Below are 123,883 nucleotides of genomic sequence, written 5' to 3' on the forward strand. Positions count from 1 at the left end.
AAAATGGAAATTTCCGATGAAGACGCAGGGAGGTGGGTGATACATTCCATTGTATTTGTACCCGTATATTTCTGGGAAGCAACCTCTAGCAAACGTAGTCCTTAATTTTCATTTCATGGTATACGAGAAAGTTGTTTTGTAAATCAACAATTACGTAGAAAAAAATCAACCTAGAAATCCCTTTACAATATATATGTTTCACTGATAATCTCTAAACGGTTCAGTAGGTGATCAGTCTTCTGTGTTCTACTAGATGGAGACATATTCTTTGTTAGCGTCGAACATATGACTACTCGTTTCTACGCGCACGCTTTAACCACTGTACCAAGGAAACGGCATCAGTATTTTTGGAAATTGAAGAAAGATTTATACCTAATCTTTTTTGTAAATCTGTCTGTAGATCAAATAGAGCAGTCGAGTAGAACATTTATAGATCAAACAATATTAAATTAATATTAATTGAAGTACTATAATCCAAATTAGGTAACGTTGTCTATAGACTGCTACTCATGTTTGAATAGGTATAGACCAGCAAATGAAGTATATATTTATGTTTTCTTCTTTTGATGTCACCCGGGAATTTATTTTATTGGGTAATTAATAAGTGTTTATTTCTATTCTATTCTCACAAAAGCTATCATAAGTAATTCAAAAAGGAGCATGTAGGATTTGTTTTAATTACGAAATACTAATCAATCGACTGTTATACATATATACAATACAATCTAGCCACATAATATTTAATTAATGGAATAAATTTTAGGACAGAGAAGTTCATGGCAGAGTAGCAACGATGATTCCATTTCCACCATATCAGCAGCACGATCAGCGAATGGCTGGGAAAATCAGCAATTTAGATCGAATGATTTTGGCCATCAGACCAGCGATGTTGGGCCACGATATGGTGCTTATAAGAACTCTAATAATGTTGCTCGTAATTGCCCATGTTCGGCCAGCATCAGTGATTGGAAACAGTTTGGTTCCCGTTCGAATGGTTATCAGGCATCTTGGTAAAATGGATAGTTTGTAATTGCTCTAATACTCTGACTTTGGCTCGATTTGTTATTGGATTAAATGTACTTGAAAAGCTTTTATGTTTTATTTTTAAATACCTTTTAATAACACCATACCTTATTAAATCGAATTAATGTTTGGGACATGCAAACGGCACAGACAGTATGTAGAGCCTACCGTATAACTTAAAGTTGAAGTGTGATATTAAGCAAGTAAGAATCCAATACCGAAGGAAGACCTTGGAGGAAAATTTAAAATTAATGCAATTGAAATCGAATTTATTCCATTCTTTCAGTTTTATGTGTCTGAAGGGACACACCGCGCGCCATCTATTGAGATGATTAACAACCATTTCAACCAATATGAAGCACTTTTCAGTGAATACAATATTGTAACGATGGAACACGACCTTTGTTGTTGAAATTATATTTTTTTGGTTTTATGGCATTCAAATGCTTTATAAATATAAATTTATAAAGAATAGAAAAAATTCGATCACGAGGCGGGACTCGAACCCGCATCCTTCGCGCCATTCCGGGGCGGATGCCTAACCAACTCAGCCACTCGTGACCCGCCAGAGCAATCGAATTTATTCCATTCTTTCAGTTTTATGTGTCTGAAGGGACACACCGCGCGCCATCTATTGAGATGATTAACAACCATTTCAACCAATATGAAGCACTTTTCAGTGAATACAATATTGTAACGATGGAACACGACCTTTGTTGTTGAAATTATATTTTTTTGGTTTTATGGCATTCAAATGCTTTATAAATATAAATTTATAAAGAATAGAAAAAATTCGATCACGAGGCGGGACTCGAACCCGCATCCTTCGCGCCATTCCGGGGCGGATGCCTAACCAACTCAGCCACTCGTGACCCGCCAGAGCAATCGAATTTATTCCATTCTTTCAGTTTTATGTGTCTGAAGGGACACACCGCGCGCCATCTATTGAGATGATTAACAACCATTTCAACCAATATGAAGCACTTTTCAGTGAATACAATATTGTAACGATGGAACACGACCTTTGTTGTTGAAATTATATTTTTTTGGTTTTATGGCATTCAAATGCTTTATAAATATAAATTTATAAAGAATAGAAAAAATTCGATCACGAGGCGGGACTCGAACCCGCATCCTTCGCGCCATTCCGGGGCGGATGCCTAACCAACTCAGCCACTCGTGACCCGCCAGAGCAATCGAATTTATTCCATTCTTTCAGTTTTATGTGTCTGAAGGGACACACCGCGCGCCATCTATTGAGATGATTAACAACCATTTCAACCAATATGAAGCACTTTTCAGTGAATACAATATTGTAACGATGGAACACGACCTTTGTTGTTGAAATTATATTTTGTCGTGATCGAATTTTTTCTATTCTTTATAAATTTATATTTATAAAGCATTTGAATGCCATAAAACCAAAAAAATATAATTTCAACAACAAAGGTCGTGTTCCATCGTTACAATATTGTATTCACTGAAAAGTGCTTCATATTGGTTGAAATGGTTGTTAATCATCTCAATAGATGGCGCGCGGTGTGTCCCTTCAGACACATAAAACTGAAAGAATGGAATAAATTCGATTGCTCTGGCGGGTCACGAGTGGCTGAGTTGGTTAGGCATCCGCCCCGGAATGGCGCGAAGGATGCGGGTTCGAGTCCCGCCTCGTGATCGAATTTTTTCTATTCTTTATAAATTTATATTTATAAAGCATTTGAATGCCATAAAACCAAAAAATATAATTTCAACAACAAAGGTCGTGTTCCATCGTTACAATATTGTATTCACTGAAAAGTGCTTCATATTGGTTGAAATGGTTGTTAATCATCTCAATAGATGGCGCGCGGTGTGTCCCTTCAGACACATAAAACTGAAAGAATGGAATAAATTCGATTGCTCTGGCGGGTCACGAGTGGCTGAGTTGGTTAGGCATCCGCCCCGGAATGGCGCGAAGAATGCGGGTTCGAGTCCCGCCTCGTGATCGAATTTTTTTCTATTCTTTATAAATTTATATTTATAAAGCATTTGAATGCCATAAAACCAAAAAAATATAATTTCAACAACAAAGGTCGTGTTCCATCGTTACAATATTGTATTCACTGAAAAGTGCTTCATATTGGTTGAAATGGTTGTTAATCATCTCAATAGATGGCGCGCGGTGTGTCCCTTCAGACACATAAAACTGAAAGAATGGAATAAATTCGATTGCTCTGGCGGGTCACGAGTGGCTGAGTTGGTTAGGCATCCGCCCCGGAATGGCGCGAAGGATGCGGGTTCGAGTCCCGCCTCGTGATCGAATTTTTTCTATTCTTTATAAATTTATATTTATAAAGCATTTGAATGCCATAAAACCAAAAAAATATAATTTCAACAACAAAGGTCGTGTTCCATCGTTACAATATTGTATTCACTGAAAAGTGCTTCATATTGGTTGAAATGGTTGTTAATCATCTCAATAGATGGCGCGCGGTGTGTCCCTTCAGACACATAAAACTGAAAGAATGGAATAAATTCGATTGCTCTGGCGGGTCACGAGTGGCTGAGTTGGTTAGGCATCCGCCCCGGAATGGCGCGAAGGATGCGGGTTCGAGTCCCGCCTCGTGATCGAATTTTTTCTATTCTTTATAAATTTATATTTATAAAGCATTTGAATGCCATAAAACCAAAAAAATATAATTTCAACAACAAAGGTCGTGTTCCATCGTTACAATATTGTATTCACTGAAAAGTGCTTCATATTGGTTGAAATGGTTGTTAATCATCTCAATAGATGGCGCGCGGTGTGTCCCTTCAGACACATAAAACTGAAAGAATGGAATAAATTCGATTGCTCTGGCGGGTCACGAGTGGCTGAGTTGGTTAGGCATCCGCCCCGGAATGGCGCGAAGGATGCGGGTTCGAGTCCCGCCTCGTGATCGAATTTTTTCTATTCTTTATAAATTTATATTTATAAAGCATTTGAATGCCATAAAACCAAAAAAATATAATTTCAATTAATGCAATTGAAAATTCGATGGGAGATTTTAATTTCGATACCGGGTGTTCACTTTGCATGTAACAGGCTGGTTTTGTAACAAGTATTTCTTTGGATGTGCTTGAATATTTTATGGGTGAGATTTCAAATAACAGTGACCTATAAATTAATTTCATCTACATACATTAAATTGTGAAAAGATTATTGTTATTGTAAATCAGTCTTTAACCGAATAATATAATGGTCGTATAATCAATGTTCCTACATTTGAATGGTACGAGTACTTATAAGCAAAGACTTTATTATGCCATTTTTACAAACATATTATAATAATAGAGAATAATAATATGGTGTTCTGTTAATGGAATTTGTCTGTTCTTATCTAATTTAACAAATAACAGATATACAATTGGTTTTGCCAATTACAGTAGTTACACATTGTTATTTCAACCCTAAGCTATTTTCAGATAATTTTATTACAATTTACCCGAGAAGGTTTGCAAAATAGTTAAAGTATAGCAGAGCGATAAACGTAAAATATCATTCTGACAGAGCAGAATACAAAAATGCGGGTTATCTATGAATTGCACGGAATTCGCAATTTGTTTCCTGATCAAATATGAATGTATGTGTACATATATTTTCAGTACCCTATATTTTCAACCTCCCCATAGGGGATGAACGTTGTTTAAAGCGCAATATGTTATTTTTTTAATTGTTAACTTATATGGGCTTATACAATTATCAGCGTTCTCTTGTATGAAGTTAGTATTATCATATTTTCGCAAATGAAGAATTAGTGTTGTAGTGTTGAATTATCACCGCTGTAATAAATGTAGAGTTTCAAATATGGATCACAAAATAATTAAAAAAGTAACACTATCTCTGTCTTAGGAACATAAAAAGGTATAAAATATCATCATTGAAAACTAGTAATCATTTAAAACTCAATTATGTTTTATTATTTTGAAAAGTAGATCTGACTGAAATTATCATTCTAACTTGTACAAAACCAAATTTTGTTACACGAAAATGTCTTTGATTTATTTCTAGAAAAAACCTCGTAATTCTGTCTGCTAAGGTATCAATATAATTAGGGTAGAGAACGAAGTACGGTGACCAGCAAATGAAGAAAGATATCGCAACTGCCGCTGGAATAAAATTACAATGTATGTATTTTCTAAGCGGTATTTATACGGTGTTTGTTAGTAGATTATAATAAATAGGTAAAATATATGAATTATTTTTAATGTTCTCTGTTCTTAATGCATCATACTTATCTACAGAAAATATTTTTATTAGTCTTAATGAAATTTTAGGGTATGAACTTAGCAGATCAATTATCATGTTTTCGCAAATGAAGAATTAGTGTTGTACCTAGTACCTGTAACCTATAAATCTATTCGTCTTAATGCCTGTGCTACTTAAATTAAAAATATAATCACATGGATTATAATTAAGTCTGTCCATTAGGAAGCCTTTTAGAAGGATTTTTATGATGAGGGATTGTTTGTTTTAGAAGACTTTTCCAAAATGGTCAGAAGTTTTTCCTTATTGCCAGTTCAAAAAGAAAACAGCTTTTAATTACTGCAAAATTAATTGTTATTTATGTTCAATTGTAATTTTATAATATTTTTATTCAAACCTTACTTACTTTCAGCATTTTATATCTAATTAATTTAGAAATTATTTATTTCGTATTTGTTTTGGTACGAACGAAGGTTCTACCGAGGGGCCTTTATAGTAATCAATTACGTTTTACTTAGAACGTACGTATGAACTGTTCCGAGCTTTTCAAAGCGATTAAGTTTTATTTAAAACTAGCGGTCCGCCCCGGCTTCGCCCGTGGTACATATTTATGTTTTCTCTACATAAAAACCATCCTGGTACTTCAAGGAATATAATAAAAAAATAATTATCGAAATCGGTCCACCCGTTCTCGAGTTATGCGCTTACCAACACATTTTGCGATTCATTTTTATATATAAGAAGATATATTCGTCTGTTTTCACAGAGAGCATGTTTATTATGTAAGCCTATTTAATATTGATTTGTTTTTGATAAATATTTATGTCACCAATTTAACAAATTTTTATGAACTTTCCCCTAAACAAAAAAAAAGCGCTTGTGACTCACTTCCAGTTAGTTTGAAAGTTAATGATCTTATAACTTTATATGTATTTAAATGTCAATGAAAACAATCAAACATTGGTTAAAAATAAACTACCTACATAATATTTAAATCATTAAGTGACACTAAGAGTACATCGAAATCCATTCAAAGTTTAATATATTCCATACATAATGCAAATGTTTATATTAAGTAACTAAAATGTAATTAAGGGAATAATAAATACTCTATTGTTATTTAACAATGTCCATTGAGTGCATCAACATTAAATTAATTAACACATGCACGACTAAGGACAAAGTAAAATATATATGATGTAAGAAAAAACTGTACTTATTATGTTAAATATTTATTTCTAAAAACTAAATATAAGTCTTTTTCTTTTATAACATGTACAAGATGTGAGCTTACTAATACATATACACACTAAAATAAATAATCTTTACATAACAAATCTCTCAACAATTTCTTGAGCACCGCCATTGCACACCATATTCCAACCGACTTAGAGAATACTTCTTCCTGTATGTACTATTTGGTATATATATCTAGTTTAATAGAACATAACTTATACTAGTCTTGACACACTTTTTCATTCGGTGAATCGTGTATTTCTTCGTAGCCCCACTCTTCGTGTGAACCGTCTCCCGTCCTTTTGACGCGCTTTTCGATGACTTCAGGAGATACGGTTTTGAGGTCATACGCCCAACCGATCTTGGCCATTGTGTCGATGAAGAGCTTCGTTAAGTTTAGAGAGTAATTGCCGAGTTCGGCCGTTTTGTAGTCCCACGGGAAGACGTGGTGGTAGTTGTGGAAGCCTTCTCCCAATACGACTAGGGACACTGGTTTGGTTTCAACTGGGTTGATGTTTTTGTCGTAGGGCTTACTACCCCATTTGTGTGCGGCGGAATTGACAAGCCAAGTCACGTTCAAAACGTACACATATCTGAAAATAGCGCACACGAAGTACCCATTCCACATGGTTTCACCCCATAGCGTTGGAATGTATGATGGCAGGATGAAGCAAGCCAGTGGCATCAGGATCAGGTAGTACCTGAAACAATAACAAATAAAATTTTCAATTCAACGGTCATTAGGTAATTTTCAACACGTTTGAGATAGCTCTTAATTTTTGTTATTATTCAAAAGTCTTCTTTGTCACTAATTAATCCATACTTAAAATATTATAAATGCGAAAGTAACTCTGTCTGTCTGTCTGTTACTCAGTCACGCTTTAACTACTGAATCAATTTGCATGAAATTTGGTATTATAGAGATATTTTGATATCCGACAAAGGACATAGGCTACTTTTTATCCCGGGAAATAGGATAGATTTTATCCCGGAAATCCCACGGGAACGGGAACTATGCGGGTTTTTCTCTGACTGCGCAGGCGAAGCTGCGGGTGGAAAGCTAGTATTTAAATAATATTGTAACCTAGACATGGTAATAAATCTGTTCGTGGAATAATATTGTATGAAAAGCAATTAAGCACTGCATAAATTATTGGCACCTAAGTTATTTTTAACTGATTGTCACAAGACTGATTTGATTGTTAGCAGAACTTAGGTACTTAATTAAAAACTTTGAATAAATTTAAAAAATATATAACATATTTTATATTATTTAAGCCAACGTTTCTAGCGAAGAGAATACATATTTCACAGCGAACGTGTTCACGGCTTCAGGGGCAGACAGGTCGATAGGTCGCTGTAAAGTGTGCAAAATGACGGGTAAAATAATAGAATTCACAAATAGCTTTTAAACGTATGGTTAAATTTCCTTATTTTATTTTTTATATGCTGAGATCTACGGGAATCAGGTTATCAAAATATAAATGGCTTATTATGATCAATTTATAAGATGGCAGGACAAAAACCTTCAGGCATTTTTGTAAAAAAATAAAAATATTTTAATTAACTTCTACATTGCGAAAATACTGTACATAATTTTAATTAATTAATTTTATTGAGGACATCGCTCTAAAGAAGACGCGATCCTTTGACACAAATAGGCCCAAATAGCAATTTGTACATTTTAATAACAAGAAAATTGGCGCTATCACAAAACATTGTAACTAGTTAGTTAGTTTTTCACTAACTCTCACTTGCTTTTTTTATCGTAACATGTTCATGTTACTGCCTCCTATTACTACCTACTAATGTATTATTTTCTGTTTATAGATAGAATGTGCCCGCATTATTTTTATCTACAATATTTAAGTTTCAGATTGAAAGTAAATTAGGTAAGTTAATGATGTATAGCATCAAACACATTTTATAAAGGAGTAAAGGTAGAAACAAGTAATATAAGTAGGAGTAGAAGTAGTAATATAAGATAGAGACTCTTATAGAAGTGTAAATATATAAAAGCTCTTTTAGAGCCTGAAATAAATATCACATTACAACGAGACATCTAATTATTGATTTTGGTGTTAGAAGCGTCAACCAATAAAAAAAAAGGTTGCACTCCGGGAGTGCCGGCAGAAGTGAAAACTTGATTATTAACGTTCAGCATGTTTGATATTTTGGAACGGTATCCGTCTTACGCATGGAATATAAGGGCAAAAAAAAAACCATCCGTCTTACGCTTTTTCGAACAGGCCACGTGTCCACGCGAGTTTAAGATTTTATACCCAACGTCGCTAAAGAAGTTTTCACTTCAAAAATAATTGAAGTATAGATATGAAACGTACGTTAAGTGTTATTATAAAGGATAATAGCTATGATTTACTATTCTATAGCCGCAGCGCAATCACTCTCAGTAACAGCCAAGTCATCAATTATTAATAGCATTCTTATTACGGCTTTACGGCCAGTAAAATGTCTCACCGTTTTTGGAACCGAAGTATTGGATCCGCCTTCAGGTCGCTCATATCTATGGTTGGTCCCTTAGCCTTGATCTCAGGGTGTTTTCGAACTAGCAGCCATCCGATGTGAGAGAAGAAGAAGCCGCGTGTTGCATTGTGAGGGTCTGCGTCCGTCTCCGAGTACTTGTGGTGCATTCGATGGTCCCTTGCCCAATCCAAGGCGGAGTCCTGATTAAAAATAAATAGGTATAGTTTTAAAAACTAAAAACTCGCTTTCAAGATAGATACTTATAACTAAAAAGTAGAAAATAATTCTCAATTTAGGAATCAATCAATAATCAATACATAGTATATTTTTGAAAACAGCGTGGGGCGCTTTTCATGAGCTGACCCCACGCTTTTTTCACAAATGTACTATGTATTGCGCATTTTAAATTATTAATATACTAACATTAGATACAATAGGTATCATTTTATGTAAATGTTATTATATTTATCCGTATAAATTTAAGAACTGCTGGTATGATTAATTTTAAATTATCTATATTATGGACATTCAATTGTTATTACAAATGTATAATTGTTGAAATTTATAGATGTTTTATTTGTAATTTCATCCAATAGAAACATAACTTTAGTTTCTTTTTTTAATTATAATAATTGCATAATTATTTATAGATATGCATTAATAAGATGCAGAAAGATTATTAACTATCAGAATTACAATAGATTCCTGTACAGGTTACGAGAACTCTATTTCGAATCTAAAGGCGAATACATGGTTGGATTTGTTTTATTGGAGAATTTTAACAAATTTTACTTATTGATTTAAGATTAGGAAATTTCACACTATCTAAACAATTTGTTGATTAATAAGTGAGTACTGTTTAAAACCATTATTTAGACTTGAACAAAATTTATACCCTAAAATCTAGGGCTACGTAAAATAAATTAGTTCTCATTACAAAATTAAGTTAGGACCAATTTATAAGATGTAAGTTAATTAGATATTTGATAAATATGTCAATCGCATAATTTATTCCTCTAAAATTAATGTCCTACGTTAAAATATTCAAAGTTTAAAATTAAATATTCATTACGACACTTTTGTAAGTTGATTCTGAATTTAAACAACCATTCAACAATAAAAGTTTATTGTGCTTCACAATATTTGTTTTTATTTCGTTCAACCGTAGTATTCCATTAAATTTTAAAAACGAGCGAGGGAATTACTAAAAATCTAATTTTTATTTGATTGGAAACAACAAAGAACAATAATTGATTTGAAGCATACTAAACAAATACTAAAAAATCAAAGCCGGAAAATATTGTAGCCTTTCAATCAAACATTTATATACGTATATGGTCGTTTATGTATATAAGTATAATTATATATATCAGAAAGCTAAATAGAATAGAAAACGAAGTATGTATGGCTTCAATCCCATTTCATAAAGGAAAATACCCTAACCGGGTGAAAGTCACACATAAGTCAACACGTATGTCGATTCCAAGCGATAAACTATTTTATTGGCGCGTAAGTTCATTGATAACGGTGTCATAGGTTGCAATAACACGCTCGACATGTGCCTCTCATGTAAGTCATTATATTTGTCATCAGAAACACTTATCACGTACACCTAGTGACGTGATCGTTGTCGGAAATATTCTTCCGATGCAATAAACTTTTTATAGATAAAGGCGAGATGGTATTAAAGCTGCTCTCTTCCAAATTACACGCCGTTTCGTTTGACCTTATTTTTGTCGTGGATTCGTATCTTATTTGAATAAAATTTATCGAGTGTTTTATGTATTATACAGTGTTATATAAAAACTTGTTTACATCGGTTTCTGTACTTTTTGCTATCTATGCTCACGTGAATGCTGGACATGAATTTCTTATCTTATTCCTTATCAAAACTCAATTAATATTTATTGACTATAATTCAGTAGGTAAAATTTATGTAATAGGTGCTTTAGCTTTTATATTATTTATTTCTGTTTTTAGGTTCTAATGCAACACCATTTACAATAGTAGGGGACGATTGTAGCGATTGTACACTAGTAAAAAAGGATACCAATTATATTTTCACAATTTCTGTTCGCCTCGTTCAATCAAAAACTCCGGATTGAATTTAAAACCCGTTTCCCCATGTAGTTTAGCTTAGCCTAATCTCGTTACGTAGCGCAGATTCTCTCTCAATTACTTACTTGGAAGGCAATAGTGTTGAAAATGGTTAGCAAAATGCGCAGCGGTAACCGAGCCTTGTAGGATTTGTGTGCCCAAAGCCTGTGAGCGCCTGCTGTAATGCCCAAACCCGAACACAGGTATAAGAACACCGCTGGAACAAAAATAACACATTATTTTTATGCTTAGCTACGCTTCCGTGGTTTCATTTTTATCGGTAAGTACGTATAGGTAGATATTGTATGAAACATAAAAGCGGTTGAATATTTGCTTTTATCGAATCAAATAAGAATCGTAAGTGAATTAGGTACGCTAATCAAATCAAATATCTTTTTATAGTACATTTGCATTTTTATATCATAGAGAATTATACTGACTATATTATCTTAGATCAGATATGGTTTGATGTTACCTACATGATAAGTCGCTGAAAGTTCGACGTAATATTTTAAGATTTAGAGTATTCTACAATATGTATGTATGTATCTTCAAATATCTTAAGAAATATCTTGAAAGTACATGAATTTATATTCAGATGTAGGGTAGAGAATTACCACTTCAAGATCTGTCTTTAAAATATAGAAAGAAACGATGTTATGATAATGATAAATATTCCCAAATTCGTAAAATGTAAGAATATCGTTCTCAAAGAGAAAGGAAAATACATATGTAATTTCTTCATTCTCTCGAGCTTATGGAATAAAAAATTATAACGTACTTTGATTCACATTCTATAAGAAGGTTATAAGACGTAAAATGGATGGCTTCAGTTTGATATTAAATTTGTTGTTGATTTTTGAAGACATCACGTCAACAAGGCGTGCAGTCTGTAATTATCTCTAAAAATAAATATAAAATAAAAACAAAAGCCATGAAATGGTGTAGAATTTAATATTTTTGACCTACTGGTTTCATAGTTTAGTAGATAGAATTATTGAAGTATTTCGGTAGACAATATAAAACTAAATCACAACTTAACAGCAAACATCTTTCAGCTAGTTGAAAAAGGTATTCGATAAATTTCTTACAAATAATTCTCCATTTCTTGATTTACTCAAGTGAAATGCTTTCTCCTTTATATACTTTAGTATAGTAAAAAGGATGATTAAATTTAAGATGTAGCCTGTAGGTACAAATAACTATAACTAGGTTACAAATAAATACAGTTTTAATAAAAACTAGAAAACACGCACGTTAGGCTAATAAAAAGCGTGTTAAAAAGCGATTGTGACATTTACAAAGTTAATATGTAATTGCTTGAATGCAAGTAAGCCTTTTAAATTAATTCTACAATCGAGTATTAGCATATATTTTCATAGATTCTCAAACGTGTCAACGATTAAAGATAAACGTGTTGAAATTACTTTGTTTCTCATCAATTATTATTCACTATTTAGTAGGATTTAGTAGGATTATTTTTATAGGTACCTATATTACAAACATTTCTTTGTGTGTTAATTTTTAATTATTTTTCTTGATTTGGGTTTGGATAATTTTTGGAGTAGGATTATTTCATTAGAAATACTTACAAATAAGTCAACCCGAGCGAAGCCGGGACGAGGAGGTTATATTTACACAAAACAAAATAGAGTAAGGATTGAAAAGTTAATGCAACTTTTTTAAAAATTCAATTAACAATAAGAATTTATTAAAATAGAGGGCATGGGTCAGTTTCATGAAAAATGACGTCATAATAATAGGTACTTTACTGCTAAAAGCTGTTGTCAGAAATATGGAAAAAACGTGTAAAGATAGTTAGGCACTTTGCGCTTTTACACAACGAATTTTTCACCTACATTTCCCATTTTCTCTTACGTTTATTTTTTCATTGCAGTAAAGGCATTTTTTTAATTAAAAGGTAGATTTGATTTGTTGATATTGCTCTTCTTTTATAAACCATAAAATCACGCTAATATTTACCAGGAAAATTAAACAGTATTTATTGTATTGTAGTTCTGAAGAATTTCATTATCCTCTGTTTAGAGGCAGATGTTTTGATAAAATTAAGTTTAGTAAAATCGACTGTAAATATTATGAATATTTTCAGAGAAACGTTATGCTTCTACGGAAGCATTTAGTTTAGCAATTATTATTGTTTTTGCTTAACATTCGTTACGATAAAGTTATGAATAAAATTATGACCTAAATTATAAATATTGTTTATATATAAGAAACTAGCTTTCCACCCGCGGCATCGCCCGCGCAGTCAAAGAAAAACCCGCATAGTTCCCGTTTCCGTGGGATTTCCGGGATTGTGTCATTTTCCCGGGATAAAAAGTGTATGTCTATGTCCTTTCTCGGGTATCAAAATATCTCCATACCAAATTTCATGAAAATTGGTTCAGTAGTTTAGGCATTTATAATATTAGTATGGATGGATTACTTCGGTATTTCAATTATTAAAAGAAAAGTTGACAGCAACTTGGAATAACTAGAATCGCAACGAAACTACGATTTTTTCATGACTAATATTATAAATTCGAAAGTGTGTTTGTTTGTTTTTTGTCGCAATGTTGCGATTTTTTGAAATGATTTTTGTGACTGGATATGTAGGCTTTTAATCGGGGTACAACTTCACTTTCCCGTGGGTATTTTCTTTTATTTAGTCGTAGCCGTAGGCGGAAAGCTGTCCATAAAAATCGTACTATAAATCGTTTTCTATCTAAACTATAATACTAACCAAACAGTCTGGTCGCCCACATAGCCTTAGTGAAGAACAAATAGGCACCATATACGCCGCCCGCGTGCAAAAACGCGAAGAGGATCACATTCCTCCATACGATTTTCCATTCTCGCTTGTCAGCGGAGGGTGGCACTATGGTGGCGTCTTTCGTAGCGTCCGACTCGAATAAAGCCCACGATGCCGCCTGTTGGTGGGGAGGCATTTTTCTGTAAAGAAAACCATTATTTAAAATAATAAAACGTTGTATGTTGCTACGAATTTCCTATCTTCAATTTTGTGCATACTTCGAAATAATCGTTACTCTTTGTTTAAAATGCTTTGTATTTTAACAGCTTTTGTTCCTCCGTTTTCTGTATAAGTTTTCCAGGACTTTTTTTAAAATCTTTTTAATATCATGATGAAATTTCATGGCGTTGAAATGTTCACTCAATTGCTAATATCCATCGCAACAAGTGCAGGTTTTATCATTGCTACAATATGATATTACTCGGAATTTTCGATTTTAAAATCAATAAATGGCTTTCAAATAAGAAGTTTCAGGAATTTATAACTTAGTATTTAATTAAATTAGAATGCAGCTCTCCTAAGTTTATTATAAACGAGATAGAAAATGACTGTGTGAATGTTGTCATTAATTACGACGAAGTAATTCTGCTTTAATTTCTCCCGAAAGCGCAATTAGTCCCACTACAACTTTATTTTACCATTTGTTTGTGTTTTACTGCGACTGTTCTTATTTACGTGGACGAAGTTAATTGTCATTTCAAGCGAAGCCATACGTTACTTTTTAATTCAAGAGGTCCTAAAATCATTTGAGGCCTAAAGATAAAGCCTAAAGTGAGCCTTCAGTGTACATTAAATATTAATTGGGTGATGGTGATAATATGTATGATGATTATAATATTTATAAATGTTCAACTAAAATAAATCAATTCCTATACAATCAATTTCTAAATTCTATAGACAACGTACGCTTCTACAATTTGTGATTAAGCAGTGCCTGGTAATACAATCATTTCATTTATTATAACTATGAAATACACTGATCATTTATTATATTTAAAAAACATATTATAGACTAGCTTCCGCCCACGACTTTGTACGTGCATCCCCGTTTTCCCCGTTCCCGCAAGACTTTCGGGAAATCTTTTCTTAGCGGATGCCTACGTCCTAACATCTACCTGCATGCCAAATTTCAGCCCGATACGTCCAGTGGTTTGGGCTGTGCGTTGATAGATCACTATATCAGTCACCTTTGAGTTTTATATATATATAGATGATGATGTGTGCCAGTTTGCTCTTAATAAAAAAAATGCAAAACGCATTTTAAAGATTTTTTTTAAATGACTCATACAGAGTGAATATAGGATCGTTTACAATTTTAGTTCTAATTAGGACGAAGATCTCACGATTTGAGATTGCCTAATGAATGAGTAATCCAATGATTGAATGTTGATTCAACTTCACAAAATGAACGAAAGTAGCAGATGCACATTAATTTTCAGTATTTTTTAATTTATTTTAAACCGAAAGAAAGACGATAATAATAACTAAGAAGCTGATATTTTTTATTTTTAAATGTTCTACCTTCTAACTTACCATCAATGATATTGCACGCCTCATAAGCGAAGCGTTGAGGTGGGTACTACTGTCGCTTCGCGCAAAACATCTGATTTTTCAAACTTAAAATGTCTTTATGTATCATACATTGCACTTGTAAGATAATACATACACACACATATTAAGAAAAAACACTATTTTTAACGTTCATGATATTTTTGATGTCATTTTTGTTATTTAAACTAGTTAAAAAACAGTTTAAAAAAGTTCTGTCTTGGACGTCCGTGTGTCTGTATGTGCGGATCCTTTTTCTTGTTAACACGATAGCGACCGAAATACTTTACTAATCGAGTCTTTTTTTTTCTCTTACGCTTGAGTATGCTCAGGAATAGAACCCTTTCATTTTTCAGGGTCTGATTCGATGTGGTTTAATTGTTATTAAATAAACAAAAAAAAACTCGGATGTTTTTTTTTTTTTTTTTTTTGAAGTGAATTTTTATATTTTTATTGAAATTGATTCCAGAAGATTACTGGGAACTTTAAAAATTCATTTTGTTACTTTTATTAGTAGGTACGATCCTTATAAGTATTTTAGTGTATTCAACCAACTTAAAAAAGTGTGACTATTTTACAACAATTTGAATATGAATTGTATTATTGTATACAATATCGAAGCTTTTTAAGAAATGTATAAAATACTTTTTTAAGAATTATTATCATACATAATATTATGTTACCGGCAATATATTAAAACCGGCATTGTATGCAATTCTTAGTAAATGTATGTTATTCCGAGAAACAGTCGGAATGAAATAAATTAAATTCGTCACATTACCTACTTATATCTTTAAATCTGAACTTTTCCTAAGTAGCAAACACATTTGCAAATGTGGGTGGTTTTTGGGGTAGCTATTAACCAATATGAGGTCAAAACTAAAATCCAAGATGGCGCCGACGAAAATTTGAAATCTTTTCGTCATGGGTGTCATTTTCATGGTTTTTGGGGTAGCTATTAACGAATATGAGGTCAAAACTATAATCCAAGATGGCGCTGATGAAAATTTGACTTTTTTTTCGTGATGGGTGTCATTTTCATGGTTTTTGGGGTAGCTATTAACGAATATGAGGTCAAAACTAAAATCCAAGATGGCGCCGACAAAAAATTTACATCTTTTCGTCATGGGTGTCATTTTCATGGTTTTTGGGGTAGCTATTAAACAATATGAGGTCAAAATTAAAATTCAAGATGGCGCCGACGAAAATTTTACACATTTTCGTCATGGGTGTCATTTTCATGGTTATTGGGGTAGCTATTAACCAATATGAGGTCAAAACTAAAATCCAAGATGGCGCCGACGAAAATTTTACATATTTTCGTCATGGGTGTCATTTTCATGGTTATTTTGTTCTCTTACGCTTGAGTATGCTCAGGAATAGAACCCTTTCATTTTTCAGGGTCTGATTCGATGTGGTTTAATTGTTATTAAATAAACAAAAATAATAATTAATAAATAATTATTAAAAAAAAATTATGAGGCGTGCACTTTTGGATTTTCCGAACTATTTATTTTAAACTAGCGGCCGCCCTGGCTTTACCAGTGGACGTGTTGTGTTGTGACTTTTGCTCTCCATAAGAACCATCCTCGTACTCCAAGGAATATTATTAAAACAGATTTAACGAAATCGGTAAAGTCGTTCTCGCGTTATGCGCATATATTTTGCGTTTTTTTTTCATATTATAGAGATAATAATATGTATTACAGAACAAATTTTCAAACATCCATACATTGATTTGATGAAATAATATTTCGTTCAATACTATACGCAATTTATATTAAATGCAATAATAAATTAATATTCATCAATAATTCGACGAAGCGAAGAATTTATTAAGTACCTACATTATAATTAAACTTCGTAAAATCAAATTAATGCTTATTTAATTGAAAAACAAGGGCACATTCGTAATAAATACCTAACATAGCAATGCATAGTTATTTTCGTGAATGGTTGCATAATTATGTATAATTTAAAAAAAAACAATATTGCAATATGTAATTAAATATCTATATGTACCAGCCCATAGTTCATAGGTTATCGAAAAGAGAAGCATGAATTAAAAACCGAATGAAAGAAACGTGTAATTTTGTTTACATAATAATATGTATTTTTATTCTGTGTGATCCGTGTGTGTGATTGTGTTAGTAGCGAGTTGTTATGACTAAATGTTATAAATATTTGTAACCTATTTCTAATTGGAGAATAATTAAAACTTTATAATAATACAGTTTTTCTTGTGTGTGATTTCATAAAGAATGATTGAGAAATAAAGACTTTGTAAAATTGATTTAAATTCATTAAGTTTCCTATTCGGAACTTTCGAATACTTTACAGCCAACATAGACAATGCAGACATGAATACATAGACGATGCAGAATGCTCTACGACAACGTAGAGACGAAGAGACTATTATAGAGTAGGTACCTACCTACAATATGCATTTTTCACAGATACACATAAAGCACATAATATTATATTTAAAAAAGTAAGGTTTAGAATAAAGCTAAGTTTATGAAATTCTTAAGTAATCTGTCATTAATATCAATTACAACACAACGGTCTTATCTTAATTTCGAGGATTACTAATATCATATTATTTATTAAGATTTTAATTTTACATCAAATGAATGGAGTCACTGATAATACAATTTATCAATGTTCGTCGCATAACGCATTGTTTAACAACAGCCTATGTATTAATATTTCATGAAATTTATTTTAAGCTTAGTGATTCGTTAGTCTTTTCATATTGAAAATAAAAAAAAACTCTTGAGAGATAGTATGTTGAAAATTAATTTCAATTTACTAAAAATATCATGAGTAAAACATCACACTAAGCATACTACGGTATCTTTACTTACATAATACATATTATAAAGCTGAACAGTTTGTTTGTTTGTTTGAACGCGCTAATCTCAAGAACTACCTACTGGTCCGATTTGAAAAATTCTTTCAATGTTGGATAGCCCATTTATTGATATAGGCTATATATTATCTTCACGCTAAGACCTGCAACAGGAGCGAAGTTACGCGGGTGAAACCGCGGGGCACAGCTAGTCTGTTAAAAACGCGAAAGTTCGGCTATTACCTATGTATTCACGTCCATACCACGGAATTTATGTAAACCTTACGATGGGTCATGGGACCTTAGAGAAGGGTTGTCACAAAAAAGGGGATGAAACAAGATACCGAAAACTTCATATAGAGAAACTAACACTTAATAGACTGCATATTACATACTAGCTTTCCAGTTTCCACCCGCAGCTTCGCCCGCGCAGTCAAAGAAAAACCCGCATAGTTCCCGTTCCCGTGGGATTTCCGGGATAAAACCTATCCTATTTCCCGGGATAAAAAGTAGCCTATGTCCTTTCTCGGGTATCAAATTATCTCTATACCAAATTTCATGCAAATTGGTTCAGTAGTTAAGGCGTGATTGAGTAACAGACAGACAGACAGAGTTACTTTCGCATTTATAATATTAGTATGGATATGAATGATGAGATGTAATTTAAAAATATTATTTTAGAGATTACTACGATTATTCAATTATATTAGCTACTTATAAATTGAAGTTAGTACATTGCCGTGATTACGATTGTTAGGTACACGCTAAGGACGTATTTGAGATAATAAAAAGCATTATTTATATTTAAATAGACATAGATACATAGATACTCTACTAGATAGTAGAGAACGCTTCTAGAATATTAAATATAGCCTATAGCCTCCCTAGATAAATGGGCTATCTAAAACGGAAATAATTTTTCAAATCGGACCATGAGTTCCTGAGATTATCGAGTTTAAACAAACAAACAAACTCTTCAAGTTTATAATATTATGCATTAAGTATAGATTATTTCATGCAATTTGTTGTTTAGATGACAATATATAATATGGTTGTTTCGTTTCAAAATTATATTTATATTCACAGCTAGCCCGAGGTTTCAGTTTCACGCGCGTGATACCTACAGCTACGTGGTTAAAATCTGTATATGTATATGCTAATCCAGACTATAAGATATTTCTGTGTCAAATTTAATACAGATTCGATCAGCTGTATTTCCATACAACCAGTACACACTATATATTTTAAAAGTAAAATATAGGTTTTTGATTATGTGATGATTTAGATTTGCACCGTGCTACATATATGACGAGATGACAAAAGGAGATGAAAACAAAACTTGTAGAGTAAAAAAAACAGACGACAGAAAAATTACAAAACTTTTTGCGTTTCTGATGATGATTATGAAAGATTTATCTGAGTTATTTTATTTATGATAAGCGGTTCTTTAAGCAACAAAAACAATGCATTGAATTGTTAACAATAGCAATAAAATCCGCAGTCTTTCATAGTGACATATTTAAAATCCATGCCATTAATTATATTCAATTATAAATATGGATTTATAATTTGTTTTGTGCTTGGTAGAAACAAAAAGTTAATTAATATTTTAATGGATGATTGTACAAGTATGATTACTAATAATTATTATTTATGTGGGTAGTACGCTTTTACCCGAAGACATTTTTTTTAAACAAAGGCACGTTTCAAACTTGCATACAAGTACGAAGCATGTAAAATAATTTAAATTAAGTAGGTATACCTACCTACTTAATTAACATAAATAAAAAATTCATAACACAAAACTTAAGTAAATTTCACTAACTTTACTTAATATTTAATTAAGTCATAGAAATAAATGTCCTAACATTAAATTTATTGTAATCAACTTTCTCTTGTTGATAAAAAGAAAATTTATATTCAATTAAATTCTACAGTTGACTGACTTTATATACAATTTATTATTTAGGAAGTTAGTAACAGTCTCTATGTATCACTGTTTCAGATTTCATTTGAATCTAACAATACGGATAATTTATAGGACTATTAATATCAAAATTAACCAATTTATCATAATTGGATATTGCTCACTTTAAAAAATATACTTATGTACAAGAGCTCCAAATTATTATTGCTCCAAATTATAATGCTATTTTATTAAATTGTAATGTACGTATACCACAAAAGGATATGTTATATTATACGTATATACTGACGCATTTTCCTTTCCTTCTCCGATAGTATTAATTATGGATTACATCGAAATGCCCAATATTTTCCTTATCTCTATCCGAATATAAACAATTCGACTAGTAAAAATGTGTTTGCAAATTCCCACATTTAATGAAAATATTGAAGTTAGTACTACACTTGCATCTGTGAATTAGTGACACGGTCCGTGAGAACAATTGATAGTTGTGATTTTCGAAATATATTATACCTGTGAATAAGACTTTTTTGTAAGTGACGAACATCATCAATAAACACAATACACCACTATGAACAGTGTTTTCCGGGGTATGTATTACATTGCGAAAATTTAAAACAAACATTTCATAAAATGCTAATACTAATAAACGTTAACATTAATTGGAAATTCATACGAACAATAAATTTGTGATAACAGAACAAATTTCCTTACCAAATTATATATGTAAATAGGCAAACGGGAATTCAATTATTGTAGACCTAATTTAAAAAAGTGAATTACGTCATAACGCATGCATGATCTATTGTTTCTGTGATACAAACAAAATCCTTACTTACCGAAGCACTGTGATTTTTAACACGTGTATATAAATAGAATTAGAATACGTGGTCCTTGCGAAAAGAGTTGCGGTCACAGGCCAATATTGTTTGATACTGGCATGACCGTCACATGCGCGGGAGTGGCGTGATCCCCAGATGATGTGCACAATCAACAAAGATCGATACAAGTGATAAATGAGTCAGGTCACAACCTCTCCGCAATTGTTTACTAAATATTATCGTTTAGTATATAAACTTGGTAATTGTCTCTAAATTATGTTTCACCGTAGCATACAGTCAGACGATTGTTCTTCAGATACAATGATCGTAATTTGTTTATGATTTTATGCATGATATGATAACAATTATTGTTTTAATAATGTGTGAACATTGGCACTTATTCAATTGAGAATATAATGTCCATACTTTTAAATAAGATAAAAGTTTAAAATTGCTATGAATCTATTATTTTGTACTAAATTTTCCTTGATAAAAACAAATAAGTAGGTACCTTGATAAGGGAAATATGAAACAATAGAGCTCTATCTAGAAACAAGTGAAAAACTCGGGCATCTTTTGTTATTTACACGCAAAATGTTTTTATTACCAAAATTATCGAAAACATTTTTCCATAATTTTATGCTTAAAATACGTTAAAATAAAACTGAAACCTTGCGTTTTATGCAAAATAAATTGGACTTTGCGTTTACATAATCAACAATTATCATTTTCGGGCTCACGTATTTTATTGACGCAATTTTTTACTCTCATCAAATGCCATATAGATTAGTTAGTAATGAGCTTTATCTTAACTAGTATGAATATAGAGTCTGTTTATTCTTCATCGTGTTATTTTAATGGTTTTTTTGGAATGGCCAATGTTTCTTGCTATTACTAATTATTGTTGATTTTTATGAATAAAGGATCATATTTTTCTAGTAATGTTTAGTAAATATTGTATTTTTTAAACAACATTTTAGTAATCTATACTTTTAGTATAATGTGATTTGTCGATCATAAACCGCTAAAAATGATCAAAAGTTAAAAAATTACCTTAAACAGTGATAACTTATTGAGCACCAAGTTGGTTTTTTAAGTTAGCACTGGGTGGCTTGAAGTCGTTTAGATGTCGCGTAAGACTGCAATCGGGAAATTGTTTACAGCTATTATATAGGTACATACATTGTCAATAGGTTATATTAAGTCGCGTCATAAATTGACCATAACAGAGCTACGTGATCCTCCTCGTATCATTTCTAAAACTTTCCAGAATGTAATATAAAACAAAATTGCATCAAATTTCCTCACACACTTCACTGTGATGCACGGTCTATTTTCATACAAAATTTAAAAGGGAATTTTTAATTGGAACTTACGAGTTGACTAGAATGACCGAAAACAATTTTCGCTATAGGTACGTCAACGCTGTACACCTCGGTCGGTGAACGTTATAACAATACTGATTAGTCATATTTTAGCACGTACGCTTATATTGAGTGAGCACGTTGTTTTGGAATTGGTGGTTGAACCATCAGTTTCAGCATGTAAATCGGTCTATCTTTAAGTGTCTGAGAAGCAAGGTCAATAGTTTGAAGATCACAGCGCTGGACACATCGTCTAGCGGCGCCACTGATTATAATTAATCGGATTTCTTCAAGTTAATTGTTGCGTGTAATAAATTTAAGAACATTAGCAATTACGATCTTTCTTATTTTGTTTAGTGATAATTTTTTTTTTTTAATGATAAACCGTGATTAGTTAAAATATCAGTAAGATTTATTTTTATAAAAAATAAGTAAGTGGAAAGAAGAGAATCGCTACCTAGCGATAAGGCCGCCGTTTGTACATGCCTTTCTCTATTTTATGTTCTTTCTGTATTTGTACTTTCTGATGTGTGTGCAATAAAGTATAAAATAAATAAATAAATAAATAAATAAATAAATAAGTGCTGTTTTAACTCCTATAGGACCTCAATATCCAGAGTAGCGGGAATAAATGGGGAGAAATTCTTTCTCATTTTCAATTTCATACGATGACAATTCAATGAAGAGCGATCGTTATTAATTTTCGATTAGTAGTTACATGCGTCTCTCTTCAGCTTTATTTTGTTTACTAATGATAAGTAAAAGATATTACATATAAATATATGTACGTATATATTTAGATAAGCTGCTGAAAAATATGTTTTTTTCAATCTTTCATCTCTCAGTTCTAAATACCTGATTTCTTTCATTAAAATATTATCCTGGATTTAATGCACTCATATATTTATACCTAGGACTAGGAGCTAGAAATAAAATTTAATTAAACTTATGTTTACAAAAAAGCTGTGTTGTGTCGATGCTCGATGGTAAGCGTAAGTTCAAGAGACTTTATAGAGGCATATGGCATTTTAAAGATTATTGCTGTCTTTCAAAGTTATGGGATAAAAAAGAGGTTCGTAGAGGGGAATATACCAAAGCAATGGGATGGGTAAGGAAAAGCACATATACCTTACTCTTAAAAATGTAATTTAAACATATTATTATCTCAATAAAATATATTTTTTTAATATAATTATTAAAGAAACACTGATAAATTAATTCAACAAAAAATACACAATGTATCGAATCGTATAAGTATATATTATTATGCAAAGGTTATGTACATATACTGATGTTAATTGTTGTGAGATATTAGTTTATGCGCATATTAGGTATATTATTCACCCTTTTTATTTCAGTAAGCTTAATAAATAACAAGTGATTACTCCATATACGAGTACCATATATGCACACGTAAAGCCACATGCTTTTAGCAAGCTAGTTTTGAAAAAAAAGGCAAAATCAAAAATAAATAAATGTATAGAGAGATTATTAGTTATCTAATGCGTATTAAGTTATGCGTATCATCATTTATATCTATATGATATAATTCCCTGAATAGATTTACGTCATATAAATAATGAATTAAATTTCGTAACTCAGGATGAGACTACGGACATGAAAATTAATAGTACTAGATCCCACCGCAGGGTTACTTCGTTCATAGTTTGTTTGATGAAACCAAAATTTTATGTAAGTATATATTTTATAATTAGGAGAATATAATATATATCGACTAGGTTGCCAGTCAAAATTTGGCCGTAAGCAAGCATTAGACCTAACAGACCAACTTATAGAGTAAATCAATATAAAATACGATACTTACTTATTACTTACGTCTATTTATCCCGATGCTCATCAAATTAATCCCATGGTTTTTGACAATATGCATTTAATTAATAAAAATAATCAATAGTTTTTTAGATTTCTTAATATAAGACAACAACCAAAATCGATTTTTCCATATTTTTTATTGCTCCACTCTCAAAAGTCACTGTTAAAAATAATTAAAAAAAAAAAACATTTACAGAAACATAAATTAACTGTGCACTGAATCCTAAGTGAATTAAGCCTACCGTCCAAAAATTTAAATTTTCCACATGCTAAATTACAATCGTGTGATATTGTGAACACGAATTGCACAATGGCCAATATCCGCGTCTCGGACCACATGCCCATAATTCTCTCCGCTCAGTCAAATGATCGTACAACTTTTATCATAACAACATATTCGAATTTATATTTATCTAACTATTTTAACTATAGACACTGCTATCCGAATCGGCGGTAAACTGAACTATTATGACTATTCAAAAGCGCTTCTAGAAGAAGTCTAAATGAATGATTGAGTTTGAGTTTAAAGTGTTAATAAATTGCTTGATGATTTCTTATAAAAAAATATTATAGAAAGAAAGAAGAAAGAAAATAAGCTTTATTGTCACTAATAACTTCATACATTAACCTAAAGAAATACATTAAAAAAAAGACGTGTGGCACTCGGGGACTGCCGCGGTAAAGCTATTGCATATTTGCATAGCATGCCTTCAAGCCATACCTCCGAGCCCGTCGGAGTGGGGAGCGTGAGGTTTTTTCGTTACGGAATTTCTCGATTCGGTCCCCGCGCTCAAGGCCCGCGTTATAAGCTATGCAATAGCTTCATATGTCAACTGGGCCAGACTCAGCCATGCTGTTAAACTTTAATACTCGAACCAACAGTCGCTTAGGTACTCAATTATTATCTATTATAATGACAATGTATCAAATATTCTAGGTAAAAAAAAAACCTTATTTCAAAATAATGCACGCAAAAAATAAAGCAATCACAGTTCGAAATAAAATTAAAATGCTTAATAATACATAAAATAATTATAGTCAACAACACCTACAATGTAAAGCCACTGATTACATATTGGGGAATTATGAGCAATTCACAATATCCTTGATTGATGAATAAAAAATCTGTTTTGTGTCTATTAAATGAAACGTAAATCTATTAAATTAACACGTTCTAAATTGAACTTCCTCATCAAGTGTACAGGAATAGAGTAATCTAAAAAATAAGTATGTTGTCTGTTTTCATAATAAGAATGTCGATGTCATCAATGTTTTAATTTTTTTTACGTATATTATGATGTTAGAAAACACATTTATTTACCTACAAAATATGTAAACTTGTGCATTAACATTATATTTGTATAAACAAATTTCGCATTTCAGTCGTACATGAAAATGAAGTCAAGTTTAGAGATAAATCACTGCATAGCAAATCAAAGATGCAGATAAATTCCGACTGACTTTGTGGTTTAGTGACCAAAGTCGCTTGGGGACCTTTTCTCTCAAGAACATTATATTCGATAAGTCAAAGCGATGTAATAGCTATTACATGTTAACCCATATTATTTTCGACCCGATGCAATCTAATTTCAGGACGAGGATAAACCGAAGCAAATCTTCATGAAAACATTATTAGGCACGTTTTGTTTGCGAATCGAACTCTATCAGTCTAATGGTGATAACTATACAGATTATTTCCGAATTCCAAGCTTATCTCAAGGCTTAATATTACAAATTGATAATAATTTTGCTTTCTAATGAAAACAACTGATTATTTGCAAATTGGGAAATTAATGACAGATAATATTTTTTAAACCGCTTATGGATGAGTATTCCTCATTTAATTATGATAACGTATTTGTCATACCTAATTAAATGAGGATCCTTTATTTAATCAAATACAAAAATACTTTAGATCTGTTTGTTCAGAAATCAGATTACTTTTTCGTATATCCTGCTTGTCACATCGCAACGCTACGGAAATATAAGTGTCTACACTCTACGCGGGTATATTTCCCCGCAATTTCTTATTTTCAAAATTGTGTATGTGTAAACTACAACCACTTCGAACGTTTATCTTGGATTGTTTTAAGAACACGATTGACAGTAGTGAGTAGCGTATGCAAAACTTAAGAAGGTACACCGATGGCGGGAGTCGGGACACTTAGAAGTAATAACTTAGAATATTACCAATGAATATAGATACTACGAATTCATTTTCGGAGAACCTTCCTATATTTCTACATAAATCAACGACAAGAAGTAAGAACAAGAAAGCTTATATGAATAATGTACTGGTAGCTTCACAATAAGGTAAAGATCGAATTAATCAGTTTATGGTACAAAGAAGGGAAAAATCCTATTATTCCCCGCCCTTTTTACAACCTTAGGTATCTAATTAATGTGACCTCTGCTTCTTTTCTAAAAGCGATATTGTAAACCTTTTTAAACTCTTTAAATAATTTGTCTGTTGCCATCTTCTTTTTAAAAACAAATAACTAATCCGATTAATCAGTAGATAACTGTTCTTTATCATCATTTTTATGTATGAATCTATTTATTCATGAAATCTATTTGTTATTACAGAAAATTTATTTGTTGTTTTAATGCATTAATCACCTAATGATTGTAATTATGTGGAGAAGAGACTATATACGATATTATAATTATTTTTATTAGGTACCATATTAAAAGGACAAGGACGGAAACAATTTACTATTTTAAAGAATGTTTAAAAATATTTAATAGCCGCATTTGAATTGTGTAAACTATTTCTGAAGCATAAATTAATTTATCTATAAATAATTATTAGTATAACAATGCGAATTCTTTGTTTGTAAACTTTACGTGGTACTAACAATGGTTAGTATTATGTTATTTAATAATAAATAATAATATATTAGATATTAATTCCGTGTGTTTTTTTAAAATGTTCTAAAAGCTTTCGAAGGTGATAGATTTCTATAAAAACATGTCCAGGACCAAAGGTAATAACTATGCAATAATAAATAAAGGAAATAGATCTCTCTATTGCAAAGGAGAGACTTTCCCTGTGGAGGATATAAAAATGTACTATTAGCTTCTAACTTAATTGTTAATAGATTAAATTACACACATTTTGGTAAAAGTAGAGCATGACTGCTCTAATACTATTAATTCTACGATATCTCCAGTAAAATCAGCGAATGGCTGGGAAAAGCGACAATTTACGGCAAGATAATTTTACCCTGGTATCGGCCATTTTGAGTCATGATATGGCCATCATGATTCACGGCTATAAGAATTAAAAATATAGCTCAATTTTCTAATTGCACAGTGATTAAATAGATCTATATTATTCATCAAGAAGAACTATAGAATTATACATAAAGCTCTGAAAATTTTGAAGTCACTTTGTGGTTTTTTAAAGTTAGAGTATTTATATAACCTACCTATTGAAAACCTATTTAAGCTTTGTTTACACTATTATATGTATATCTAATAGGTACTTATTATCGTCCCGTATCCGCCCCGGTTCGATTCGATCGAAGGGCCTCTATGATATTAACCAATACTTCGAGGGCAGTAACTAGATAATATGTTTGCTTATGAATTTTTATGTAATTGTAATTCTATTACATTTTCACTATACAAAATAGTTAAAATTGGGACTGACTTTTAACATTCAACTAAAAAAATCTGTGTGCTTTAGAATTTTTCATAAATTTATTAATATAATAATTTTACAATAGCTTTCTTAGCCAACTTACTTTTGACTACGGCCGTGGAAAGAAATGCAGGTGTTGTAATTGAGCCTATTTGTATATTACCACAAAATTACAACATTAAAGTGATTATTTAAAGGAAAGAAAACAATATAAAGTATAATTGATAGGTTGAGTGCGAAAATAATTGAATACTTTCCAATTTTCTAAGTTGTTTATAATTTTGTTACAAGACAAAGGCTGAACCAAGCTCTTGAATAGCACTTCATAATAAACTATTTGTGTTTTGTATTTTCAAGAAAACATTAATAAGTAAATAAAGTTACTGAAATTACAAAAAAAGTTTTCATAACTTAAATCCTAGATTAGTATGAAATTGCTTTCATAATAAGGATAATTATAAAAGTTATTTTAATTAGTTTATCAATTAAAGTTTGTTTTGCCTATAACGTACGTTCACGGTAAACTAAGAATATAATTTATTTATTTTTATCCCCTAAATAAAAAAAAGAATATAGTGCATCCAATGAATTCGGAAAATTGTGAATGTACCACTTCAGAGCATCGTTTTATTGTAAGTATCGTGAAGGCATCGCATGAAAATAAACTGGTTTGATTACAATATTATTCATATTTGTTTAATCAATCACTAGTTACGTATTAATTTAACGTTATTACATTTACCCCATCATCCGGAATTACTCTATAATTATAAAATATTTTATTATTATACCTATTGGTATTGAGTTAGTTGTAATTGCTTACTTCAAAACAGAGTAAAGTTGTAGTCCCGTAATCTCAACTTATAGTGCTTTATATTATTATAGAATTATTATGTAATGGAAATACTTAAAGTTTTCATCAACACCTTCAAAAAATAATAAACAAGGTAGAGGTCATATGACTGCGTAATAACTTCACCAATACATCAATGAATACATCTAATATATCTTCACCAATACTAATATATCGGAAGTACATATTAGACAAATCGCGTAATATCGAATTCCAAGACTAAACAGCGACATAACAATGCCATTAGGCTATGCTGGCCCGTTACGGATATTTTTCATTAGAAGGCTACCATATTACTAGTGTGTTGCTACAAAATGTTCTCTAAGATGAAGTCCTTTCTGAAGGTAATTTTTATTATGTATTTGATTATAATTATCATACCTAACTTATATTTGTATAGCTATTATTTTTTATATGGTTAAACAACGTGGAAAATTTCATTTCTACTTAAAAATTGCGACGAATATTGTTCATCGATGCTCTTCTTCTTAGTTTGAATTAAATTATAATTAGTTACAATACATTGGCTTGATAGATTTATAATTCAATAAATTATAGCTACCTATATAAATAGAATGAGATACATTTTAAGGCATCTATAAAATACATAGTTACCTAAAACTTTTAGAATTTATTAAAAGATTAAAACAATAATTCTACATTTAATAATACAGATCAAATAAAAAATACGAACAAAAAACTCTCAAGCTATTCAGATTGAAATTGTAGCGTCTGTTATTATGAAAGCTGCAAGCTTCGAGTGCAGGACTGATTTTCAACGGACTTAATTGAAACGTTGTTTGAGTAAATCAAACAAGCGAAAGAATTATTATATAAAGTTCACACTAAAATAACTGCCTCCATTAACACTATAAATTAATACATTTTCTGCATTTGACATAATCTTATATGTATATAAAAATGAATCGCAAAATGTGTTGGTAAGCGCATAACTCGAGAACGGCGGAACCGATTTCGATAATTTTTTTTTATTATATTCCTTGAAGTTCGAAGATGGTTTTTATGTAGAGAAAACGTAAATATGTACCACGGGCGAAGCCGGGGCGGACTGCTAGTAATTAATATTTATGTTATAAGGCGGAAAGATTTGATAGTTTATTTGCTACGTTTTAAATGAAAAAACTACTCTCTACTCTTCTCTTACTTCATATAGATACTACTGATACTACTTAACCTTAAATAGATACTACTGAGTAACATAGGATACATCTATTTTTCCCGTGTCCCTATGGAGCCAAGACGAATGGCTACTTTTAAGTAAAATTTTAATAAGGATTTCAAATTAATATATTTCATTTTAATTAGACTTATCTATTTAAGTTTTGTGGCTACTTGCGAATGGACGATTTAAGTTTCAGTCCATTAACCAGATAAAAATAAATAATTTTAAGAAAGCAATAAAATAGGTAACTTTACATTTTTATGAAGTTTGTACACCAACGTATATTTAAAACTTCTTTCTCTTTTATCAGAATCGAAATACTATATCGGAAGAATGTGTGAGAAACAATTTGAAAATAGATAAAAAGACCACCATGGAAAGAACCATTATAAAGTGGATCCAGAAAATAGGCCTGTGGTTAGGTCCAACCGGTAACGAAATACACTGGTTAACAAAAATTTGCATCAGCTGCTTCTTCCTCGCTAATTTCGCCCAGTTGATTGCGTTGTTTTTAGCTAAAAACGACCCGGAAAAGCTCTTCGGGTGTTTTAGCGTACTTTCGTTCTGCGGTATGGGATTTATCAAGCTGTATTCAATGCAATTTAGAAGAGACGACTGGAACTTTTTACTTAATCAAGCTTTTATATTGGAGAATGACGAATTGAACAACGATGACTCGACCGGCGTCGATTATGACACCGATGATGAGGATAATGATAAATTCTCTGGGCATATTTTGGTTTATTCGCGGAAATTTTTGTCTACAAAGTCGCTTCTTTCTCAGATGTATAGCTTTACGGGTATCGTGTATATTTTGTCCCCATTTATTGAATATGGGATATATAAAATAAAAGGCGAGGATGTGGATTGGCTGCACGTTTTGCCGGTTTGGTCTCCATTAGATATCAGTGCATTCGGTTATGCAGCGACTATTATTGCTGAAATTGTTGCTTCTGTTTATTGCGTAAGCGTACACATTGTTTTCGATTCATTCGCTACTGGTACTATGATATTTGTATGTGGCCAGTTTTCATTACTGCACGCTTATAGCCAGAGAATCGGCGGAAGTGGCAAGCAATTTAATTTATGCCAGGAACGAGACGCCCGAGCACATTATAGGATTAAGAAATGCCACTTCATTCATGTTACTTTGCTACGGTGAGTGTCATTTGCCTAATAATAATAGTTGGAGAATATTATTTTGAACAAAATGAAATAGAAATACCTATGCTATATAACGAAGTCCGTCGTGGATTTGAAATTGGGTTTTCTATAAATTTATCCATTATCTGTTATTACCTACCTATGTAGAATCGTAACTTTATTGAGATAAAAATGTTAGTAAGTAAGATAATTTAAGTAGTACTTAGATAAGTCATCAATAATGAAAAAAAGATATTATTTCATATTATTACAGTATGGTCAAACAATTAGATGAAATCATAAGGAATATCGTCGGTATATACTTCTTCGTGGCTACACTGACTCTCTGCTGTGTTTGTATACAGCTGCAATCAGTGCGTATTCATTTATGTATATCTACTTAGTTTCATCTTAGCGTAGCGAAATTCAAAATCTTTTATTTCATTTATAATATATCTGCGTCCAACATTATTGTGATAATAATGAATCCCTGTTCTACGTGTAGAACAAACAAACAAACAAAAAAAAACAATTTAAATCACATGGATGTTGAAAGAGGGTATTAAATATTATGTCATCGATTATAGAATTAATCAAGCCATCTCTGAAAGTTTCAAGCCTCTCTCCAACAATGGATTTATTTGCAGTAATATCTTGAAAGTTATAATGAGATCGAGTCGCCTTACGCATACAAATCTTCAAATTCAGCACGAGATTAAGCCACTTGGAACATTCATTCGTAGCAAATTTCTCTAGCTGTTAAAAGGAAGTGTTTTAAATAAATTGTTTTGTTAATTCGCAGAAGGACTTAAGCGCCACCCAACTAATATCACTGTTACAGTACATGTGTGCGACTCTCACTCAGCTTTTTCTCTACTGTCATTACGGAGACGCTGTACAAAATGAGGTAGGACACTTAGTACTCGGCATTCAGTGTTCATGCTTGTAACAAATTAACCTAGTTATTCTGGTGCCGGTTGGAACTTTAAATACATGCAAGATAACTAATGTGCACTCTTAATTTTATAAAATTTTAGAATAACGTAAGCACTAGTGAAAATTGTGATTTAAAATTAAAACATACCTTTCCTGTTTAAATTTTATATATTTCAGAGTGTTGTTACACTAGGTGAAGGCCCTTTCGCGTCAGCATGGTGGAGTCTCGGAATAAAAATTCGCTCTGAAGTTGGGATTCTTTGTATAAGAATGTCTCGATGTTGCAAACTGTTCGCCGGACCATTCAACGTTCTTAATTTGGAGTCTTTTATACAGGTTTACAATTTCTTTCTCAATTTAATATTAAATTATTTGAAGAAAGCTTTAAAAAATTGTGCTGTAAGAATGCTGCTGTTACGATACAGCTAATACCAATATTTAGGAATTGGTCACAAAGAAAGCTAATCCTCCACGAGAGAAAATTAAGGGTCTACTTATGGATTGTTGAGTAGTGTGATTTTGTTCGGTCGATTTTAAATACGCGAGTAACTAACATTTAGAAATTAAAGATTTGAACTGATTTTATACGCGATATATTCAATTATCCCGACGTTTCGCACACTTTGCAGCGAGCGTGGTCAAAGACAAAGAGAGCCTGAATGCGTTAAAATCTTTAATTTCTACATGTCCATTGGTATGTAGGTAGGTAGGTAGATAACTGGTGATCATTAATTATTATTGATGACATTAATGATCAGTCGTTTTCAATTTTGCTACAGACTTATTGCTCGCGTATCAGTATGAAAGTGCCTTAAAGGATAGACGTATCTAATAAATATTATAGTTTGTTGGCTTATTGCATAAAGAGCGCATTTTTCTTAGGAGTAGTTTACTGTTTAATAACATTATCTTGTGTACTTATGTATATTATAATAATAATATGCAATATGCATACTCTCACGTAATATGAATAAAAAGGAATAAACTGAATACCTACTTATACTAGTAGACTACAAGCCGGCATAGGAAAAAAAAATTGGTCAAATGAACCACCAGGGGACATATCTAGAACGATAGAAGAGCATAAAATAATAAGATTCATCACTATGCCGTCACTTGTAAGCTGTCCAACTGAGTGCAGATGAGAATTCAAAAGTACAGGTAGACTCGGTAAATTTTGGTCATATATTTTTGTACGGCATTCTTAACCATCGATAGATCCATTAAAAATAATAAGAAACCGCTCAGTGCCGTACAAAAATGGTGGTCCACAAAGTCGGAATTTTTATTTAATTTCCGAGAGTTACCGGGGGTAAATTTGGTCATTTGACCATGTACGGCATCTGTGTCATACTATTTCTATACTGCTTTTAATCCATTATTCCGCAACGCCGTACAAAAATCATGGGGACAAGGGGAAAAAATCGAGAGTTGCAATCCCATCTCTTTCCCCACTCCAGGGGGTCATTTGACTAAGTACGGCTTCGGTTCCAAAACATTTAACATCAACATAACATAACGCCGAAAAATGTTTTTTTTTTCATGGATGAGTATTAATTACATCTATAATTGACTCTCTACTCCTACGCTAATAGTTGTTAGGTATGTATTGACATATTTCATTGACTTCGGTTCTTTCTTAGTTCCCAAATATATCAACATTCTCTGTAACAAGTACCTAATAGAAATTGCACGTTATTTAACAATACTATCCATTGAAAATCTTGGAAATTAGAATTAGTGAATTGTGTAAGAGATATAAACGTTGGAACATTGGTAGGTACTACCTTTTTAAAAAAGGTCATACTTAGTGCACTGTATATGGTACCTAAGGTAATAAATATATTTTCTTTACAGATTGTCCGGACGGCATACAGTTATTACGCAGTATTACGGCAGACATCTGAATAAGATTCTATAAAACTTATTGTATCACGCTAAGGAAAACAATTTTCTAGACTCATTACTTTCACGATACATAAGTAGGTACCGTAAAGTTGTTCAGTGGTAATATTCGTGTTTTATTTCTCATCTTTATTATTACTAGTATAGGACCTATATATTATCTGTTTATTATTAAAATTTGTAGTTATAAATAAAAAGAAATGATATTATATGATTTGAACAAGTGTTACGCAGATAACTATAGATCTACTTCAAAGTTATTTTCTTTAAGTTATCGTTGGCAAAGGAAGGTTGGTAGGTATATATAGGTACAGGTTGATGGTAGGCGCCTGATGGTAGGCGAACGAAAGCGAAAGCGAAGGTAGCGCTTTCGTTCCGCCGGATATTCGGATATCTGGTTGCCTTACTATTCGGTATCCGGCCAAACTGCTATCCGTAACATCCGTTCAAATTATGAACAGTTTTTTTTAATATTTGTCTGTCCTGGTGTGACGCGAGACCATTACGATTTTTGTATCGAAACATTCGTTTCGTCATAGCATGTTCTAGTTCAGCAGGAATGCGCAGAAGTAAAGGAGTGACGTCATTTTTATACAAGCGAATGACGTCACAAATTGACGCCATCTTCTGTAACGTCACTATTTGGACTATTTCACAGTCACGACACACAGACTTATAACAGGCAGGTACTTTATTGGTACTTTGAATATAAATAAAATGCAATTTAAACTCATTGTTAATTTATTAGGTATTAGATACTATATTATTGTAAAAATATAAATATTATTCGATTCTTATAAGATGATTCTCCAGCCACGACGCAACGACATCTTTGTACTGAGAAGACCATTTAATATTATTTTGAACAGTTTCAAGCGCTCTTTTACGCGCTGAAGCTCCGGCACCTGCTTCTGGGTACTTTTCAAAAAATGTCTGCATCTGAAAGAAAGTATCTTGTTTACTATTCTCATTGACATTTTCAACTTTATTGACATTAAAAAATATCAAATAATAATCATTTTAACATTTCAAACGTTCTAAAATATCAGAAGGTTGTTTGTGGCTATTATAAAATGTTCACATTTCTAATATTGTATAAACACCTTATATTTATACTGAGTTGAGCCCACAGCTTTATAAAATACCCATATTATATTCAAAGCATCGGCCAATTTATAAATAAAATCATTTTTAATTTGTAAAAAAAGTGAAATACACACCTCTTGAAATCTTTCTTGCGTATTAAACGAACTGGTAATGCTAGGTATGACATTGCCCAGATATCTGCTATTCAGAGTGAACCTGTCGACCAACCGCGGCCAATTCGTGCGAACTTCATTCCAAACTAACGCTGTTCCATGTGGGTTCGAACTTATAATACTTAGTACGTTAAGATAGTCTTGACTGCGTATGTTTTTCTCGTCCCACGCTAGGTCTAAATATCTAAAAAAAATGGTAAGTATTAGAAAAAAATGTAGTGATTTTTTTTTATTTTACATTTATATCAACAAAATTCAACGAATCATCTATTCTAAATAAGTTTACTTGCAAAAATAGAGAGAAATATTAAATTAAATATTTTTTACAAAATTATTTTTTAAATGCATGGTACTTTTTTATTTTATCTAGACAAAAATAGTTTACAGACAAAAAAAAATGTAAAAATTTTATCCATACTTCCTGAGTATATCCACATTCTTTGGAGCGCTTAATGCTGTTCTAATTTTGGTTTGTTCCTGTACATCTTCCTCCATTTGATAAATGCGCCATAATTTATCCCATTCTTCCATTGAAGCATTCCTCATTCCTTTAACATAAATTATGACAATATTTACAAAAAAAAAAACAATATTACGATAATTAAAAAAACATAGTAGTCATGACTGACGACAGAAGTGAAGTTATAATTTAAATTCTTAGTATTAAAAGAAATATCATTATTCAACCAACAACTGCCTACTTACCTACCTAATAAGTTTTGATTAAAATAAAATAAAAATAAGTACCTTGTACATATACAAAATCACGTAATTCTGGCTCGATATTCTTGGCATTCGCAGTACCGTACGAGTCGAGCCAAGCTAGGAACAACTCGCGTACAGTTTTCACAGCGTCCGGCAAACCGTAGGAAGTCGCGAAAGCTAGTACTTTGGTGCGTAGGAGTCTGTAAAAGGGGAAATTGAAGAAAAAAAGTTTTAAAATTCTCTGTAGACTGTAGTTTCCTTAGTATCTTGATATCTTGAATATTGGTATATATATAAGTATTAAGTATTGACAATATAATATTACCGATATTTACAATATTAACAAATTGACAAAAAAAATTTTTTTTTTCTTAGTACACTAGACACTATTTTAATTGTAGCTTTGAGATAAATTTTAAAAGGTAGAAAAATAATATTTGAATAAGCCTAACCCTTCTATAACGCCTAAGTCGGTCTTTTCCCAACTTTGCTCCAAATAGAGTCGTTTGACAAGATGCTGTACATATTCCTGAAAATAAAAGTATTTTAAAAACTAATTCCTTTGTATACAATTATTTCTATTAAATTTAATTACAGCTTCATTTACACAAAAAAATCGTATTATATATGAGAACCATACATACAAGAATAAGCTAAAAATACATACATTTAAATTATCATAATCCTTTGTATTGAATAATCTATCGGCCAATTTATTAAATATCGCAGCAGCATTATCCCAAGGCACATAGTCCTTTTCTCCAGTTAGGTATGTGGTGAGATTCAAAGCTATATCGTACGGTAAGTGACCAGCCTCTGCTAATGCGAACGCGTCGTTTAAAATATGTGTTCTGTCTGATATTGATAGCTGAAATATATATAAAAATATGTATAATAAATAATAATTTTAGTTTAGTTATAATAATGTTAGTAATCTACACTAATATTATAAAGAGGAAAACTTTGTTTGTTTGTTTGATTGTAATTTTGGCTCATAAACTACTGCATCGATTTTAAAAATTCTTTCACCATTCGAAAGCTACATTCACGAGTAATATAGGATAGGTTTTATCCCGGAAAATCCACGGGAACGGGAACTATGCGACTTTTCTTTGAAACCGCGGGCGGAGCCGCCGACGGAAAGCTAGTATATAAATAAAGGGAGAAATAGGTAGTAGATTTTTATAATGTACAAATGTTACGGTCATAGAAAAGGCGAAAGAATATCTCACGAGTGACATAAGTCACAGGACGGATTTAGATGAAACTTTACAGCATTACTTGGCTTTATTTTCGTCCACGCGTGAAACAGCACGGCACAGCTATGTACTAGCTAAATAATTTAAAAATGTAGATATAATTGTGTCTGTATATTTGCTGTAAGTATATTTTTAATTTTTATATCCTACAAATCTGTCACAGTTTATTTTTACAAAAAACATTTTGCATGGATGAATAAAAACGTCTAAAAAAGTATTATAATGTAGCAGAACAGATAAATAGGTACTTAACTCACCTTATCAGATTTTGATTGAAGTTGTTCCATTAGTTTTTCCCACATATCTATTGGATAATTAACTCGATAGTATCCCACTTGCTTGTTGTTTATTTTTATCCATTCATCTTCTTCAGAAAGTGTTAGTTCAACTGAAAAATATATGCTTATTATAATACATAATATGTTAATCTTTTCTTAAACATACTTTATTTACACTTAACACAGAGAAAAGAAAATAACATACTATCTTATGTTCAACTTTATATTAAGTTATTAATATATGGATTCCTAAAGTTATACACCAATAAAATAAATCACTACCAAAAGAATATTATTCTTACCACTTTCTGCAGTATCTGGGAACCAAATGACACTTTCATTTTGTCCTTTGTTTGTAGTATAAGTGATAGGAATAAACCACTTGTAGCTGGAATAAAAAATTAGACAATTTAAAATAAAAATGTATTATTTATCATAGTGTGAGAACACTGTACATTGTAGTCATTCTATCATAAATCTAAGATTAATTTCTTATTAAATAATTATAATTATACTTACACAAATGGTTATTAAATTTTAAAATGATTAAATACTCACTGAAAGTCAGAATCATCACTATAAGAAGCATTTGGATCCAAAAGAAATCTTGATTGTGTCAAAACATATGTATTTTTACTTCCTGTTTTTGGTTTAACATTTACAAGTGGATAGCCCATTTGTTTAGTCCAGGTATCCATTATGTACCTTAGAAAAAAAATTCAATTTAGTTAAAATTATTATTCCTTAATTTTTAATTCATATGTTGTGAAAACATTCAGAGTTACATTCCAACAAAGATGAAATAGCGGACAATCCATTGCAATAAAGAAAATAATTATATTTTTAAGAGAAACCAAAATGGATAACTATGAGGTGAAATATCAATTTTTTTCATCATAAAAAGTTTTTACTTACTGTAAACTTAAGTTTGAGCTATCCTTTTTAAAGTGCGGTTCTAAGCACATCAGTAGCTCTGGAGTCACAGTATTTCCAAATTTATATTTCTGTAGATACTCTGATACACCTTTACGGAAGTTTTCCTCTCCTATAAATCCTTCTAACATCCTCAAAACAGATGCTCCCTGCAAAAATTAAAAATATCTTTATATCGAAAATAGTAATTTAGTAAAATTTGAACTAAAAAGAAAATCAACATTGACAGTTATTACTTATTATTATTTCTTTATGTTTTTTAATATTTTCAAATTTTCACAACACAAGATTTACTAAGAAAGAGCGTTTGTGTCAAGCATAAATGTCAGAACTGAAACTTCTTTGGCAACATTCAAAGATACCAAAATCATCGCCTTACATCGTAACGATAATGCCATGATGCGACATTGAAATTTTACACGCGACATTACAATGCGCCTAGAGAAGTTTCACTTCAAAAAATATAATTCCTTATAAATTTAAGTTTACTACTTTACCTTGTTATAGGAAATAAAGTCAAATATAGCAGTTATCTGGTCTGGTGTCTCCACAGTTTGAACAATCGGATGACTTGACAGTTTGGCATCAGTTACTAAAACTGAATGAAGAGTCCTTGTCAAAAATTGATCCAACTGAAACAGAAATATTTATAAAATATAAAGATATATTTATAAATAATCAAGCACAAATAAAACCCAAATTGAACAAGTATGCTTATCATGCACCTATGAAAAATTTTACTATTATTCGTTTTTGACATTCATAATATATATAATATACTAGCGGTCCGCCCCGGCTTCGCCCGTGGTACATATTTCGCAATAAAAGGTAGCCTATGTTCTTTCTCAGGGTCTAAAGATTGTCTGTGCCAAATTTCGTCAAAATCCGTTAAGAGGTTTATGCGTGAAAACAATAAATACATACATAATTACATAATTACAAACTTTTCCTCTTTATAATATTAGTATAGATATAAAGCATTATTTGTGTAGATGGAATAATATTATATTTTGAATCAAAAAATAAAATAAAAAATAAGTAGGTATATATTTACCATTGTCCAAGAAGGTTCAATAAAATTCAATGCTTTTACTTGCATGTAGGATGCAAAACCTTCATTCAACCATACTTCATCCCACCATTTCATAGTTACTGAAATAAAATAACAATTACCACATAAGCCCAGTAGAAGACAGTGAATTTGTTAAAATCTGCACATATTTGTAGAAATATTTGTCTAAATAAAATATCTTTAAACCCAAACATATGCAAAAACTATTACAAACCTCACGACACTCACCCAAATTACCGAACCACATATGAGCTAATTCATGAGCAATCGTATTCGCTACATTGATTTTGTTCCTTGATGAGGCTTTCATCACATCAACTAGGAAGGAAGTTTCTCTATAAGTGATCAGTCCCCAATGTTCAGTTGCTCCCGATACATAGTCCGGAATGGCAATCATGTCTGTAAAGATAATCTTATGATAATTAAAAAATTGAATTTGAAAAATTATTTCAATGTTATATAGCCCATTTATTGAGGAAAGCTATAGTCTATATATCATCATGCTAAGACCAATAGGAGCAGAGCACTGTGGGTAAAACCGCGGAGCTCAGCTAGTCAGTAATAAACAAATTTAATATTAAAATGAACATTACAATGAACTTTATCATATTTTATGTGATAAGCACAGCCTACTTTAAGAAAGTGGCTGTTAGCCTGCATGATTTTCATATTTAAATAATACAAATTCTTACCAAGTTTTGGCAGTGGAAATGGCACTTCATAATACTGAATATAAAACTCAGTCACTCTCTTCCCAATATCTTGAGCGAAATTAATTTTATGTGTTTGATCCTTTTGAGCAAATGACCTGAGCGTGAAATTTTTTCCTATACCATTAGCATTTATTGTTGTTTCTTTGAAGTCAAAATTGCATATAACAAAACATGCTAAGTATGTAGACATAGGCACACTTGTTGCAAAGGTGACTTCCTCTGTGTTTGTTTTGGAATCTAAGGTCCTTGAAATTTCCTGAAAACAGTTAAAATATTGATTATAAACATTCTGATATATTTAATAGTATTGTGGAATATTTTATTAAATACACTGTATGTTATGTAACTTATGTTTCAAAATTAAAGAGTTCAAATTGCTATATATTATTTTTAATGAAACTCTTTTACAAAAGATTACCTGAAAGAAGTTATCTTACATTCATGTTTGAGAGAGCTACATAGTCAATTGGCTTCACAAGGGTTATGTCATATGTAGCTTTAAAATCAGGCTCATCAAAACATGGGAAGGCTTGGCGAGCATATGTTGGCTGAAATTTACTGGCCACCATTGTACTGAAATAAATTTCATACAAGTCTATTAAAATCAGACAAGTTAAATTTATTTTTAAATAAATACAGAGAAGGATTTTGATTATTTTATAAGCTTTTTTTGAAATATTTACCCTCCTCTTTTTAGTCGCGACAGATAAAAACCCACTATATTACGTGTTAAATCTCCACTAAATTCTATGTTTATTTGATAGTTGCCAGGACTCAGATTTTTATCTAACTGGATATATAGTTGTTCTAACGATTCGACCTCAAAGTATTTATGGACTAATAACTCCTTTTGCCCACAAAATACTTTCACATCTTTTATATCTAAGAACTTAGTATGTACACAAAAGTAGTTCTTTTCATGCTTAGAAACAACATCGATAGAGACTTCACCATTGAATTTCCCTTCCTCTAAGTCAGGATGTAATTTTAAGTTGTAGTGAACAGGGTTTACTAATGTTGATAAACGTTCAGATAATTTAACTTTACAGAACTCCATAATATTTGCACAAAATGCACTTTGTCGGTATTGATGTAGGACACCACAAACTGGAGTAAGTTTTATTATGTTTTTGAAGAACATGCAAATCGAGTAAATTGAATAAATAGAAATAAACCACGGATTTATAGCAAACAAACAAAACAAGATGATTTCCACTTTCTGGTTTTGAATTTTGATTGATGACAATTGACAAATGACATTTGGGTGACATATGATTTCAGATTTGACAGGAGTGACGATTTTTTTTTTGTTTGTCGTGTAGCCGGGTACCGAAGTTTATTAATTTGTGTTCTTTTTTATCTTGTTTTTATTAGTTACTATATAGTTTTATTGTTTAGTGATAATTAATAACCTTACCGCTTTAAACCACGTTTTAACCTTGTTTTGTTATAATAATTTATCTGTTTTAATTAGGTACCTATAGACTTTCTAAGTGGGAACTCACTCGCCATTTTTCATTGTGCTTGCATACATTCCGACGATTCCTTTGTCAAGTCGTCCAGAAAAATCTATGAATAATTCATACAATCCTGCAGATAGTTTATCCACATATTGTAATTGATACTTTTCCGTTTCCTGGAGTTCTCTTGTCGCGTTGGATATGACTTCTGCTCCTTTGATTGTTTTAGTGGAAATAAATTTAACCCTGATATCCTTTACGTGGAATTCGATAAGATTAACAGATTCCATTACATCCACTGTTATTTTGACTCTTCCTTGATAAATCTTCTCTTTTAAATCAGGCCAAAACCTCAAAGTGTAATTTATTGGTCTTACATTCCTAGGAAGTCTGATATTATTTTTTTCCTGAAATAAAAGAATACTATTAAAATCACACACTAAAGGATACATTAATAGTAGGTAACTACGGTAACATTAGGAACTGCTTTTTCTAGTACCTATACATATAAGCAGGTAGTCTGATTCTTCTATATCTTCTTATTTTCTAATTAATATGGGTCAAGATAATCTGCCATAATATATTGAATGAACGTTTTCATTTGATCATTTCTCGTTATCACCTTGGCATAAAAATCGTGATTTTCCTGCATCCTTTGTAATAATAATATCCATTATTATTCATGAATCCTTTGGTATGTAACTATTCAATATTTGGTATCAAATATATTGCTATTATTATTTAAAGATCATAGATTGTGTTTATTGAATCTGAAAAAATCTAATAAGAGGGTAGGCCGTAGGTATGATAAACGATTTAATCCCAAGCATAATAACTACTTGAGGTTTGTCCAATAATTAATACAGTACATCTCATTACAATAGGTAGGTAGGTATATTGTTATAGTCGATAGATAAGTTAGGTACCTTTAATGTTAATTGTAAATAGTAGAGGAAAGTCACCAAATATGGAATAGTATCCAAATATGGAATTCCTTAATTTCTTTAAGGTATGAATCGCAACATTCGACCATCTTCTGTTTCATTCGGTGTACTATATCGAGTTAGTTGCGCGAACGGTTTACGTGTGGCAGGCGTGTTTTGTTTTGTTGCCGTGCAGAAATTTTTTAAGGTAAGTAATAAATGAGTATTTACCGGCTATTATGTTTGTTTACATAAGTGTTATACTATTTAGTATAACGGTACTATGTTTATTTCACCATTTTGTGATCTTTTGTCTTTAAAATATTGTGAATTTAAAAAATATTTAGTTGAGTTTGAACTAGTATAAAAATCCAAATATGGACAGTCGTCGGTGTCTAATTATGGAATACTATAAACTTGCTATTATTTCTTTAAAAACTGTATGTAATGTTTGTTTTTAGAATGTCCGATTCACAATCAATTTAACGAAAAATCTGGGATGAAGAAAAAACGGCACAATCTATAAAATTCATCCGGGAAAAGAAAATGGGGTATTTGAAAGCGGCACAAGATTTCCAAGTCCCTAGGACAACTTTATTTCATCATTATATTTCTATTTCTTCTTTCAACGTTATTAACTTTATTAGGAGAAACAAACAAACGAAGAAAAATAAGGATGATAGTGAAGAAGAAAGACTCTGAGGAACTAGACGTTATCCAGTTTGATGAAGGTACTGGACATGATGAGTTGATGGACCAAGTGCCTTCTGACTCTGCAGATGCAGAATGTAACATACATGCATCAGCAGAGTCAGGAGGTTCTGTCAAGACTTTTTTCCATCGATAAAAGTGGAGAAAGTTGAATTAAATGCTTGATGTATGGGCTCTGAACACATTAGGTATGATGTGCTGGTCCAGATGGATCTGGATTTGTGACTTTTGCAAGTAATTACGTAACTTCTTTCATTTATCACAATATGTTATATTCATTTAATTGATCTCAAAGATATTCATTACATTTTTGTTATTGTTATGTTGATTTATCCTTATATTCCATATATGGGTACCTATTCCATATTTGGTTACTCATTTGTGATTTTGTTTTTTAAGTAAGTAAAGTAAGTAAAAGTAAGTAAAAAATATTTATTCAAAAAATATTTTTTGTGTAAGATTTTAATTTAATTACTGATATATTTGGTTAAAGGCTGTTAATAACTACTTATAGATATATGACTGATCAGTAAAAACAATAAACCGATTTAATTTATGTGAAGTTTTATTTTTATATCCCAAAAACAAAATGGTATTCCATATTTGGTCACTTTCCTCTAGGTGGTGAGTAGGTACTTACATGAATAATTGTATTGGGATTTACACGAGGAAATATGTACGAAGATTTATTAAATATATTTTGTCTTTCGTTGTCAATCGGTATACAAACTGTAGTCAACTTGCGAGTAGATAATGCAACGGTACACACAAAAAAACTAAATGTTGTAATTGCTAATATTACAACTACTTTATTATTATAAACCCACTTCAAAAGTTGTGGCGTCATCTGAAAAAACATTTAATTGTATTATGTGACGAAGAATTAGTTCGTAGGATAATTGTGTTGCAGGTAATCTTACGCAAGTCAAACAGTAAAGGTTATTCGATTCAGTTCTGTCATTAATATTTCAAAAAACCCCAATTTACCACCAGGCTACCAGAGAGGCTAATTTTTCCACTCTATACATAAGAAAGATATATACATATAAGTAGTCAGAATCTTACGCACTAGAGCAAGAATGGACTAGGTTCGGCACCGTCAAGCGGCCCCATTACATAAAACATGCTATCGCCCAATTGTCCAAGAGAAATTATATAGGAACCTATGTAATGTGAAATGGCTCTGTTCGTATCGTAACAGCCACAGGTTACAATTCTATCCAATATTAACATCACTTTCATATTTTAGGAAACGAAATAATAAATTGGCTTTCTAAACTATCTAGGTACTTTAATATTGGGCTGCATTATAAACATTTTTTTTTGTTACTGCTGCTATTACGCGTACAAGACGACCTAGACAACATGAGGGTATTCGAAAAATCGCATTATTTAAAAATTTAAACATGTGGTTTACTGAATTTATCGCTATTATATAATTTTATAGCGTATGTGCTTAGACATAAGATAACTCAAGAGGTAACTACTATCTCGGGTACTTAGAAGCAATAAATTTCACTTACCGTCACTTAAAATTCACTTTCCACAGCGAGCCATAAACACAATTAACCTGAGGAACAATTTCACAGTTGACACAAACGTCGCTCAACAAACGCAATGATCTGTGCAAAGAAATCCAAATGCGCAACAAAAATTACAACATTTCAATACTATAACAAGAGAAGCACGGTAGGTAGTGGTGGGAGTTTGCTTACATAATAACTTACAAAGTTCCTATTAGTAAGTTAGTGTTATGAGCGTGCAAAGTATACAAGATGATGATACGCAAATCTATACTAATATTATAAAGAGGAAAAGTTTGTAAGTATGTATGTAGTATGTATGTATGTATGTATGGTTTTCACGCAAAAACTACTGGACCGATTTCAAAAATTCTTTCACCATTAGAAACCTGCATCTTTACTGAGCAACATAGGCTATATTGCATTTTCAAAAAAATTAGAGATCCTTACCAAAAATGCAATAATGTAACCCAATAAGTTAATAAATATTGATGTTGCTGTGATATTGAAATGTAATTAGATGTGGGTCCTACGCATATCATCGCATAAAATGATATTATGAATACTCATATTTTTTGTTCTATTTATAGCTATAAAATATATTTTTTAAATATCTATATTTAAAAAATATTCAAGCAAACCTGGAGGTTGAAATTGTATGACCAATTTCAATCAAAGTAACAGCTCTATCTGCTTGTTAAATGCATAGCTAATTAATTTACAACACCCATTTTATTTTTTCACATAAATAACGCTTGTTATCGTATACAAGTAGATAATATTATTATATTTTTATATCAAATAGGTTTAAAACTTTCACCTAGTTTTTATATTCTCTATTTGTTTATCATGTAGGTGATATTAAGTTAGCATGCTTGATTTCAGTGATATCGTACCTACTATTTTTTTTTTGTAATTTATTCAGAAGACATTTCCATAGATGGTATATCTCAATATTATACAGTACCTATGTATTATGGTTATTCTTGTCTACCTACAATTTTTTATACCATTTTTATGGATTGGCCTGCACCCTGGTGGCAATTGTTTTCTTTAGCATTTTCCATTAGGTTCGAATGATCTTCACGTACAAAAATCCCAATCAGCTAAATTTTTTAATTTTTTTTAGTACTTACCTAACTACTATACTTTCAATAATTAATTTTGTTAACTAAAATATTTTATTTATTTTACTGTTTTAAATGTTTACATGTTATTCAGGGCAATTTTGCATTTACTTTGCGGACCTATGAAATTATATGTATGAAAAATTTATGACAAATATTCAACATTGTCCTACTTTAATGGCTTTATCGCTAATGTAACCTTGTTACAAGAATTGTTACAATTGCAATTAATTATTCAAATAATGGCCTTATATTATTATGAACCATGAAGTTTTAAACTCAAACCTTCACTAATTATAGTTCAGGATCCATCGCCTATTTTTGCAAGTGATTACTATCAAGCTAATTTTCCGTGAGTAGCTTTATTTTGATAAGACGCCCAATAATTTCCTGTACGAAACCTGGACTAATAGATTTTCCTGGACTAATAGATATATGTTATTTTACTTTTTGTTTTACGCTTTACGAATTTTTATTTAGCTACAATAGTTCATTGTGATTTACGTTTTTTCGCTCTTCGGTATACACCACGATGTATTAAAATGACCTATGAAACAAAACTATTAGGAACCAATTTATCAATAATTGAACAAACTGAAGAATTATAGCGCTTCAGTCAAATGCAACACTATAGGAAATTCGATTTAAACTTCATAGAATAGATTACCTTTCACTCTCCATCAAGCGATAACATCTCGGAGAACCATTGCCGAAAATATTTTTGTACTGACTTCTTCAAATTTTCATGGAAAAATGGTTGAATAGATATTCTTCCGCTTATAAATAAGTGAACGAAATCCTTTGCATCGGAAATCAATCACAAATATTAGATACAGCGACTAGTTTAACAAGAATGAAAGATAAAATTGATGCATGATAGTTTAACCAATAAAATATCTTATATATCTCGTTTCAACTAGTTATCAAGACAGATATATAAAAGGATAAAAAAACGATAATAAAAATTTTCTGGCTGATAGGAATCTGTAATGAATCAAAATTAAGAAACTATCTCTCTATTACTTACATAACATAATTTCACCATTCATGATAATCGTTTTATTGTGAGAGTGTGAGAATTAAAATTATAATAAGCTCTCAAGAATTTGAAAAAAAAAAAATGCTACCCCATGTGAATATTTACTTAAATTTTGAGATACAGCTCCTACACTGTACACTGTATACTACACTGTATTTAAGCCAATGAACGGTTCTGTATATAGTATGGTACAAAGGGAACCTACTTAGATAATATCAGAACATAATTATTATCCTTATCATTTGACCCATACAATTGAAGTTCTTAAAAAAATGGATGCTATTACATAGACTAATAAGTGATTCAAAATCATTACATTTGAAATGTGATCTAGATTATATGTAAGGTAGGTAACAACTATTTAATTACAATATGTAGAGACACTTCATTCATTATCTGGACCTTATCTGGACCAACTTAAAATCCTTCGAAGTTTTAAGTCCAAAGATCGAGTCACACTGTCATAAAATTATATTTATTCTAGCAAATTGTTACACTTTAATAAGCACATCTAGTTTCCTTTAAGTAGAAGAAAACTTCGTCCCAAATATACATTCCACCATAATACAATAGGTTCTCTAGTTCACAACGCTATTTGTTACGTAGCTCGTAGGAAAGTCAGTGATCTCGTTTATTAGTGTTTATAAACAAAGTGTCGCTTCAATTTTCTTGGGAACTATTATAGTTTGCTGAATAAATTTTTCTTTATAAATTTAACATCTACCTATTCTGTTACCTATATAACGGAACAGTATTGACAATTACTTTAAAGTCTAAACTATGTTTTCTACCTAAATATTATCTACTGACTAAAAAAATGTTACGCCTTCTGTATTACTTCGCTCTGACACACTTTATTGATATCCTTTTTTGAATACAAAAAAATCTGAATCATTATTATAAAATATTATATTTTTGCCTTTTTTAGCCCAGCACTTGATATATGAAGGTAGGTACTTGATTAAAGTTTACAGTACTGTAAGTAATAGATCCTTGGTTATGATTCAGTCTACAAATTTACAAACAATTATTCGTAAATTAGTTGTTGTTGGCTTGATCAGAGCTTTAATTAGCTAGGCCAAACTTACATTAAAAAAATGAATACTTAATAACAAATTAAATTAAAATATTTAATGTTAGTGATATTACTTATTACTATGCAGGACAAAAAAGAAAACAATGCTTTTGTTTCAATAAATTAATTTATTTTATATGTTTTGGTAGGCATTCAATATCACTTACCTATAACTAGAATAAATAAACAACTTAAAAATATTCAACAAGATATTTACAGATTTAGCTAAATAATATCTACGCCACTCATATAAAATTGTAACAAACGTAGGTAGTTTATGAACTACAGTACGTTTGTTACTTTAATGTATTTTTGTTAACAAAAATCATTGTTTCTTAAGTAAATCTTATATATAAAATTCTCGTGACACAATGTTAGTCTGCATACTCCTCCGAAACGGGTGGACCGATTCTCATGAAATTTTCTGTGCATATCGGGTAAGTCTGAGAATCGGCCAACATCTATTTTTCATATGTACCACGGGCGAAGCCGGGGCGGACCGCTAGTTTAATATATTCTTATATGGAAAATAGAACACGTTTTTCACGGTCCAAACATCTTTAGCAACAACCAAAACATTTAATATGGTAATGTATCGTTAGTGTACCGTGAAGCTGCTAAATAAAATGAAATTTACTTTCATACCATTTACATAAATTACATTTTTGTTACATATAAATAATAAATAACGTTAAGAAATCACACTTTTCAGACATTTCTCGTAGGTTTTGCCAGATTGGTAATGGGCAATAGAATTTACTTATTTGGGCATATGAACTTACATTAAACATATTTTAGATTACGTATAATATATAATATTGTAAAAGAGGTAAATTGAGGTAAAATTGCTAAGTTTTTTTTAAATTCCAATCCAATTTCTAAAATAACTATTTTATTTGCCGATTTCTAATGGAAGTAATAACTTTACTTTACATTAATTATATTTTGTTTTGAAAAATTAGATGTGAATTTTGATAGAATTTACATATTTAATTTATTGATTAAAGTAGGACCCATATTCTTCCATTCGATGACCATTGTAACCATAATGCAATGAGGCTATATCCGCATCACGTCCTTTGAAGGAATTCCCATTTTTAAATGCATTTATAATAATTAAAACCAACGCCAGCTTTCCAATAATCAGTGATTTGAAAAGCATAAATTTTAAAATACCCAGGAATATTGGTATTATCGTCGACTGAACTAAGAATGGTAACACGAACATCGGTAGAATTCGTTGTAGGAGTTTTTTCTGTTTTCCCCGACCTGAAAACAAAGAGATATAAACAAAATTAATTGTATGCATTTATTAAAACATTTACAGAAATAATTATTTTATCTGTATGTTAACAGAATACTAAATGCTGCTTTCGATTATAGAGACAATTATAATGTTCGTCGCGTTTTGACGCACTATGTGATCTTTTTCAACGAATTGGTTTTATTCGTTTGAATAATAAAGTCTCTTAATAATTGAAAGCCATACACGAGCATTCTATAGATTAATTATATGCGTAGATAGATATGCGAAATCAATTCATACAGTACTGCAGTGCATGTACCTACATAAAAAGCTCATGTTATAATGAGGTAAGTATACTATCTCTAAAATAATCAGTCTATACTCTATGCGATCCGTCTACTAATTATTTTATGCCGCGTTTCTTATACAGTAACACTGTGTACTCATTAAATAAGGTGTTCTAGCCAACTTAATTAACCAGGTTAATGTTAGATTGTAAGCGAGAGCTTCAGATGTTTGTCATATAAAAAGCTCTCCTAACCATAAATTACCTATCCAAGCTATGGAAACAAATGATAGCAAACAGCAAAAATAGAAAATTATATTAGAACTGCATGTGCAGTTTGATTCGCCGTCTGTATTACCAACTAAGTGGTTAAAGTATTTTATTCTAATGCGTAGAAAGGTACAGCAATTGTAGTAATAACGATTAAACATCGATTTCGAGACCAAAGCAAAATATTTACCATCTCAATTACAACGTTATATCTACGGAAATATGAAATAATAACCGAGAAAATTAAGAAAGTGAATACGATCCATGACGCTCCAATATTGCGTAGTCTGATCATGGACCTACATTTTTTTAATAAATTGCCCTAATATAAACAATCTTTTATAATATACCTACTGATAATACTGGCAATTGAATAATTTCAACAGAAGTTGTATGTTACACATATTTTCCTCAAATTTTCGGTTCACACAGCCTATGATGAAGAAAGCAGCATCGATTAATTATTATCAACTAGAGGTCCGCCCCGGCATCGCCCGTGGTACATATTATTTCGCAATAAAAGGTATGTCCTTTCTCGGGTATCAAAATATCTCCATACCAAATTTTATGCAAATTGGTTGAGTAGTTTAGGTGTGATTGAGTAACAGACAGACAGAGTTACTTTCGCAATTATAATATTAGTAAGGATTATAATGATGACCGTCAAACTGTGGTAAATTTATTATGATAAGTACAACAATATAGACATATTCATAGTTCGAGTCTATACAATGAATAGTTATTTTTATTAACCTACTTCATCTAATCTTGATTTTGTTTTGCTAAGCGGATTCTTTGAATTCAATATTTTTTTATTGCAAATATTAATTCAGTAAAAGTAGGTTGTATGCAATTAAAGTGTACTTTTTTTTTGTTGGCCGTATGCATTGCTTTCGAAAATTTTTACTTTCAAAACAATTTGAAAACTCTACATTTTAAAAATAATTTACAGTTATATAGATATATACCTGCCCTATGTATTAATTTTTATATCTCATTTAATTAAATTATTGTATATTTAAATTTGACTGTTCACAATGGTATTTGGTAGACAGGGTGTAATCGTTAAGTGTGCACAGGCGATTATTCCGTAACTATTACAGCTGATATCAAAAAACTTTAAACTGATATCGAAAGTACTTAACCTAATGAGTAAAATGGCCATAATATTTTTTTTTTAATAAAACGAGAAATATCTAAAAAAATAACTTTAAACCCTCACATACATTTAGTATGAGATATGAATATCCCATGTACATATTTTAATATGAAAGATTTTAGCTTTTTCTTTTTTTTTGGTTTTCTACTTTAATTACTTCGCAAATTGAAGGGAAGTTCATTTAGAAACTGTAAATAGAGCTCCTCATTGTATAGAGCAGGCTCCAAGGAGATGTTCGTTTGCAAAAATAGCGGACCTAAATCCGACTTCTGATATATATTGTATAGATCCCAGACATCCTATAGACAGATGTTGCCAACCAGTTTTGTGGTCCCCCTCTCCCCACCCCGGTCATTAAATATGGCATACAAAGAAAAAAATAAAAATTTCCAAAACATGCCGTGTGGGGTATCAAATGAAAGAGCTTATTGAATAGATCACGAATATATAGCATACTATAACATTTCTTAGCTTAGCTTTCCACCCGCAGCTTCGCCCGCGCAGTCAAAGAAAAACCCGCATAGTTCCCGTGCCCGTGGGATTTCCGGGATAAAACCTATCCTATTTCCCGGGATAAAAGTAGCCTATGCCCTTTCTCGGGTATCAAAATATCTCTATACCAAATTTCATGCAAATTGGTTCAGTAGTTAAGGCGTGATTGAGTAATAGACAGACAGACAGAGTTACTTTCGAAGTCAGATTTAGGTCCGCTATTTTTGCAAACGAAACTCCACTGAGAGTCCGGTCTAGTATCACATGAGTAGAAAGACGGAACAGAGACTAAGCTTCTTAAGAACGTGCAAAATTGTTACCTATTTTGGTAGGGTTGTCACAATAGGTTAAGACAAATTAAACAAAACATTTGTTAAATAGTTTTATAATTACACACAATTACATACATACTTACAAATGTTAAACTTGTAATAATAATGAAAGGTAAAAACACACCGTGTACAATTCTCTTTTTATTAAAAAAGGACCTAATAAAATAAACGCAAGTAGGTACTTACTTGAAAAAGTAATAATCAAAATATTTACTCACCTATTGTACTCCCTGGGATAGTTGAAGTATGATATATTTTTAGTTTTTCTAGTATTATTCATACACACAGTACAATAAACAACCATTTTTAACAATAAAATATTAGGTTTTATATTAAAATATTCAAACTTGCAAGTTGCAACTAATAAAACAAACAACGTGCGTCGTATCAACCCTGAGACTGTCCTCAGCCTGTGCAAGCGCAAACCGGTTTTTTCCAGAATCGCTGCGTACGCGACAAGCGGCCTGTGGTCACACACACATGCCCCGCGTACTTGTAGTAGTGCAATCGATTCGCGCGGTTGTTTGAAGCTTAGTCTCTGTTCCGTCTTTCTACTCATGTGCTAGTATTGCACAATGAGGACGTCACTTCGAAAATCTGCTATGAATAGAAAATGTATGGGAAATAAAATGTATGGGAGCGATTAATGTAACATATTTGGACGTTTTATTTTTAAAAGTTTATTATGGCCATTTTACTCATTAGGTTAAGTACTTTCGACATCAGTTTAAAGTTTTTTGATATCTGCAATAGTTACGTTATAATCGCTTGTGCACACTTAACGATTACAACCTGTATAAATACATAAATAAAATAATAGCTGCATCAAGCTATATCGTAATAAAAATGATATATTTAGGCTTTAAAATCTTTCACATGTTGTTTACTTTAATATAAAATCATGGCACAATCATTGTATGAATTTATGTCGGCAACTGTTTTGCTATTCTTTTAGTGTAAAGACTGTATTTGATAGCGTTTAGAAAGTCTATATCTTACAGTCTTTTTGATGTTATATTCTTTTTGTGGCTTGGAATAATTATGGAAATTTATATTTTAGAAAAGACTTTGAAATTAGCTTTCATCAACTTATTCTATGTTTTTATAAAATAGTAGATAGGTTTGCTTATTTATTGCTGCTTATTGCTTATCTAATCCTTATTAAAATTACATAGGTAGAGCCTGCGTTGTATATAAAATTATACTTAGGAATTATTCTGCATTTTCGGGAAAATTCATTACTTTTCTATTAAAAAAAATGATTTTTTTTTAAGTATCGAGCATATTTGTTAAGAATTATAATGAACGAATATTTTACATTGAAAATAAAATTTTCTAACTTAGAATTGCTTGAGAAAAACGACTTTCCGTCAAAGTTGCGTAGGCAATAAGTACACATTCAAAGGTCATTTAAATATTTTACGGGCACATTTATATTTGTAAATAAATATTTCCCTAACATTTAAATTTAAATGCAATTTCCAAGATTAACTTTTTGTCCGAATTTACTTTAAAAAGTTATACTGTAGACATAATTTATATGACTACATAATATTATACATATACCACTGTAAAAAACTTTATCGCTAAGGTCCATTTATAATAGGTACTTACAATATTATACATGAACATCAGTTAGGTATATCTTAATACTTAATTGATTCACTTAATTCATATCAAGAACGAAACGTTATATGTATTTATTTTTGTCTTAATTCGTATTCGACATTGCCGAGAGGTAATTTTGAAAAACGAAAGCTACATACCTGTTTCGACGTTCCTATCCAGGTCCACTTCAAATGAAATCAAACTCTTGGTATCATTATTCGTTTGATCTGGTATTTTTGCGTACACACCATAGAACAGTTCCAATTTTTGAACATGCGGTGCGTCCTGACTTGTGCCACAGATAACATATCCGCACAGAGTAAAAATTATTAAAAAGAACAATCGTAACGCGAGTAGTCCGTCCATCATCACGACCACGCTGCCAATGTTGCTTTCGCCCCTCCTTGACGATAAACGTACCACCCTGTTTGGTGTCAATGACTTTATTGTTATACATGTAACATTTAATTTCACTTAGTAAAATTTGTACTTTTTGTTTACACAGTAAGTTCCTTAACTTTAAATTTCGCTTCCTGGCGAATATCCATTTTACCTGGTTCAGATTTCACTTAGTCTGTGGTCCCAAGTGATTGAACTCAATGTATAAAGCTTGCGTGCTGTTTAAAATGTGTCTGACGCTAAAATAGAAGTATTATACTAAGTAATTTAAAGGATAAAGGAGAAAAGACATTTTATTTTCACAGAAATATTAAGAAAATACTTTTTACTGCGAGTAATCTTAGAACTAAAGGACGACTGAACTTGATATAGGTCACCGTTCTGAATAAACATCAGAAGTGTAGTAATAGTGTGGACTATTTCCCGGATTCCCAAGATCTTAACACTTATTGCATTCTTTATCCTATTTTGTAAACATTCCTCAGAAGAATGGTATACCCACTTATGCTAAGAGAACTTTCTTAATTTTAATACATCATACACCATCAGAAGACTTACCCATATAAATAATATATAGAGTGGAACCTGAATCAAACAGGTTAGAAATTGTTGGTCACGCCAGCTTACTCTTTCTATTAGGTTATCTTTTCTATACCTATATAACCTAACTGTTTTCTTCATGATAGCTTTATTGCTTTTTTTTAATATGCAGAAAACTTTGAGCAATCTTTATGTAAATTATTTAAAAATATTAATCGAAAATATAAATGGAATTTTCCGATATGAAAGATATTCAATATACAACCCATCTACATTTAAACTCTTGAATTGAAATCTCTTTCTAAATATGACTATTTTAGTAGGTACCTACTTTTCAGTTATAACTTCAATAGATACGTACAATTTTCTCAATACTTGCAGGCTATCATGCGTTTATGTGATAATCAGAGCGTGTGATTCTAGATACCTACCTACGCAGAAAACATCCGTGACGTTGAAATATTTACCCTCTTTATAAAATAAGGGTCCGATATATGTATGTTATATATGTCTGATAAATTCCTATTACTTGGGATCGAAGTAAAATACGATCGATATAGAGATCGAACGATAGTTAAACTAGAGCTATTTTGAGTTAATTATCGATACAGTCATATTTGTTACAGTCAGATTAAACGATTTTCATAAATAATAGGGCTTGAATATTTAAAATATGTACTACAAATAGCTCGAAATATGTAAGTGTAACAAACATCGCAAGATTACGTGAAGTGAAGGGAAAAATGTGGAAAGCTGATGGTAACCTACTATTAAAATAAAACATAGATACTTTTTTCAATAAATTTATTCATATAAATAAATAAGTTACCTTAACACTATTCATCGTCGTCAATCTACCGTGAAGTCTCATGAGAGATAGACGAAGGTGGAAATGCCAATAAATTGTTGATGTATTTCGCGGCATACACATCTGGCATTTCCAATAAATGCAAATTCTTAAATAGGACGCTTCACTTCAGGTTAGGAACATTTTATTTATAAAAATATTTAATAGTATCTGTAATTTTCCACGCTAACTAAAACTTGTTTAAAAGTAACGCAGTCGTTATGATAAAGTGTTACTAACCTGTCACTATTATTTGTCTATAATTTTGTACTAGGTATTAATTATTTGGAGGTAGTTCAGTCGGATATAACGGCATCGTTGTCAGATCTTGCCCAGGGTGAGAGGAGAGGGCCAGCCACGGGCCAGGGCGCGGGGAGCGCGGGGGGTAGGACTGGCTCGGCTCTTGGGTGGAATACTACCGGTGCGGGAGCTGCTATCGAGAACAAACGAGACACCGCCTGTACGAATAAAAATATAATTAATCAATGTGCGTCAATATTATAATGATGTATTTTCAAAATATCAATATAATATATCATCGTACAAAGTACTCTAAAGTTATCAACATAATTTTGACATAATTTACAGTCTTTTAATCCGAAGTTATTTTTAATCATATCAATCATTTAAACTCTTCAATTAAGTTTAATTTTATGTGTAGGTAATCTTTAATCCTTTTGAATTTTTTATAACATCACAATTTCTCCAATTTTATTCCGACACTTTCATTTTTAATTTTCCCAGAAATTAAAAGTTCGAAGCTTACCTGACTGACAGCCACAATTAGGAGCACTACGCCGATAGCAAGGTTCTTTATGGATATGACAGCGAGAGCCATCAGAAGAGTTGAAATAACTCCGAGGGTGAACATCACCGGCAAAAATATGAACGATAATCGCTTCAGAGCATTGTGACCGAACGTTCTGCCGACGCTGATGTCTGAAAATAATTGATAGCATTAATTTGGTGAAAATACTTTACGTTAATGAATAATGACGTTAATCTCTTAGAAATCTTGTCGAAATAATTTCATAATGTTTCCGAAAGCGAATTTCTTAGAATTTCATATTTTGGTTATTTAATATTTTATAGCAATCAAATGCGTTATGCGTTAATCAAATTGTATCACGAAGCGGGATTCTTAAAACATATACCTAGCTACAACGGTTAGAATTCGCTCAAGATTATTCGTAAGTATAGAAATTTTATTGCTATAGAAATGAATAATCGATCGATGTCAATTTCGACAAAACTAAAACAAATTCGTGTGAGGCAATTATAGAATAATTCAGCTTTCAATAAATAATAGATTTCGTATATATTAATTGTCTAGATATAATTATAAAATTTCGATATTTTTAACTAAATACACAGGTATGAGTGTACAAACTGACAATGAAAAAAACACTAATCGTGAAAATTTTCTCAGTTTGAATAATGAGTTCACTACACGCAATGAAATACTATCGGTAATTAGAGGCATGATTAGATAGTCTCATTACATTTGAAGACCGTTTAATTTAATACAATATCTACGCATTACTAATATTTTTCTGAAGTCTGAAGAATTGATAATTATGATTCTCTAAGATTGATACCTATCCAATTTAGTGAAAACATTGATGCGGTAATAAAATGAATTAGTTTCATGATAAATTGTACTTTTTCAATCTTTCAAGCTCTATAGGAATACACGTAAGAGCATTGAATTCGTAGATTGCATAACATGATAAATGCTTTCTCTAGATTGTAATTTTAAATAGTTTAATATTTATTCGTATTTCTGCGTATTTTATTATAGCTATTAAATGGTATTAAGGATTTAATAAGCGATGGACTGACATAGCTAATTAAATATCCCATCAACTTTCATCGATGGATTTTCTATTAAACATATTATATAAATAAGGAAAATTATTATAAAAACCTTCGCTCAAATGATCCAGAACTCCTTTGTTCGATACGTCTTCACAATTAACCACCGCGAAGGCGAAAATGGCGACATAGGCCAGGCTGAGGACACCGAACATTTTGCACATTTCGAATAGATAATTAATAGTAACTTAACCACCGAAAAATGATGATCGTCGCACGACTGATTGAGTTTGACTGATTGCTTTATGATCGATTTGCAGGATATAAAGAGTCCTGCGAAAGACAATGGACGAGACCAAATACAAAAGAAAGTGTTGGACAACGTGATCGTGCCGTAGAAATTTCGACCTCGATATTGGAATACTATTAAGGACTAATGTCAAATCATTAACAGTTATACCCTTGGACATCCTCTGATTGTTATCGCTTCACGTACACGCGAAAGTGACAGTTGATGGGAAACCTTAATTGAGGGATTAATTGATGTTAGAAATGTCCGCCATCAATTAGTGGAGGGAAATTTTATGTGAGATAATAGTTACCCATTTCCTATTCAATTTTTTTTTATTTGGCACATGTTGGGAAATTATGATGTAAATAGACTATTCCTTGAAATGTGACCACAATAATAATTAACAATTTAAAATGAATATTAAGATTTTTCATTAAAAATCTAAAATAAATAAAATTTATGTATTGTGAAGTCACGTTTAAGCTAGAATAGGAATAGAGAATCTGATAGGTTCATTTCAAGTATAAAAGAATACAAGTCGCTTTTCGGAATTTATAAAACATCTACTGAATACCTGGCAATCTTAAAGAGAGATAGAAGGTTTTTTATATATTCAAGCAATTACGGGGGTGAATAATTTAGATTTTTAATAATTTTAATTATGTCATTTTTAATCAACTCTCCCATTAGTAGCGGTAAGCTTTCAATTATCTTGTTTTCTGTGTGTAATTAATCATTTTAATCATGCCATAGTAATATAAATAGCTAAACACAAGATTCATATCCTGTAAAATGATTATGTTGAAATTAGATGAAATACAATTATATGTGTCGTTTGTTTCCAAAAGGTAATAATATATTTTACTGATCACGAAATATCAATTTGTTCCTATACGTATTTATTTAATACCAATTTCAAACATCTAATTTTTTTTCATCAGATTTCGATATTTTATCTGACAAAGCGAAAGTGGGCACTCAAATATTATTAAGACACTTCGTAAAATGGTAATAAAATATTTAATAACTATACGAATACAATATATTTATTAGGTAACGTTCGTTTTGCAGATATGATTGTAACATTTCTTAAAATTATATTATTATTTATTATTACTTTTTATATTATGAGGGTATTGTTTTGATGTTGTCCCAGTTATGAGTTAAGTCTAGTGTTTTATTTTGGCATGTAGTTACTTAAAAAGCTTCGATACGCTTTGATTATAATATGTCTCATGTAATTATTTTATTTTAAAGTAACAGAATATTGTTGTAAGCGACGTTCTTACTTTAATTTGTATATTTTTATTTTCATCAAACTAGAGGTACATGTGATAGTTAGGTGCATAATACAACCAATAAGTACATCTGTCTCGTCTTGCCTTAACTGTCTTGTTTTGTAAAAGCATTAATTCGTAATATGTCTATGGAAATAAGGCTATGAAAACTTAATATCCATTATCCATTACTCTTTTTAAGATTCCATAACGAAAATCGTGAATTATTCTAAAATAACTACCCCGTTGCGTGCGTGACCAAATTCGTGTTGAATAATGCTGCACTCTCACTTATAAAAGTTAATACGAGTATTTCTATTTTATTATATTTAATTAATAACACGAAAAGTTAAAGTATAATTAGAAAATTAATTAATATTCTTAAATAATATACATTGAAATGTACGTATAATAATTATCATCAAAGACATTTCCTTTATAATATTATGTGTGTGAAGTTTTATGGAAGGTAAAAATATTGTGGAAAGACCAAACATACTTCTCATCGCATCAACTCTAGTCTCTACATCGACTGGTGCAGTACGCTCAATAAATAAGTTAGAGGAAAGAACTGTTATGTCATTTTTGGCAGTTGAAAAATTGACTCGAGCATTCGGTCACTTTCTGTCGCATCATAAACACCTCAGATCTGTAATCACGTAAGAATGTAATTAGTTAAATTATGAGATGCGTGTGTGGGTTGTATCAGGAGTCACGGCACGTAGAGAAACCCGGTTCGACGACACAAGATACCGCGGCGACTCGTCCGTGACCGTGCGTATGCTAATTAACAATGCATTTGAGAATATATAGGCCATTTCCTGCCAACATAGAATGCAAAACTTTCCCTCAAAACGAATTCAGTGCACTGCTTTAACATTTTTTGGTGAAACTTTGATCTTATTGTTATTCTGCGGTCAGAGACAATGTATATTGTATAGTTAGGATTTATTGCATGGTAAAAATCGTGAAAGTAACATTGAAATATTATAGTTACCGTTGATGTCAATATTTACTGTAATTACTTAGAGTTATGTTTGTTGGATTTATTGTAATTACATTATCTTGTAACAGTTGATGTTTATGGGTAAGTTTATGGGTAAATGATTTCTAAATGTGATACCATGTATGTTATTATCAAACCTTAGTTCGTACAATGGCAAAGTTACGCCGTAATTTCACGTACATCAAGCGTTATTGTCTAACATGTACAATGGAAAATTAATCAGATATGTTCTCATATATTCACTCTCAAGTCTCATATAGCTTTGTCTTATTCAATGATACATTTAATGTGCCGCATTTGTATTCTTTTAGCTTTCGTTTTCTTTATATGATACTACAATTTGTGAAAATAACTAGTCTATGTCCCTTCCTTTAGCGCGAGCACTGCAAACACGTTTGTAGCACTCAGTCGGTTAGCAGCATGCGCGCAGGCGTCGCGATTTCCATTCTTGCGGTCTCGGCATGGTCCTGCGTCACTTGCACACATGCCCGCGAATATAACAGTGCTAAAAACATCATAAAAGATGCAATAACCTGTGCGAGTAACCTCGGTTTTTCGAAATGTATAACAGCATACGGTGTTTGGAAGGCGGAACGTGCGTTGGAACCGCAAGCGTCTGAGCGTGGCTTTAGTTGGCGGAATTTTATGAATGCATCGAATGAAGAGCTGTATTCAAAGCTTTGTGATAACACCGAGAAGATCCTTCGGTATCGCTCCTTATCCATGACATTCAGTGAAGACTTTGCCCTTCAATTAAAGTCTACTGAGAATTCTTCGCTGAAAATCGACATAATACAAAGTAATTAGCATTTTGTTTACTTTACTTTTATTTTACTCTACATTTATTTAACTAATTAATAAAAATTAAATGTAACTTTCTTATTATGATTTATAAGCCGTTTTGAAGTAGGTAGTATAAAAGACGTAAATTTTTTTCTTATCCATATCATACAACTTTATTACTGACATGTTTAACTTTTTTTAAAAAATAGCTATAAATATAGAATTTTTCCATCCAATTTCGACAACATACCTAACCCATAATTCTTGATTGGCCATCTCAATTTAATACCTATCTTACAATATAGTATGAATTTCAATATATTTATTAGTTTGTTTGTTTCTGTTGCTAGTCCGTTTATACCGATAGAGCAGTCGAATAATCGATTGACGTTTCTTTTTTGCAAAGGCTACTTTCCATCCATGTGAAAGGAAGCTGCGGGATGATAACAGTTATTAATACTATCATCTTAAAATAAGTACCTAGTCTAATTGATGCTATGTATCAAAATTTATACATTACTAGCGGTCCGCCCCGGCTTCGCCCGTGGTACATGTTTACGTTTTCTCTACATAAGAACCATCCTCGTACTTCAAGGAATATAATAAAAAAAGAATTATCGAAATCGGTTCAGCCGTTCTCGAGTTATGCGCTTACCAACACATTTTGCGATTCATTTTTATATATAAGATTATTTCATTAACGTAGATAATTATTTCATAAGTAGTTAACGCATGAGCAGAATTAAAGTTCTAGGTTTGAATCCCGTTGACACTAACAAAAAAAGTCTCTGTCTGACAGGAGACTGACTAGAAGTGACATAATATACAAAATATATCTGCCCTTCTGCCATATTTCCCAATGGCATGTGGTATTTCACCATGTCCTTTCTATTACAAACTGTCATATACATGGTCTGTTCAGGTTCATAATGCCTCCTATTATTGCTTTTACAAATACCTTGAAATCTGTTCACTGTTCAGTAATCCACGTGTGCCAACATTCAACAACAATTGCTTACGAATTTATTTAGATTCTACGACTCTATGTTTCATTACATATTATAAGATCTCTATCTTACTCTAGCTCTACGAATTTATCAATGCAGTAAGTATCAAGCGCAGTCTATAGTCAAATTGCATATACAAAATAGGATTTCTCATAGGAACAATGCATTTAAATGTGATGTTTTATCATCAAATATAACTATGGCATTGCTAACTTATTTGTACTTTGGGAAAAGACGATACAGCTATGAATGGTACCTCTTGCCGATTGCATTACTTGTTATTACCTAAATATGTATGAAAATAACATAATTAACAGCATAAACATTTGTTGATAATAGTTAGCTTTCTGTGTTTCATCCTATCGAATAGATTTGATCTTTTTAATGGATGGCTCTCGTGTCTACATTCCCAATATGCACAGTATCAAGAAAGTAGAGACCATAAAGTAGCTTATCATTAACAAAGATTATCGTTTAAATAATATGCCAATATCAGTACTATTATAATGCTACAAAAAGGGAACAGATTCCTTATAAATAAATTTTCATAGTAAACCTGATAGGCGATAGCTAAATCAAAAGCGTCAATAAATTGCTGTTCGATGTTTAAACTCGTTTTATAGCTTTCCAAGAAATCTTTTCTTAATACACTATATTATGAAGTAAGAGTATATCCTCTAAACGCTAAATTACATAATATCCAGATAGTTATATTATATGTCTAGATTTTAGGCACCTTTATTGTATAAATTATGAATGCGTTCTCTTCTTAAAACTCTGTCTTTGCAATAGCAAACAATAATTATATCGCTCAATGTTACAAATAAGTATATTTCAGTCAGTTTGTTTTGCTTGTATCTTAACTTCGTTTATTGCTATCAACTTCTTGATCTGAATCATTAGTTCACTTTCAAATAAGCACAGTATAAAAGCTTTGAAGGAATGAGAGCGTTTACAAATTACTTGAATTCTTCCCCATACCTTTGTACGATTATGTACATAATACATGCTTAAATAATAATAATATATTGAACAGTCGATAATAATAAAATCAGTCATTTTATATGTATTTTCACAAAAAAAGATTAGGAATATGTCTTATTATGTACCAGGAAATTTAATACTTATTTTTTACTAGGCGATTGTTTTTCTTTCAGGTAAAAGTTATATATATAATTTATGAACAAAGTATTATGTTTAAATAACACGCAAGGAAATTTAATCTGTAAATCAAAAGAATCATAAATTAATTGCAAATAAATTTAAATTGTAAATAAATTGTAATTAATGAACGTAATAGAGAAACCGGAAATTAATATTTTTTCATAACTGTACAATGTAGATATGATAACATGATTCAGTTGAAAGATTTTCTGAGCGGAAAGAAAGTAAATACGTAACAATAATAATTAATCACTGAATATTTTTGCAACACTTTTTAATTTTGATATTAGGTAGGTATACTTTTTTATGTTCAAACTCAAACATTTAATTCTACTGCATCTAGAAGCAATTTTAAATATTCGTAACATAATAAAGTTACCATTTACCACAGGTTTAGGATGCATAAGTTTCTCTATAGAAGAGCTGACAGGAAACTGTCTTGGCTTTTTCAAATATGTACTTGTATTATTTATATATTTCTATCAGGATGTTTCCTCACGTTCTCGTTTAAATACATTTTCCTTTCTTCCTTTGAATACATTTTCAAAAATACAATATTATAGGTGCATTAATAACAATAGGAACACTTTTGCCATATCTTATGTTTATTTTAAAACTAGGTTTCCGCCCGCAGCTTCGCCCGCGCAGTCAAAGAAAAACCCGCATAGTTCCCGTTCCCGTGGAATTTCCGGGATTGCGTAATTTTCCCGGGATAAAAAGTAACCTATATCCTATCTCGGGTATCAAAATATCTCCATACCAAATTTCATAAAAATTGGTTCAGTAGTTTAGGCGTGATTGAGTAACAGACAGACAGACAGAGTTACTTTCGCATTTATAATATTAGTATGGATGCATATTATCTGTTTCTCATGAATTATAAAATATAGTCCCTCTCCCACATCTTCCTATCTTTACTCCATATTTTTTTGTTATTCTCTCATTAGGTACGTTTTAAAGCCAGAGCCTCATCATGTTAGTCATATTATAAATATTGAAAAGATCGATGAGCCATTCACAACACTATTTCATGTTCATGAGAAAGATTCAAAGCATTCACTGTATAATTAAAGCAGAATGAAATTATTATATAGAGCTGCGCTTCGTGTGTACGTCTTGTAGGCACTGTAGCGTAGGATTCTAGGAAGTAAACTTGATGTCTTCACGAAGTATTAAATAGGTATTAATGCATACATTCATGCGCAAATACCTGCTCGTCTCTGAATGTTAATTTCTCTATTTATATTACTTTCCTAGAATAAGTTAATTAAGAGAATTAAGTCAAGAGATACCAAAAAGGATATCACAAAAACTTCACTGTAATACTATGTTAATAGTTCTAATATTTTTGTATTATCATTTCAGATGGTGATGTGGCCACGGGTCGCACCAGCATGAAGAAAATGACGAAGATGTTCTATCAAGCCTTACCGTTCTTGATATTTCCCGGGCTCATAATGTCTGCCGTTTTACCGTTTTTCTTGCCAACGCTCAAAATGGCTACTCTTGCCACAGGAATGCTGAACAATATGGCTCTCACAGGAGCTGTATTTACTCTCCTAAGAAACAATGCCTTTAATGATAATAAATATCCCAAGAGAGTAATCTATGTGAATGCCGGATATGATGGAAACAAATTTAACCACCTCGCTGAAGCTTCCTCAGACGACCTCGTAGCTGCTAATTTCGATACTCAGTACAGCACTGAAATAACGCATGATGCCAAGGACTATCATCTCATTGGTATCGATCCGAACACCGGTATTTCATATCCCTTCAATGCAGATTGGTTAAAAAATACCGGCAACGAAGTCAATAAGGTTAAAAACGTGGAAATCATCGGTGAAGTCCCCAATGTGAACGATTGGACGAAGCCTAATATAAAATGGAGAAAACATAGCAATAGATAGGTTGCTAAATAATAATATCCTCGTTAACTTGCCTTTCAATATAATTTAAATCAATGCCTTTTAATTTGTAAATAAATATTTACTTATCTATTGTAATGTAAATAATCTCGCCTAGAACTTACCAATATAAAAGAAAATAATATATTTAATTTTTATAATTATTTTTCTTTCTAATTAACCACACCTTTTTACTAATTCAAAAATAGCATACGAATTTCTTGAATATCCTTCATATTTCTTATCCTATAGTTGCTTATATAGATGCCTTTTTCGAGTCCATTCAAATTTCATATAGGTAGCTGTTTAGTTTGGCAAAAAATTATTTACCTATAGACCTTATAAGTTATCGGTATACGTAAGCGACAATTCGATTATTAAATACTACTTTGTAGTATTATGTACTGTGTAGTATAGTAGGTATTAATATGATTATTTAAACATGTGTTTGAGTATGATTCATGTAAAAAAAAACAAATCCTCTATCAAAACTTTCCACCAACTTACGGTATTCAAAATTATCTCGTAGAGGGCTCATGAATTCTGAGCGTCATACATTGCTCCAGTTGTTTAAACCGTTAGGTTCGAGCGATACTCAAGTGTTTTTGATTTTGCTCCATAAAAGATATACATGTAATACTCCAGTCAGTCTAGACATTCAATTCACAATAATTCCAAAAGTTATCAAACTTCGGTCAAGTGAATGGTACATTGGGACGACAATAAATCCCATTTTGCAACCTTGTCCGCAGTCCGGAACTGCAATTAAATTATTTTTTGCTGTAGGTATGGTCCTGAAAAAAATTCCAAAAGTTCTGCAAACTTGGGGAAGTTTTCGATATAATATTTCATATCACGTATTAAATTTGCAACCAATCTCAGTGTACGGAACATCTTTTAATATTGAATATTAATGTTTTTTTTTTGTTATTAAACTGAATGAGGTTGCAAATTTGTAAATGCACCAGAATAGATGATTTCGAAGTTTGCAACCAAGTTCCAAAACTTTTGTAATTATTCCGAGACCACCTTACTCGAAAAAATGACCACGAATTAAAAATAATTATAAATAAACATGTTCCGGTCAACGAAAAAGGTTGCAAATTTATACAACCGTTCGGTATATATTTCCGATATCTGTGTTAAGTTTGCAGAACTTTTGGAATTTTTTTCACGACCATACAGCAAAAAATAATTTAATTGCAATTTTAACAATGTTCCGTACACTTAGATTGATTGCAAATTTAATACGTGATATGAAATATTATATCGAAAACTTCCCCAAGTTTGCAGAACTTTTGGAATTTTTTTCACGACCATACAGCAAAAAAATAATTTAATTGCAATTTTAACAATGTTCCGGACTGCGGACAAGGTTGCAAAATGATATTTATTGTCGTCCCAATGTATCATTTACTTGACCGAAGTTTGAAAACTTTTGGAATTATTGTTAAATTCTCGATTTTCAATGTCGATTCTGACTGATCTATAACGTATGTTGAAGTATCTGTAAGTTAAGTAATAATAATAATAAATCAAGAACGCCTCCACAGATTTAAATCGTATTATGTTTGTCAGATTGATTCGATTAGAAAAAGTTTTTTCCGTTCTGAGGCTAGGCATTAGCAGCGCCATATTCATATAATAGGTAACTAATAAATTAACAGATCTTAAATACTTAATATACTTTCTAAATATTATGTGTAATTCAAAATCGAGAAAGAATAATATAGTAGGTACTGATCTATCTAATATCTAATATATATTATAAAGGCGAAAGTTTGTAAGGATGTATGGATGTTTGTTTCTCTTTCACGTTAAAACTACTGAACCGATTACAATGAAATTTAGCACACATATAAAGGGTAACTTGGTTTAACACATAGGATAGTTTTTATCCCGGAAATCCCACGGGAACGGGAACTATGCGGGTTTTCCTTTGCAAACGCGGGCGAAGCCGCGGGCGGAAATCTAGTAATACATAAATATACTGTCTAACCCAGACTTCTTCTCTCAATTTATACAATCGAAAAAGAAATATGGCTCCAAAAGTAATAAATAAATAACACAGCAGATAGTACCCTGGATGTACTACCTAGGTGCAGCGCTAGATTTCAGAATATTCTCTTTAAGTAATAGCAATAGAAATAAAACTATTCTTATGATTTATTTTTTCAATGTATGTTTTATTTATATTCCCCTTATATTATTAGTAATAAATATCTTACAAACATTTGAATCATTTTACACTAGATAGGTAGGTAGTCGTTAAATTTCTGCAGTAAAGTAAATAATAATAAACACTACAAAAATAAATAACGTTGTACCGGCTATACGGTAATAAATTAATAATTAGTACCCAGTGATTTCAGCAATTTAATCTGATATTATCACGAATAATAATTGTATGACTAATAAGAAAAATGATAACAACAATTTTTCAAGAGTTTGAGAAATTATTAAAGATTCAAATATCATTGGTTAGTATTACAAATAACAATATCTTTAAGATATACAATTAAACTTATTCATTTTTTTATAAAAACCTCACGCACACTTATAACATCGACAAAGTGGACTTATGATCAATTCCACATTTGGAATATTTTTTTTAAACTACAGATTTTAAAGTTTAGATTTACAACTTCCAAATTAATATACCTAAGTTTAATCAATAATTGTAATTATTATTCTCAACCCGGTGATTTTAAGTCATGATTCCGCTTTGTCAACTCATACATCGCATTATCTTGTACATAAATAATTGTACTATATATTACACTTTTAACACAACCACAGATAAAACTCAAATATTATATCCTAGGAACCTTATTAATAATTGAACAGTCTCGAAGATAATAGAGTACCTAAGGTTACATTAAAATGATTGGCCTTCCACCTAGATTCGGCAAAATGTAACATTTCAGAACAAAGCCAATATGTCGTGCTGTTGACTTCGACATACGAGGGCAGTCCCAAAAGTAGGCGACCTAACCAAGAAAAAACAAAAAATATGAAATAAATTATATTTATTTCTCTACATAGCTTCCTTGTAGCCCTTTACACTTTTCCCAGCGGTGCTCTATAGCTTCAATGCCGCGTCTGTAGTAGGAACCGTCGAGCTCTTCAAAATAGGCATTAACCGTAGACTCAACATCTTCATTGCTTGCAAATCTTTTCCCACCGAGCCATTTTTTTAAGTTTGGGAACAGAAAATAATCAGATGGGGCCAAATCTGGTGAATAAGGTGCATGAGGTAGCAATTCAAACTTTAATTCTTCGATTTTAGCCATCGCAATGCCGGAGGTGTGGACTGGCGCGTAGTCCCGATGAAACAAAACTTTTTTCTTTGCTAGATGAGGCCGTTTTATCTTTATTTCTTCACTTAGACGCTGCAACAAGTTTGCGTAATACTCGCCGTTGATGGTTTTTCCTCTTGGTAGATAATCTATGAAGATTATCCCACGAGCGTCCCAGAAAACCGATGCCATGACTTTTCCTGCCGATGGAACCGTTTTTGCCTTCTTTGGGGCCGATTCTCCCCTTGCAGTCCATTGCTTTGACTGTTCTTTCGTCTCCGGTGTGAAATAATGAACCCACGTTTCATCCATGGTAATAAATCGACGCAAAAACTCTGCACTATTGCTTCGAAATTTTGCCAAACACTCGACTGAAACATCCTCACGACGCTGTTTTTGCTCTAGTGTGAGTAATCGCGGCACCCACCTTGCGCACAGCTTCCTCATGTCCAAGTTTTCAGTTAAGATACGATGTACTGCACTTTTTGAAATGCCTACCATATCTGCTAGCTCGCGCACTTTTAGTCGACGATCATCCAATACAATTTTGTGGATTTTTTTTACCATTTCTGGCGAAGTCACCTCATTTGGTCGCCCACTGCGAGGTTCATCTTGGCAGTTCGTTCGGCCACGTTTGAACTCGGCCACCCAATATTTTACCGTTGTAAACGAAGGAGAAGACTCCCCCAATGTAGAATCTAGCTCTTCTTTAATGTTAGTTGGGCTAAGGCCTTTCAAATGAAAGTATTGAATGACGTATCGTAGACCAATTTTTTCCATATTAGAAAATTCTCTGACAGCGTTCACTTTCACGACTACAAAACAAATGACAAATGACCTAGCGTGTTCGAATTCCAAATTTAAAATCCGCATTGATCAGACTTTTTAAAAAGAGTATTTAATCGAATAAAACTGCCAGTACGTAAGTCAGGTCGGGTAATTTTGGGACCGCCTACGTAATATCAATACTTAAAATTTAATATTTGAAAAATATTTTTTCTATTTTACCTTATAATATCTATAGTTTGAGCAGTATAGAGTCATTTATATTTTACAGCTAAATGGTTGTTTTAGACACACCCGAATAAATGAAGCAAACAGTTTTATTTAATACAATAACTTCTCACCAAGAGAAATAAAGAAAATTTTCTACACTTCTAAGAATTACTCGCTCCACTAGCTAGCTCTCTTTTTGCTGCTGGCAAAATGTTTAAGTAGATACTTAATAAATAAACTATCGTTGAACAGTTTGTTTCTGACATTTAACAAGATCTAAATTTTATCCTCCAACGACTTGTTAAATAAAAAAATTGACAGGTTATTTAATCTATATAAGTTCAGTCTATTTTATGGGCGATTTCGGCAAGTTTTCGATCTTCTTCCGGCATGTCGGTGTCGTCCCAACCCCAAACGGGATTTTCAGGATGCTGATGATCGTCGTGATCGTGGGAATCGTCTTTCTTATCTAGTGGGTGAGATCCATCACCTGTTCTTTGTACTCTTTTACGAATCATTTCCATGGAAACTGTTTTTAGGTCGTAAGCCAATCCTGCAAAATTGAAATCGTTATTGTCAGATCTTTTACTGATTTTATTTAGTTAAGAAAGTAGATATAATCTGGTTCTAAATTAATATGGTACGATTAATCCTTAACGAACCTTATGTAATACAAATATATTACGCATGCAAATAAAATGAATTAGATATGTAAAAAAAAACAATTACCATATTTCGCTGCAAAATCTATAAGAGCAGTCGACATATTCGTACTGTAATTTCCCAATTCCGCTGCTTTATAGTCCCATGGAAATACGTGGTGGTAGTTATGCCAACCTTCTCCGAATGCTAAGATCGCAACAGTTTTGTTATCCGTGGCGCCTATGTATCTGTAATAGTAAATTTTGCTATGATTACTTTTAAAGGCGTTCGAAAACATTGTCTTGGCTTGTATACAGGGTGTAATCGTTAAGTGTGCACTGTGCACAGGCGATTATCCCGTAACTATTACAGATATCAAAAAACTTTAAACTGATATCGAAAGTACTTAAACTAATGAGTAAAATGGCTATAATAAATTTTTAAAAATAAAACGAGAAATGTTGTTCTGTTTCCAGAATAATTCAATTTCCCTTTCTGAGAAAGCGCTATTTTGGTGAAGCGAACGTTTAATTATAAAAATTCAATTATTACAGGGTAACCATACTTTTAACGAATGTTGTGTAATCAAAACAATAAAAACTGGTCCAATTTGAATGTCACCGAAAATTTAACGAATAGGCATTTAATTAAAAATTCCGGTTAACAGATTGATTCATGGTAAAATGGACAGTCCATACGAAAGAAACAGTTTAGAAACAAACAGTTTTAAACAGAACATATTATAGTGCAATTATAATTGCTAGATTTGCCGTGCGTTCTATAAAACCGGCTGCGATACTGCAATAACTTTCTCCGTAGAGTATTTTATTAAAAAGCGAAAGTCTTACTTATCGTAAGGCCGATTGCCCCAGATATGAGCCGCTGAGTTAACCAGCCAGGTAAAGTGCAGTGAGAATGTGTATCGCAGGATCGACGCGACGTACCACGACGACCAGGGATTCTCGTTCCATAGCAGAACTGGCATCCATGCCGGCAAAATGAAACACAGCACCGGCATCAGCACTAGATATGTTCTGAAATAATAATTACTTAATATAGTTAAAAAAAAAAAACAAAAAAAACGCATTATCTCATGAAATATTACTAAAACCTTGCTAAGTTTTAGGCGATATCGTTTATCGTTTTAAAGAATTCAAATCCTTGATTCGATAAGTATAAAAACTGAAAGTAGGTACCAGCTGACGCCTACGAATTATTCTATAGGTACTTACTAATATTATAAAGATGAAAGGTTTGTATGTATGTATGGTTTTCACTTTTCACGCATAAACGACTGGACCGATTTTGATGAAATTTGGCACAAATAATCTTTAGACCCTGAGAAAGAACTAAGGCTACCTTTTATAGCGAAATATGTACCACGGGCGAAGCCGGGGCGGACCGCTAGTGTTAAATAAATATCCAAATACGATAGGTAATCGAGCTATCGATCGGGGCAATAAATTAAATAAATAAATTGCCTTATACTACATATATAATAAATGAAACCTGTATAATATAAAAGGTACACGTGTGTCGATTTTACTAGAATTTGATTAATCAGTGAAAACAAACATACAGTTAAAACCATTTACAATTTATTTGTACTAAATATACGCTGAACCTTTCATATAAATCTACTTAGTACTTACGACCCTTTTTGGGACGTTTGTCATGAATTTGTATTTTGTATGGTTATGTATTAAAAACTATGCGAAAGAATTTGTCCTTCACCTCATTCTCACATAAATAGTAACTAACAGTTATGTATGTGATTACATAATAATAATCTTGAAGCCGGTCAAAGATCTCTGTATAAAACAGGTTTATTACTGGTGATGCTTAATGAATGACACTTAATTAGAAAAGGAGAACAAGATTATGTATGGGATTAATATCAAATAACAGTATATTGTGTAGAAGTATGTAGTAATTTTTATTGTCTTGCCCCGCGTGGTAAGGTATATTGTAAATCACCTTATACACAATATACTGTTATTTGATATTAACCCAATTCATACAACTTATACAAGGATAACATATTTTATGAGAAACTAGCTTTCCGCCTGCGGCTTCGCCCGCGTTTTCAAAAAAAAACCCGCATAGTTCCCGTTCCCGTGGGATTTCCGGGATAAAACCTAGCCTATGTCACTCAGAAATGATGTAGCTTTCCAACAGTGAAAGAATTTTTCAAATCTGCCAAGTAGTTTCGGAGCCTATTCAATTCATACAAACAAACAAACAAACAAAAAATCAAACCTTTCCTCTTTATAATATTTGTATAGATAAAAAATAGATGACAAAACAGATTCGTTGAAAAACTAAACTAGGTAGATAGGTAAATAAATATAACCTCATTTAAACATAAGTTACATACAAATCTCAATATGTCTGGCTTATACACAATGTCTTTTTTGAGAAATATAAGGTCACTTTGGGAACATTACATATTAATTATTACTAAATATAAATTTCAATAATTCCCGGGATCTTCAGTGATCGATCTCTGTTATAGTTATTCGAAAGTCATGACCTATAAGGATATAGTATTATCTCTAGTCTCTATGTTATAATTTAGCTACGGCTAGAGTGTTATTGGATAAACTTTTCTTACTTTTTTTGGAACATGACGATAGGATCTTTTTCTAGATCTGACATGTCCACTGAAGCTCCTTTTTCGAACACGTCTTTATGTTTTCGCACCATCAGCCAACCGATGTGCGAAAAGAAGAACCCCCTCTTTGCATTATGGGGATCGGCGTCCGTTTCAGTAAATTTATGATGTACCCTGTAAAAATATAAATCAATTTCAATATATATTTATTTACGGACAACTCATCAAACGAATAATAAGTGGCTATGGATCACATTTCAAGAATATCCCAAGCGAAATTGTTTTCGTAAAAGATGTTACTAAGAATTTAATAAGATCGTTATAATAATTACGTAATTTACGTATAATTTTATTGCTAAACTTTCTTTATTTCAATAGAAACAAAACAAAAACATTATACTTTAAGTACATTATTATTTAATGGGATTTTGATGTCTCCGATAAACGTAATGAACTGTATAAATTGTTTACTTCAAAAATAAAAACTTGTCTTTTCTCTCATCAATCATAGCTGACGTCCGCCTGCGAAGATCTTTCATATACTTGAGTAGTTTGTAATTATATCCTACTTCACGTACTTACCGTTCACTTTAACTGCTTGTAACAACATATGTTTGATATACGAAACTTCGTACAAGAAATTACTATTAGATTCAAAGTTCAGAACTTCTTATTGAATATTTTGTAGGCATTAATACTTAAATATAAAAGATACCAACCAACGATAACCAACTTTTATACACCGAATGAACCCTACGATGTATTAAATTTCCTCATCGTATATTTTTCAGGCATTGGGAGAACGATATTTTTATGAATTATTCTAAACCTAATTTAAACTGTATAAACAAATACTTAGTTATATTACCTGTGATCTCGAACCCATTCATATATGTGGTTTTGAAAGGCCATAGTTTGAAGTACAGCTAAAATCAATCTGAGAGGCCATCTTGCTTTATAAGCTCTATGTGCCCAAAGTCTGTGTGCTCCCGCTGTTACTCCCATCGCTGACGTCGACGCGAAAAATGTGGCTGTAATGAGAAATAACTTATATGAAAAAAAAATAAAACAAACTAGGTAGTTAACTGACTAATTGACGCCAACTATCACAGCAAATTCTGGTGGATCTTGGAAATACTAAGTTCTAATGAGTCTCTATAAGTTCAGTAAAGTTCACTAACAAGGATAAGAAGATCCCCAGTACCAATTTTAATATTGAAATAATTTTATTTTGTGGATGCAAAAATACGATTACTTATATTATCATCAATCAAGTACTCGTACAAGATTACTTTTACAATAGGTATGTATTGTTATATATTTGTGCTATGTTTCTGGAAAATAAAATTAGGTCAAACCCAGGTGAAATCAAAGCAACCCAATAGACATGATAATACAGAGAAAATTGATAGAAACCTGAATAATAATTTACAAGTTACACCATTTTACGATGAATAGTTTCGATACCGTGAAACCTATATTGACTTCTACGAAAACTGGGACTAAACATTATATAAGTGCTAGTTTAAATGAAAAAAAAAATCAATTTCTTAGATAAAATGGTCTACGTCCTACCTACATCATAGCGATGTTATTTCACAAAAGGACTCTGTTTATATTCTTCTTTTTAGGGTTCTGAAAAACAAAAAGAAAAAGCGGGACCCTCATAGGATCACTTTGTTGTTTAGGAGGAAGACTATTTTTTTTAGGAACGCGAAGGTATGAAGCTGAAATTTATATCAAATACTCAAGTCTACTGTAGGTATCAAAAAAATCTCAAACTTCTAAGCCAACTGTATAAAAATACTTTTTAATAATATGATATTAAATTGTGATAGACATTCTTTTCTTTCTAGAATATTAACAATATTATATAATTAACAATCAAAATATATATTAACAATATGTGCATAGGTACTTACCAAAAAGGACTGTCCAGAGCTTGGCCCTTCCAGTGAATATGAGGTATAAGCCGTAGAAAGTGGCTACGTGTAAATAAACAAACGCTAATACGTTTCGCCAAACTATTTGCCATCTGAAAAACGGTAATTGAATTTAGCGATCCAATTTATGAGTGGACAAAAAGCTCTTTTATTTTGGACTCAATTGTTATGACACAGTTTGAGTAAATATATTTTAATGCTTGTTCGCATATGTCTATTTTTTTATCTTAACAGCCATTGCTTTAGTTTTTGTACCTTAATAGGTACCAATTACCAAATCGATATAAGTATTAACAGTCAAAATCATTATTTTTTGTTGGGTTTAACAAACACACTAAACTGATTCCACTAAAGACCAACTATGAACTAACAATAAATACAAATTAAATACAAGTAAATACAAATTGAAGTGTTCAAAATGTATACAAATATTGGTTTCTTATTAATGCTAATATATAAATAGTTAGTTCTAGGTTTAAGATACTTACTCATAGTCCCGTCTTTTGTGATGTGATACGTAAGTGGAAGAATCTTGGTCTTCTATGCTCTTCGTATATGTTTGTGGATCGACGGCCATTTTGTAAAATTATACTGAGTGTATATTATTCAGGATCGATGAGAACTACAGTCTGAAAAAATAGAAATGAAAAATTAGTTTTGTCTTTACATTCAACCTTCATAAATATATTTAAAATTATAAAATTAATATCTAGTTAGATATTTGCTCACTACCCGATGCTCGCATATTAGGCCCTTCTCCCATTACTACATTCTAGAATACGATACTCGAGTAGAATACTAGTTAGATATTTTCTCGCTACCCGATGCTCGCATATTATGCGACTGAAAAATGACTAAATTCATCATTACTGTGCCTCGTTTTAGTGGACGGACGTTATAATAATAATTCATTTATTTATTGTAAAAAACAGATACAGAAATAGAGGACGCGAGTGCGAGCCTACATACAAATGTATGTGAAATACTCCGCGGCGACTAGTCTCCGAGACTTTCAGGATATGTACTTGAATCGCCTGTGCGTATCGTAATGGGAGAAGGGCCTTAAGCGACTGAAAAATGACTAAATTCATCATTATTGTGCCTCGTTTTTCTGAACGGACGTTATGTCGAGCGATTCCAGTGACGACGTAAGAGTAGGAAGTACTGGATTCATCCATATATTGAAAGAGACATAAATTGTAGAGTTTGTAGCCGCACGAGAACTAGACCTAAGAGTAGGAAGTATTCATCCATATATTGAAAGAAACATAAATTGTAGAGTTTTTGTAGCCGAACGAGAACTACTACATGATGATAAGAAATTTTTATCTTTCTACCGAAGAGATACGCGCGAGACGCGACGCAAAAGCGACCAACATGGTGAGTCGTGTGATACTAGTCGCGGATGTGAAGGATACCGGTAGCGTAGTGTAAATAAATATCGTCCAACTGATATTCTGTATCTATTTTATATCTAGCCTATTCATTTGCTTCTAGTACTAGATCCCACCGCAGCACCCATCCTCTATTGCGCTGAGAATTTTTAGTCCATTGAAAAGTTACATTTGGGGTTGCATTTTTGAGAGGACGCAATTTTATTTTTTTGATGTGTAGGGCGGGTCAGTGTGAAGCTATCACCAAGTTTGTGGGGTCGCCACCCTTGTCCCACGGCCGCCATCTTGAAAATAGCGGTTGATATGGTTTTTACGATATATCTCTTAAACTATTTATTTGATAAAAAATTTTTTTATGAATATTTGTTGCAAATTAAATTCTCTACAACTTTGGTCCTGCAACTTTTTGTCGTAGAACTATAAATAAAGAAGTTATAAGCGAAAATGTTCAGAAATTAGAGATATTTATATTTTTCAATAAAACTTTTTTTTTATAATTTTACGAAGAAATGATATCAAAACCTTTGAACTTTATTAGTACTTTAATAGCAACCCTTATAAGTTACATGTATATATTAACATGAATGATCAATTAAATTAAGAAAGACTAATCCCAACGTTATACACTTAAGTATCTAAAATTTATCTCTATTTTTTCTTTGTATGTACTAAGGAGTCCTAAAATAAGCACGTTAAGTTAGGAATACGTGGTTTATTAAAAAAAAACATTAATTATAATATAGGATATCATCATGTTTCGAGCAATTGGAGTAGACTCTACTCTTATTATTGTAGAGTTTACTACTATATTGCTCGAAATTGGCTCGAAACACAGTATAGCAATAAAAAAACATTGCAAACAGGAGAATAGATAACGGATCCGTTATATATTGTATATAATTTAATTTATATAATATAAACAATTAAATAAGTTTGAGGTAAACAGCGTATAAAAATATTACATATTTTTATTATCAATTTATACCATCTGTGTCAGCACATTATTATAATGCAAATTGCATTTTCAGCTATGACCTTCATTTTTTCCTACGGTCAGATTTGTGACGTAAATGTATTATTTTAATATTATTAATTGCTACTAAAATTGGTTGTCATTTATATAATACTAGATTACCGCCCGCGGCTTCGCCCGCGTTTTCAAAGGAAAAACCGCATAGTTCCCGTTCCCTTGGAATTTCAGGGATAAAACCTATCCTGTATGTTAATTTAAGTTACCCTCTATATATGTGCTAAATTTATTTGTAATCGGTTCAGTAGAATATGCGTGAAAGAGTAACATACACACACACACATCCTCATAAACTTTCGCATTTATAATATTATAGGATTGAAATTCTATTCATGGATTTGGTATGAATGCAATTTTTATGAAAATAATAACTGTCTATTTATTGATTTTAGGGCCGATTTTTCAATGCTTGGATAAAACTTATTCGTCGAATAATGAATAAAACTACCATTTTAAAAACGTATTCAAATTGCCCGTATTTGACAGTTTACGTGACATTTTAATATTATCGTGTAATACTTTATTGGACGGATAAGTTTTATCCAAGCATTGAAAAATCCGCCCTTATTCGGATAACCGTGTCACCAAGTTGGGCGAAAATGACTCACTGTATAATCTTAAACAAAAACCTGGATCAACGGTCACGTTTCAATAGTACGAAGCGTTTACTGTATATTATAATAACAGTACATTATGTTGAGCTTAAGTTGATTTAATTGACTTGGTGAAAGTTAAAGAAAACTATTAATTGGTGATATGCGCTACTTACTTCGGCCCTATAATTGTTTAACATATTATTACAAATTATAATTAATATTATAAAATTATTATTACAAATTTTGTATTTCAAATAAGTTTAAATTTGCTTATATAAGAATGAACTTGTTATATTTATAGTCGCTATGCTTATTTAAAGATTGTATATTTATAATAATTGACGAGGAAAGTGCATAAAGTCGCGTTTAAATAGCCTTTTCTTAAAGGTTATGTCTGCATCGAGTTATGAAAACGTGATTTTGTATTGCGAAAGACATAAAGAAAGTTTTTTGATACACTACAAGAACGTTTAAACCAAAAGTATTATGCAGAAAATCAATAATTAGCCGAACATAGAGTCTCGGTTTTTGAAGTCGGTAAAAAGTTAAACTTATAATTAAATGTTTTATTATGTAGCCTTATAACATATTAAAATTACACTGCTTATAATAGGTAAATGACACATTAGCTCATTTAGCAGGGAAAACTAGTAGAGTACATAGCTAAACTTTGGGACTGGTAGAGTCCCAAACTTGCACATTTTTGTCATTACAATGTATTGTGGGTACAAATATCATAGCTAAAATGCTTTATTATTACTCACTCGGTACTCTATTAACCTAATGGTATTAGAACTTGGGCGAACTTGGGCTTTTCAAAGCATTGGTAGGTAACTGTTTCAGTTATAAACATGCTTTACCTATCTAACCGAGGGAGCATTCCAGGAAATGCTGTTGATTTTACAGTAATTCTGTTCAAATATTTAACCAATTACTAACCGGCACTTGGCCAGCGTGGTTGATGATTGCCTGAAGGTTTATAGAAAGATTAGATTAGATTAGGCCCGGGGTTTCGTCCGCGTTTTTAAAGGAAAGTCGCTTATGAGATATTAATATTTCTAGTCTACTACGTCTACATCGTCTCTAGACTTTTCTAGACTTCATATTATAAAATCACCCCATTTGATGTGAAAGAAAAACAAACATATTTTCGCAATTCTCGCGCCACAATGTTAGTTACAATACTCCTCCGAAACGGATGGACCGATTCTCATGAAATTTTGTGTGCCTATTGGGTAGATCTGAGAATCGGCCGACATCTATTTTTCATAACCCTAAATTATAACAGTCAGCCAGAACAACGTTTGCCGGGTCAGCTAGTAATATTATAAAGTGTGTTTTTTGCAGTAGGAACGAATAAAGTCTGATGATGATGCAGTTTAGTCAACGTAATTTATGAAAGCATATGACGTTTTCAAACATCTAAAACAAATTCGTACGCGATTAGAGAGAGTGCTCTCATAAATTTCACATAAAATGTTTACTTTGATATGTAACGGTTAAGGGCTTGGTCTAGTAGTGCAAACAAATGCATCCTGTCATCCTATATGTAAATAATACAAATGTACTAAGGGAAAGTTGCTCCACTTAATTTTTAAAAATTAAATCATTCGTATGCATAATTTAATATTTGTAATAAGTACCAAAAATGACAATTTGAAACAATTTTCGTGAAAATTACACCGGGTGATTTTTTTTTTATCAGTACACAAAATTTGCGAATACTTTCTATTGATATCTTCAACTTCATGTTTATATAACTGATCAACTTTTACAAAGAAATTTGGACGAAATATAAAAAAAAATAAGCTTTCCATACAAAATGCAGAACTCTATACATTTTTTTCGACCTAAGTTTCTTAGTGAAAGTTGTTCAGTTTAACTAATAAAACGGATAAACAAATTTTGTATATGTATAATAAAAAAAATGTAATGTTTGTGTTAAATGAAAACAAAAGATATTTATTTCTGACTAGCTTCCGCCCGCGACTCCGTCCGCGCGGATGTCAGTCTTCGCGTCTTCTACAGATTTATTATATTATGTGTAATATATAGATTTATATTGATAAACCTAATAAATCTTTTGCTAGCATTCTGATGCTTTATCGGTTGCACTGGATTTATCTCTTTTTTTTCAATCGCTTGAATGATATAGGATGGGTCCTTGATGGGCATCGAATGCTGAAGTCTCGAATCAATCAATTCTGACAGTAGGCAATTTATGTAAAATCTTGATAATGGTCCATCATTTTATTTTGCCTAAACGTTACATACTTTTTTATATATTCTATTTTTAACGAATGATTCACTCCAGTCCAAACAGCAAATAAGCAGACTTCTGCTTCTGCAACGTTTAGTTGTCCCTGAATTTAGAAAAAATAGTCATGATTCTTATCTATGACAAAAGTGTTATTTTTTGCATTGTATTTCAAATATTTAATTTTTTTTAACCGCATCTTCCGCATTCATGTCTTTTGCCGGAATTAGACATTTAACTTCTACTAGTCCCATTTTCCCTTTTTGATATGGGAGTGTATAAAGTAATTTTTTTAGATATTTCTCGTTATACTTTTAAAAAGTTATTATTGTCATTTTGCTCATTAGGTAAAGTAATTTCGATATCAGTTTTAAGTTTTTTGATACCTGCAATAATAAACGTCATAATCGCCTGCACATACTTATACGCCCTGTATACAATCCACCATCCACATTCATAATGTTTTCCTGTCCTCCTCTCCTTTACGCTGTTCACCGATACATTTGAAATGAGTAAATCTGCTACCACTGAAGGATGTTTCATTGTGATCAGCAAATTTTCACCACTGTTGTCGATTATTTGTTTTTCATTTTTAATCAGCAATTGGGAATCATCAGTTTTGTTTTTTGCAGATTGGTGATGTACCCTAACAATACGTCGAAAAGGGAAAGCATCAACGAATTATCGTTTTCGTCCTCTTTTTTTATTCTTCGCGTCTCTGTTACTTCTGTTTGTTTAGTTCTCAACACCCACTGAATTTTCTATGTTATTGTGATCTTCCATTACATCTGAGTTTTGATGATGTGATGATAATCCATTCGTTTTAATATTGGTACTTAGAGTTGGTAGATTAAACTAGAAATGGCGGACTAAATTTGTCAGCGCGTCTGTAAGATCAGAATATAAAACCAACATCCTGTATTTAAGTTACAAAATTAATAATCAAACAACATGCCGCTACGTTGAAAATGACTAGAAGAAAATATTAAAACACCTCGGATCAATTTTGGAGTAAACAAATCATTTTCCCCGTATGGGGATTTCCCCGGATGAACTTGGGAAGTTCAAGTTCTCAATACAAGTTTATATTATATTTCGTATTTCTCAAACGAAAAATAAACATTTTTGGAACTTCAAAAAAATTATATTATAAGAAAATTTATGAGCTTACTTTAGTTTTAAAGAAATATACATCCCTTTACTGACACCCCGTAAAATAAAGAAATTGTTGCCAATCACCTTTGCAATCTATTTGGTTTCATTAACTTTATGTTCGAAGATAATTTTTTTTCTAGTAGTTACACGCGTATTTTTTTCGTTTATTTTCCATATCGAAATCAAATGTTTTAAAATACGAATATTTGCACAAAACTAAGATAAAAATAATCAATTAACAAAAATATTAAATTTAATGAAGTAGAGCAACTTTCACTTCGGTATGAAGGAAAATCGAGCGTAGAGCACACGTCAGAACTAGGGCATGCACCCGGGTTTACCCGGTTCCGAAAAACCCGGGTAAACCCGGGTTTTTTGATGATCTTGAGAACCGGGTCTGAATAGTATGAAACCCGGTTCTCCCGGTTCCGACCAAAATATTAAAATATAAAGTATTATTTATATTTTACTGCATTATTTTAACAAATTTATTGTATCTGGCAACGCCTCAAGCGTGGCTCTGATTGGGTGTCTAACCTTAGATGCTATAAGTTTCCTACGGTTGTATTACCAAAAAAAATTAGGCTTCGAAAATGACAAAAATTAGGCTACAGAAATATTTTTATTAGATTTCTCGTGAATTTGAAAAGCTGTTAATTTTACTGATTCATATTTAATGATCCAGTCATGTTTTTGTTTTTGCTATCAAGCTGAAATTTATATCGAATACTCAAGTCTTCGGTCCCTTTTATGTGAAAAAGTCGAACTCACAAGCCATCGCATCAAAAGATACAGCCGTAAATGCTGAAAATTGTCGAAAATTTCGACATTCGTATGGGACTCAAAACCTACAGCTGGGTACTTTTCATGTTTTTATGTGATATTATGATAACAAGAGCGCCGAGACAACCGTCAAAACGCTAAGGAATGGAATACGCTATCGATACAAATTGACATAAGCGTATGATGTTTTGCGTAAGGATTCGATCACACTACCAACGACGACGACGACCACGAACAAAATTTTCATCCAGTCGAAATTAAATAAATTGTGCAAAACACAATTAAAAAAATTTTTTCGAGATCAATGGATAAAAAAATAGGTTTTTCGTAGAAACGGTAGCTCCTAGAAAAAAATGTATTTAACCTTTTTTATAGATAATTTTATGATGTACAATTTTGGTTCCAGGTGATTGTATGATAAACTTACCGTCTCGGCGAAAATCGCAAAAAAGACTATTTTTTTATTAATTGACCTCGAATTAATTTTTTTCTGAGTACCGTAATGACGGGAGATTTAAATATTTTATTTTGAATAAATTTTGGCAAGATTTGAATTTTGGTCGTGGTCGTCATCGTCGTTGGTAGTGTGACCGAACCATTACCAAAATATCATGTCAATAATAATTAGCGCAGTGCGCGCACGAGCAACTTTGTCTCCGTAACTATTTTGTCTCCGCAACAATTTTGTCTCTCCCGCCTATGGGCTAGTATGAAAGTGCGCGCACGTAGCGACGCAACTCCCCATACAAATTGATGGGAGAGACAAAATAGTTGCGGAGACAAAGTTGCTCGTGCGCGCCAGCTCTGCAATTTCTATTTCTCGGCGATACTGACGTTTGACTAAGGGCCAAGGTACTTTTATAAGACTGATAAATTAAGAGAAGTATTGAAATTTTGTTTCTTTATTAATTTAATAAAATAAGACACAAGCCGCGTAAAATAAAGGCCTATCAGGTACTTTTACAGTTACTTTTGTTTAATTTCGTATTTTTTCCGAAGTATTATAAAAGAACCGGGTAACCCGGTTCTACCCGGTTCTGAGCTCGATTTGGAACCGGGTTTCAAAAACTTGGAACCGGATCCGGTTCTGCATGCCCTAGTCAGAACGCTCCGGCCCAAGGAGCGCGACTAAAGAAATTCGCTAGGATTTTTCCTAATTATTTTAAATATTTTTTTAATATTTAAGGAATTATCAAAATTCAAAAAAAATTTTTTTTAAAGGATTAATACTCATTGGTCTTCAACCAACTCGAATAAATTAATGGAAAAAATAACTTTTAGCAGTATTTATCAATAGATTTTGTAAGGCAAAAAATGGGAAATTTAATGAATTTATAACGTTCTAATTAAGAAAATCATAAGTTTTTCGGTAATTGTATTCAGCAGTTTTTAATAACGACTATATAAGGATAATAATGCGCTGATCAGATTGTGTAAATTGTAATCGGTTGCAACGTAGTGAGTGCACAAACTTAGCTCGAAATGTCTTTGGGGGAAATAGACTTATCTTGAAGGCCTGATTAAGGTAACATAAAGTAACTTTATAAATGTGAAAAAATTCACGCTCATTGCGTATATAACACTAATTGATAAACAAGAAAAAAAAATTCAGTTTATCATTTCATTAGCCGGGAAAAAATTGTCAAATAACTTGTTGAAAACGCAATTTTGCTAGACTGCAGCCTTAAGGTAGCCGTAGCGGTTATAAAATATTTTGCTAGCCAGTTAATGACACTACGTCAAAAATAGTGAATCAAGGTCAACCTATTTGGCACAAGTGCACAAAAGCGATGTTCTATAGAAAGTACCGTTTGTAGGTACTCTTGCTATAGTACCTCCGCACCGTATTTGTTAACTGGTTACTCAAGACTCTTGAATTAAATGTTTTTAAATAGAAAGGAAAATTAAAATGTTTTTGTTTAGTCAAATGTAAATTATGTGAACTTAAATCTCTTATATGATTAAGATTTCTATGCGATTTTTTTAATAAAAGGATACATAGCAAATTAGCATAGAAATATTAAAAAAGTATGTTAATAAAAAGTAAAAACCATGCTTCCTATTGAGAACAATAAATGTTGCGTAAGATAAAAGTTTATCTATACTATTAAATATTAAAGGAAAACGATATTCTCTCTCTCCTATATTTCACAATAAATTTTATTTTTGTCTCATACACAATGGATGATTTTATTTTTTTCCCATAAAAATACACAATGCATAAAATTCATAGCCATTCATAGGTATGCTAATTACAAACATTGCCAGTGTGCTTACTGTCATCTTGGTAATCGCATATTTACATTGAAACCGAGAATTTTCATACAAAGCAATACCGATTCATGATAATTTATTATTTCGATCGCCACATTATGGTTTTACGAGAGATCATCTATCCACCTATCATGTTATTATGTCGGCCATTTTTTCATTATGGTATGAAATAATTATTTTGAAAGTGAGAGTAACAGATATCACCGTTGTATAATTGGAAACCAAATAATAGGTATTACTATTGCCTAGTAATTATGTGGCTTCAGTCATATTTTCCAAAATAGTCGCATACTCAAGAATTTAGAAACACCACACCTTCGTATCTCAAAGCCTGATGCCATAAATCAGTTCAAAGAAAGTTTATTTTATCTCGTACTCTTTATAGCATTAGTACAATGCAGGCAATACTTCAATTAGCATTAACAATGTTCGATTGTGTCGACAAATACTTTCCACTTGTAGCATGCGCGGAGTCAATATCATCACGATGACAACTTCACTTTTACTTCCTTGAAAGAGAAGTAAATTATGAGAATGAAACCCGTTCTACACTTGACCTCGACTGTAACATCAGTAAGCCTGCGGTCCAATGACACTTTCACCACATCCACTCGCTGTGCAATGATTATCTTGCGCTCTTCGAACCTCGGCATCGGATATAAGATCAAGCGAATACAGAAGGCAATTTTTATTGACCGTAACATACGTTAACAGCAAATATAATATGTGTGAGTCTACAACGCTAGTCGGTCAATTAGCACCTACAAAAATACGGCTTTATAGTCTTTTGCAAATATTTGTAAAGTGGTTTTGCCGTCTTTATTTTTACCGCAACGACAAATTATTTGTATAGTTTTGAATGCTTTTACATTATTCTTTGTTACTTTTTTTGTATTTAATAAAATACAAAATGATATTATTATATTGAATTATTAATTAGTCATTGCGAAGTAGATAATTAAGTATTGATTATACTTTTTTGTCTCCATACTAAAATTGCATTGTACTTTATAATATGTCTTTTATCATACAACACTACTTTTTATCTGAAAAATTTACATTCAAATAATCGCGTATAACGTGTAGGTAACGTATGTAGACCGTTTGATAGCTAAAAACAATGGACTATAATTTATAACTTTGTACTTATGTTACATATACGCACAAAAAATGTATGTTACATGTGTTGTTAAAATGTAGATAACTATATATATGTACATAATAATAATGTGATATTACACGCGCCAATTCATTCAACGATGACCCATTTTACCTGACATCTTGTTCCTGCTTCTCATTCACGAAATATTATATAAAACTTCGAAGGTATCATCAAATTATGTTATGTGTGATTCGAGGAATAATAACTACTATTGAATCCATACTCGCTGCCGCTTATATTTTGAGCAAAATGTCGATTTCATGAACATCGCAGATGTCACGTCTACGCCCAACGCGAATGCAATATGAATGCAATCTATAATATCTACTATCTTTTAAATTAATTATCTAGGTAAAAGCTATATAAGTAATTTAGCAACTTATAAAGGTTAGAAGTTGTAGCATCTTTGAAAGGAACCAATTTCCATAATTATCTATTCTGTAGAAATTCACAAAAACTATTACCTACTTGCAAGTATCATTAACTGAACGAGCAAAGTTTAGTTCATTAGCGTTTACCCAGTACTTCGATAACCTACGTAAATATTTCGTATGTGGGGTTTCTTTTCTATGTGATTTTTTTGTTAATTTCGATTTTTTCAGAAGGACCGTTAAATACGAAAGGGTAAAATATCCTTTTCTAATTCTGGAAACGTTAGTTACGGTTATAGGTATATTTTAATTAATTGAAGTATGTAATTGGGATAAGCAATTGATTAATTGATGAATTTAATTACAAGTGACAACAGTTTTTTATTGTTTAAGTAAGTATTTCAATGAAAATAAAATTTAATAAATAAGTAGGTACAGTTAAGTATATTAAAAGAGAAAACGTGCCTAGGACCTCTTAGCCTTGACCAAGATATTGCTGAAATGTAAAATACTGCCGAAAGCGCGGAAGCGCGAAAAGCGCACGCTTTTCTTGACTCGCACTACGCACAATGACTTCTCCCAAAACTAATAAATATATCTGCATATTTTCCAACAAAAAATTAAAGTTGCCATTGTATGTACATACTTTGCGAATAATTTTGTTATTAGGTAGTTACTTTTCAATGCACCGGACGAGGAAGTTATAAAATAAAGTAAAAATAATCTCAATCAGAAAACACAATGTAAATACAACTCGTATTATTATGTTTGTTAGAAAAAAAGCGTATCAAGTGTTAATTAAAAATATTTCAATAAATCGTAAAATGTTCACATTGAATGATTAGTTATTTTTGTTTCAAAAATTATACGAATGTTTTATTGCGTTCTCGTCCTAGAAACGTTAGTCGTAAAATTTATTCTCCCAACACAAAGAGGACGAACTCAACTATTTAGCAACATTTACCTAACTACATGTGCTAAGAAAGACCTAGAATAATAGCTTATTCATATATTTTCAATAACTACTTACTTACTTACTTAACTAGCTCTGCGACCCAAACAGAGTCTTGGCTTCCGACACGAGTTTACGCCACTTTCCTCGATCGCGCGCAGTTTCTTGCCAATTGACGGCCTCCAAGTTTCGTAAATCGGCTACTGTTGCGTCGCTCCATCGATATCTGGGACGGCCAACGGGGCGTCGGCCAGTTGGAATGCCCAGATATGCCTTTTTCACGGCCCGATCATCCCCCATTCTTAAAACGTGACCGAGCCATCGGAGGCGTTGCGCCTTTGTCTGGCCAATGATGTTGGGCTCGGCCACGAGGTGTTGAATTTCCGCGTTCCTACGAATTCTGAAGCTACCATCTGGCTCTTTAACGGGACCTAGGATTTTGCGTAGAATCTTTCGTTCGGCCACGAGTAGCTTATTTTCTTCCTTTAGCGTCAGCGTCCACGTCTCACAACCGTACATAAGAATAGGCCTAATTACTGTTGAGTAAATTCTTAGTTTGGTCTTCCTGCTCAGGAGCTTTGACACTAACACTTTGTGTAGGGCTGCGCTGCAACGTAGAGCACTCTGGATGCGGATATCTATTTCCTCCTGCCTCGTATTCGTGTCTGTGACAGTAGATCCTAAGTATTTAAACTTTGCAACACCCTTATAAACTACCTGTCCAACATGAAGATCCTCCCTCACTAGACGTGTATTCTTGTATCGTTTCATATGGAGATATTCAGTTTTTTCATGGCTGATGTTAAGTCCCACTGTTTGAGCTGCTTCTTCCAGAGCCGCTGCAGCCAACGCCAGCTCAGCTTTACTTTCTCCCAAAAGGGCCAGATCGTCCGCATACCCTATCACCCGGTGCCTCCCATTTAGTTGCAGTCCAAAGTCGACAATAAAAACTCTTCTGAGGACATATTCTAGCACTAAATTAAAAAGCATTGGGGACAGCGCATCACCCTGTTTCAGTCCTGTTTTGACTACAAACTCCTCCGTTAGATCGTTACCCACCTTTACCCTCATTTTGCAATCCTTAGTGGCCACCTGAATCATATCTACCAGTTTTTTGGGGACGTCAAAGTTTCTAAGGATGTTGTATAAGGCTTCTCTGTCGATGCTATCGTAGGCTTTTTTGAAGTCCACGAACAGCGCATGAATCCCTTGGGCGTATTCCCACCGCTTTTCCATCAATTGTTTGAGAAGGAAAAGCTGGTCAATAGTGCTGCGGTTGCGCCGAAACCCACATTGATAATCGCCCACGATTTTTTCTGCATACGGTTCCAGTCTTTTCTGCAGCACGTACGAGAGAACTTTATACGCAGTTGGGAGCAGAGCTATTCCGCGATAATTCGTGCACCTCTTTTTGCAGCCTTTCTTGTGGATTGGACAGATAATAGCCATATTCCATTCTTGTGGTTGCTTTTCCGAGTCCCAGATCTTACGTAAAACTTCATATAGTCTTGACTGTAATGTCCCGCCTCCGTATTTCCAGATCTCTGAGGGCAATCCGTCGATTCCCGGAGCTTTGTTGTTTCTAAGCCTCATTATAGCTTGCTGAACCTCTTTGAACGACAGTGGCTCAATGTTTACTACATTATCTTGTTTCGACTGCGGTATAGGTACGTTGAGTTGGGTACAGTTCAATAGTTGTTGAAAATAATTATGCCACGAGACTTTAATGTCCGTTTTGTTTGTTATCAGGTTGCCATCCTCATCTTCTAGCATTTGGGTCACAGGTTGGTAGCCTTTCTTATATGATTTTAATTCTTGGTAGAACTGCCTAGATTCACTTGCTCTTATAAGTGTTTCCATCGTTTTGACTAAATTATCTAAATGTTGTCTTTTCGCTTTTCTGATTATTTGTTTGGCTTCTTTCTGTAACTCCATATACCTATTGTTGAATTTTGTGCTCTGTTCCGCTAATACTTTAAATTTTTTCTTTTCCTCGATGATATTGTCACATTCGCTGTTCCACCATTTTCTCTTTTTCCTTTTCTTTTTCTTGCCCAGTATACTTATAGCAACTTCTTTCACTGTGTTCCTAACATTTTCCCAAGCCTTATCTACGTCTTCGTCAACTGTCAAATTTTGAAATCTATTATTTAATTCTATATTAAATTTTTCTCTAATTAATTCGTCTTGTAAGATATCCACGTCAATTATTTCTGTATTAATTCCAGCTTCCTTTCCAGATTTTTTAATTTTGCTCTTAATTTTTATTCCAAGCATGTAGTGGTCGCTATCACAGTCGGCTCCTCGATACGATCTTACGTCCTGAATAGTATTTTTATGTCTATCATCTATAAGAACGTGATCAATTTGATTGACAGTTTTCCCATCTGGAGACTTCCACGTACCTTTATAAATCTCTTTATGCGGAAACATAGTGCTCTTAACTACCATACCTTTACTCGAGGCAAAGCTTATTAACCTCACACCGTTGTCATTTGAGGTATTGTGTTTACTATGCTTACCAATTGTTGGTATAAAGATATCCTCTCGGCCTATTTTGGCGTTAAAGTCTCCAACTACTATTTTTGCATCGTAGCCTGGGAGTTGTTCATAGACTGTTTCAAGGTGATCGTAGAATTTATCTTTGGTGTCTTCATCAGCATCTTCGGTTGGTGCATAAGCGTTTACTATAGAGATGTTAAAAAATTTTCCTCTAACGCGAATCATGCACAACCTGTCTGATATTGCTTCAAACCGTATCACGTTCTCTAATAGGTTGGTGGGGACTAAAAAGCCAGTGCCATATGTGTGACGCCCAGCGTTGCTACCGCTATAGAACAAAACAGAGCCCTTGTCCACATTACATTCCCCTTTTCCTGGCCACCTTACTTCTTGTAGGGCTGCTATGCCCACACCATATTTTAGTATGTCCCTATTTACTTGGTACAGGGCGCCTGGTCGGTAGAGTGAACGTACATTCCATGAGGCTAATCGGAAGTCCATAATTCTTTGCCGCAGTTCGTTTGTTTTGGGATCTGATCGGTACTGTACTCTTGTCGGTTTCGTAACTTAGTGATTTTTACGCAGGCGGGTAGTTAACCCGCCGCACAACCCCCTATGTGCTGGAGGACCACACCCTACTTTGGTCAGCGAGTCCAAAGGACTTGACCGGTCGTCTTAGCAACGCTAAGCTGACCGACCACCCCCCCATCCGCCACCCGGGGGACGCTCCTCTACGCCGTGAGGGCCAGCGCGAGGATTTTCAATAACTAGTCATAATAATATTTTTATCAAGTTCTAAGTACTTATGAATAATAAAAATTAATCACAATGCATCAAGAAAATATACGAGAGTTAAGAATCCCATTAAAGTAGTATAATAATTAAGAGACCTTTTTTGAACTTTATAAAATTTAAAGAGAAAGCATGCTTCGTTATTATTTTTAATACCTTTATTATTCCTAATAATTATACGTATGAAAATGTATACAAATAAGTTTAATTGGTGCAAGAAAATTCCCTAATTAGGCTTCTTCAAAATAAAAACGCCGTTAAAGTATATACAGTTAAAAATGATTAGCCTACTTTAGTCTTTATACTATTCCATAGTAAAATATCTGTTCGAATCATCAAATGAAAACCTCAAACCACGACCCTGTAACCGTTACACAAAACTCATAAAGTTATAGGCTTTTGTACTGTAGGTACTGTAGGTACATCATTGGAAGAGGTGGACAATATTAATACTTTGTTGGCTATGTTTTAGCTCCATATCAATGAACAAAAGAGATTATAATGAAAAATATAGTACAGAATGAAACACGTAGTTCAATTTAGTGAACATGTGTAAATGGGATACACGCTTTATAGAATAATTCGAATATATACACATATGGTAATACTTTTTGATTCTTTACTCTCTACTTTACCTATGTATCGATATAGTCTTTATAATTAAAATTAAATGCATATATTTTCAGGCTGGCTAATTAATAACAGCAATTATAGATATATCTATACCTACTGATGCGTCTCATCTATTAATTAAAATAATAATTATCATAGTATTGTCATAATAATATGATTATGCTCTTAGTATAAAAATACATAATATTTCTATAAGAGAAATGACTTTCCCATTTCATCGATAAAAATATCCTTATCATATCATTATCAATTATCATTCATAAAAACATACATGAAAATCGTACCTAGTATATTTTACAGATTTTACGCGTAGGTATACAGACACTTAATAGTACCATGTAAAATATTTTCATCTATGATAACATTGTATTCTTATCGTATGTAAATATCTGACCAAGGTTATTAGTAATCGCTTAAAACCTATATACCTACCTATTTGTTTTTGTGTGGAAATCGTGAAGCTCCAAGCAATAAGCAAAATTATATAATTAATTGTATTGAATCGAAATTACTTTCATTATAATTAATACGTATATGGAAGACGTAATAAATAAATATTACAGGACATTTTTCACACACGGCACGATCTGATCCCATACTAAGCTTTTCGCTTGTGTATGGTCAAATACTGGAAAACTATCAAGAAGAAGGCAAATAGAGCAATTTAAGTAAGTATTTCTTAAATTTAATTTATCCAGAATTTATCACTTAACGAAAGAAAACAAAACATTCGCACGAATACTGCTTGAGGTAAAAAAGGAGAGATGAATTCTAAACCTAAACCTTATAGTCTCGGACAAATAATTTGTTAAAATATGAGTATTCGTATTGCATTTACATCTCGTCTACGCATAGATAATTGGTTAACTTAAATATGTTGAAATGGTTAGTTGACAATGAGACAAATGTTAATGAGTTAAAACAAACATAATATTATGTAGAAAGCTAATTAAATTCAAACTTATCTGTCACACGTGAAATGGGAAGATTTAAAAGTAGCGTGACAACTATACCCTAATATTAGCTTTAAAATGCAGTAAGATAAAAAACTAGCTTTTTGTTTAGAAATGTTGTTCTAATTTAAACCCGTTTGTTTTGGTTGGAAATGCATAATAATGTTTGTAAATGAATAATTTATGGTAATCATTACTGCATACACCTGAATTTCACATACGCATCCATGCGTTAAAAGAAAAAATAAATAGTGGACATTATATTTAACCTTAGTTTGATAATCTAGCAAAGAGCTTTGACCAAATTATCAAAAACTTCAACATATGTATTTATATATAAGTTTAATCAAGGTAAATACGGATAAAGTTCAGTATTATAAGTCAAATTAGTAGATATGTAAGTTTCAAATAGGTATCCTAACAATCAAAGTATGAACAGCACTACGTGATCGCTGTCACATTGCCTGCACTTTCAAAGCTGAGTATGTTTTGAAACATTTAATCAAATCTTATGTCAAAAACACAGATTTATTATGCTAAATGTCACATTAAACTCCATAAAATGACAACACACGTTAATACATTTTAAATTAAGAACATGAAGAACAGAACATCCTAATTATAAATTATAATCACCTTAAGTATCATCTAAAATAAAAGATAATGTATTATAATGAACAAGTAAAAAAACAGTGTTAATTTGAAGTCTGGTTAATAAAGACAAGTAACTTGCAAATGAAGTGCATATACATTATACAAATCATTCAAACATAAAATATGTGAATAGATTACCATACGCTTACAAAATTTCACTTGTAACAATTGAGTATTGTAGAGATCTCTAACATGTATCCATAGAAAATATTAACAGATAAACCTACTATGACCTTGTTTGTAAAGTTTAACTTCGCTTTCATTCGTAGAATAGTGTCTATATCTATTCTGTATTGTATCTATACGCTTAGTAATGTACAAAAGGAAAAAGGGAAACGCCCTTTGCATGTATGTACCTACTAGGTAATTCTTTTGAGCACGCGCCACTTTTAACATCTTTATTTAGTCACTGTGGTTTTAGTTCATCCTTGATCCTACATAAAATTTACAAGTGAATATCTTCATCATCTACATAGTATAAAACAAAGTCGCTTATCTGTCCCTATGTTCATACCTATGCTTAAATCTTTAAAACTACGCAACGAATTTTGATACGGTTTTATTAATTGATAGAGACAAAGCTTTTAGACAAAGCGGGTGAAGCCGCGAGCGAAAGCATACTTACGCAATTGCTTTTTCACGAACCTAAGAATTCTTATAATATAATGAACACGAGTATTTACTAGGTCATTGGTAACAGCGTGGTTATAAGGTGAAAGGTCACAGTCAATGCTCTGATAACGTCAATTAGAAATTGATCAGTTGATTGCAGGTAGAATAAATGAAATTCTTATGAAATTATAGAGGAAAACAAACAGCAGTATTAGACTCCTCTCTAATAGACTCAGAATAATTTTATTCATCGGTTATTAAATAAAGCCTATATAAATTATAGACGTCGATTACTGATTTTTTGTAAAATATATAATGGTTAAAAATACAAATGAATGGATATGATTTATTTAAGAGATTTATGATTGTGAAAAGTAGGTAGGTATTTATTTACATACTTAGGTAAACTTTGTGAATTAATTGTACAATTTAGTGTTTAAATTTTATTTTAAAATACATATTGGTTATACATTATATGATTACTTAATGCAAAAAAAATCGATTTGTAGGTAAGTGGTTAGGTATTTTCAAAGGTATTTATTTTTTATAAGTGGTATATTTTCAAAAAATGACAATGATCACGACAGCAAAATGACCCATTTTACCTTCATATATCTACCTACTGATCTGAACCTGAAGCGCGAGCGATTTCCTAAAATTTTAATGCTTTACCTAATTTTAGTATCGGATTAACTCAATTCTAAGCATTAATAGAACCAATTAATAACTGTTTTGTTACTATATTTAGTCACGTATACAATAATAAACCTTAAGGAAATATCTTCTTAGATCTTTGATCATAATTCATCAAAAGATTGAGTACAAAACAATTATCAGTGGTGGATTTTATTTGTTTTCCTTCATCAATAATTTTGAAGGAAACTCTACAGTAAATTTCCTTTTAATGAATTAATAATACTGAATTAATATTACTTCAACTGTTTAATGTTTTGATTTTATCCTGTGATAAAATTATTTCATTAGAATCTTTCTATTTATAGAATTATATAATTATGATTAAGTTAAATGCTCTATATTTCCATAATTAGGTACACTTATTCTTCCCCTCATAAAAAGTATGAATATTTTTTAAGGATACTAGGCGATACTAGGCACAACAACAACAACAAACTAACTTTACTAACCAAACTTAGTTTGACTACTAGGTAAGTAAATAAAATACAATTTATTTTTTATAATAAATGAAACTTGTAATATTAAAATGTACATATTTATTATTTACAATTAAACTCACTTTCTATAAAAAAGTTTGACTTACGTTGCGAGACGAACGCCCGGCGGTCGGCACTTTCTTCGCGATACAAATCAACTTCCATTCACAGTAATAACATGCACTATAAACAATTTAATATAATACAGCATCCGACACAGGCCCTCTCGCAAACAGCAAAATGAAGCTTTGACGAGCGCGCGGATCGAGGCTCTCTTATAGCTTCGGTTCGTGTAACACTTTCCCCACCTCATCTCTTTAGCCTATAATTTCACTTTATGTTTTCGAAAAATTGTTTATGACTTTATAATCAAATAATGCCTACATGCACTTGACACTAAATCCGAAAACCTCGTATAGGCCCGTCTCGCCTTAGTAAGTTTCGGAAAATTTTATCAAGATAATTATTTTCACTACACAAACTAATAAACAAAGTTTTAGATCTACAAAAGTTATTTATAAACTGTGGGTAATATGAGCAATATAATTGGACTGATTTCTAAGTAATACCTCATGTTGCTTTATTAAAAAATCATATATAACATTGGTGTATTTTAAATATATTATTACAATATATAAGATACATTAACATTAGCGAAAACAGAAATGTAAAACCATGCAAAGTGTATCAATAGATAGATCTGTTCGAACAATTTACAAAAAATCTGAAAAAAATAATAATTGTAGTCTGCCGCTGAAAATACTCAAATGTTCTGAGTGGCATAAATTTTTAACGCGTGCGTTTTATTTTGTTGATAATATATGTATCATGTATTACATTAAATTCAATATGCCTCAATTTATTTATGGATGTAGCTTTATTGTGCTTTACAACAAAATAGGTAGCAATTAATTGTTTCTAGCTAGTTATCATTGTTATCATCATTTAACTGGAAACTGCACTTACACATTAAAATTATTTAATTTTGTATTATTTATCCAACTAACATTTTTCCTTACACAAATAATAAAATCAAAACACTTGCATCAACAATCGAGTGCACGTGGTAACTCATCAGCTAAGTCTCTATAAATGGAGTTTTAAAAATGTTATGGAAATGTAAATAAAGTGCCAAGTACATTAATTGTATTTCATAAATTTAATATATTCAATACAATTAATAACAAAGATATTACATAGATGGTTTCCTAAAATTAATTCATAGATATCTAATAGTCTTCTAATGAATATCATACCTACTATTAGATATTTATTTTTGCCGTAAAAGAACTCTACGTGATTTGTATTTGATTGGATTTATCACAATAAGATTACATTATATTTTCGTGATTATTATTTCATTCTTCAGAACAAAACAAGGCATTATTTATATAATACTATATTTTCCGTCTTATATTTTGAATTATTTATATGCAATTTTTGTTTAAATTCATTATTTTAATAATTGATAACACTTAATTATTAAAAAAAACAGCTTTTGTTATAGTTAAAACTGTAAAAAAAAACTATTTTATAAAGACAAGAAGAATAGACACGTGGTTTAGAAGAAGGAAAGTTATAGATATGCCTCAGGGGAATTTATACGTTACTTACATATATTTTACCTAACGTAGGTTTACAAATTTGTGTCTCACCTGAAGATCTATTGCTACCGGAACATTATTTTTTAATCCTTCCAATGACATAACTTTATTATATGTTTGTTTATTGTTTAACACAACAAATTCGAATGCAGCCCTTGAAAAAACCTGAGAATCATTCGAAAATTATAAAACCGCTATTGTTTAAAATCACAGTATGGAAAATGTATGTGCTTATTATTTTAATTAATTGGAAATATCGCTTTTATCCACTCCTGGGTTCTGTTACCTAAGTAGATACTAGAATAGTTCATTCCTAATCACCTAATTGCAGAATAAAATACAACAGCCAAGCAAGGAACTTAGTCACAATAATGCTCGTTGCTAGCGTTGCCAGGTCCTCTCACCCGAAGGCCGGACAGACCTGCGAGTTTGGCTGAACATTTTAGTGAAAAAAGTCGGACATCTTGCTTTTTTACGATTTTCAATTTTAATCTAAAATTAAAACAAGTTTTATTTGGCCCGACATTTGGGTAAAAAAGCCGGACAACTTACCTTTCTGAGGATTTTCGGTGCAATCGGTATTAATGTTATAATATGTTAAATCAAGTATTTTAAATATTTAATAAAATTTGAAAAACTTGGGTTTACAAGGCGACAGCGCTCGCGCCCGGCTGCCGGTGCTTGTTCCTTCTCAATTCGGTCTCGATCCGGGCAAATTTTGAAATATAAAAAGCCGGACATGCCGGACGCCGCTTATTTTGGCCGGACAGGCAATCAAAAAGCCTGACCCTGTCCGGCCATATTGTACATTCGATATTAGAATTATTTTGTGCTCTATAGTATTTGATTTGCATTTGTGGTTGTATGTGCTGGTCTGGATTTTAATTACTTCCCGTTTAGAAAAAAAAATTAAGTTTTTCTGAGCTCTTTAGTGTAGATAGAGCGTTAGCTACTATTATGTATTCTGTGGTATAGATAAACCTTAGTAAAAGTACCTATATTATTTTATTATTATTTTTTTTTTGATGTAGAGTTAAAAAAAGATCGATATTTCAGAGTAAACTTTAAAAAAGGTATAACATGGCAGAATGGACGACAAAAAATATAAATATCAAATATCTCGATGTCAGAATCTTGTAATAAGTAGTTATTCTCTCGGACAAAATGCACTTTACGGATGAAGATCAAAGTCACATCAAAACTTAGATAAACTTATTTCTTTCAGTTTCAGAATATTTTAGTTTTTATACAAATAATTAGTTTCAAAACAGATTGGGAAAATTTTATAAAAAATCTTGTTTAGTAGTTTGTACAATAGTTATAATAGGTAGATTGTACAAATCTTCATATTAGAGTAAGGCAAAATAAGTATTTTGACAGCATTTTCGAAATTAACGATAGAATATTTAATAATAATAGGTAAATATGTATACTAAAAAATCCTATACATCTATGTGAACAAAACTAACTACTACTCGTATACATACGACATTTATGTATGAGGCCGTGAGAAGATGAAAAATAAAAGATATTAAATTTCATTATATTATTATCATATTTATTTAGATATTTATCATCCTTGTAAAGAGATGTGTTAAGTTTGTTCTTTCTATGTATGTCTATTGTCTGTCTATTTTACGTAATTAACTCCTAGACGGATGACCCGAAATTGTTTCACTTCATGAAGTGAAACATGTAAATTCAATGCTCTTAAAAATGTTATGTCATTATCGGATTTTTCTAATATAAGTTCAACTTGAAAACTAATAAATATATTGTAGAAATAAAAATAAGTAAAAGAAAGTGATAGACATTTTGCATGATAATTCGTATAACAGTCATTGAGATATACATATACGTATAGTAATATTATCTCAATGATAACAGTGAGGATTATAATAAAGCAAATTAAAAAGGCTAACAAATATACGAAATGCAAAAAAGCAATATATTATGTAAAGAACAATTATCTTGTGTTCATTATTTAATGACAAAGAAAAACATAACCTTCAATACTCGAGGGAAACTGGACGGGAACAAACAGTCATTGTTTGCGAGGCTCCAAGTAAAACGCTCAGGAAAACTCCTTATAAAGAAAAATCAAATGTTTGTATAGTGAGTATACCTAAATGTCAATTTTGTAGTTGAATCTATTTCAAATGAATCATCTTTTAAATCTAAATTATGTAGTTGCTATTGTTAAATATTGCAATCACCTAAAGTAGGAAAAGTATGTAGTAGTAGTAGGATTCGTTCATCATCATCATCAGCAAAAATCTCGACTATCAGCTAAGTCCGGAGAATGAAAGTAACACCAAAGATCAGTTCATTTATTCCATAAGGATATTGTCCTTTACTAACATGACCAATAAATATAATTTGTCCGTTGCTTTAGATTATATATATGTATTATGTATTATGTTTTCCCTCCTCTTAATTAATTAAATTTTATATCCTCCCGTTACACCAAGTTTGGTTCGCCCCAGCTTTGGCACGGATGTTACACATATAGCCTCTAGCAATCAGGAAGATATGCGAGATTCAAACAAACAAACAAAATAAGAGAAGATAAACACAAAACCATTTTTAAATATTAAATAACATTTTAGGAGAATACATTGAATAGCGTCTTAAAATATATTCTATGGAGTTTATGAGCATTCATGCTTTCCTCCAAGATTGCTATTTATATCTTGCAGGAGAAATAATATTTATCCAAACTCACTTTAAACTTTGATATATTAGTACTGTATATTCTTTGTTAGAACATAACATGATAATATCTTAAATTTAACTTGTTTAAATCACAAACAATTGAAGTTTTAAATTCTAAAACCAAAGGAAAGTTACAAATCCCATCCCAATTCATTAATAAAACGCATAGGAGTATTGTGGTCGTGACCCTATTTCGACAGAGTTCATTCACTTTTGAATTAGGGTCTAGGAATTTTGGATGTATATTTTCTGAAGTATAAGATGTACAACAGCATTTAGTTTGTTATTCGCAGAAGACTTTTCCATTTAATTTTATTTATTTATTCATTGATTCATTTATTAGATTACTTTCTTGATGAAAACGAGATCAGAAATTATTATTATACAGCTAAGTACTAATAATTAGATCTAAGTTTGCTAAATTTTCAGTAGTCCGACTTGCCGCCCACCCGTTGTATTTATTTATTAATATACATAGGTAACTTAGTTACATTCTTGATATTATTGAGTTTTGCTACAGATTATTTTCGTTTTAAGCAATAATTTATAAAAATATCAATTAAGTACGTTCTCCTTCACCAATCAAGAAAAATATTTTTGTGGTCTGGATCTACATTCTTTATTAGTATTTCGACATTTCGACATTTGTTAGTAAGTCGTTAAGCTGTAGGCATGTCTTTATCGATTGGCCACTCAATTCCCGTCTCCCGATGTATATCAGAAAAATCCGGTCAAGTGCGAGCAGGACCCGCACCAAAGGTTCCGCACAAACCTGTTTTTTTACGTATAAAATGTTTTTAAGTATATTATGTAGACGTAAAAGTACCCGAATAAAATTAAAATATATATAATTCTTACGATACTCCCAGATTGTCGACGTGTGTTATAGAGGAGGCTGAACTTTTCTTGGAATATTCTTTACAAAGCATACTTTATTAATTTTCACATACTAGTAAGTCCTAAATTAATTTGATAAACTCTTTTATTTCAAATAATAAATGTAGTTTTAAATTATTTGTCTTTATTTTGACTACGAAAATATTTGCTTATAGTTTAGTCACACATTTCATATTTTCATATCAAACAAGCTGACGCCATAATCCGTTTCACTCACCCAAACAATAATAAATCACACTTCTTCATTATCTAGGCTTGCCTAGAGAACCTTGGATTGTCGATAATAATTTATTGACGAAGTGATAATAGAATACCTAATGAACGTCAAAATAAATCGGGCATGGTGAATCATAACAAGGCATGGTTATCAAAATATTATAATCTGTACTAACAGGTATATTAATAAAATAAACCTGAAGAGTTTGTGTGTTTGATTGAACGTGCTAAGGATATATTTAACCGTTTATTGCACCACATCATTTAACATTACAGTACATACACTATAATATAGTTATTAGTTGTATAGATCCGAGGTAAAGTACACAAGGTGACCTTATCGCTTAAAAGCGATTTCTTCTAGGCCACCTTAGGTAAGGTAAGGATACCTATTAGAGCAATTTTTCAGCGTTAGTACGTGTTAGTACCTACCCACACTTATTTAGGAAGGCTATATAAAATCATGTAGGTACAACGTGGACGAAACAGCAGGGCACAGCTAGTTCTACTATACATAAGATTATCAGACAAACATACAATTTAGGACAAATTATTTGCAAGTAACAACACAAAGTTGTAATAAGCCGTAATAAGTTTTATGAGCCTAATGTGATCATTAGGAAGTAACTATACAAGTCATATCTTATAGGAGTAGAGATTTCAAATTATATACTTATGATATTATATACAATGACAAATGAAAAAGCGACATGTTGTCGAAGCCAACAATTTATTCTTTATTCTCGTACTAAAGTCACGGTTTTTTATTCGTTATTTTTTAAATAATTACTACTAACCATCTGAAAATTTTATGAAAAAATTTTGAGTCGGACGTTACGTTATATAAGAGTTTATATTATAATGATTTAGCAATTGGAAAATATATGTTAACTATATAGATCAAAAATAAAATGAATAATATTTCTTACAGAAAAGCTCCTGTTTGCTCTACATAATATTTCTTTATTTTGTAGAGCAGATAGGAGAGGAGATAGGATTCTAATTATCTCTTGCCGATTTTCAACTTATTTCGCACTAAAAAATAAAGACTTTAAAGTTCATAAATAACTCACTAAATATTAAATTATTTAATACATTTTGCAAAAATAACACAAATGTAATATTGATTAATAATTCAATAACTAAATATATATATATAAATCTCGTGTCACAATGTTTGTTCTCAAAGGACTCCTAAACCACTTAACCGATTATAATAAAATTCGCACACCATGTGTAGTTCAATCCCACTTGAGAGATAGGATAGTTTTAACATGTAGGTACCACGGGCGAAGCCGGGGCGGACCGCTAGTTGAATAATAAATTTATTTAATATTATATTATACTAGCCGCTCCGCGCGGTTTCACCCCCGTGGCTCCTCTCCTGTTGGTCGTAGCGTGATCGTATGTATATAGCCTATAGCCTTCCTCGATAAATGAGCTATCTAACACCGAAAGAATTTTTCAAATCGGACCAGTAGTTCCCGAGATTAGCGCGTTCAAACAAACAAACAAACTCTTCAGCTTTATAATATTAGTATAGATATATTTATTCAATATAATATTAATAACAGGAGACATAAGTCACGATGTATACAATGTACATTATAACTTAATGCAATTTTCATTCTTGTAAGTGTAAAGTAAAGAAAGTGACAGACAAACAGAATCTATTAGGGACTTGAGACATCTTGCAGGAATTGGCTGTGCGACTTGCGAGTGAGAGTTGATGTAATCGTAAAATGTTAATATCAATCTTATCATCACAATAAAAGTGAATGCTAAATAATATCTAGTCGGGAAATTATTTTCTGTACTATCGTTAACATTAAAAATATAAATTTAATTATTTGTAAGCTTTAAAGCTATAAGCTTAAATGGATTTGGATTATAATTTTGAAATTAATATATTATTAAGTATTACTTTACAAATAGCAATTTAAATCTATTGCCATTCTATATTACAGTGTGGAATGATTTAAAAACAATAAACCATTAAAATGATATTAATTGTTTATTGTTTATATTTTCGCCCACGAACCTCTCTACAAATGATACCACATCTACAGTTCGCAGTTCACTATATAGTACCACCGAAGCTTTGATTGTGAAGCTCATATAGCACCAAACCTCACGTGAGGTGTGAAGTGTCCCTTAGGGACTATGGTGTTAAGTGCGTGGGCTGTCGCCGCGCCCCGTCGCCGCGCGCCGATATGACGCATTGTACGATACATAAAAGACTTAACAGTTTCCAAAGATACGTCTTAAGATATATACTCATGTATATGCAAGCCGAAAAGAACGAAAAAGTTAAAATGTTTCGTTCATTGTATAATCATTATTATTCTTCTATACTTATAAGAAAATAGTATCTACTTTAAAATAATTAGATATAGTAAAACTTTGCGTTTATTTCTCAAGATACCTAATAAAAATAGATCTTTTCAATCAACGTTGCCAAAAAGACGGACATCCTCAATTTCTAACGTTTAGTTCTAGATATATTTTATGTATGTAGATTGTAGGTGTAGTAAATATTAACTTTTACTTATTGCAATAATATTAATTATGTATTAAACTGTAGTTTAAATTATAACTAACCAAAAAAAAAAATGGCGGCCATAATATATTTTCGGACAAGTCTATAGAATAATAGAGCATGGTGTAACAATCGCTTATAAGCATAGGTTGGTATAGACTCTATAGTGTTTTGATGGCCCCGACCCCATCCCATCAGTTGGGCACGAAGTAGGCCATATAGCCCAGTCCACCATCGCTCGTCGCGCGCGCTGCCTGTATCGTAATTATTACAAGTGAATTGTCGCCACTCCGACGCCATGACTAATCAACCCCGTATTTTTCCGTGAATTTCACGCGAGCACTACAAGGTTGCCTTGCGCTATATGAAAACGTGCTATTAAAAACTCTATCCACTTTTTCAATAACTACATTGGTGTTTATTTATTTCTTTCTATAGCAACAGCGTCGCAGCTGATCGTTGACGATTTAAAATAATAATAAAACGCGTTAAAGGTATGCCGCTTTTTGATTAATTTATACTAATATGAAACTGTTTCAGTAAAACGAATGTAAATAGTGTTACTAAGAGTGTAACTGTGTAAACGTCATTGTATTGTTATTAACGCAGGTTAGGTAATGATATTATATCGCGGAATTAAATGTTTTTTTTGTGCGATATCATAAACTTTTTAAAACACTTATGAAATGTGTAAAGATAATTAACATTAAATGTATAATAACAAGGTAATATTAATTTAAGACGTTAATAGTGCTCGACCTTGTTAGAATGACATGGTCTAAAGAGTGATATCATCTCTTCTCATACATCTTAAGAATGTTTAGCTATTTTTTAGATGTTTACGACAAATGCTTTAGCATTTAGTTACCTAGACTAGTAGGAACAGGTTATTTCTTAGGAATTTTTTTTTTTCAGTATCATGTAGTGAACGCAACAATGTTTATATTGTAACGACTGTTTATACGATTTATTTAGAATTTAGATTAGTTCAATAGAAGAAATGATGTATCGTTTCTTCATTCATCATTTGTATTGAAAGATCACATTGATATAAATATTTTGACGTCCAACGGAATCTTACGCTATCTAATATAATTTAATCCATACTAATATTATAAATGCGAAAGTAACTCTGTCTGTCTGTCTGTCTGTTACTCAATCACGCCTAAACTACTGAACCAATTTACATGAAATTTGGTATGGACATATTTTGATACCCGAGAAAGGACATAGGCTACTTTTTATTGCGAAATATGTACCACGCGCGAAGCCGGGGCGGACCGCTAGTTTACTATAAGACCATTTTTTGATGTAGAGTCAACAAAATGTAGTTTAGTTGATAGGTACCTATGTACTTAATATGAAAAATGTATCAAAATCTATACTTAATATTGACTTTTAAATGAAGATATTATTTTCATTTTATTATTTTTATTTTTTCAGGTGTCACTTGTTATAGTTTAGAAGAAATATCTTCCAGACAATCTGAATATAAATACGATACATACCTACGCGATGCCGTTCAAAATAAAATAACTTTTAACAAAATTCATAAGAGCTTAATCTTTTCTCGAACTCTACAATAAAATTTTTATACTTAGATAAATATTATGGAGAAAAAATTATATTACCTACATACAAAATTAAATGTAAACGAAACAAATGTACACTAAAGCACAGAAAACATAATGTAAATAAGTAGGTAGGTATCTTTTAAATTTTCTCGCACGGTTAGCGTCTAATGAATTGTTAATACAAGCGTCAATTTATCATGGTAAATGTTAAAAATGCATAGTAAAAGTAGGTTCAACAGTTGAAAAACACCAAATAGTGTTAAAAACAACGAGTCCCGATTTCTCTCTGAGGTTACTACGTGTCAAGGCCACTTTGATATCTTTTCATTTCATCGTTTTTTATTTTCAGTTTTAATGCCTTTATCTAGCAGACACATATTTATAATTTATTAAGGTATGATAATATGATTTCGTAACTCCTAAATATAATACGATTGTGATAATATTAAAGTATTAAAATGCATTTATTAACCAGTCAAAAGTACATAGAGCACGATTTGTAATCACTTGTCTTTCTCACAAATTCCTTCAAAGATTATATGATATATTTAAAAATATGCAATAATTGAAACTATTTTATTTCATTATATACAATATGGCAAATCGTGTTTAAATTTTCTTTAAAAACCAAATTCAAATGCAGCTCTAACAAATACGTAGAACTCTACAAGTATTCAAAGAATCCATTAACATAATATATGAAAGTTTCATTTTATTAAAAGCTTGGTATTTGTAAGAAACGAACTAACGTTATAGATGGTTATAGTTATGTCGTATTACACAATTAAAATACCATAATGTTGTTGCTTTTGTGTGACATAAACATAGCTACGACTTGTGGGAGGTAGATATATTGACATTGTCTTTATGACCTACATTTTTAAGGGGCATTGACCGAAAAACTGCTGTTTACCTCACGGCATGTCTATTTGTACAGAATAGAATCCTGAAGGTTCATTTTATATGTGATTAGATATGTAGGTACTAGGTATGATTTTTATTATATTTTTACAAAGCAATATACTTTATAAAAGGTTAATCGCAAAGCACTAAGCACAATAAGAATAGGTATTGGATGTTATTATGTTCACAACCTTCGCTACCCAATTGTCCGTTTTATGAAAGTATATTGGGTAAAGTTATAGGGTTTCTAAAACCTTAATCTAATAATCAAACCTCGTTTATAATTCATGTAAGGTTGTATGAGTAACGCTTTTTTAATGATGATATTCACAGCTCTACCTGTAGGTATGTTCTTTACGCTATAGACGCGACTTTATTTTATTGATCATAATATAAGACTTTGTCGATTATAAACAGACTAGATTTCCTCCCGCGGCTTCGCCCGCGTTTTCAAAGGAAAACCCGCATAGTTCCTGTTCCCGTGGGATTTCCGGGATAAAACCTATCCTATGTGTTAATCCAAGTTACCCTCTATATGTGTGCTAAATTTCATTGTAATCGATTCAGAAGTTTTTACTTGAAAGAGTAACAAACATCCATACATCCATACATCCATACAAACTTTCGCCTTTATAATACTTAGTATTAAGATTCTTCAGGGCCTGTGGGCAAATTTTTATGAAGTACCTAGCCAAGTAAAAATTTACATTATACTGGATAATAAACACAAAGGTTGATAAAAATTTTCCTTTGATTTACGAAAAAGTTTTACTTATTGTATATTTCTGAGCACGCGCCTCGTCGTATTACATGCAGGTAAGATTAGAAAATTTCTTAATCAAGGTTTTAATTTTATTATTTCAAAACAAACATCGATTTGTATATGTATATATATTGGCGCAGCGACTCCATTCCTTTTGTCAACAAGATTATCATAAGTCATATTTACAACAGATAAATAGGTATGAAGATAATGGAGAATTGGGTGACGGTATTCTGAACACGTATGGAAAACAAATATGTATTTCCTTCCTGAGTAATTCAATGAATAACATATTTTATCAATTTTCAAGATAATCGTTACCAACTAGTGGATTATGGAGTCACCTGTTACATTAATCTAGTTCAGAAATGAGTCAGACATGGTCATGACTCATGAATCCAAAATACCAAAAAGAAAAAACCTATTGTAAGAACTTGGTACGATAAACGTTTATTTCAAACGCATCCACGTAGGTACATTTTGAACCAGAAAGTAATTTGGAAAGCGTTAAATATCTTTTTAATTGATTCACAATCCGTATTTATTTTCGCTATAGCGTACATACTTGCAGAAGAATATTTCTCAGGTATAATGTAACATTAAATTAGAAATCCGATAACGAAATCATTATTTCTTTCGACTCACTATTTTTAAAACATTATCAGTATCTATCATCTGAAGCTAATAATAGAGTCTAAATGACTCATTCACTTCAAAAAAATACGTGTACCTAATCACATCAGTATGACGATCACTTTTTCGATGAAGAAAATTCTGGAAAAAATTGTACAATTAACGTGGCTGCTATGAGACTTGGATTCTCTGTATATTTCTTTAGCAAGTGAAAGAAAGCATGTTTTTTTGTAATAGAACTATTTCATATTCATATCAATCAAAATAATAATTATAATTTATCACTTTTATCATTATTATTTGTATAATTAACAAGCGAAATTGTCTATTAAAAAAATAAAAATCTTATCTGAATCAGACGAATTATTCGTCTATTACATAATTAAAACGCGATAAGGATGATTCATAATGTTGTTGTAATTAATTAATGTTTATTTACATAATATTTTACTATGAAAGAACGTCAAGTCGAGGGAAGGTCCGTCTACCAAGCAGAGATAACTTTTAGCTTTCTATTTAATTGTTTTTACTGTAATTTTAATAATTATTAATGTATGCAAATGTTAAAAAAAAGGACTAATTACTCAGATATTTACCTCGGTCCTACTAAATGAGAAAAACGTATGGTAACTGTGGAGTTTCGTTCAAAATGTCCTTGATATTGACTGGGCACAGCAATCGTATCTTGTCTTTTCCAAGGAATTTATATTAGCTTCCAAAAATTCAATGTTTATGATGATTGCGATTCTCTTTGAGATGTATCTATTCAGTCTATTTCTTTATACTTACCGATACTATTGAGGTAAAGCAATAGAGGCTGCAGGGCAGGTACAAATGATTTCATTAAATGCCAACATGATTAAATTTGTCAGTCACAGTTACGTCACTTACATAATTTAAATGATGAGTAATACCGCTCCTATTCAATATGAATGTAATACAACTATTACTTTATATGAAACGACAAGGAAGTAAGGATATTATAGTGTACTAAACCAAGGAAAATGTTTACAATAAGAGGAAAATCTGTCTTGTATAATTTCAATAAGACTAGGCACTAGGCAGGCAGTATACTCGTACCTATTCTCATTTAATTTACCGTATGAATCAAAAATTAACAGACATTGCTTCTAATAGTAGGTACAAAAATAGGTGCTTGAAATACCTAAATAATTATCACACGCGTTCATTTAGATAATTACTTAGGTACTGAAAAATTTTCATTCCAACGCTACGATATCACATACAATTTACAGACCCATTCGTCATTGTTTCAGAATTGATAAGCGTGTGTCGCTGATTCTAACGTGTTATTAATTTATTCAACAGGATGCCACCAGCGCTGCAAAACGTGAAAATGTTTAACTCGGACTCGCGGTGTGACATCGCACTGCTTTCCGACTTCAATAGTGATGAGTGCAGCAAACCTCTTAACAATAATACAGTTAAACAAAGTGAAAGTGATAGTGTTAGTGAAAAAAGTGAAGACTTTGACTTGGATAAATATGAAGCCATGGAGTTTAAGGCACAAATACGATGGCCCGATTTAGTTGTACAGATTTCTTTACACTTAGTATCTATATACGGATTGTACCTGATATTAACAAACCAAGTGAAGTTCTTCACGATACTTTTTGGTGAGTATTTTAAATTAATTACATAAACGTTCATTTTTTATCTTTATTTATAATATTATGTAAGTACATATAATAAATTATTACATTCTCTCACTTCCAAATTCATTTTTTGGTAGGTATGTCTCTTTTATGTTATTGCATCTATTCACCTAGGTATTAATTTTTGGAAGGAATTGTTTCAGGGCTTTTTTTCAAATAATAAATTAAAACTAGTCAGTTTCTTGAGTATGTAGGTAGCCTTATCAAAAACGATATTGCACATGTCGCGTGAACAATTGTTGTTAGCGTAAATTAGCGTATGCTATTCAGACAGGGTCTGCTTATTCAAAAATATCCAATTAGCAAGTTTTTTTGAAATCATAACTTAACACTCACCATCATATTCATAATTATATTTATAATATTGATATCAATTCTTAAGTTTTCCCATTAATGCTTATTATTATTAATGTGTTAATTTTTCCTTACTAGTAGGTACGTTAAATGAAATATTTTCCTCATAATTGTGTAAAAGTTAAAATTCAATTAATGTACTTTGTAAGTAGGTTGTAAATTGTAAAGAAACGAGTTTAATAAAAAGGACAATATCATATCCATACATCTATGGATCATTTCAAAGGAAGGAAGAAATAATAAACAAAACAACCATATTGTAAAGCCAAAAATGAAATGCTCAATATAATCACGAAGATTTATAAATAAACGAATTGAGTCAGCGTGTATTCTCAAACTAGGTAAATGGAATGTTATATATGTGAGCAGTGCGATTGTATTTTTTTTTAATGATAGAACGGGCAACCGAGCTGTTGTTTCGTCTGATCACAGACGTATAGTCTGATGGTAAGCAATAACCACAGACCATAAACATTCGCAGAATTAAAGCTGCTGTAGATCCGTTGCTAGCTTTTATTCATAGTAGGTAAATACACATACACACTAATAATATGAAGATGAAGAATTAGTTTGTTTGAACGCGCTGATCTCTGGAACTTCAGAACCGATTTCAATTTTTTTTACCATTTGACAGGAAGTGTAATAGACATATTATGCAGTTATGTACCACGGACGAAGCTGGGGCGGACCGCTAGTAGGGTATAAAGTTGCGAGCTAACCCAATTCATGCCAATGCGTGCTCCTTATTCAAGAAATGAATCAAGATTCAAATTAATATTTCCTTGAGATTTAAATGCTATTCCTGCTCTTTGCAATGTTTATTTAGACCATAATGATTTATTGCTTCGTTCCGCTGAGATAATTACGCTTCAATATCCATAAAAGTCACTGTGATAGCTAAAATTCACAGCACTTGGTGCTTAGTATCGCTAAACGCCATTTTAATTCATGCATTTTTAACACTAGGAATACTATAAATAGGAAAAATTTGATACCTATAGGAAAATATTTGTAATAATAATAAAACAAATGGAAGAAATAATAAATATTGACTTATGATACTGACCATTCTCTACCCTTTCTCGTGGTATAACATACTTTTAAATAAAACATATAAAGCACCAAATTGTAACAGTAAAGTGGGTCACTTATAAGGAAACAGGAAGAATAAAATCAAAATCATACAACCGATTACAAGGTCCATGGTTATAGGATAATTTACCTACACATTGGGGCATCAATATATAAAGTGGGCTTAAACGTAAAACGACAGACTGAATTATTATAAAAAAAACGTAATTATTAATTTCTAACTAATTATCTTTGATTCTTCAAAATGTTTTTATATACTTTTATTAATTTATCAATCCGCATTAAAATTTTCATGGAAATAGTTTTAATATCCCTTTATCAGTTATGGTATCTAAGATATAGTAAACACGCAATAATATAGGTTTACCAGTTTTCAAGTTTGGTTTAGGTTTTAAGTACTAATTATTAGTACCTAGGCACTAATCACTCATCATTCTAGATCTGTAGATTAAATTGATCTCGTATTTCTCTATCTATGTTTATCTGTATAAGTTAGATCAGTATAAAATAGAAGCATCGTTTATTCAACAGATAATTGTATTTATCCTCCTCCCATTATATCTGAATTCCCTAAGAATTTTCCTTCAGATTTCCCCAAAAGAGTTTTGTAAAACAACCGGAAAGTTCAAAATTAGGATACAAGGAAGGATGCTGATACCGAATACTTGTGGGCACAGAGCAAGTATAATGGTACTTGTGGATTAAATCCCTCTTTGGATGTTTTTTGTAGTTATCTGTAGAATCACACTCTCTCAAGCTCCTTGATAGTGGTCATTGATATAATTATTTTTATATTTTGGGTAAAATATAAGCCATATGAAAATATAAAAAATTTACGTGTTTTTAGACTTAATATAAACTAAAATGAATGAAAGAGAAATATATAATTTTGAACCAGTGTTGAGTACCTCCTTCAACACAAATTTGCAAACTCATAACTTTCCTCATATTATATTTTCATAGTAGTGAGCGACGATGTCGTTATACTCGTAAATAGATATGAGAACTGTTCTTCTGCAAATTTACAGAAACGTGTTTGAATTGACAAAATCGTATTGAGAAGAAGCACGAGCCACGCATATTGTAAAAGACTCGCATTCTTCATTTATTTGAAATTCTAGAGAAATTCGTTTAAGGACGTTTATCAAGAACAATGCTATTTTAACTTTTATTAAGAAAAACAAAACAAATTTCAAAGTGTGCAGCCATGTGGAATGATAATATTATGTTATACGATTATATTAAGCTTTCAGAATAGCAGTAGCAGTAAGGTAAATTTGATTGAGACAGATTGAATGTCAGTTTGCTAGTCTTCTCTTTTTTATATATAAAAATGAATCGCAAAATGTGTTGGTAAGCGCATAACTCGAGAACGGCTGAACCGATTTCGATAATTCTTTTTTTATTATATTCCTTGAAGTACGAGGATGGTTCTTATGTAGAGAAAACGTAAATATTATGTACCACGGGCGAAGCCGGGGCGGACCGCTAGTTTTTTATAAAAATATACATTAGTACCTAGGTATTATTAGTTCTAACTACCTATTATGCGTAAAATATTCTATACTTATTATAATTTATTAATTTGAAATACTTTAATCATCTATTTTCATTGCAGTTCTTGGTACAATCTACACATCTGGTTTCGGAATCACTGCAGGCGTGCACAGGCTATGGTCACATAGAGCGTATAAGGCGAAGCTGCCGTTGAGAATTCTACTTGCATTTCTTTTCACTATAACTGGTCAAGTAAGTATGCAATATATCACCTTTATCATTATGTCGGTCTAAGATAAATTTCTCTAATTTTTGTTTTATTTTATTGCATTTTAATAAAAGTGTTAAGTTTTAACCTCGACTTTAAGACGTTTTTTTTCTATTGAAAATGACAAGAGAACATAAATCTCGAGTAGAGTTGTATCCTACTCATTTCCATAACCTAAGTGTCGAAAGTAAATATATTATTTTGTTATAGAAAATGGGCTTTCAGTATGTAAGACTTACAGCGTATCTATAAGGTAAATAGCGTTTAGCCATTCTATAATCTTACTAAAATGTGCGCAACGTGCTAAAACGCATACTCTTCAAAGTTTACTGAAGACGTTCAGCGCTTGTTTACGTAAAGCCACAAAACACAATTCACAAAATTTAGCCCTTATTGGAATACTAACACTTAGTACTATTAATAGCCCTCAAAACTATAACTTAAATCCAGCTCACTTGAGTAAGCGATGGTTTTCAAAATATCTTATTAGGTTAATCCTTAGCCGTCTAGTAACACCGAATGCTCCACATGTTCCTAAACACACAAAGATAGCGTGTTCAAATACTGTCTGCATAATATTGTACATATTAATATGAGTTTCAATTTAGAGTGCACGTGAGTAAATGTCTTCTGTTTAAGTTACATGAGCTCTATAATCTCACTAACTTTTGAATATAATATGGAACATGTTACGTTTTATGGTACATAATATATTTAAATATATCAATATTTTTTTTATTTATTTGCTGCTTTTGCTTTATTCGGAATAATAAAGTTTCCGCGGTATATTTACATGAGTGAAAACGGTTAAAAGTATTTAAATAAGATAATTGTATTTAACTAGGACAGCATTAACATTAAATTTTGAAAGCCTATCGTGTCGATGTTTTGTGTAAATACAACTAAATTCTTACTCAGTTCTTATAAATTTCCTAAAGGTATATTAACAACTTTAAGGAAAATGATCGTTATCTCCGCTTAAAACAATTCTCAGTCATGATTTACTTTTAAAGACAGTAATAATATAATATGACTAGTCATTGAAATAAATGAATTGTTGTGCAATAATATAAATGCACACACAAAACAATTGCTCGGAATTTAAGCTGAATAGAAGCGGGCTGAGTTTTATTACCATAAAATAGAGTCAACTGGACTAGTTGACCCCTTTTTATACTTTGGAGATATTAAAAATTGTTATGACAATTTTACGATGAATGTGTTTGTTCAGGTGGCCTTTATCGCGATATGGTACTTGCTTCTTTATCATACAAATAGAAATGTATATTCAATCGCATTCTCTGAAACAAGAGTAGTAGCAATAATATGTAGATTGTGTCTTTGAGGCAATATTTCAGAAAGCCTGATCTATTAAAGCTAATTGTTATTGAAGAAAAGTACCTAGTGTCAAAACTCGACAAAAACAATATTGTGTGTACAGATCAAATTAAAAAAAAACAAGACTTATTCAAAAGCTAAAATTCAAGTTTATCTCCAAGTAATTTATTACATTTTTGAATGTAGATATCTATAATACATATCTAATATTTGTACTTCCTGAAGTCCCATGTCCAATTAACAGACGAGCAGATAATAAGCCTGGCTTGACCACTTGAGACGTAACCTTCTCGTAATAACATATTATTATTAAATCTACTATTAAAACTATTAGAGACATCTCGTCGTCATGCAAAGAAATCTTCTTATATATAAAAATGAATCGCAAAATGTGTTGGTAAGCGCATAACTCGGGAACGGCTGAACAGATTTCGATAATTCTTTTTTTATTATATTCCTTGAAGTACGAGGATGGTTATTATGTAGAGAAAACGTAAACATGTACCACGGGCGAAGCCGGGGCGGACCGCTAGTAGGCAATAAATGTTCCACTCAAACTCAAATATCAAATCCATTATGTCTACAAAAATAAGGAGGATCGATATTGAACTGAAAAGTGCAGTTTTGAACTTTAAATGTCAGCTTAGACATAAAGACTAATGCATTTTTTTTGCACCCGCTGGTAAATGTGGTTCATAAGGTAGTTCTGCTCGTTACTGCAGCTACTTACTAATTAAATAGTAGTACCTATAATCATTTTCCTTACTACTTTAGTGACACAAATTATTAATGAAATTTAGAGAGGACAATAATTTTTTACCTTATGTTATTTTTGCCACTTTTCTAAGGTGAATCGAACTAATCTATACTATATACTATGTATAATATTATAAAGCTGAAGAGTTTGTTTGTTTGTTTGTTTGAACGCACCAATCTCAGGAACTACTGGTCCAATTTAAAAAATTCTATCGGTGTTTGATAACCCATTTATCGAGGAAGGTTATAGGCTATATATCATCACCCTAAGACCAACAAGAGCGGAGCAATGCGGGTGAAACCGCGCGGCACAGCTAGTTACCAATATAAGGATTTGAACAACATCATAGTCACCATCATCAACACTTTTATACGGTATATCGAAGTGTTTATTACCTGTAAATTTGTTTTCATAACATAATCTCAATAAGCATTCACAACTTCATTCACCAGTACCTAACCAATAAACTTGGAGGATTTTTAAAATGACATAATACTCTATAATAGGTATAAAGCTCTATTACAGTAATCGTTGTGTGCACAGCGATTTTTCCGTAACTATTGCAGATATCAAATAAACTTTAAACTTGTATTAAAAGTACCTACTTAACCTAACGATTAAAATAACAATAATCACTTTTTTTAAATAAAACGAGAAATATCCAAAAAATTTACAACAAACGCTCCCATACATTTAGTATGAAATATGATTATTCCAAACAATTAATATGAAATATTTTTCTTTTTTATTGGATTTTGTACTTTAATTACTTCGCAAATTTTAATGAAAGTTTATTTAGAAACTGTAAATAGATCTCGATATGGAATACAATGGTATTTCAAAACGAGGATGTCATTTCGAACATTTGCAAAAACAAAATATGTATATGGGAAATAAAATGTATGGGAGCGTTTCATGTAACATTTTTGGGTTTTTCTCGTTTTATTTTTAAAAAGTTATTATCACAGTTGACAGATATATACTACGTACATATATATTGTGTTATTATTGTCATTTTACTCATTAAGTAGGTAGGTGTAGTACTTTCAATATCAGTTTAAAGTTTTTTGATATCTGTAATAGTTATCTACGGAATAATCGTCTGATCACACCTGGTTTATTTTATACTAGCGGTCCGCCCCGGCTTCGCCCGTGGTACATATATTTACGTTTTCTCTACATAAAAACCATCCTCTTCAACCATCCTCTACATAAAATCCATCATTACTTCAAGGAATATAATAAAAAAAGAATTATCGAATTCGGTTCAGCCGTTCTCGAGTTATGCGCTTACCAACACATTTTGCGATTCATTTTTATATATAAAAGATTAGTATTCCAGATCATTTCAGACGAAACCAGGGCGAATAGCTAGAAACTTCTCAAAAAAGTAATTGATAGATTGTTAAAACTTTTATGAAATTAATTACTACGTTGCGTTGGAAGAAAAGTAATTAAAAAGGTAGATAAAATAAAAGTAAATTCAATAAAATTATATTCTAAGTTCTAACAACGAAGAGTTAAAATCGTTTAGATAAAATTTAGCAGTATTTTTTTTTAACTCAACCTCAAACTAAAAAATAAAACTAAGTAGGTATATATATATATTTTTTTATATAAATAGATAAAATAGAAAATCCTTTTGACTTTCAAGTTTGTTTCATAGCAGCTTTTTAGATACGTTTTTTAAAGTGGGTACCTACTTTACTTCAGTCTGTAACTACATTAAAATATTGTAACTTACATGTGTACTTTGTAAAAAATGAATTATTATTATTATTAAAAGGGTTTTAAAAAAGTCAAATTAAAATTGAATGAAATTTGAACGCAAAGGACTCAAAACTGTATTTTCACAATTTCTCTTTGTATTATGAATACATTAGATATTTCAAATTGCACAACGGATCGAGTGGTTCCTGAATTTTTTAATTGTTAAATTTTCTACAAAGCATGCGAATTGCGAAGCCGCGTGTGGAATGCTCGTTATTTATTACATAGTCACTGGACGGTGGTAAATTTTGCTTTTGGAAAGCCTAATTTTCACTGCGTACCTAATGTTGTTAATTAGATCGCTTAAAGTCTAGCATGTTGGGACAGCTAAAATCACATGCTATAGTAGCAAAATACGGATACTTAATTATTATTCTATATGCCAATTAGAGCGCAATTATAGCAACAAAACCTCAATAATTATGGGAACAAAACCTCTATTGAATACAATACATATTAATTAACACAATAATCTATTTCTGTTTTGTCCCTTATTTTGACTGTTAGAAACAAAATTTTCATTATTAAACCTTGTGCAGGAACAATGAATCAGTTTTTATAGGTAAAAGTCAATTAAACATACAACTAACGAGTTAATCTTTAAAATTTAGTATATAAATTGTACCTTTTTTTAAGTGGGGAAATCTTGCATAGATACCCACGGCCCCCGAAGAAGGAGCCGTGGGTTATGACTTATGTCGGATTCTTACCGACTAAAACCCCACTGTGTTCCGTGACCGCGGGTATTGGTTGGAATTCTTCCGCTTATAAATTGTACCTGCGTTGTTGTTGTGTTGTTATGTTCGTCTGTAGGTACTGCGTACTGATTCAATTTGAACGTTTTTTTGACAATATTTGTGATTTAACAAAACTTGGTAAAACACACACTTTTGAATTTTACCTTATTCCTCATTCATAACCAAAGCTAATGAATTTTTTTTTTATTTCAGAGAGACATATACACTTGGGCCCTGGACCATAGAGTACACCACAAGTATACAGAAACGGTAGCCGACCCACACGACGTCAGACGAGGATTTTGGTTTGCCCACGTCGGTTGGCTTGTACTCACACCGCATCCAGCCGTTGAGAATAGAAGGAAAGCTCTTGAAAAGACATCTGCGGATCTCATAGCGGACCCCGTTGTTAGATTGCAGAAAATGTAAGATTTAGGCGAATAATTTAGGGTTTCCAAATGCATTGAATGGTTTGCCAAATATATTTTGCTATTTAAGTGTTAATTGCTCATAAATATTATTGTACCATTAAAAATGATGATGGCGTTATGTAGATTCTCTAATAACTTGTTATAATGTTCTCATGCTGCTATAGTACTTTTAATGATGACAATAATGAAAAAAAAAACATATACAATATTAAGTTATTGTATGTAAAATATGAATTAACAATTGGTTAATTGCTATGGTTAATTGGTTATGTTGTCTTAATATGAAATGCAAGCAAATTATTAATAGTAATTAAAATAATATAATTTGTTTCAAAATGTCAAAGGACTGGGTTAATTATTTGATGAATTCCAATTATCATCAAATAATGAAACCTTTGTTTTCGATGATAAATAAATCAGAAGTTATGTAATTTCATAAATACGTAGTAGGTATACTACATAATACATAATATAGACTTTATGACCGCTGTTAATTTGATTATTTATTATCGTTTTATATTTCCAATAACATGCTCTATATTGAGTTATTTTCAAAGCTCTGCTATCTATATGCAATATAGATTAGTTACTTACATGAAATTTTATAACATGATACATTTATATAATTTTAGAATGATTGTATATCATAATGTATGTTTATAAATATTATTTATAAACATACATACTTGCACAAATAAAGTTTAGAAATGGTGGTCACGTCTCCCCGTGACCACCGTGACAAGTGTGCGAATCGTCGGGAAAATAATCTATAGGTAATACTAATATTATAAAGCTGAAGAGTTTGTTTGTTTGTTTGAGCTAATCTTAGGAACTACAGGTATGGGCCAATTTGAAAAAATCTTTCGGTGTTAGTGTTAGATAGCCAATTTATCGAGGAAGGCCATAGGCTATATATCATCACGCTAAGACCAACAGGAGCGGAGCCACGCGGGTAAAACCGTGAAGCACAGCTAGTATAATTAATAAATCGCGTTTAAAATCAGTTAAAATCTTTAATTTCTAAATGTATAATACTCACGTAAAATCCAACACTAGAATATACAAATAAAGTTTAACGATTTACGTGTTTTTTCTTTACAGATTATTTATTCCACTGTTCTCAATCCTTAACATCATACTTCCACTGTGTATTCCTATTTACTTCTGGCACGAGGATTGGATCACCAGTTTTGCTGTGAGCTTCGTGTTAAGGTTCACTATAACCTTGAATATAGCCTTCTGTGTTAATAGTTTTGCTCACTTATGGGGTAATAAGCCGTACGACAGGTAAGTTTCAATATCTTCATAATAAATTGTTTTTTGTGCTAAATATATAAATTAAAGTAATTCTTGATTGGTTTGATGCAAAGGTCATTTCGATTTCAGTTTACTCTTCGTATACTTATTAAAAACGTGGAAGATATTAATAATGTACACATAGTAAATTAAGTATGTACTTAAAAGGAGGTTAATATTAATGAACCCCTATTTATGAGTATTAATTCTATTACTATTATAATTCGAGTGATTACAAAAAAAAAACAAATCTACGCAACGTTGATATCGTGATAAGAACAATAATTTTCACTTTTTCGTTGATAGGTTTATAAAATCGGTGGAAAGCCAGCTCGTGAGTCTTGCAGCGTTAGGCGAAGGCTGGCACAACTACCACCACGTCTTCCCCTGGGACTACAGAACATCTGAACTCGGCAGGATCAACATATCCACGAATTTCATCGACTTCTTTGCGAAAATTGGATGGGCGTATGATTGTGAGTCTTGAAATACAATATTATCAATTGTACAGTTTTAATATAAAAGTAAAAATAACAAGGGTCTAAGAATTCATTTTTGACCGCTTCCTTGGTACAGTGGTTGACGCGTGAGCGTAACACCAAGGGTTCCTGGGTTCGATTCCCGGTGGAGACGAAGAAAAAAAATGTCTCGGTCTGGTAGGACACAGAAGGCTGATCACCTACTTGTCCATAAAGAAAATCGATCATTAAACAGATGTATAATGCATCTGCCCCTTACCCCACTAGGGGACATGGGACTTCACTTTTTTACTACTTCATGTTTCTGATGACCTGTCCTTTATTATATTCCTTATTACTTGATCCCATACAAAATCCAATAAAAGCACTTCGTGCGTTACAAATTGAGTCCACGTTATCGCGATATACCTATTCGTCGCCAATACAAATTCTCATTGCTTATACCGCGTTTACTATTTTTTTTTTATTTATTAAAACTAAGTTATGTTTTAATTAAGTATCTTCATCAAAATTGTAAGATGCTTGAGAGTTGAGAGTAAGGGTACGAACCCAATAGATGACAACATTTTGTTAATATTCTATACCAAACATGCAACAAATATTCTTGTTTAAAATTAAAGAAACAACAACGGAAGATCACACATTATTTAACACAACAAAGAAATTAAATAAAAAGCATATTTATCTCTCTGATGACTTCATTATTTAAGCAAATTTCTGTACATTTCAGTAAAAGCAGCTACAACGGATATGATCAAGAGGAGAGCGGACCGTAGCGGCGATGGTACTTATCATCCTGACGAAGAGCCTTACCCTAATCATAATATTGACCATCATTCCGATTAACTTTTATTTACTTAGTTAAATAATAATATTATATAGATTTATATTTTTTTATAATTATTAATTTATTAAACATTATTTTTAAATTACCAAATTCTATCAATGTTTTCCATTAGTTTTTGATGTTAACCTTATTTTGCAATTACTCTAAATTATAAAGTTTTATGCTGCTTGATATTGAATTAAAATTTAAAATGTGTACCTAATTTGATGTAGACTACGTTTACGATGTTTTTTTATAATTATTAAATAAATTTACTTAACTTTTGAGAAAAGCCAACATTAATAAGATCTGTATTTGAATTGTCTTGGTTATTATCTGTAATTACGAGTAGGCCGTAGTAGAAAATAAACCAAAACAGGACTTAAAATATCAAGATTTGATTATAATGAAAAGCTCTTTGAATTCAATAAAAACAGATAGCATAAATAGATATTATTATTACTTTCTTAGAAGTCCATCTAAGGTCGTTTATTTCAAATACATATTATATAATAGAATATTTTCATATTATTTTGTCTATTTATAGCTATGTATATCTAAACAGGTTTCTAAAATTGACTTGAACAACAAGTGCTCACCATCCAGTAGATATCTTCCATTCCATTTTGACAGATTAGCTGTTATTCTTTAAGAGGGGATCATACAAAGCGAGCAACTTGCGAAGCATTTTACTCACGAGGCTCGCCTTGCTCGGTATGTCTGGACGTTGGTTGGCTGAAGAAAGCGCGTGTGCCGCATTGAGATAATATTACTACGTATGGAGGAGACACCACGAACAAAATCTGTGCGCCATTTTTTTGCTCTAACTAGGTTTTAAAAATTATTATCTAGTTAGGTACTTACCGATAAAAGTTATTCCTTTGCACTTTTCCGTATTATTTGTATTATTTGTGCAATATCGTTTCATACACGAAGGCATATTTGATGCGTTTCACTTTAAAACAAATAAAAAATGAGCGTGCAGTTACGTTATATGGCGTATGTTGAGCGGAACATAAGTGATGTAGGCGGTGTCGTCTCCATAATATGTATATCTCAATGATGTCCCGCCACTTTATTTTTATTGTTGACTACGATCTCGCCAGATGGTTAGTCGAGATATGCCTTTAGATGTGTGCTTCCCTAGAAGATACCCGTTCACTCTTCTCTTGAAGACCTCCAAATTGTACTTATCGGGAAATACAGATTCAGGAAGCATATTCCAATCCCTTGCAGTTCGAACCACGTTCACACATTCCGACCTGTTGCTCACAGCAATTGTTTCGCGAGGCTGTTCGCTCTATGTACCTCATAATGATAATTTAATTAAATTAGTTTTAAATTTAGTCTTAATTGGCGGTTTCATTATCTCTTAACTTTGATTTATACAGTGATATTACTAGGATTCAATTTGCGCACAGTTCAGTGTACAATTCGCAAACAGGACTTGATTGAATTGTGTGTCTATTTGATTTAGGTATTTAATAAATCGTTTCAAATAGAATTTGAAAATAAATCTACTACGAGCGCAATAGACTTCCAGCCTTGCCTAAGTATTTCGTTCATCCAGATTCTATATATACATACCAACGAGTATAAGTGTAAGAATACTCGATATAATATATGAAACCACTTCACAAACATTCTTCAAAATCAAATGCAATCACTATAACTAAATAAATAAAGAGTATTTATTTAAATGTATAATTTTATAACAAAGTATACGCGCGCCTTTAGCGTTCTCTATTCAATGTTAACGCTTAAAAGCTCAACGCTACTTTGCTATTAAAAATGTAGTATAGCGATTTAATAGATATTATATGTATTTACAAAGAACTATTTTTATGTTAACTTTGCCTTCTGCACGAATTATAAAATTAAACTATTCAACTGTGATAATAAAGACGTACGGTTAAGGGGATTACTATGGTCAAAACCGAAAAACACCTTATACATATTGAATTTTGTTGAGGAAACTGTTGGTACGATTGTGTTAAAAAAAATATATGTGATACTCAAGGATATAATTAACAAAGTGTATTGTTTACTTTTCATTTTAGAACGGCCTAAACATAAAAAAAATACATACAAATCAACCCCTTTTTGAACATAAAACGCATTTTGTTAGGAAAACGGCTACATATTTATACATGAAATTTATACCAAAAAATATGTTATGATATTTGTAACAATTTGTATTGATTGTATTTTCAATTTTCATTATTATCGTTAAATTATCAAGAAAAAACTCGAATTTATAATAAAACCCACATAAAACCTCACCTCTATTGCATATTTTTGACGAAATTTGACGATGTCAGTTCGACTCGGACGGGGGACTGTACGTGCGGTTTTTTTTGCAAAATAACGCTAAAATTCACCGAATTGAATGTTTTGTTAAATTAAACCAGATTGTAATAGGTATTTACATGAGCAGTTCATGAAATGAAAGTTAAAAATAGGTATGTAAAGATATAAAAATCTGTTTGTAAATTAGTTTTGTTTTTGATAGGCGTCATTGAATAATATCCAGTGTTGATAATTTTTGACAGTAAAATATTATCAGAAAACACATACCTATAAAACAGTAACCAGACTTTCCCTGTGTCTTGAATATTTTTTAAAAAAGATTAATTGCTGTTCTATCGTATATTTTAAGGGTCCAAAACAATCCAAAGCCGGGAGATACTGACAAAATTTTGGGTCATTTGTAACAGGATGGCGGTTCTACAGTGGTCTTAGTACGCAATGACAAAAAGAAAAATCATGGTCAGAACAGTGGTACCGGTAGACTAGTCGCGTGGGCGTTAGTCGAACTCGTCGGATAAATTACGGAAGGCAAACGATTTGTAACACAAAAATTTTAGGATTTACCGATAGTCCATAAAAAAGAAGTAGGCGGTAGTGTCATGCCATACTTTTCCGGTGTAATTTACAGCCCACAATACCGACGTGAATGCGTTGATTTAAAAAAAAAATCAACCATTTGTACCAGGCTAATTTTTGCACAGGTAATCATCGTCCAGTAGCCATGTACGAAAATCGCCATGCCATACTTTTCAGACAGTTCCAAATGGTCGCCATACCGCCGAAAATCAGCATTTTTTTTATATTGTACAAAATCATTTAATTTTATATTATTGTATAAAATCGTAGGAAAGTCAAAACTGACATACCTAAACGTATAGCAACATTTTTAGCCGACGCCATTATAGGACGAAATTCTCAATTCAACTGAATTTTTTGTTGGTTCCGTTACCTCCGCACTTTTAACTGGGTGAACCGATGATTTCTTCTACACTAATATTATAAAGAGGAAAACTTTGTTTGTTTGTTTGTTTGATTGTAATGAATAGGCTCATAAACTACTGGACCGATTTTAAAAATTCTTTCACCATTCAAAAGCTACATTATCCACGAGTAATATAGGATAGGTTTTATCCCGGATTTTCCACGGGAACGGGAACTATGCGAGTTTTTCTTTGAAACCGCGGGCGGGGCCGCCGGCGGAAAGCTAGTGATTCATAAAAATATAAATTATATAACAATAATTCCTTTGCAGTGACTCTCCGAGGAAAAAAGAAATAGATTCGTGTTACAAATTTTAAAATCATACATAGAACATTTCCATCGACAAGGTTTTCTGGTATTTATAATCTACCGCCTGACAACTTAACCTCCCCTCCAGTTGGTTAGTTGTCAGTCGATCGCTTACATTTTTTGAAGAGACGATCAGCGAGCCAATTGATCTTAAACAGCCGACCAGTGCGGTCTATAAGTGCCATAGCCGTGCCTTGTGATTTACGTAAGATGTAAGAAAACTATCAAATGAATGTACCAAGTGAAGGAATAATAAAATATGAATTGTGACGAAGGCGTTTTTATTCTACAACCCAACATTCGGGATAATAATAATCAAATAAGGTTTCATTATAAATATATTTATAAGAAAAACGAAGGTTTTTTCAATATTATTTTTTTGTTAAATTTTTACTTCAAGAAAGCGAAAACTCTTCTGAAGACGTCAACTATCTGGAAAATCTGTTTAATCGGAGGATTTTAATAAGATACTAGATAATATGTCGCAGTCATCTGGAGCTGCTGCAGCTGGTCTGCTATTTGATTGAAGACTAGAGCGATTATTGAATGACCACATGTAATTGAATGACTAAAGAACAACTCGTCATCCAACAATATGCCGAACGTTCTATCCGCTCTGTTCAAAGGGCTATAAATTCGCTAACTAGTTGGACGTCGTGAGTGATGCTTGTTAAATCAACGTTCGGCCTAGTAATCCAAACAAATATCAGATTTAATCAGATGTCGGCGATGTCTTATAGACACAAATAATGGAAATAATGCTAAAAAACATAAATTTAAAGTTACAGCATCATAAAAAATAGATTTGATCGGAGCCCTCAGTGCTCGAGTCTGCGTCTTTCCAAACTATACAAGGCCAGTACGCAACGGTGTGAAACTAATCACGTATAGTTTGGAAATAACTTTTTTACAAAGTTCTTCCAATCTATACAACACCAGTACGCAAATACTCGCGTATACTTTGTAGTGAAGTAAGTAAGAATAGCTCTCCAAAATATACAGCGCCAGTACGCATGCGGACTAATCGTGTATGTTTCGGAGTAAGCGCGGCGTCTTTCCATTGCTCGCGTTTATATTATTGTATTGCTGTTTTGAAATCGATTATTAAAATGCATGTGTATTGTGTATATAATGTTGCGTACTGATCGTATATTTTTTGTATCGAGGATGCTTGTGTCTTCGTTCCCGAATATACTGCACGACTTACAATTGACAATAGTGCTAAAATGTAAGAATCTAATAAGTCCAGAAGAAGACGGTTGCGAGGCGACGGATTGTGTAGTTAAAATAACACGAACCTAACCTAACCCATAGGTAACCCTTATATAATATCTGTTACCTATTTATTTTTCTAAGCTTACCTAATAATATTTTTTTTATTCCATATTTTACTGAATCAATCAAGAAGAATAAAAGTAGATAGATATAGCTGTACAAGTCTTTGATTGCCTATATATTTATTATTTCGCTCAAGCGTAAGTGGTGTAGTAGCTATATATTTTAGTTATACATATTTTGCGTACTGATCACAGTTACTGATCGTGTATAGTTTGGAACGAAGAAGCAAGCATCCGCGTTACAAAGTATACACGATCAGTACGCAAAATTCGTGTATATATTGTAATAACAAACTTAAAAACAGCATTACAAAGTATACACGAGCAGTTTCCTATGGTTGCGTTCTGGCTATGTATAGTTTGGAAATACGCCTCGAGTCTAACTCGTACTGGGTAGGTTTTATTTCCTTCTCGAATACCTTTAATCTTCAACTGTACTATAATTTTCCTGTTGCCATGACATGGTGGTACTGATCTACACACGTCACATGCATTTTTTCCAAAGCCACAACAAAATAAATTATCCAAGTTTGCACACTTATAAAACCAATTCCAAGTTTAATATAAATTTATAATATATATATATATTTTTCTATTCTTTATAAATTTATATTTATAAAGCATTTGAATGCCATAAAACCAAAAATATAAATTCAACAATTCCAAGTTGCCCAATTTCTTCCTTGCCCGCGCCAACATAATATGTAAGACTGTTTAACTATAGCGTTGAACCACAGTATTACAATATTATTTCCTACAGTAAGGAATCGCCTTTGATGTCGCGCGATGCCGCCGCCAGCGTAGGTACTTACGCTGCCACACGAAAATACGCTAGGGTTGCAACAAATGGGAAATAAAACAATTTTGATTATTAATATTATGATGAAATCATTTATTCATATGTACATTCAAAATAATAGCGATTATTAAATCTGATGTAATTATTTGTTCATAAATATATAATTACAGATATTGCACTGCTAAATATTATTTACGTGGACACTTTATTTTTGGATGTTCTTAATTGTATATTATACCATTTAACTAAGTAATGCATTCGCATTGGGATGTACAATCTGATTAGAAAATAATGAGGACAACATATACATAGCTTTGATTTTAATTCAACAGATACAATTAATACAATCTTTCTGAAATATTGTTTCCTTCTGGGATTTCAATGTAGATTTACATCCGTAAACGGAACAGTTTTTGCGCGTCATAATAGAATATGTAAGTACCTATGTATAATAAAATTATTACACAAAAAATACGACTGCGTCGTCCTTTCGCGATAGTTAATGCAAACTCAGCGTGATTGCATTAAGCGGCCCGCGTCGCCCGACCCCCCCGCCAGTTCCCCTCCGTTTCTCTGCACAAGTACATTCGTCGCCATACTGT

The 123,883-nt window shown here is 31.7% G+C and overlaps 9 protein-coding genes across 10 annotated transcripts in view; 4 read left to right on the forward strand and 5 right to left on the reverse strand.

The window, feature by feature from the left end:
* The window catches only part of LOC149908877 (uncharacterized), a 2,948-nt gene extending 1,859 nt beyond the window's left edge, over positions 1-1,089 (forward strand). Inside the window, exon 3 of the mRNA XM_090101581.1 lies at positions 764-1,089. Within this exon, the coding sequence (XP_089957707.1) occupies positions 764-1,014 (251 nt within the window). The 3' untranslated portion in view covers positions 1,015-1,089. The remainder of the gene's footprint in view (positions 1-763) is intronic.
* Positions 1,090-6,464: 5,375 nt separating this feature from the next.
* LOC149908878 (acyl-CoA Delta-9 desaturase-like) lies at positions 6,465-22,187 on the reverse strand. Its single transcript, XM_090120460.1, has 5 exons — positions 22,078-22,187; positions 13,809-14,017; positions 11,152-11,282; positions 8,963-9,168; positions 6,465-7,185 (listed from the first exon to the last, which is right to left on the reverse strand). Exons 2-5 carry the CDS (start codon positions 14,011-14,013, stop codon positions 6,705-6,707), a joined length of 1,023 nt encoding a protein of 340 aa, XP_089976586.1. The 5' UTR covers positions 14,014-14,017; positions 22,078-22,187; the 3' UTR covers positions 6,465-6,704.
* An 8,089-nt stretch (positions 22,188-30,276) lies between these two features.
* LOC149908879 (odorant receptor 82a-like) lies at positions 30,277-33,946 on the forward strand. The gene is made up of 5 exons (XM_090101582.1): positions 30,277-31,061; positions 31,321-31,420; positions 31,849-31,953; positions 32,160-32,318; positions 33,840-33,946. Exons 1-5 carry the CDS (start codon positions 30,277-30,279, stop codon positions 33,891-33,893), a joined length of 1,203 nt encoding a protein of 400 aa, XP_089957708.1. The 3' UTR covers positions 33,894-33,946.
* A 664-nt stretch (positions 33,947-34,610) lies between these two features.
* LOC149908880 (glutamyl aminopeptidase-like) lies at positions 34,611-44,880 on the reverse strand. 2 transcript variants are annotated; one of them, XM_090120461.1, is made up of 18 exons: positions 44,724-44,880; positions 43,841-44,047; positions 41,612-41,973; positions 40,544-40,679; positions 40,086-40,362; positions 39,622-39,792; positions 39,376-39,473; positions 38,819-38,953; positions 38,304-38,470; positions 37,947-38,093; positions 37,691-37,776; positions 37,368-37,498; positions 36,519-36,719; positions 36,304-36,380; positions 35,894-36,051; positions 35,565-35,694; positions 35,108-35,330; positions 34,611-34,826 (listed from the first exon to the last, which is right to left on the reverse strand). In XM_090120461.1, exons 2-18 carry the CDS (start codon positions 44,045-44,047, stop codon positions 34,671-34,673), a joined length of 2,862 nt encoding a protein of 953 aa, XP_089976587.1. In that variant the 5' UTR covers positions 44,724-44,880; the 3' UTR covers positions 34,611-34,670. The 2 variants fall into 2 exon arrangements, with proteins under 2 accessions (XP_089976587.1, XP_089976588.1); XM_090120462.1 differs by lacking the exons at positions 41,612-41,973; positions 43,841-44,047; positions 44,724-44,880 and adding an exon at positions 40,790-41,341.
* A 4,061-nt stretch (positions 44,881-48,941) lies between these two features.
* On the reverse strand, positions 48,942-53,765 carry Osi22 (Osiris 22). Its single transcript, XM_090120464.1, has 2 exons — positions 53,516-53,765; positions 48,942-49,233 (listed from the first exon to the last, which is right to left on the reverse strand). The coding sequence occupies exons 1-2, from the start codon at positions 53,724-53,726 to the stop codon at positions 48,959-48,961; spliced, it is 486 nt and encodes a 161-aa protein (XP_089976590.1). The 5' UTR covers positions 53,727-53,765; the 3' UTR covers positions 48,942-48,958.
* A 1,320-nt stretch (positions 53,766-55,085) lies between these two features.
* On the reverse strand, positions 55,086-57,269 carry apn (apnoia). Its single transcript, XM_090101583.1, has 3 exons — positions 57,071-57,269; positions 55,910-56,082; positions 55,086-55,601 (listed from the first exon to the last, which is right to left on the reverse strand). The coding sequence occupies exons 1-3, from the start codon at positions 57,180-57,182 to the stop codon at positions 55,440-55,442; spliced, it is 447 nt and encodes a 148-aa protein (XP_089957709.1). The 5' UTR covers positions 57,183-57,269; the 3' UTR covers positions 55,086-55,439.
* A 2,628-nt stretch (positions 57,270-59,897) lies between these two features.
* LOC149908883 (uncharacterized) lies at positions 59,898-64,558 on the forward strand. The gene is made up of 2 exons (XM_090120465.1): positions 59,898-60,332; positions 63,853-64,558. The coding sequence occupies exons 1-2, from the start codon at positions 59,954-59,956 to the stop codon at positions 64,395-64,397; spliced, it is 924 nt and encodes a 307-aa protein (XP_089976591.1). The 5' UTR covers positions 59,898-59,953; the 3' UTR covers positions 64,398-64,558.
* A 4,224-nt stretch (positions 64,559-68,782) lies between these two features.
* Positions 68,783-93,421, reverse strand: LOC149908884 (acyl-CoA Delta-9 desaturase-like). The gene is made up of 8 exons (XM_090120466.1): positions 93,288-93,421; positions 74,377-74,517; positions 73,868-73,980; positions 72,814-72,976; positions 71,946-72,119; positions 70,180-70,365; positions 69,419-69,579; positions 68,783-69,242 (listed from the first exon to the last, which is right to left on the reverse strand). The coding sequence occupies exons 2-8, from the start codon at positions 74,463-74,465 to the stop codon at positions 69,031-69,033; spliced, it is 1,098 nt and encodes a 365-aa protein (XP_089976592.1). The 5' UTR covers positions 74,466-74,517; positions 93,288-93,421; the 3' UTR covers positions 68,783-69,030.
* Positions 93,422-101,366: 7,945 nt separating this feature from the next.
* Positions 101,367-117,717, forward strand: LOC149908885 ((11Z)-hexadec-11-enoyl-CoA conjugase-like). The gene is made up of 7 exons (XM_090120467.1): positions 101,367-101,645; positions 106,354-106,661; positions 109,765-109,895; positions 114,727-114,938; positions 116,046-116,231; positions 116,547-116,716; positions 117,450-117,717. Exons 2-7 carry the CDS (start codon positions 106,355-106,357, stop codon positions 117,563-117,565), a joined length of 1,122 nt encoding a protein of 373 aa, XP_089976593.1. The 5' UTR covers positions 101,367-101,645; position 106,354; the 3' UTR covers positions 117,566-117,717.
* Positions 117,718-123,883: the final 6,166 nt, after the last annotated feature.

This window comes from Colias eurytheme, chromosome 4 (genome assembly GCF_061535395.1).
Source record: "Colias eurytheme isolate Ceu_HAF_F1 chromosome 4, ilColEury1 Martin Lab GWU primary, whole genome shotgun sequence".
NCBI lineage: Eukaryota > Metazoa > Arthropoda > Insecta > Lepidoptera > Pieridae > Colias > Colias eurytheme.

Bases quoted from the DNA above. Each gene is read 5' to 3' on its own strand.
- LOC149908878 (XM_090120460.1), bottom strand. From the start codon at position 14,013: ATGCCTCCCCACCAACAGGCGGCATCGTGGGCTTTATTCGAGTCGGAC. The intron at 11,283-13,808 runs GTTAGTATTATA...TTTTTGTTCCAG, and splicing joins GTGGGCGACCAGACTGTTTG to CGGTGTTCTTATACCTGTGT. The intron at 7,186-8,962 runs GTGAGACATTTT...TTATTGTTTCAG, and splicing joins ATACTTCGGTTCCAAAAACG to GTACTACCTGATCCTGATGC.
- LOC149908879 (XM_090101582.1), top strand. From the start codon at position 30,277: ATGGAAAGAACCATTATAAAGTGGATCCAGAAAATAGGCCTGTGGTTA. The intron at 31,421-31,848 runs GTGCGTATTCAT...GTTAATTCGCAG, and splicing joins TTTGTATACAGCTGCAATCA to AAGGACTTAAGCGCCACCCA. The intron at 31,954-32,159 runs GTAGGACACTTA...TATATATTTCAG, and splicing joins GAGACGCTGTACAAAATGAG to AGTGTTGTTACACTAGGTGA.
- LOC149908880 (XM_090120461.1), bottom strand. From the start codon at position 44,047: ATGACGCCACAACTTTTGAAGTGGGTTTATAATAATAAAGTAGTTGTA. The intron at 36,720-37,367 runs GTGAGTTAAGTA...TATATATTTCAG, and splicing joins TTCAATCAAAATCTGATAAG to CTATCAATATCAGACAGAAC. The intron at 35,331-35,564 runs GTATGGATAAAA...CATTTTTTTTAG, and splicing joins AATGTGGATATACTCAGGAA to ATATTTAGACCTAGCGTGGG.
- Osi22 (XM_090120464.1), bottom strand. From the start codon at position 53,726: ATGATGGACGGACTACTCGCGTTACGATTGTTCTTTTTAATAATTTTT. The intron at 49,234-53,515 runs GTATGTAGCTTT...CTTTGTTTTCAG, and splicing joins GGATAGGAACGTCGAAACAG to GTCGGGGAAAACAGAAAAAA.
- apn (XM_090101583.1), bottom strand. From the start codon at position 57,182: ATGTGCAAAATGTTCGGTGTCCTCAGCCTGGCCTATGTCGCCATTTTC. The intron at 56,083-57,070 runs GTTTTTATAATA...AATTATTTTCAG, and splicing joins TCTGGATCATTTGAGCGAAG to ACATCAGCGTCGGCAGAACG. The intron at 55,602-55,909 runs GTAAGCTTCGAA...TTATTCGTACAG, and splicing joins TAATTGTGGCTGTCAGTCAG to GCGGTGTCTCGTTTGTTCTC.
- LOC149908883 (XM_090120465.1), top strand. From the start codon at position 59,954: ATGCGCGCAGGCGTCGCGATTTCCATTCTTGCGGTCTCGGCATGGTCC. The intron at 60,333-63,852 runs GTAATTAGCATT...TTATCATTTCAG, and splicing joins GAAAATCGACATAATACAAA to ATGGTGATGTGGCCACGGGT.
- LOC149908884 (XM_090120466.1), bottom strand. From the start codon at position 74,465: ATGGCCGTCGATCCACAAACATATACGAAGAGCATAGAAGACCAAGAT. The intron at 72,120-72,813 runs GTAATATAACTA...ATATTTTTACAG, and splicing joins GAATGGGTTCGAGATCACAG to GGTACATCATAAATTTACTG. The intron at 70,366-71,945 runs GTAAGAAAAGTT...TTATTATTTCAG, and splicing joins ATCGTCATGTTCCAAAAAAA to AACATATCTAGTGCTGATGC.
- LOC149908885 (XM_090120467.1), top strand. From the start codon at position 106,355: ATGCCACCAGCGCTGCAAAACGTGAAAATGTTTAACTCGGACTCGCGG. The intron at 114,939-116,045 runs GTAAGATTTAGG...TTTTCTTTACAG, and splicing joins GTTGTTAGATTGCAGAAAAT to ATTATTTATTCCACTGTTCT. The intron at 116,232-116,546 runs GTAAGTTTCAAT...TTTCGTTGATAG, and splicing joins GGTAATAAGCCGTACGACAG to GTTTATAAAATCGGTGGAAA.